This window comes from Vigna umbellata, chromosome 8 (assembly GCF_029865625.1).
Source record: "Vigna umbellata cultivar VRB3 chromosome 8, Vumbellata_1.0, whole genome shotgun sequence".
NCBI classification, from domain to species: domain Eukaryota; kingdom Viridiplantae; phylum Streptophyta; class Magnoliopsida; order Fabales; family Fabaceae; genus Vigna; species Vigna umbellata.
Window position 1 is genome coordinate 21,403,130 of NC_142172.1, and position 124,645 is coordinate 21,527,774.

General features: G+C 35.9%; 2 protein-coding genes and 1 pseudogene across 2 annotated transcripts; 2 read left to right on the top strand and 1 right to left on the bottom strand.

Moving 5' to 3' along the window:
• Positions 1 to 39,610: 39,610 nt before the first annotated feature.
• Positions 39,611 to 43,111, top strand: LOC124822282 (putative serine/threonine-protein kinase PBL7). Its single transcript, XM_047294276.2, has 5 exons — positions 39,611 to 40,062; positions 40,677 to 40,867; positions 41,095 to 41,284; positions 41,375 to 41,766; positions 42,613 to 43,111. The coding sequence occupies exons 1-5, from the start codon at positions 39,951 to 39,953 to the stop codon at positions 42,874 to 42,876; spliced, it is 1,149 nt and encodes a 382-aa protein (XP_047150232.1). The 5' UTR covers positions 39,611 to 39,950; the 3' UTR covers positions 42,877 to 43,111.
• A 1,294-nt stretch (positions 43,112 to 44,405) lies between these two features.
• Positions 44,406 to 84,104, bottom strand: LOC124822283 (uncharacterized). Its single transcript, XM_088097155.1, has 18 exons — positions 84,058 to 84,104; positions 83,238 to 83,307; positions 81,402 to 82,079; positions 81,183 to 81,317; positions 80,957 to 81,070; positions 68,814 to 68,872; positions 63,378 to 63,444; positions 63,179 to 63,230; positions 62,987 to 63,079; positions 62,795 to 62,878; positions 62,248 to 62,666; positions 60,193 to 60,254; positions 55,472 to 55,541; positions 47,375 to 47,455; positions 47,139 to 47,240; positions 46,176 to 46,300; positions 45,235 to 45,325; positions 44,406 to 44,873 (listed from the first exon to the last, which is right to left on the bottom strand). The coding sequence occupies exons 1-18, from the start codon at positions 84,102 to 84,104 to the stop codon at positions 44,778 to 44,780; spliced, it is 2,445 nt and encodes an 814-aa protein (XP_087953281.1). The 3' UTR covers positions 44,406 to 44,777.
• LOC148194249 (uncharacterized) lies at positions 63,551 to 66,717 on the top strand (annotated as a pseudogene).
• Positions 84,105 to 124,645: the final 40,541 nt, after the last annotated feature.

Here is a 124,645-nt window from a genome sequence, read left to right on the forward strand (position 1 = left end):
CATAATTCACTTGCAGCTGAGAGAATTGCATGAATCCAAGCTGATTCATTACTTGTTTGAGAGCAACCAAAGCTGCCACATTCAACCACATCCTTGTTTTCCCAAATTTTGTGTTTCCTTTGTATTTTTGGTGTTTACTTTCTTTTTCAATTTTGTAAGTTGGCCATTTCAAGCAAGTGAAGTGGAAGAGCTCATAAGTGTTCTTCCCTCATTTGCTAACTTGACTAAAAGTCTCATCACTTTAAATTTGGTAGACGGTGAGTGTGTCTTAGATCCAAAGTCTAAGCCTCACCTAGGAGACCTCACTTTAATTGCTTGTCCCATTCTCAACTAGATAGCATATATCTTGTGCGAATAGGAAGCTCTCTTAGGGGTCCGAATTTAGAGTTAGGCTGTGTCTTTTCTTGGCTTTGTGTTTTCTTTGTTGTCTTTAAGACTTAAGTGGATTTAAGAGTGATTTTGATCTAAGGACTCTAGTAAGTAACTAGAAGCATATTTGGCAAGGATAAGGCCTGGTACTTAAGCATTCCTAGTGAATCACCTCCCTTACCTGGAATATTGCTTTCAAGTGAAAAGCTCTAGTCTTTACTTCAAGAATAACATTTAAGTCCATCATAATGTCTAGAAGGCATTCTCCTAGGATTAGTGATAGTGAAAAAGAACATTTTTCTCTTCAAACTTTAGTTAATGAATTCAAGGAAATAAGAAGAGAAATGAATGAAGAGAAAGCCAATAGAGAGCTTCAAAATGCTGTTATTCAAGATGAGTTGAGAATGATAAGGAAAAGTAAGTCTAGGGGAAGCCAGAGTGAAAACTCTCAAGAGGGAGGGATGTCTATGAGTTTGGGTGATTATTACCCTCATCAGCCTTCTACTTCTAGAAGGCATAGGAGAAATTCTCATGCACCCCCACCCCCTAAAGAAGTCAATGTGGTGTTGCCTCACTTCCATGGGAAGGACAATGTAGAGGCTTATCTTGATTGGGAGATGAAGGTAGAACAATTGTTTGAATGCCATCAAGTGAGTGAAGAGAGGAAGGTCTCTCTAGCTACCCTAAGTTTTCAAGGGTATGCAATGTATTGGTGGACCGCCTTGGTCCAAGAGAGGCTTAGACATCAAGCCCCTCCCATCCACTATTGGAATGATCTCAAGTCTGCCCTTAGGAGGAGACACATTCCCTCCTACTACAATAGAGAACTCATGGATAAACTCCAAAGGTTACAACAAAGGTCTATGACAGTTGAGGAATATAGACAAAAGATGGAGTTGTATATGATGAGGGCAGGCATAGTAGAAGGTCCAGAAACTACTTTAGCTAGATTTTTAAGTGGGCTCAATTTTGACATAAGAGATAGGGTTGAACTTCTACCTTATAGAGATTTGAATGATCTTGTTCAAATGTGTATAAAGGTAGAACAACAAAACTTGAGAAAATCTTCTTCTAAAAGAATTCAAGTTCAACCTACTTTTGAAAAGAAAATTTTTAAAGAAAAAGAGCCATTTAAACCTCTAGCCAAAATAGAAGAGAGACCCAAGAAAGAGACACCCTCACACACAAGAACAAGTGAAATCAAATGCTTCAAATGTCTAGGAAGGGGTCATGTAGCTACTCAATGTCCTACAAAAAGAAACATTATTTTGAAAGGCAAGGACATTTATAGTAGTGAAAGTGACACCCCAACTAGTACAAGTGAGAGTGAGGAAGAAGAGAGGGAAGAGGAAATATATGCTGATGATGGACAACTTCTCATGGTGAGAAGGATACTTAGCAACCAACCAAGTCTTGAACATATATCACAAAGAGAGAACATCTTTCACACAAGATGTAAAATTCAGGAAAATCATTGTTCTCTCATTGTTGATAGTGGGTCTTGTTGCAATTGTTGTAGCACAAGGTTGGTTGAGAAGTTGAAACTTGATATTATACCCCATCCAAAACCTTATAAACTTCATTGGCTAAATGAAGATGGGGATATAATAGTCAAGAATCAAGTGAAGTTGGCATTTTCCATTGGGAACTTCAAAGATGAAGTTTTATGTGATATAGTTCCCATGGAAGCATGTCATGTGTTATTGGGGAGACCATGGCAATTTGATCATCAAACTATCCATCATGGTCTAACCAATACCATCACTATCCATCAAAAGGACAAAAAGTTTGTGCTTCATCCTTTGACTCCTACCCAAGTGGCTAAGGATCAAGCACAAATGAAGATTTTAAGAAAGCAAGAACATGATCAAAAGAAAAAGTCAAAAAGAAAGGGAGGTATAGAAACAAGTGTGCCACCTAAGGTCACTCAACATGAAGTCCTTTTAAACAAAAAGACTTTAATCAATACACTTCAAGTTGAGCAACCTTCATATCTTCTTCTTTGTCAAGGGACACTTACATGCACATCTAGTGATTCAAAGACTTCAACTCTTTCTCCATCCATTCAAAAACTTTTGAAAGAATTTGATGATCTATTCCCACAAGAAATTCCAAAAGGGCTTCCACCCATAAGAGGAATTGAACATCAAATTGATTTCATTCCAGGGGCAGTTCTTCCTAATAGGCCAGCCTATAGGACAAATCCCCAAGAAACTAAGGAGATTGAGACACAAGTCCAAGAGTTGCTAGATAAAGGCTTAGTTCAAAAGAGTCTAAGTCCCTGTGCTGTACCAGTGTTACTTGTACCAAAAAAAGATGGGAAGTGGCGCATGTGTTGTGATTGTAGAGCTATCAACAACATCACAATCAAGTATAGACATCCCATTCCTAGGCTTGATGATATGTTGGATGAATTGCATGAAGCACAAATATTTTCAAAGGTAGATTTAAAAAGTGGCTATCACCAAATAAGAATTAAAGAAGGTGATGAATGGAAAACTGCCTTTAAGACCAAGTTTGGATTATATGAATGGCTAGTTATGCCTTTTGGTCTTACAAATGCTCCAAGCACATTCATGAGACTTATGAATCATGTCCTTAGGGATTGCATTGGGAAGTTTGTAGTTGTTTACTTTGATGACATCTTGGTATATAGTCAAAATTTGCAAACTCATGAAAATCATTTAAGAGTTGTTTTAACAATTCTTAGAACACACAAATTGTTTGCAAACTTTGACAAGTGTACCTTTTGTGTTGATAGTGTCATATTTCTTGGATTTGTGGTCACCAAAAATGGGGTTCATGTGGACCCAGAAAAAATAAAGGCCATCCAAGATTGGCCTCCTCCAAAGAATCTAGGAGAAGTAAGGAGCTTCCATGGGTTGGCAAGCTTTTACAGAAGATTTGTTCCTAACTTCTCTAGTCTTGCTTCACCCCTCAATGAGTTGGTGAAAAAAGATGTTACATTCCATTGGGGGGATAAACAACAAAAGCTTTTGAGCTACTCAAAGAGAAGCTCACACAAGCACCCATTCTAGCTTTGCCAAATTTTTCCAAAACTTTTGAGCTAGAATGTGATGCTTCAGGATTTGGCATAGGTGCAGTATTATTACAAGAAGGACACCCAATTGCATACTTTAGTGAAAAACTTCATGGTGCCTCTTGTAATTATCCCCACCTATGACAAAGAACTCTATGCACTTGTGAGGGCTCTTCAAACTTGGGAACATTACCTTGTTGCCAAGGAGTTTATCATTCATAGTGATCATGAATCACTTAAGTATTTGAAGAGTCAACACAAGTTACAAAAGAGGCATGCTAAGTGGTTGGAATTCATTGAACAATTCACTTATGTTATTAAATACAAGAAAGGAAAATCCAATGTGGTGGCTGATGCTTTGTCAAGAAAAATTAATCTATTAGCCACATTGGGAGCTCAAATTCTTGGATTTAATAACATTCTTGAATTATATTCACAAGATCTTGATTTTGCTCATATCTATGAGGAATGTCTCAATAAACCTCAAGGAGGATTCTATGTGAAAGAAGGATATCTTTTTAAAGAAGGAAAAATTTGCATTCCTCAAGGTTCACATAGAAAACTCCTTGTTAAAGAGACACATGAGGGAGGATTAATGGGACATTTTGGGGTAGAAAAGACCCTTGGCATGTTGAAAGAAAAATTCTTTTGGCCTCACATGAGAAGGGATGTTCAAAGGCATTGCTTTAAGTGTATAACTTGTTTAGAATCTAAATCTAAATCAATGCCTCATGGACTGTATACTCCTTTGAATGTTGCTTCCACCCCTTGGGAAGAGATAAGTATGGATTTTGTGTTAGGTCTTCCCAAAACTTCTAGGGGTTTTGATTCTATCTTTGTGGTGGTAGATAGATTTAGCAAAATGGCTCATTTTATACCTTGCCACAAAGTAGATGATGCAAGCAACATTGCAAAGTTATTCTTTAGAGATGTGGTTAAACTTCATGGGTTACCTAAGGTAATAGTTTCGGATAGAGATACAAAATTTCTTAGTCACTTTTGGCGGACCTTATGGTCTAGATTAGGGACTAAGTTATCTTTTTCTACTACTTGCCATCCTCAAACAGATGGTCAAACTGAAGTAGTCAATAGATCTCTTTCCACTTTACTAAGGGTAGTTCTTAAAGGAAATCACAAATCTTGGGATGAGTACCTGCCTCATGTTGAGTTTGCCTACAATAGAGTAGTTCATGGAACTACTAAATTGTCTCCTTTTGAAGTTGTTTATGGTTTTAATCCTTTGACACCCATGGATTTAATACCCCTTCCAAATTCTATTGATTTTGTTCATCAAGATGGGGTATCTAAATCTAAGTTTATCAAAGAATTACATCACAAGGTTAAAAATCAAATTCAACAACAAAATGAGAAATATGCCAAGCAACACAACAAGGGCAAGAAAGAGTTAATCTTCAATGAAGGTGATCTAGTTTGGGTTCATCTTAGAAAGGAAAGATTTCCTCAACTAAGAAAATCCAAACTCAATCCTAGAGGAGATGGCCCTTTTAGAGTGATAAGGAGGATTAATAACAATGCCTATCAACTTGATCTTCCTCCTGAATATGGTGTTCATGCTACTTTCAATGTATCTGATCTTAAACCTTTTTCAGGATTTGATAGTGAAGATGAAGACCTTTTGGATTTGAGGACAAATCCTTCTCAAGAGGGAGGGGATGATACAAGAAGGTCTAGCACCATAGGACCCATCACAAGAGGGATGGCCAAAAAGCTCCAAGATGAGTATTCTCCCAAGGTCAAATACTATTTGCTATTTTTGGATGGAAAATTGGAGAACAAGAAGATGTTACAAATTTGCCAAAACATGGAGAAGGGTAAAATGGACATTTTCACACAAGAAGGGGTGTGCTTATCCTTCTAAGGGGTGGCATTAGTAAAGTTTTTCTCTCCACATGTAAAACTCACGTGTTTCATAAGGCTTTCTAGAAGCCACACATTTAGCACATGGTTAGCATTTCAGATCTAAAAAGAAACGTGTAAAGGCTTGCTTAAGCTTTGAGATTGATCTATAAAATCTCATAAGCAAAGCTTGTAGCTCACTTTTGAATACATGGAGTTTTACTATGCTGATGCATTTTTCCAGCAACCAGAACTCTGCCAAAAGTCACCTCTTATTGAGCTTTCCTTCTCCTTCTAGCTTCCTTCCAGTGAAGGCTTTCTGAGTTAGATAATCCACTCACCATAGAGCTCTGCATCCATCTCTACATCCATCTCTGCATCCAGATCTGCCTCCACTGCATTGACTATACTGCTGCTGCTAAATCACGTCTTCGTCCGCTGCCACTGCTTCTCGTGAGCCATATTCAACATTGCTCATGATTCCATTCATCATTCCACTGCCTTCAATCCTCACTTCTGCTGGAGCAACTTCATCAGATCTTGTGCTCCTAATACAAATTTTCGAATTTTATCCTACAAACACTAAAGAACACTACACTAGAGAACCCAATTAGCACAAATAGATAAAAAATTAAAAAGATAAAAAATGAAGAGATAGAAAGATGAAAAGATAAAAAGATAGAAAGATAGAAATATAAAAAGATAAAAAGATAGAAACATAGAAAGATAGAAAGAAAAAAATGAAAGATAGAAAGATAGAAGGATACAAAGAAAAAAATAAAAAGATAGAAAGATAGAAGGATAGAAAGATAGAAAGATAAAAAGATAGAAAGATAAAAATAAAAAAATAAAATTAAATAGGTAAAAAGATAAAAAGATAAAAAGGTAAAAAGATAAAAAGATAAAAAGATAAAAAGATAAAAAGAGAAAAAGAGAAAAAGAGAAAAAGAGAAAAAAGAGAAAAAGATAAAAGAGAAAAAGAGAAAAAGAGAAAAAGATAAAAGAGAAAAAGTTAAAAAGATAGAAAGATAAAAAAAATAAAAAGATAAAAAAAATAAATAAAAAAATAAAAAGTCTAATCGGTTAAGAATCACACAAATAGAATAGTTATACCTCGAGTCCTTGGCAACGGCGTCAAAAACTTGATAAACAAATTTTTAATCCCCGAAAACAGAGTCAAAAACTTGTTAAGATCTCGGCAAGTGTTCCGAATCGTATCAAGTAATAATAAATGGTAAGACCAAGTATCGTTTCCTAAGAGACTCACGGCACTAAACAGTTATGTGATTATTCAACTAATTAAGACTCTAAAGAGCAAATTTTGGGGGTTTTGAATGCAAATGCAATAAAATAAACATGAATGCAATTTGATCAATTGAGGCTAAACGCAAGAATGAATGGATGAAGTTGATGATATTGTTGTTGGGTTTAGATTTCACCTAATGTACTCTCATGCATATATGAATTCATCTTCTTCATTAATGTTAATGCCACTTTCTAATTTACCTTAAACCCGATGTCTCAGTGAAGAAAGCCTACTCCTAATTACTAGTTCACAATGTCTTGTCTCCCTAGCAATTAATCATGCATTACATTTGCACAGAAGCTTAAAGGCAATCGATCCTCCTATTCCTATGTTTAGGTAATATTGCTTCCGGGAGAACTTCCCCAGTTCTAGATTTCCCCGTATGTGTCCATATCGACAAAATCAAAGATCATGCAATTGAATGAGTTAAACAAAGCATGCATAGAGTAAAGAGGAAAAACCCTAAGAATTAATGAAGTAAAGCATATATAATCAAGAATCAAATCAATACATGAGAGTTTAAGAGGTTACATCTTTCCCAACTTTAAATAAGGTTTAGTTCTCCATCGTGATGGAAGAACTAGATGAATAATGGAATGAAAGAATGGAAGAGATAGAAAAACCCTAGAAAGAGAAGAGGAGACTCCCGCATCCCAAAATCTACCCCTAAGGGGTGAAAAGTGTGTTTCTTTGCTCAAGCCATTAAAAGATACAATCCCTAGGACGTGCAAGTCCTTAAACAGAACATAAAAATAACAGAAAAACAGGTCCAAGCCCATAAAAGTAACAGAAAACAGATCCAAGCCCACTTAAATTGCTCTCAGCAGCACTTTTGGCACTCAGTGGTAAGTGCAACACTGGCGCTCAGCGGAATTTTGCGCTCAGCGCAACTTTTTTTGCACTCTGGTTGACTTTTCTGCACTCTTGTTGACTGGTTGACTTTTCTACATTCTAGTTGACTTTTCTGCACTATGGTTGACTTTTCTGCATTTCAAGCATTCGATACTTTAATTCTTCTTTCAAATCATTCCAATAGCCTACAAAATCAAGGGAATCTAACACAAAAACCATTAAATTCACCTTCAATTCTCTTATTCACAAAACTAAAGCAAAAACATGAGTTCAAGCAAGCTTCTAAGTCAAAAAATGTGTTTTTAATATCAAAATTAAGTATAAAAATAACGGTTTTTCAACCGTTATCATAGGAATGAATGTATTTCTTCCTTTTTATTTAATTTCATGAGGCATTAAGTTCCTTCCATTGCTCACTGTTATGAATGTTTTTTATTTTGTTTATTTTATTTATTTATTGGTCATACCCATTGACGTTTCGAGTATTAAATGCCAAAAAAATAATTTCCCATTAATCTATATGTTCATAGCCATTTATTTATGAATTATTATGTGATGGTTAGTCTTTTTGGATAGTGAATTTTGTTATTTGTAATACATGAATGATCCCAAATTTTTTTTTCCACTACTATCAGGCATTCTAAACGTGGTTGTGATGTCTAACAACACAAGTACTATGCCTGAAGTGCCTCAGTTTAATGGCAATATTGATGACCATAATGAAAGCTTTTTTGACTTGGAACCAACGTTGCATATGTGTTTTCAGACAATGGAAGAAGCAAAAAAATTTACACAAACTACGCTATTGCATGTGGCTTTGCTGTGCGGACAAGAACTTCTAAAAAAGATAACAACAACAATGTGTACTACTTGAGATTAGTTTGCTCAAGGGAAGGGAAATATATGTCTTCCATCAAACCCGAGGTAAAAACACTTCCTAGCAAAACTAAGCAATGTCCAACTGGATAACCATTGCAAGGAAGGATGATTATAAGGACCATTGCTAGTTGCTGGAAATACAAAATTCAGCATGCAAGCTAAACACACCTTGGACATCAACGATGATGCGGGAGTTCGGATTAATAAGTTTCCTTAGCATCGTCACCGATGCAGGTGGATTTGAAAACATGGAGTTCGTCGAGAAAGATGCAAGAAACTACATTGGCCAACACAAAAGATCTTTATGTAAGGATAGTGATGGTCAGGCCTTCCTACGACACTTTTCTTCAATGAAAGATTTCAATAACGAGTTCTTCTATGACATTGCATTGGATGAAGGGAATAGAATTTGTAGTGTGTCTTGGGCTGATGCAAGAAGTCGAGCCGCATGTGAAGATTTTGGTGATGTGGTGTCCTTCGACACCACGTACTTAACAAATAAGTATGACATGCCATTTGCGCCTTTTGTTGGACTTAACCATCATGGACACTCCATTTTACTTGGTTATGGTTGCTCTCATCGGAAGACACTGCCTCATTTGTATGGTTGTTCCAATGTTGGCTTAGATGCATGCGTAATAAGGCCTCTGATGGGATTATAACTGACCAATGTAGGGCAATGGCCAATGCCATTAAAGAAGTGTTTCCAATTTTATAAAGTGCAATTTGATCCAGTCACAAAGAATAGAACATGTTCTTGCCTATTATTTGAGTTTAGAGGCATCATTTGTCGGCATTCCCTATTGGCGGTGGAGCAAAAATATCCGTAGAAGGCACACACTCATTAGAGCAGCCTATAGTAATTTTAATCAATTGGAAAAAGAACTTGATTTGCTTGGTAAAAAGTTTGGGTACAGTTCATCCATGACAAATAACATCATTAGTGATGGAGGTCAACTACGATATGATAATGCAGTCAGCGATACAATACCCAATACTGGAGTTGGAAGTGTTGAAGTACTTCTTCACAGTCCTTTAGCTGTTAAGCAAAAAGGACGATCGCGTACAAACAGGTTGAAGTCAACCGTTGAGAAAAGAACCAAAAAACGGAATTCGGCTTCAGCCAAAAAGACTTCAACACCATCCGTACAAGGAGCTGTGAGTAATTAATTAAGTTGTTTATTAAATAAATTACTTCAATTTGTTATAATTTTTTCTAAATGTAATTGTGTTGATTCAGGAGAGAAGGATACCTGATGTTCTACAAAGTGATGAGGTTGTTCAATTTCAATCCCAATCTTACCAACTATCACAACAAACCGAAGTGGCTCCTTCTGGATTTATGTCCTTGTTATCAGCTGTACATAACAATTTTGATAACAACATTATTTGATATATATAACTTCCTTATTCTTCTTTTATGTATTTTATATCTATATTAAATTTACATTATTCTGTGAATGATGTGTAACTGATTACTTGAATTATATGATAACCAATTGCTTGATGCGCATTGTTAAAAACCCATATCATGTGCTGTTACACTGGGTACTATATGAAATGCATTGTTTGGGACAAAAAATCGATCTTCTAATCGATTACAAATAAGTTGTAATCGATTATAGGTTGATGGTTGATGACAAATTTATGAACAACGAAAAACGGCGCCAAAAACTTGTTTAACCCTCGACAAGTGTGACCGAATCGTATCAAGTAATAAAACTCAGTAAGACCAAGTATCGTTTTCCCAAAGGACTCACGGCCTAGTTAGTTATATGATTTGTTGATTATTTAAGACTTGTGAACAATTGATTGAAGGTTTTAAATGCAAAATACAATAATTAAACATGTATGCATGAATTTGATCAATGGAAAAGAGGAATACAAACACTTTAATGAATTAGATGGATGAGTATGTTGTTGGGGTTATCAATTTCATCTTATCCACTCTCATATACTTTTGGAATTCATCATTCTTTTCATCAATGTTAATGACACTCTCTAAATCACCTTGCAAGAAGGCCTATCCTTAATTATGAGTTCATACAATTCCTAGCATTCCTAATAATTAATTATGAAGCACAGAAGCTTAAAGGCAACCAACCCTCATATTCCTATGTCTAGGCAATATGCTATTGGGAGATTTTCCCCGGATCTAGATTTCCCCGTACGTTCCCATATCGACAAAATCAATAATCATGGCATTGAATGAGTTAAACAATGCATGCTTTAAGCAAAGAGGAAAAACCCTAACTAATGATGAAAGAAAGCATGTATCTTAAAATAAGATGTTTAAACACAAATTCCATATATGAGAGTTTCACAACATTACATTGATTCCCCAACAACAATACAAGGTTTAGTTCACCATATTCATGGTGAAACTAGATGAACAATAATGAAAGAATGAAAGATAGAACCCTAGAAAGATGAGTAGGTAGCCTCAGCATCCAAGATCTTCCTCCAAGGGGTGGAAAAGTGAGTGTTTGCTTCGTCTCAGCCAAAGATACAAACTCTAGGACGTCCTAAAGCTTATATACTATTCTAAAAAATACAGAAAATTAGGCCCAAGCCCAAAATAGTGCCGCTCAGCGGTAAACTACCGCTCAGCGGTAAGTGCGTGAGTTGATTCTTCCCCTCAGCGGCATTTTCACCCCTCAGCGGAGCCAACGTGATTTCCTGAGTGCCGCTCAGCGGTAAACTGGCGTTGAGCGGTACTTGCGACTTCTCCTTTTGCACTTTTTGAGTTCTTTTCTGATTCCATCTCTATCCTTCTTCACTTCTTTCACCAAATTCACCTTAAAACTTGCATAAAACACTGAAATAAAGCATAAGCCTGTCCAACTCTCCTATTTCCAAAAATATGAACAAAAGCATGATTCCAAGCTAGTTTCTAAGTGTTAAAGGTTGCTTTTAGTATCAATTTTAAGCATGAAAATAACAGTTTTTCAACTGTTATCAATGGTCAGTCCATATAACTACCCACGACTGAACTTCTTTGGCCAATATCCCCCACTTCAGTTTTGTTGTACTTAACTACCCACTGACCACGTTGTTCAAGTACCTTTCCAACATTATTTTCTCTCTCAAAACCCTAAGAATCCTGCAATGGTTGATCGTGCAAGCAAGAAGCAAAGGGCATCTTCTTCCCGTGGTGTACGTCGTCGTCGCCGCAGTCCAACACCATCCCCACTAATGGCAAACAATGAACTCTTCTCGTCGGATGAACAATATGAGAAATTTGAACTACATTTTTTTAGTCGTGAAATATTGGAAAGCAAATATCTCGAGGACGATTACTTTGAAGGAAGAAATTTTCAATTCTACGACATATTGATCGATGCTGGGTTGATGGAATTTGTGTCTTTAAGAAGACATTACTACCCAGAATTAGTAAGAGTCTTCGACAGCAACATGTCCATTTCGAATATCGGGGTTATTCGAAGCGAAGTAAAAGGGGTCAAAATCAGAGTTAACCCTAATCTTTTTCATCAACTCACAACCCTCCCAACTGATGGTGTTCGTTATGAAGGAGGTGTTGTCGATGAGTGGAAAGAGCAATACGATTTTGTAAGTCCAAGGCAACTCGTCTGTAGAGATGATGCTGACATACAAAGCAGAATACTGGTCGACCAAATGAAGGTTCAACCAAGGATACTTCATTACGTTCTTACTCGAGTATTAATTCCTCGTGCAACCAATATTGGTCAGGCATCCGAAGAGGATATTATGCTGCTATGGGCCCTTTTCAATTCCATACACATTAACTAGGGACATCTTATTAGATGTAGGATGAAAAGGGCATTAAAGGACAACGCCAAGTTGCCATATCCTCATTTGATAACCATCTTCATCCAACACTTTGAAGTCCCTACTAAGACTGATCCTATTACAGAAATTAAGTTCAAGCAAAAAATGGGATATGAAGTTGTAGCCTCATTTGGTTATCTGCAAAATGATGATGGAGTATGGGTTCCTAAAGAGAATGCCCCTCCCCCCCCCCAATGAACAACGTCAAGGTGGACAAGATGAGGATAATGAACTAGCCGGTTCTTCTACAACACTAAATGATGTCATAAACCGCATCGAACAACTGCAGACCTTCGATGGTACAAGATTTGACGCCTTGGAAATGAGATTTGGAAACATGGACATGGTCACGGGGACAAGATTTGACGCGCTGCAAGCTCGAGTTGGGAACATTGAGGAACAACTACAACACATGCGAAGCGGTTTTGATAACGAACCTCGTAGTTAGAATTGCTTGTTTAGGGTTTATTCCGTTCATTACAAACAACCATGGATTACTGTGTTGCTACTTCCTTATTTTCATGTTTATAATAATCAAATGCTTTACGGAGATTTAAAGTTTTCATCATGAATGTTTACTTTAAGCTTTTGCGAATTATTTATCATAAATACTTAAAAAAATAAAATATAGTGAAAAGCACTGGACTTATGTGAGAAAGTAACAAATTTTGTCAATGGTCACCCAGGTCACCACAGCTAGCTCCTACAGTGGAACTTTGTGTACAAAACACAAAATTCACTCGCGTAATCGTTTACCAGGCCTTTGTAAACGATTACCATAGTGTTTTTTCCCTGCACAGCTCTCAGCACTTCCCCCAACTTCCTCATCTCACAAACTAAGAACCCTTCCACCATCATGGGGTCACCAAACATCACTTCTCACCCTCTCCTCATACATAAATAGCAGAATCAACTCAAGAGCAGTGGACTTATGTGAGAAAGTAAAAAATTTTGTCACTAGTCACCACAACTGGCTCCTATAGCGGAACTTTATGTACAAAACACATAATAGTCTCGCGTAATTGTTTACCAGACCCCTGTAAACGATTACCACAATGTTTATTCAGGAACAGAACTCAGCACTTCCCCCAACTTGCTCATCTAACAAACTAAGATCCCTTCAACCATCTTGGGGTCACCAAACATCACTTCACACCCTCTACTCACACTTAAATAGCATAATCAACTCAAGAGCACTAGACTTATGTGAGAAAGTAACACATTTTGTCAGTGGTCACCCAGGTCACCACAGTTGGCTCTTGCAGTGGAACTTTATGTACAAAACACATAATAGTCTCGCGTAATCGTTTACCAGGCCCCTGTAAATGATTACCAAAGTGTTTATTGAGGAGCAAAACTCAGCACTTCCCCCAACTTGCTCATCTGACAAACTAAGATCCCTTCCACCATCTTGGGGTCACCAAATATCACTTCCCACCCTCTACTCACACTTAAACAGCAGAATCAACTCAATAACATTGGACTTATGTGAGAAAGTAACACATTTTATCACTGGTCACCCAGGTCACCACAGCTGGCTCCTGCAGTGCAACTTTCTGTACAAAACACAGAACAATCTAGCGTAATCGTTTACCAAGCCACTGTAAACGATTACCACAGTGTTTATTCAAGAACAGAACTCAACACTTCCCCTAACTTGCTCATCTCACAAACTAAGATCCCTTCCATTATCTTGGGGTCATCAAACATCACTTCCCACCCTCTACTCACACTTAAACAGCAGAATCAACTTAAGAGCAATGGACTTATGTGAGAAAGTAACACATTTTGTCAATGGTCACCCAGGTCACCACAGCTGGCTCCTGTAGTGGAACTTTCTGTACAAAACACAAAACAATCTGGCGTAATCTTTTACCAGGCCCCTGTAAACGATTACCACAGTGTTTTTTCCCTGCACAGCTCTCACCACTTCCCCCAACTTGCTCATCCAACAAACAATGATACTTTCCCCCATCATCGATTCACCAAACATGAATTCCCACCCTCTACTGACACTTAAACACCAGAATCAACTCAAGAGCACTGCACTTATGTCATAATGTAACAAATTTTGTCAGTGGTCACCCAGGTCACCACAGTTGGCTCCTGGAGTGCAACTTTCTATACAAAAGACAGAATAGTCTCGCGTAATCATTTACTAGGTCCCTGTAAACGATTATCACACTATTTTCTCAGGACCAGAACTCAACACTTCCCCCAACTTTCTCATCTTACAAACAATGATAATTTCCCCCACCATGGGGTCACCAAACATCACTTCCCACCCTCTACTGACACTTAAACACCAGAATCAACCCAGATCACTGGACTTGTGTCAGAAAACAACAACTGTTGACATTGGTCACAACAGTAACCACAACTGGCTCCTGCAGTTGTAATTTCTGTACAAAATAGAGATTTTTCTCGCGTAATCATTTACCAAGGCCTTGTAAACGATTACCATAGTGTTTTTTGAACCACACCTGTCAGCAACTTCTGCTAAGTTATACATCTTGTAAACAAAGTTTCATTCATCCATCACAAACATCATTCCTTCTCAATCAAATTGGCCAATTTATTGATTAACATTACAAACAAAACCTCATTTCACAATGACAACAATGAACGAAATAACATTTCAATTCAAAATAACAATATGTAATGTAAGCAAATACGCATATTTTATATCATTCAATAAAATAGGTTACATTACACTCAGTTATTCATCTATGTACAATGTTGTTTGACTTTCTCTTAACATATGAATACACATATCACTCATTTTTTATTCTAAGGACTACAATTCCAGTGTATGGAGTCCTAAGTGCTCTGCCCTTATAACGCCTTCGTGATCCAACCCTCACATACGCCTTCAAAGGAGGTTGGTTTGTGTCAATGCCACTAGGGGAAACAAACCCATTGTTCATGGATGGTTCTGTACGAGGCACACTCTGTCCATCATGATCTTTATTTCTTCTTCTAGCCTTCTCTTCAGCCAACTGTGCCTCCAGACCATCAACCCTTCTTTTAAGTTCTTCAATCATAAATTCTCGATCGTCTAAGGCACGCATAAAACTTTCTCTTCGTTTTCTTTTTTGTATCTTTTTTGGTGTTGGTTTGTCATCCTTTTTTTTGGTGTTGGTCGGTAATCCTTCTCATCCTTCTTATCCTTGCTTGAAGCACCAACATAAACATCATCATGAACCTGAAATTTCACCATATATATCATAGTATAAAAGTTTTGTCAATATATCATAACATCAAAAACTCAAACAGCAAACCACGTACCACACCCATCTCCATAACCCGTTTTATGAAGTTGTCTCCCACATTTCTATTCATCCAATGCAATATTCTTGGAAATTTTTCTATTGGACCTTCGGGAGGAATGAAATGCTTACAAAACCATACCTAAAAACATAGTTCATCTTAACATTTAGCGAAAAAACTAAATGCAACCCACAACAAAAAAAATAACATTTTAAATCAATAAATAATAATTACCTGCACCATGTAAACACAACCATCAACGTAAACGTTCCTTGTACCTTTGCCTTTCTTCAAAGCTTCTGAAGCTTTGCACAAACTACGAACAAAAAACGATAAACTAGACTACCCCAACAATAATTACCCAAACCACTTATATTGTCAACAATTTTAAACATTATGGGAAACACTCTTCCGCTACGTTTTGGAAATAAGATCTCACATATCCCTACCAATATGTAAAGGCTACAAAAATGACAACAAGGTATCATTTTCTTGTGTTTTCTCATTAAAAATTTGTATATCAAATTCAAATCTTGTGTTCCTTTACCTATGTATTTCACACATGTACTACTTCCCATTTCGTCCTTTAAGTTAATATTTTCACCATCTGAACTCAACCCCAATCCTAAACAAAAATCCTTTTCATTCATATTCACAACTTTATTTGCAATTAAAAAACCACTACTGGAATCCACCTATTTAACGAATATAACTCACTCAATATATTCCTACCTAGTTTAACATTAACACCCAAATCTAAAAACCACCCAAATGGAGTCTTCGCAATCAGTGACCACTGCTCGTCTGCCAAACGTTCGTTCAAAGTACATATATACTTTGTTGAAAAAGAGTGACGAACGGTCAACTGCATCAACCAAAACAAAATAAGCAAAACACGAAAACCCAAAAACCATAACAACACAAACCCAAAACCCAAACCGAAAACGCATCGAAGGAAATGGTAGGAGAAAACATTTACCTTGCAGAGTTTACAACATCAGGGTGCTACCGCTACATCTCTCGGCTACACATAAAGGGGGCTCATTCCAACTCAATGTTACAATCGCAACCCTATGTTTACTCACATGACCACACAAAATATCCCACGGTCTACCCTTAAGAATGATACGACTTGAAATAAAATAACCAAAAGTTGCACTAGCCTAGTTTGACAATCTTCCAAAACATAAACTGCGAAAAAACCCATATCCTCACACGTTTCCCTCTCCATGCACTTATCTAACCTTATCTTAATAATATAATATTACTCTTCTTTATGATCCGAACCTGAAGCATAAAAATAACCATCACAAGGACATTCTTCATTCAAAACTAACCCAACACTCTACTTTTGTTATTCCCAACGAGACCCAAGGGTATTATACCCATTCACAGCCAACACTCTTCCTCTCATGCAAAGTAGGTTACCCATAACAACATCAAGCACAATATGCTACAAAACATAACAACCCAAAAACCCTTATACACTTATGATAACTTCTTGGCCACTCCCCTTACTTGGATTCTCTTCTTCCAACGGTGCTTAGCCTTTCACGGTTTTGCTCACTAGTTGCTTGATTCCCCGGTAAAGTCACAAGGTCTCTAGGGTTCCTCTTACACTCACGGTGCTGCTAAGCAGGTGCAGAAACAATGCGTTCTCTCTGTCTCTAACACGATCTCTCTCACAGTTCCTCACTAACAAATGAAGCTAAGGTAGCCACTTCACTCTCTTGGTTGCCTCCTGGTGAATTTATTTTTCTTTTTCCACTTAATCTAAAACGTTTCTAAAGGCCCTCTCCTCCAACCCTAAAACGATTTTATATAAATGCATACACTCCCCTTTCCGTTTTGATTCAACAAAATATTTCCTTATCTACTACCAATTCTATCTGAGATACAAAACTCTCAATCCGATATTTTTTTTTTCCTCTTTCAACGTAGAGAACAGTTGACGTTCTCTCTCTCCCTTCTACCTAATGAAACAAATAAAATAATAATATGCTTTGAAATATATGTATAAGAGATAGGATCCCGCTATTTTAACAACGCTCGTTTGCCAACTTTTTTACAACGCCACGTGGCGACACATGATTTGTGTGTTCTTAAATAAATTTTAATGTATAATTGTGACGTGGAAAGGGGCTTCTAGTTCAGAGTTTTTAGCTTTCAAAAATACCCCTTTCCTTGTTTCATCTCTCTCCATTCTGTCATATTCTCCATCGTTCTCTCTCTCTTCAGATCTCGTTCTCTCTCGTTTCGTGTTCGCTTTCTCTCCATTTTCGTTGTCGAAGCTTTGTTGAAGGTGTTGTTTTTCATTCTCCCTCCATTTTTGTGCGCAATGGCAATGTCCGGTGACCATGGTCCTTCAAGCAAGGTAAATGGGTTTCTCCATTTTGTTGATTGCGTTTTAAATTTGAATTTGGGTTTTCGATTTTGTTGATTGCATTTTCGATTGATATGTGGTTTCTTGTTTGAGTTTTGTATGTTATGATATATTCAGTGATATATGTGAATGATTGTATATTATGATAAATATTGTTAAATTTCAGGTTGAACATCACGTTCCTGCCAAAAATTTATAGATTAACGTGCTGAGGTATTAATTATAGCAACCACCTAGGTCTAATGCAATGTAACACCACGTTTCAGCCAAATTTCCTACATTAACGTGCCAAGATTTTATTCATCAACTACCACCTAAGCCTGGTGCAGTTAGATATAATTCTAAACATTCCTCAGCAAAACTCACAAAAAAAATGTTAGAACAGCAGAAAAATGAATGTTAATACAGCAACATTGGTCCCCTCAAAACAGCAGCAAAAATTGGCTCAAAACTCACGGTGCTATATGGAATCAAGGCAAGATCACTCCCTCACATACACCCTTCTTTCAAAATAGTAATGTGTCTCTCAAATAACAATTCTAGAGCACCAAGTCAAGGCTAAAGCAAGTGGAAAAAATGTACAATCCAACCTCAACACAATAAAAGAACAAGCCAAGACAGCATACACTTTAGAAGCCAAAAATGGAAGAAATCCGCAAGACAAATGGTGAAAAACAGAACCTAGAAAGCAATAAACTGTCACAGAAAAAATGGCAGCAATCTAAAGATTAAGAGGAGACAAACACAAAAGAATTAGGAGTAAAAAATAGTGGCACATTAAGAAGACAGCACCAAACAAAGTTAACACAAACTAAGAATCAAATCACACCAACATGCTAGGCATACATGAAGAGTAAGATCTAATTAATGCTAGAAATAATTTGGCAAACCTCAAACCTATATATTTGTATTTTAATGAGAAAAGAGGCTTCAAATGAATTATCAAACACGCTAGAGACAGTAATTGGTTTTCGGCCAGACCTCATACAATTGCACACAACATTGAATTGATTTGAAATTTTTTTACAGTATGCAGAGGTGAAATTTAAGTCTCGACCAAGCAGTATTGAAAGAGGAAAGTGTGTTTGATTAAAAGGACAATTGGAATGGGGTAATGCCTCTATGGACACAGAACATATAAGAAAAGTTCACACACTTAAATCCTATGGTGATCAAACTCAAATCAGCATATAAACATGGAGATGTAAAAGACTCTTAGCTATGCCATTTCAGAAATGTTTTCTAGAAAACTCCTAAATAGGAAAAAAAAATATGACTCAAAGCAAAGCTAACAATCAAGAAAGACATATACAATCCGGCCAAGACAAAGAATAAAACTGGAACAGGCACACACAATGAAATAGGACACCTACTCTCTAGATTTTAATTCTTTAACAGTGACTCAAACAATGATATTTTGTTGAAGGATTCAACTATCTTTCTTAATATTATGCAATTCAAGTATTTGGTTTTTCTTTTTATATATTCACTTTGCTCTGAATATTTTGCACTATATGAATATTCATTAAATGGCATGTTTTACCTCAATTCTCCATTACCAGAAGCAATCACAGAATTAACAAACACATCACATTGGATTCACATGTCATATGCAAAATGGTAAACTAATTAACACTAACTTGGTATTTTACGCAGAAGAAGATGGCTTAATCATCGAAGCTCAGCACTGCACGAACCCTCGACCTTAGTCAACGCACTAGGGAGCCCCTCCTTACGACAATGGCCTCCTCACACCAACATCCATGACCACGAACCCTCTACAAACCATGAAATTATCATACCTCCACCAACCACAAACCATAACCACGAACCAGGAAACCCTTGTACCTCCACCAACAATAAAACACAAACCCTAGGAAACCGCAAGCACATAGGAAAGGAAGACCACAACGATGGGCCTCTCGATAGCAAGAGTTAGTGAAAGTTGGGAACTCCAGAACACACTGTGATTGAACAACAATGGAGGTAGGGGAACATGACACCGACAACGAATTGGGGAATAACAGTGACATAGTGAGATTTGGAAACTAGAGAAAAAGTGCAAGGTTTATGGCGTAGAGAAGGAGGGGTGGTGTTGGGGTTTGGCGAAGAGGAGGGAGACGGTGTGCGGCGGCGAGGGGAGAAGAGAGAAGCGGGAATTGCGAAAAAATGGCCACCGTTGAGATTAGGGTTAAGAGGTTTGGGGAGGGAGAAGATTTCACAAAACTGAATTTGGGAGAATGAGATAGCGAAATCCAAATTCTCATTTCACTCAGCTGAACCTTTTACCGAAGGCCGTATTCCTTCGGTACTGTCACTGCTTACCGAAGGATAAAAGACCGTCGGTATTAATCCTTCGATAATAAACATATTTCTTGTATGTGTCGCCACGTCAGCCCTAACCCATGAGCATCATCTTCCACCTTCTCCACAGAAACCCTAGTCGCCAGTGCCGTCAGCCGCCGTTCCGCTTCCACCGTACCATCCTCATCGCCGGCCAACTTCTTCTCCCTTCTTTTTCGCCGGACCGTGCCGCCGTCACCACCACGCCGCAACCTCGTTCATCTTCTCCCTTCTCGAAACCAAATCGCGCCATCGTCCTCCGTTGCCATGATCGCAACCACGCCGCAAGACCGTCGCCACCTTCCTTCTCCTTCGCGCAAGGGTTCGAAGCCACCACCACCATCGCGGAGTCCCGATTCGTCTCCTTCGAAATCGTCACGCACAGCAACCGCGCCGCCACCAAACCCAGGCCGCTGTCAACCTTCAACGCACTCCACGCCAGCCGCCGCACCACTCTTCTCACGCACCAAACCCTCGCGCCACCATCAAATGCGATTCCCAGATCGCGCAATCCATCGAGCCCAGTTTCCACCATTAGAATCGTGGCACACCTCCAACATCTTAGTGCCAAATCTCTTCGACCACCATCTTCATTTGCTAGAACCACCACCTGCACTCAAAAAATCCAAACAGTGAAACCCTCAACGCGCTACTCTCCGATTCGCGGCGCAGGCAGAGGCGGAGGGGGAAGCCCTTTCCCCAATTCTGAACCCTAATTTTGGGTAGGGAGGAGCCTGACACGTGTCGATCTCCCATTGGGCGCGTCCTCCTCTGGTCAAAGCTGGTCAATAAGCCTTCTCTGGTCAAAGTCTGGTCAACTGAAGGGCTTTCTTGCAATTTCAGAAATTCAGAAGGGGCTAAAGTGCAGATAGAGACAATTTGAGGGTATTTGTGCAATTTTAGAAAGTCAGAAAAAAGCTAAAAGATAAAATTCAGTTGTTGAATTAATTTAATTTGGGAATATCAACAGAAAATATCTTCCAAATAATGTTATAATTATCTAAATCTTTTAGTTATTTGGAAGATATAAGATAAAAGATTTTGTCAACTGAATACTCAGAGTCCAAGCCCAATCAAGCCCTACATAAAGAGATCCAGGGGACTTCACTTAATTCATTCATTCTCTCATACTCCTCTCACTTTTCTTTCATCTTGTATTCAACTCCATTCATGGAGATCTAAGCATCTAGGGCTATTCTGCTGTAATTCCATGATGGATTCTGAGGTTACGTTCAGTTAATGCAATTGTTTACTTTGATTATTGGTTTAAGTTGTTCTCTCTATGTCTTTCATCTCTCTATCTTGTTAAAAGCAAAGATTATTGCATCATAATATGTTTGAATCTACATGCATATTAATTATATGAGTTTTAGGGTTTCTAGGTTTAAATTGAGAATCTACTTTGATTTATTTAGGAACTTTCATATGATTAAATGGTTTTTACTATCAATTGAGAATGTACTTTGATTGATTAGTAATAATTTCAACTATAATCAATTGAGAATTTACTTTGATTGATTAGCTTTTAATTTGGTTAGGAGATTTAAGAATAGACATGATTAAACACAATAGAATTTGATTGAGAATGTACTTTGGTTGAATTTATTGTGAATAATCTAGAAAGGTTTTGCATTTGATTGAGAATTTACTTTGGTTAAATGCATGATCGCCCTCAAATTAATTAAGAATGTACTTTAATTAATTTGAAACTTAAACAATAATCAATTGAACAATTATCCGTGAATAACCGATGATGAATCTATCTTGGAAAAGCAGTGGAATTAGCCTATTTCATCGTAACTGTTTTTAAGTTTCTTATTTATTCTTTAAACACTCTTCAACCATTACTTTTATTCATAATTGCATAGCATTCGTAAGAGTCACAGATATTCAAAAGCAATTTCGTGTTCGTTGGGAGACGACTCAGGGTTACTTCAACCCTGTCTACTTTCTTGAAAACTACTTGGCAATACTGAAGTTGCCTTGAAAAGTAGTATTAATTTGATAGCTTCAACGACAGCCTATCAAATTTGGCGCCGTTGCCGGGGAATACGGTTAGTATTTTAAATATTTTGATTCTTATTTTGATTTTTCTTTTTTATTTTTTTTATTTTTTTTGTTTTTTTATTTTTTTTATTTATTTATTTTTATCTTTATTTTTATTTTTTACTTAACGCACATACATTTAATTTAATTTGAGTTATTTTGTAGCCTTTAGTCATTCTTGTTTTAGCACATACATTTTGTCGATACGGGAACGTACGGGGAAGTCTAGATCCGGGGAATTTCTCCCAATAGCATATTGGTTGCCTTTAAGCTCCTGCACTTCAGAACTAATTACTAGGAATGCTAGGAATTGTATGAACTCGTAATTAAGGATAGGCCTTCTTGCAAGGTGATTTAGAGAGTGGCATTAGCATTGATGATAAGAATGATGAATTCCTAAAAGTATATGAGAGTGGATAAGATGAAATTTATAACCCCAACAACATACTCATCCATCTAATTAATTGAAGTGTTTGTATTCTGTTTTTCTCCATTGATCAAATTCATGCATACATATTTAATTACTGTCTCTTGCATTAAAACCTACAATCAATTTGTTCTTAAGTCTTAAATAATCAACAAATCATATAGCTAAACTAGGTCGTGAGTCCTTTGGGAGAACGATACTTGGTCTTACCGAGTTTATTACTTGATACGATTCGGTCACACTTGCCGATTGTTAAACAAGTTTGTGGTGCCGTTTTTCGGTGTTCATAAATTTGTCATCAAGTTTTTGGCGCCGTTGCCGGGGACTCGTGGTTTAACTAGTTTATTTGTATGATTATTGATTATCTTTGACTTGTTTTTGAATTTTGAATTTTGAAATTTGAATTTTTGTTTTTTATTTTGTCTGTTTTTATTTTATTTTATTTTATTTTATTTTATTTTATTTTATTTTCTCTTTTTATTTTATTTTATTTTCTCTTTTTATTTTATTTTATTTTATTTTATTTTTTGTTTTTATTTTTATTTTATTTTTCTGTTTTTATTTTTATTTTTTTTTCTCTTTATTTTTTTTGTTTTTTTATTTTTATCTCTGATTTTATATCTTCTCTATCTTTTTGTGCTAACAATTGTTTTTAGGGTTTTGTGCCTAATGTCTGCAGGATGCAGTTCGGTCAAGAATTTAACTATATGGGCACTCAATTCTACTAAGGGAATTTCAACCATTGGTGGGAACCTCACTCAAGCATGAATAAAAGTCAATTTTGGCAAGCTGTCGAACAATTTAAGAACCGACCACCACAACAATGGCAGCAAAAACCCTCTCTATCGGGAAGAAGGATAACGTTGGAGACGCACTTCAACAGTACATACCGATATCTAATTGTCATCACAAAAGCACTCAAGCTGTCGAAGAATTTGATAGGCCGCCACCACAACAATGGCAGCAACAACCCTCTCTATTGGCAAGAATGCCAGCATTGGAGGACGCACTTCAACAGTTTTTGTAGGTGTCCAGCTCCACTCAGAAAAACATTGAAGCATCATTCAAAAGGATGGAGATGCACCTTCGTTACATTAGTCAGAGATTGAACGTTAAGGTTAATACTGAAGTTAACCCTAAGGAGGAAGGTCAAGCCATTATCACTGAAAGTGACAAGATTTTTGATGAGAAAAAAATAGGGAGAGATGAGGAAAAGATAGAGAGAAAAGAAAAAGAAGAGTTGAGTGAGAAAGAAAAAGAAAAAGAAGAGTTGAGTGAGAAAGAAAAAGATGAAGAAAAAGAAAGAGAAGTGGTTGAGATAGAAGAGAGAAAGAAAATTTGTGTGAAAATAAAGAAGTTGAGAAGAAGAAGAGAAGGGAAGAAAACAATAAGAGAAAAGAAAAAGAGCCAAAAGAAAGTGAGAGAAAAGAAAAAGAGGACGAGAGAAAAAAAGAGAGAATCATATGAAAGACCTCTTCCTCATCCAAAGAAGTATCATAGGAAGAAGAAATTTGAGCGCTTTATGCAAATCTTCAAGAAATTGGACATTAAAGTTCCTATGATTGAGACACTGCAACAGGTTCCTGGCTTGATCAAATTTCTGAAGAAGTTCAGTAGAAAGAAGAAAAAGAAGATGGAACATGAGCTTTATTGGGTCAAGCTAGTGACGTTAAAAGAGCACTTGCTGGGAGGCAACCTAGTGATTTAAGAACTTTTAATTTTTGATTTGGTGATGTAATTTTGAACTTTTGGGAATTTTTGTTTTTGTTATAAGTTTGTTACAGGGTTTACATCTACTGATGGATGTTAGGCGGAAGAGTATCTACTGAAGGATACTATGTTTGTATACACCTACTGATGGGTGTTGGTAAGAAAGATTTGCATCTACTGAAGGGTGCTGAAGGATTTTGGGTCAGGCTCGTGACGTTAAACAAGCGCTACCTGGGAGGCAACCCAGTTGATTGATTTTATCTGTATTGTTTGTTTTGATTCTGCTTTAGTTGCATGATTGGGATTGAATGTTTGAGTGATTTGAGAACTTAATTACAGGGAGCAAGTGAGGGGCATGAGTAGGAGGCACCTAGGTTAAGCTAGGAAGAAGAAAAGCACAACACGAAAGTGCCACTGAGCGGTAGTGTCGTAAAATGGGTTTAGGTTGCCCCTTAGCGGAACCCGAGCCCATTAGGGTATTTTTATACCCTAAGTCACGCTTTGGCCTCTATTTTAAGATTATTCTCGACACACACTCCTAAACACTTTTCGAAAGGTTCTCTACTTTTTTTTTCCCTTCATTCCTCTTTAAAAAATCTCCCTTCCACTCACTTTCTCACTAGTTTTCCATCTAAGTTTGGGGTTGGGAGAGAGCATCATTGATGGGGATGAGTTTTTCAAAGCACTAGAGCAGGATTTGTTTTATCAATCACTTTTGTTTTTAGAATAGGATTTTATGTACTCAATTGGAAATTTTGTCTGTTGTGATGGTTTGCTTATGATTGTTGTTTGATAAGTAATGCTTGATGATGCTTTGATATAGATTGATGTTGAGAATGTGCACATTGTATGCATATACAGGTGATTCACAAGCATTGTGAACAAATGCATGATATTGTGATTGTGATTGTGATATTAAGCAGGATGTTTATGTCAAATGTGAATGAGCATATATGTGAGGTTTTGAGCTCCAGAGTTTGTGTGAATGAATGCTATTCCTTTGGAAGCATGAATGACTTTGCCCAAGTTTTCTATCATTGAATTACTTGCTTGTTTGCATCATATGATCAAGGCCATTTGTTGGTAACCCTTATATTAGCCAATTTCATGATTAGCCACTAAAAGAGAACACTTTGTGTTATATCCTTTGAACCCTTAGCCTTGAATATGATTTGAAAACCCTTGTTGAAAAGCTTTACCTTGAGTTAAGTAGAAAATATTTTGTGGTATTGACAAATGTTCAAGTTTAGAGTTGTTGGAAAATAGAAAGGGAAATTGAAAGCATTGAGCTAAGAGTTAAGAACTAAGAATGTGAAAAGAAAAAGGAAAAGAAAAGAAAAGAAAAGAAAAAGCAAAGCTCAATGCAAAAGAAAGTTGGGAATAAATAAGAATGATTGTGTTGATATGATTCTCTTAACTCAAGGGTTTTGTGATCCAGAAAAACCAATTTTCTTGCTAGCCCAGCCACATTATAAGCCATTAAAAAAGTCCTTGTGATGATGCATACTTGTGAATTTATTTGATTGTGGTTAAATGAAAGGCAAAGACAATTTATGTGACATTGTGATAGTAGAGTGAATGAGTGATTACCTCTTATACACTTGTGTTTGAGTGAAACACTTTACCTAGTGAGGAAATATTCATTGAGCACATAAACATCCATGTTTAGTTGATTGATCATTCCTGAAAAATAGCATTTCTTGGATATTAATTGACTTTGTGAACACCAAAGCATGTGTACGTCTTGATTAAAATCTTTGTCATGAGTTTGATTGAAGTCTTTACTTATCTTGAAAAGAAGATTTTTGAATGAGTGAACCATTATACAGATTGGTAGAAGATTGAGTTACATCTTGTTTGCTTAAGGACAAGCAAAGTTCTAAGTTTGGGGTTGTGATAACAGTTGAAAAACTGTTATTTTCATGCTTAAAATTGATACTAAAAGCAACCTTTAACACTTAGAAACTAGCTTGAAATCATGCTTTTGGTTATATTTTCATAAATAAGAGAGCTGAACAGGTTTATGCTTGATTTCAGTGTTTTTATGCAGGTTTTAAGGTGAATTTGGTGAAAGAAGTGAAGAAGGATAGAGATGGAATCAGAGAAGACATAAAAAAGTGCAAAAGGAGAAGCCGCAACTGTCGCTCAGTGGCAGTTTACCGCTGAGCGGCACTCAGGCAGTCACGTTAGCTTCGCTGAGGGGTGAAAAGGCCGCTGAGGGGAGAAAACCAACTCACACACTTACCGCTGAGCGGTAGTTTACCACTGAGCGACACTATTTTGGGCTTGGGCCTAATTTTCTGTAATTTTAGAATAGTATATAAGCTTTAGGACGTCCTAGGGTTTGTATCTTTGGTAGAGACGAAGCAAACACTCTCTTTTCCACCCCTTGAAGGAAGATCTTGGATGCTCAGGCTATCTCCTCCTCTTTCTAGGGTTCTATCTTTCATTCTTTCATTATTGTTCATCTAGTTTCACCATGAATATGGTGAACTAAACCTTGTATTGTTGTTGGGGAATCAATGTAGTCTTGTGAAACTCTCATATGTGGAATTTGTTTTAATGTCTTATATTGAGATATATGCTTTATTTCATCTTTAGTTAGGGTTTTTCCTCTTTGCTTATTGCTTGCTTTGTTTAACTCATTCATTGCCATGATTATTCATTTTGTCGATACGGGAACGTATGGGGAAGTCTAGATCTGGGGAATTTCTCCCAATAGCATATTGGTTGCCTTTAAGCTCCTGCACTTCAGAACTAATTACTAAGAATGTTAGGAATTGTATGAACTCGTAATTAAGGATAGGCCTTCTTGCAAGGTGATTTAGAGAGTGGCATTAGCATTGATGATAAGAATGATGAATTCCTAAAAGTATATGAGAGTGGATAAGATGAAATTGATAACCCCAACAACATACTCATCCATCTAATTCATTGAAGTGTTTGTATTATGTTTTTCTCCATTGATCAAATTCATGCATACATATTTAATTACTGTCTCTTGCATTAAAACCTACAATCAATTTGTTCTTAAGTCTTAAATAATCAACAAATCATATAGCTAAACTAGGTCGTGAGTCCTTTGGGAGAACGATACTTGGTCTTACCGAGTTTATTACTTGATACGATTCGGTCACACTTGCCGATTGTTAAACAAGTTTGTGGCACCGTTTTTCGGTGTTCATAAATTTGTCATCAATTATCTCTCTGCACGTATTACAAATTTCTTGAGAAGTATTTTCCTGCATCTAGATTATCAGCTATCCGCAGAGAAATTCAAGATATAAGACAAAGAGATAGAGAGAATCTTAGTGAATATTGGGAAAGATTCAAGAAACTATGCTCTTCATGCTCTCAACTCCAAATGGAAGATTTTATTCTAAGCTTTTATGAAGGCTTAAGTCCTACTGATAGGTCATGGGCAGATGCTGCAAGCGGAGGATCTTTCTTAGACAGGTCACCACAAGATGGTATAGATCTAATAGAACGAAAGGCAGTAGGCAATCAATAGTATGGCACAAGAGAAAATTCAGTGACTTTGCTGAAGGGAGTGCATGAAATTGAAAATGGTGCAGTTGATTGGAAGAAGATAGATGAAAGATTAAATAAGCTAGAAAGCAAAGTCGATCACATTGCAAGCTTGTTCAAAACCTCAACTCCACAAATTGCTAAGAAGTGTGGAATTTGCATTTCAACTGACCATTATACTGATGAATGTCCTAGCTTGGTGGAAACCACTGTGGAAAATCCATCTCAAGTTTTTGCTGCAAACATGATTGGAGGAAATAGATACCAGAATTATCATGACTCATCCTCCAATAGGTATCAACAGAACATGCAACCTTATGTTCCACCTCAACAAAGGCAGCAATCTCAACCTGAAATGCCAATACAAGATTTCATGAAAACAATACTTGAGCAAAATTCAGAAATCAATAAATCAATTGTAGATTTGACTCAGAGGGTGGAAAAATTAGAGGCTAAGGAATCAAACAAACTGCCTGCACAAATAGTGATCAACCCGCAAAATGTAAGTGCTATTACTTTGAGAACGGGTAAGTAAGTAGAAAGCCCTGAAGGAGCCCAAGAGGATGAAGATAAGGCGAGAGAAGGAGCGCAAATTGATGACAATGGAGGACCGAGTGAACCATCACCTGAGACTACCACTGATAAATCCAGGTTAGTATCTTCTAACTCTTCTTCTAAAAATTCTTCTTCATCTTATTCTCCACCTCCTCCATATCCAAATCGGTTGAAGCCGAGAAACAAAAAAATGGAGGAATTAGATCAAGAGATCTTAAATACTTTCAAAAAGGTGGAGTTCAATATTCCCTTGCTAGATGTTGTTCAACAAATCCCTAAATACGCCAAGTTTTTGAAAGAAATTTGTACAAATAGAAGGCGTTTTAGGGATAATGAGGTTGTGAATTTGGGAAGGAATGTGTCAAGCTTGATTAAGAAGCATATTGAAATACCGCAAAAATGCAAAGATCCAGGTATTTTTTCTGTTCTATGTGTTATTGGAAATTCAAAGTTTGACAATGCCATGCTAGATTTAGGGGCTTCCATAAATGTAATGCCTTTATCAGTGTTTACTTCTCTATCTCTGGGACCTCTTAAGACTACTGGTGTGGTCATTCAACTGGCCAACCGTAGCACAGTTAACCCTACAAGTGTGCTTGAGGACGTCCTTGTCCAAGTAGACAAATTAATTTTTCCTGCAGATTTTTATATCTTGGACATGAAGGATGATGAAGGAATCAGTCCAACAACTATTATCTTGGGAAGACCCTTCATGATGACAGCACGAACCAAGATAGATGTGCATGCAGGATCATTGACAATGGAGATAGGAGACGAGAAGGTGCAGTTCAACGTGTTGGAAGCTGGGAAGAACCCGATTAAAGATCATTCTTTGTTTTGTATTGACTTATCAAGTGATGTTGTAAACAATTTTTCTTTTCCAAATATGTCATCCCTAATTTTGGACGAAAAAGGAAACTGTAAAGCAGGTGATATTGAGGACGCGGTATTAATAGATGATACCTCTATGGCGTCCGAGTGTGATGTTGAGGTGGCTGAGAATACCTTAGGCAGTAAGATGTTGCCATTTGTGGTACAGCCACCCGTTTTGGAGAAGGATGCTAAACCAGTGAGACAACCTCAAGGAAGACTAAATCCTCAACTGATGGGGGTTGTAAAGAAGAAGGACACCAAGTTGCTACAAAAAGATCTTATATATTCAAATTCTGACAGCACTTTGGTGGGCCCTATACATGTGGTTTCCAAGAAATATGGAATCACAATGGTCAAGAACAAGAAGGACAAGTTGACTCCTATTCAAGACAGAAGTGGGTCACATAATTTAGTAGTTGACCATCTTAGTAGGATTGAAAAGGGAAAAGATAACATTCCTATCCAGGATGACTTTTCCAATGAAGTCCTACTAGCATTCCTTCCACCATGAAGGAGGTAAGTTCCCTCATACTTTTTAGTTGCATTTTATATATAAGGCATACATTGAGGATAATGCATAGTTTAAGTGTGGGGGTGTGGGGAAACAATTAATTTTGTTCCCTATTTTGTTTTTTTTTAAATAAATATTTGCATTGGATTTGAGAGTTTGAATCAGTAACTGGAATGATCATGAATTCAAGAAAAAAAATGAGTCATGTTGATATGAGTGGATTGCTTCTATGATTTGCTGATTGAGTTGACTTAAGAATTTCTTAATTAAAATCTTTTGTGAAAGAAATTTGAATCATGTGAATTTTGAGCCTAAGGATAAGGATGGACCACCATGTGTCATACCTATTTTTCTTGTGTGATTTGTCTATGTTTCGTTGATACTGTAATAGTTAGCTTGATTCTATGTTGTGCAACTGAGGTGAATATGCATGATTTGATATGATTGAGGCATTTCTTGTTTTAGCTACTTGGCCAAATAAACTTGTCCTAACATTAATCCAATGGAACCCTCTTTGAGCCTTAAGCCTATTTTTCTTGTTCCCAGTCATTGTCAAATGAGAAAAGAAGAAAAATCATATGTTCCTTACCTTAGGAAAGAAGAAGGAGTAATGGATTCTGTTAGAAGTAAAGTGATGAATAAGTGTGTAGGTGAGTACCTCACCCACAAAAGAATAAAAAGGGTAAAAAGGAAGATGAAAAGTTGAAGTTTTAAAAGAAGAAAAAAAAATCTTCCTTAAAAGAGCAAGAAATAGAGTTGTTTTTGAAATCAAATGTCATTACTCTTTCTATATCAATTTCAAAAACTCAGAAATTCCAGGAAAATTCCCTACCTTTGCCTTGGCCTCAATAAAACCTTAAAAAGCCCTCATGATCAATAATTGCATGTTTACTAAAGTGTGTGAATGTTAGAGTCTTGCTAAATATCAATGGTGTCTACTTACATGGGTATTTTGAGTGTAAACACAAGCCAAAAACACTTAAGAGAGTTGGGAAGAAATAGATACATTTTGACTTGAGTGTTATCTTTCATATTTGATTTTCTTGGGAATTCAAAAGGTTAACTCATGTGTGAAGAATAGAGTGATTTCATTTGCATGTCCATGACAAAGTAATACCTAAGTGATTGATCTATGTTCGGTGTTGTTCATTCTTTTGATCCAAATGTAAATATGGAATAAAATCACTCAGAACAGAGTCTTGGAATTAATCAATTTTGCCCAGAAGTGCAAAAGGATAAGTGTGGGGTGTGATGAGTGCATATTTATGCCCACATTTATGCTTTAAAATTCAAATTTTTGATGGGATAATTGTGCTTAAATGGTTGATTTTAAGTGAATTTGTGATGATTGGAATATTTGGGTTTGGGAATTAAAGAGACGTAAAAAGTGAGTTTTAGCGCATAAAATATTCTTGGATGTTCTTACGTTTATTTGTGCAGCTGAAATTATAAGTTCTGTTGGTCCAAATGGCAATTCAAGGCCCAAAATCAGATTTTATTTGGAAAATAATGTACAGATGGGCCAAACAGGCAACTTTTACCCGTGCACCTCCCAATTTCCTTACATACACCCCTCTTCTCTTAAACAGGCCCAACACTAAGCCAAACAGTAACCCTATTCTAAATACACCTCCTAAATTTTCCTACCCATACCCCTCCTAAGATAAACTCCACCAGATCATGCCACGTGTCCAAATCCTCCCCACACAGATCTAGCCAACCATGTGTCGCCACGTCAGCCCTAACCCATGAGCATCATCTTCCACCTTCTCCACAGAAACCCTAGCCGCCAGTGCCGTCAGCCGCCGTTCCGCTTCCACCATACCATCCTCATCGCCGGCCAACTTCTTCTCCCTTCTTTTTCGTCGGACCGTGCCGCCGTCACCACCACGCCGCAACCTCCGTTCATCTTCTCCCTTCTCGAAACCAAATCGCGCCATCGTCCTCACCGTTGCCATGATCGCAACCACGCCGCAAGACCGTCGCCACCTTCCTTCTCCTTCGCGCAAGGGTTCGAAGCCACCACGACCACCATCGCTGGAGTCCCGATTCGTCTCCTTCGAAATCGTCACGCACAGCAACCGCGCCGCCACCAAACCCAGGCCGCTGTTAACCTTCAACGCACTCCACGCCAGCCGCCGTGACACCACTCTTCTCACGCACCAAACCCTCGCGCCACCATCAAATGCGATTCCCAGATCGCGCAATCCATCGAGCCCAGTTTCCACCATTAGAATCGTGGCACACCTCCAACATCTTAGTGCCAAATCTCTTCGACCACCATCTTCATTTGCTAGAACCACCACCTGCACTCAGAAAATCCAAACAGTGAAACCCTCAACGCGCTACTCTCCGATTCGCGGCGCAGGCAGAGGCGGAGGGGGAAGCCCTTTCCCCAATTCTGAACCCTAATTTTGGGTAGGGAGGAGCCTGACACGTGTCGATCTCCCATTGGGCGCGTCCTCCTCTGGTCAAAGCTGGTCAATAAGCCTTCTCTGGTCAAAGTCTGGTCAACTGAAGGGCTTTCTTACAATTTCAGAAATTCAGAAGGGGCTAAAGTGCAGATAGAGACAATTTGAGGGTATTTGTGCAATTTTAGAAAGTCAGAAAAAGCTAAAAGATAAAATTCAGTTGTTGAATTAATTTAATTTGGGAATATCAACAGAAAATATCTTCCAAATAATGTTATAATTATCTAAATCTTTTAGTTATTTGGAAGATATAAGATAAAAGATTTTGTCAACTGAATACTCAGAGTCCAAGCCCAATCAAGCCCTATATAAAGAGATCCAGGGGACTTCACTTAATTCATTCATTCTCTCATACTCCTCTCACTTTTCTTTCATCTTGTATTCAACTCCTTTCATGGAGAGCTAAGCATCTAGGGCTATTCTGCTTTAATTCCATGATGGATTCTGAGGTTACGTTTAGTTAATGCAATTGTTTACTTTGATTATTGGTTTAAGTTGTTCTCTCTATGTCTTTCATCTCTCTATCTTGTTAAAAGCAAAGATTATTGCATCATAATATGTTTGAATCTACATGCATATTAATTATATGAGTTTTAGGGTTTCTAGGTTTAAATTGAGAATCTACTTTGATTTAATTTAGGAACTTTCATATGATTAAATTGTTTTTACTATCAATTGAGAATGTACTTTGATTGATTAGTAATAATTTCAACTATAATCAATTGAGAATTTACTTTGATTGATTAGCTTTTAATTTGGTTAGGAGATTTAAGAATAGACATGATTAAACACAATAGAATTTGATTGAGAATGTACTTTGGTTGAATTTATTGTGAATAATCTAGAAAGGTTTTGCATTTGATTGAGAATTTACTTTGGTTAAATGCATGATCGCCCTCAAATTAATTAAGAATGTACTTTAATTAATTTGAAACTTAAACAATAATCAATTGAACAATTATCCGTGAATAACCGATGATGAATCTATCTTGGAAAAGCAGTGGAATTAGCCTATTTCATCGTAACTATTTTTAAGTTTCTTATTTATTCTTTAAACACTCTTCAACCATTACTTTTATTCATAAGCATTGCATAACATTCATAAGAGTCATAGATATTCAAAAGCAATTCTGTGTTCGTTGGGAGACGACTCAGGGTTACTTCAACCCTGTCTACTTTCTTGAATACTACTTGGCAATACTGAAGTTGCCTTGAAAAGTAGTATTAATTTGATAGCTTCAACGACAGCCTATCACAAGGAAACTTTTTCTTCTTCTTTGAAGACACCAGCTGCTAAAGTTGGAGAGGATAAGAAGGAGGACCAACCAACACCAAAAAACATACAAAAAAGAAAGCACCGAGAAAGTTTTATGCGTGCTTTAGCGGATCACGAAAGTGTTACAAGAGCAAAGCACTTAGGACTCCGTACACTGGAAATAGAGCGCTTAGAATCCGACATGAGTGATTTTTGTATTGATTTGTTATAGAAAGTCATACAACATTATACATAGATGAACAAATAAGTGTAATGTACCCAATTTTGTTCAATGTTATAAAAAATGCATCTTTGCTTCCATTAATTATTGTTAATGTTAATTGAATTGTTATTCCCTTCGTTATTATCATTGTGAAATGAGGTGTTGATTGGAATGTGAATGAAGAAAGTGGCCAATTTGATTGAGTAGTCATGTTTGTGATGGAGGAAAGAAACAATGTTTGTGAGATGACCAACTTAGGTGAAGTCCTGAAAATTGTGTAGCCAAAAATAACACTGGTAATCGATTACAACTTGCTCGTAAATGATTATGAGAGTAAAAAGTGGGTTTTGTACAAAAACTTGTACTACAGGAGCCAGTTGTGGGCACATAAGTAGCCAAAGGCAATTTGAGTGAGATAACATGCTATCAACTTTGACCTTTGCTGACTATTTTAATCATAACTTTTCCCACAGATCTCCAAATGATGTGATTCTTTTTTATTAGAAAATAGACTCAAAAATCTTTCTAAGGACTACTATTTTGTGATTTTTGGACATCTGAGTAGGTGCAGATAATTCTTTAAAGTTAATGTTTTACACATTCCTGCCACCCCTAACCTTTGCTAGTTGTTTTGCTCATAACTTTCTTCACCGAACTCTAGATGAGTTGATTCTTGTTGTGTTGGAATCTAGAATCAAATATCTTTAAATTGAATACCAACCCATAATTTTTAGACCACTATACTAGATGCAATTAATTTCCTAAAAAAAACGTTTTTCTAAGCTTCCTAAATGAGTTTACTTTCAAGTTAATTTTTCATGTTTCTTATTTTAGATGGGAAAATTAAAAATTAGTAGTCATTTGAAAGCTTTTTTAGTCTATTTTCTAATAAAAAAGGAATAAACTCATTTAGAGTTCCGTGGAGAAAGGTAAAAGCAAAACATCCAGCAAAAGTCAGAGGTGGTAGGAATATATAAAACATTAACTTTAAGGAATTAACTGTACCTACTCAAATGTCCAAAAATTACACATTAGTAGTCATTGGAAAGCTTTTTGAGTCTATTTTCTAATAAACAAAGAATCACATCATTTGGAGGTCTGTGGGAAAAGTTATGATTAAAATAGTCAGCAAACGTCAAAGCATGTATATGTTTTTGAACCAAGGTAGGTGAATTCTATGACCATTTTTGCCCAAGTTATGCCTTGGTAATCCAGTGCAGGCCATTTTAGCCATTGTAATCGATTACAAGGACCCTGTAAACGATTACACGAAAAAAAAATCTGGTTTTGTACAAAAACTTGTGCTGCAGGAGTCAGTTGCTGGCACATAAGTAGCCAAAGACATTTTACATAATTTTTTCATTCTTTTTTAATAGATGAGACTTATTTTTAGTGGTTAAGTGTGAGAAGAGCCTGAAAACTGAGGTTTGGGCAACCCATGGTGGAGGAAAGACTAAGCAATTTGAGTGAGATAACATGCTGTCAACTTTGACCTTTGTTGACTATTTTAATCATAACTTTTCCTACATACCTCCAAATAATTTGATTCTTTTTTTATTAGCTAATAGACTCAAAAATATTTCCAAGGATTACTAATTTGTGATTTTTGGACATCTGAGTAGGTGCAGTTAATTTCTTAAAGTTAACGTTTTACACATTCCTGCCACCCTTGACCTTTGCTAGTTGTTTTGCTCATAACTTTCTTCACCAAACTCCAAATGAGTTGATTCTTGTTTTGTTGGAATCTAGACTCAAGTGTCTTTAAAATGACTACCAACCCATAGTTTTTAGACCACTGTACTAGATGCAGTTAATTTCCTAAAAACAATGTTTTTCTAAGCTTCCTAAATGAGTTTACTTTCAAGTTATTGTTTCATGTTTGTTATTTTAGATGGGAAAATTACAAATTAGTAGTAATTGGAAAGCTTTTTGAGTTTATTTTCTAATAAAAAAGGAATTAACTCATTTGAAGTTCGGTGGAGAAAGTTAAAAGCAAAACAACCAGCAAAGGTAAGAGGTGATAGAAATATATAAAACATTAACTTTAAGGAATTAACTGTACCTACTAAGATGTCCAAAAATTATAAATTAGTAATCATTGGAAAGCTTTTTGAGTCTATTTTCTAATAAAAAAAGAATCCCATCATTTGGAGGTTTGTGGGAAAAGTTATAATTAAAATAGTTAGTAAACGTCAAATCCCGTATATGTATTTGAACCAAGGTAGGTGAAGTCTATGACCATTTTTTCCCAAGTTATGTCTTGGTAATTCAGTGCAGGCCATTTTGGCCATTGTAATCGATTATAAGGATCCTGTAAACGATTACACGAAAAAAAATATGGTTTTGTACAAAAAGTTGTGCTGCAAGAGCCAACTGTGGGCACATAAGTAGCCAAAGACATTTTACGTAATTTTTTCATTCTTTTTTAATGGATGAGACTTCTTTTTAGTGGTTAAGTGTGAGAAGAGCATGAAAACTGAGGCTTGGGCAACGCATGGTGGAAGAAATTGAGTGAGATAACATGCTGTCAACTTTGACCTTTGTTGACTCTTTTAATCATATTTTTTCCCATAGACCTCCAAATGATGTGATTCCTTTTTTATTTTAAAATAGACTCAAAACTGTTTCCAAGGACTACTAATTTGTGATTTTTGGACATCTGAATAGGTGCAGTTAATTCCTTAAAGTTAACGTCTTACACATTCTTGCCACCTCTAACCTTTGCTAGTTGTTTTGCTCATAACTTTCTTCACGGAACTCCGAATGAGTTGATTCTTGTTTTGTTGGAATATAGACTCAAAGAGTTTTCAAATTACTACTAACCCATAATTTACTCGCATAATCGTTTACGAGCAAGTTCTAATCGATTACCAGTGTGATTTTTGCCTGCACAACTTTCAGGACTTCACTTAAGTTGGTCATCTCACAAACATTGTTTCTTTCCTCCATGATGGAGTTCCCAAACATGACTTCCCATCCTCTACTCACACGTTAACACTAAAATCAAGTGAAAAATATTGGATTTATGTCAAAAATTTATAAATATTGACTATGGTCACCTAGGTTACCACAACTAGCTCCTACAGTACAAGTTTTTGTACAAAACCAAGATTTTCCACGTGTAATCATTTACGAGCCAGTTGTAATTGATTACTAGTGTGTTTTTGGCTTCCACAAGTTTCAAGACTTCAGCTAAGTTGGTAATCTCACAAACATTGTTTCTTTTCTCCATGATGGAGTTCCAAAACATGACTTTCCACACTCTACTCACACCTAAACACCAAAATCAATTGTAAACCATTGGATTAATGTAAAAAACTTATTAATATTGGGTGTTTCTTTGTCATCAAAACACACACAAAAAGTAAATCAAATGACATTACACATTAAGTAATTATGAAATCTATCATTTTATTGTAATAAAATTTGTACATAAATATCATTGTTTGTTACAAAGCAAAAAATCCATCTTCGTCTAAATACAAACAAAATCTCTACAAATGAAACTAATCATGTAACAATCCATACTCCGCTAACGCTTCCATTCTTCTAATGTTCTCGTTGTCCAGGATCCACTCTCAATAATGCTACCAACCTTGGATAAAACTTCAATCCTGGGTGGCTTGCAGCAAAAAGGCACAATGGAAAAATGGTGGACACGAAGGTTAGGGTTCGTCCAACACGAAAACGCCAATGCTCGAGAAGATGGTTAGGGTTCGCACAACACACGAAAACCACAAAGCAACACGACACTGAGAAGGCACAATACCAATGGTGGGCAAGGACGCCCAAGACGACTTCAATGCTGCACAACAAGGTGCTGGATCGCGCTAAAAACAAAGAGTATAACAGAGGTGAGAGACCGACAAAGAGGAACCGTGGAGATAACTGATTCCCCCATCAAGCAATTCTCTCTCTCCAAAAGTAAAACATGTAATGAGGGCTCGAGGGCAGTTTCATAAAGCACACAGAAACACACATACAACATTAACCACTAGACGACCTTAATCTCATTGGCAGTTTAATGCAAATATTAATATTTTTGAATACCTATTTTGAAAATTAAAAATAAAAATAATTATAAAATAATTTTTTTTATAAACTCTTAAACACTTTTCTCACCCATACCCTAATTAAATATTTAATATTAGAAATTATAAAATAAACGATATTTTTATTTTATCCGGGTCTTACATTCATAGTGGCTAGGGTTTGGTTGGAATTAGGCGATTTGGGTTTGATTTATGGGTTTTATGTTGCTTTTCTCTGCTTTGAATTATAGGTTTGTGTTGATGGTGGTGACGGCGGCATGATGACCTGAGGGTTTGGTTGTGGCGCGTTTCATTCTACGGCAGCAGCGACGGTTAGGGTTTCACAGTGGTGGCACAAGGGTTTCTGGCCTTAGGGAAATTAGGGTTTAACGGTGTCCTCCTGTCCTTTAACATTAACATTGTCACATCATTGGATCACAACTACTGCGTCATAAAAAATTGGACAGATCATAGTTGTCACATCATTGCAACATTATGTTTTTAACATCGTAAGGCAAAATGACCAACTTGAACCGTTTTTAAGGAAATATGAGATAATAGTGAACTTTTTTGAAAGGTATGACGACTTTGAACACAATACCCTAAACTAGGGACCAAATGATGTATTAAACATATTTTCAAATTAATAAAATGATATATTACACTTGTTTAACATTAATTCAGGCTTTTCCAATAAAAAATCATAATGAATTTTAAAGAGTACACGTTGAGGAAATGGAAAGTAAAAGAAATTTAAGAAAAACATTACTTTTTCTTTGGTGGATAGGAAATACTCGGACGACTGATTATACCTTCAATCTTCCATTTTTAATTTGTTTAAGTAAAATAAATAATCAGTTCAATATAATAATTAATAGGTTTAATTGCTTCCTTTGTCCCCAGTTTGGTTGAATTGTGTCAAATTCATCCTCATTTTTAAAAAAGTTTCATTGTCGTCCTCACGTGGTATAAAAGTGTCAATTGAATACAAACATAGAAAAAATTTGTGTCAAAGTAGTCATTTTTCCTATATCTCTGTGTCTTCCTTTCATATGTCACTTCTCTGGAGCTATGAAAAGCCTTAAATTGGATAAGGTAAAATGAATATCTGTACTTGATTGTATGAAAGGAAGACACAGATATATAGGAAAAATGACTACTTTGACACAAATTTTTTCTATGTTTGGATTCAATTGACACTTTTACACCACGTGAGGACGACAATGAAACTTTTACACCACGTGAGGATGACAATGAAACTTTTTTAAAAATGAGGATGAATTTGACACAATTCAACCAAACTGGGGACAAAGGAAGCAATTAAACCTAATTAATAATATATTTCATTTTTAGTATAATAAAAAAACATTTCTAATATAAATTATTCATGTACTAGTTTTTAATTAATAGGTTAAGCACATTTAATATATAATAATTATTACATGTTTTTATTAATTATAAATTATTATTATTATATTTTGAAAAAAGAAACACAAATAATAATTATTATAGATACAAATATGGTTAATTATCTCAATTATAAATCAATTTTAAATAAAATTAATAAAATTAAAATTTTTATATTAAAATTATTTATTTTATCATATTGAAAGAAAATATATTAATATTTAATATTTTAAAAAAACATTTAACCTTTCAAATACAATGAAATATACCAACCTTCTTTTTGTGTAATGATAATTGAGGATTAAAAAATATCTTGTAAAAAACAATTTAAGATTAAAAAAAATAAGCTTCTGTGTAATAACCACATAAAAACAATTTTTTAAGTATAACGACCAAAAATTGAAATCAAAGTAAACTATAAAAGCCAAAAACACAATTAAACCTAATTTATATATTTGGACACAGACACTTAAACGACATCGTCAAAGGGGATGTGAGCAAGAAGTTTGTCTCAGCCTTGATCCAGTGTGGCGCATCTCAGCCAATGATGGTGTTTTTCCGACCAAAAGGAAACCAATGACGAAATTTCTGCTTGAAAATACTACGAAAATTGAAAACCAATCCTAGACAACCGCACAATCACAAGAGACACTGGTGATTATGATTACATTAAAGCAACACCAAGTGTAAGAGAGAGAATGCTGAGGTGACTCATTTTCATGTGAATTTTGACTGATCCATTGATTCTTCGACAACCATCTGCATATCTGCGTGAAAAGGGAAGAGGGAAAAACAAATTGAAACATGGGTTGGATTCCGTGTTCTGGAAGTTCAAACACTAAGAAGAAGCTAAAGAAGAAGTTAGAGAAGATGGAAGTGCAGAACAGTCTTGTTGATCCGATCAAAACCACCCCAGGTAGCGATGTTGTTGATTTTGTTGGAGTTGGGTGTAAAATCAAGTCATCAATTGTTTGGGATAGCGAGACCCCTCTTGTGAGACTTGTGTTTTCCCTCGATTTCTTTTGTTCCTTTCTTATGAAGATTAATTGGGGTTGAATAATGATAGTAACGATAACATGTCTTCTCTCATTTGTAATGAATGAAATTTTGTGATTTTATGCATGTGGTAGACCAGATTGAGTCCTGGATGAGCCAACTTCTTAGGTAAAGATAGGTTGAATTTCATATAAAAATATGACAGAATGCTTTTATTTAACACTTATGCTCCTCTGTAGTGTTGAATCTAAAAATTTGTGCATTTGATTTCTTTCTTTTAGCTTATTGGTTTTCACAAAGAATACATGTCAGCTAAAAGTTGTACTGATGATGTTAATTTTGAAATTATGCATCCTATGAGACCAAGTCAGTATGTGATTCTTCTTCTGGAATTTGATAAATGAAACATACCATGTGATACTTTTGAACTGTAGACACTGAAGAAACACAAATTGGTGTTGGATGTTAAATCTAAACCGGCTGTTGTTTATATTTCTTCACGCTTAAATCATTAGTTTTTGGAGTTGAACGCAGGGATGTTGAAGAGGAATTCATCCATGAATTCCAAAGATTCCACTAAAAATGGAAACCCGGATCACATTGCTGCACAGACATTCTCATTCCGTGAGTTGGCAACTGCTACTAGAAACTTCAGAGCTGAATGTCTTTTGGGTGAGGGAGGCTTTGGCAGAGTCTACAAGGGGCGTTTGGAAAATATTAATCAAGTGAGTTTGTTTTTCATGATTTCTTCGTTTATGAAGAATATGGAAATTCTTAGGGAAATGAAGAAATGCTTCATTTTTTTTCTTGGTATTCATCATTTCTCTCTCATCCACATTGCTATCTGACAGCCATAGTAACACCTTATGAGTTTTGCCAGCAATGGAATGAGGTTTAAATTTGTGTAGTTTGATATGGCAACATGTTTCATGCTTTCTAACGTTGAATGTAGATTGTTGCAATTAAACAACTTGACCGAAATGGACTACAAGGGAACAGAGAATTCCTTGTTGAAGTTTTGATGTTAAGTCTTCTTCACCACCCTAACCTTGTCAACCTGATTGGTTATTGTGCTGATGGGGATCAAAGGCTTCTAGTTTATGAATTTATGTCATTAGGATCATTGGAAGACCACTTACACGGTATTTTTATTACAAATTTGTATGTCATCTCTTTCAATTCTTTATGTATTGGCTTCAAGTATATATTGTTAATAAATATTTGATACTCAGATATTTCTCCTGGGAAGAAACAACTTGACTGGAACACGAGGATGAAAATAGCTGCTGGGGCTGCAAGGGGATTGGAATATTTACATGACAAAGCTAATCCTCCTGTCATATACCGTGATTTAAAATGCTCCAACATTTTGCTTGGTGAAGGGTATCATCCAAAGTTATCTGATTTTGGTCTGGCTAAACTTGGCCCTGTGGGGGAAAACACCCATGTATCAACAAGGGTTATGGGAACCTATGGATATTGTGCACCAGAGTATGCAATGACAGGTCAACTGACTCTGAAATCAGATGTTTATAGCTTTGGTGTTGTTCTTCTGGAAATGATTACTGGAAGGAAAGCAATTGATAATTCAAGATCTGCAGGAGAGCAGAATCTTGTTGCATGGGTAAGAAAGTCCTACTGTTAGGCCTGACTCGTAATTTATAAGCAGGAACGCTGTATTATAAATCATCCAATATAACACTGGATCGCTTCATTTGCATACTAATAGCCAAAAGGTAGTGTGGTGTGGTTTAAATAAGGGCAGGCAAGTATTTCAATATGAATTGGGCATACCTGGTAAATTTTACTTGCACAAGTGGACTTGTGATAATTTGTGGAAAGTACTTAAAGTCTACCACAATTATCTGTTATCTCTCCGTTTATTGTAAATATTCTGTTATATTGTAAGTAACCAGGTAGAAATGGATTATTTTTTTTATTAGGAAACTATTTGATCTCTTTCCTAAATATAGGACTTGCAAGTTCGTTATTTCATTTTTCATAGGGATTTGCTATTAGGGCAACCTATGGTTTTGCTCCCTTTTATAAGAGGTGTTTTGTATCTTTTCTCAAACAGTTCAAAATATTACCTCCCAGGTGAAATCATTTTCAGTCAAATAGTTAATAGTTCTCAGTTATAGATCATTAGCGATGTATAGATCATTAGCGATGTACATTGCTTTCAAGAAGAAATGGTAATTCAAAAGTTCTTTCAACTTGATATTTTCTTCCGTTTTCTTTTTTTCTTTTCCTTTCTTTTGGTAGGCTTTCTGATTTCATCATCTTTATTTTGTTCCCTTCTCAACAAAATCTTGTCATAAAATGAAATTCCTACCGTGTTGTTGAAATTGGTGCTCAAAGTTCTGCATATCCCATAAATTTTCTGACTGGCTTTACCGTATTCAATTGTGATTTTGAAATTTGATGCCTTGTGTTTTCTCCTTATTTAAGTAATTTGATTAAATTGCAGGCCAGACCCTTGTTCAAAGATCGAAGAAAATTCTCACAAATGGCTGATCCGATGCTCCAAGGTCAATATCCTTCAAGAGGGCTATACCAGGCCCTTGCTGTTGCAGCTATGTGTGTTCAGGAGCAGGCCAATATGCGTCCAGTTATAGCTGATGTTGTCACTGCTTTGAGTTACCTTGCGTCACAAAAATATGATCCCAATACACAGACTGTACAAAGCTCTCGCCTTGCTCCTGGAACTCCTCCTAGAACCAAGAGGGGATAGTGATATGGAGCTCAATGTTTTTTAATGGTAGTCTGGTGCAAATTTCAAACATCTTACCGTATACTGAAATATATATAGATTTGTAGATGTTAATACTGGTTGTCTTATGGTGGTGTTTTTCGTTCAGAGCATAGTTGCTAAAATTGTTGTAAAATTTTGTTGTACTTCTGGTGCACTTAAGTGCTCCTATTTTCCATTTGGAGCCAAGATGGAATATCCACTTCCTTTTCCCTTAGTTTCGATTTTTAAAGCAAATTACTGGATTCATGATTCATGTTCCTTCTTTCTTGGCATAGTTGTAAATTTTTCTTTATCCTGGTCGTTTGTACAGTAACGAAAGCTCTGTAAAATTTGGCTTTTAAAACTAAGGAAGTATAACATAATATCATGTGTTATCTCCTACTTTTTTTTTGTCTTGTTTAGATGTTTATATTGTCCGGTACAGATTTTAAATGTAACATTTTATACTGTTTTAAGCGGTGCAATCGCTCTTGAATTCACTTCCATAGCACAATACTTGACCGGAGTTTCTTTGCAATTACACGTGCACGCTTATGATGATTAAATGTCACGATATAATCCTAATTAAACCACGAGATGCTGAACTGGGAAACGAAGGGCGTGGGGACCTAAAATAAACCTATTTGGCGTGGAACCCTGCTCAGTTACTGTTCTATATTTTGACAAACTGATTTTTCTTTAACTCTTTGTTCACTTTAATGAATTTGGGAAAAAGTAATTGAATGGATCTCAGACGGTAAATTTTTTTATTATTTATTTGAGTGAATTTGAAGGTAGGTGAGAGTAAATTTGAAAGTAAAGTTTGTAAAAATTAGAGTAGGATTTGATTGATGTGACACTAAAAAAATTTATTTTCAAAATACACTCTCACTTATCTCCAAATCCACTCAAATAAACAACAAAAAATTTTACCTTCAAATCCTCTCAAATCTATTCAATCACTCTCTCCCAAATTCATAAACAAAACCTAAGAGATGTTGACTAGAATTTTCTTAGTACATAATTTTGTAAGTAAACCGAAGCGCTTGATGCATGACGACCCTGCCTCTTAGAGATGTAAATCACGTTCATAAAATTATAAAGAGGCAAAAGTGTTACATTGTAACAAGTACATACAAATCGATTTATAAAATGAGACAGTTAAAAAAAAATTTGCAAGAATCATAGACCTCTCAAAATTTTTACGTGATACTATTAAAAGATAAGTTCAAATGTAATTTAAAAAACAAACATGGAAAGTTTGCTTTACCTACCGAGTAAATAACTGAGGTCTAAATCTAGTTTATTAAAAGATGGTTATTTTATGACTCATTTAAGAAAAGGGGTCGCACTTCACATTATAGTCAGTAATTACTATATCAATTGTTACTATTTATCAATTTGATGGATAGTTATCCATATGAATGTGTTTTGTTAAAATCTTAATCATTGCTTTTGCAATCAGATATTATCAAAACAATTTATCCTCTAAAGAGTAGTTCTTCGCTCGAGAAAAATTAAACTAAGAGTTATTGAGAGAACAAGTCCTCTAATGTTTTATATTTTTGTCTGAACTGTTCATGCATGTGGACGACGGAGGAAGTGCATATTTGCAGGCGTTGAACTATGCTAATGGCACGGTTGTTCCGCCTAAATTTATATAAAAAACAGATCAAGACACTACGTTTTTGAAAGACTGGGTAGTGTCAGTGAAAGAAAGAATGTGCTTTCTACATCTAATTGGCCTATCAACATATAAAACATTCCTCACAGTGGATTCCTCCCCTAACTTTATGAGACAAGTAACAAAAAATTGGGCAGTTATAATCAGAAACAATTAATAACTCCTAAGTCGACAGGAAAGCAACGGGTGCTGTTCTTGTGGCACTGCTATGTGAATTCTATCTATCAGTTTCTTGGGTATCGGATTCTTTTTTCGGAGAGCCATTACTATGCAAACTTTCGCCAGCTTCCTCGGTCTCAGCATTCGGTTTGCCCTGTTTCATAGGATGTGTAAGAGAAAATCTTTACAAAAAATAAGCTCCTATCAGCCGAAACAGACCAGTAAACACAACCATGTGGACTACTAGTATTATACGATTTGGGAACACCTTCAAAGATTAATACCCCGAACTAAAAGTACACAACCTTTTTCCTTGAAACATGTGAGATGTGAGTTCAAATAACTATGAACACCAACGTGACTTGCAGTAAAATTGAATTTCAATAATAAATTGTTAGTTCGACTGGCATGCCAACCAACGAATAGCGAACTCATAAATTTGTATATAACCAAATAACGGGTCTCCTGCAAGAATACAGGTAATTGGGAGACAGAGAGTTCAGAAAATATTTTACCTTGTTTTTGTCACGCCAGCCAAGTCCAAACCTTAGCAAACTAATTTTCCGGGAGGGGTTTTCAGACCTTGGGCTTTGTACACGACCAGCCCTACAAAAATAGCTCCAATAAAGTTGAGCTAATAGAATATGGTCTTCAAAAATTAATGGATTTAGTATATATCATATATCATATATGCATCAAGCTCTTTGTATTGGAATTCCTTCCCCACAAATCCATGGCAACTGGGTTACGTCCACAGGACTCAAATGACAGAACAGACATTATTTACGATGAAGTGAACAAACATTAGAAGCCAGCCACAACTTCTGTAAAACTTAAGGTAAAAGCTTACAACTTATATTAGAAAATCATATTTGAAATTTTGAAGGTTTCCCTCCAGTTCAGCATCAGATAAATGCAAACAATGATATTTACCCAGCGACTCCAAGCCTTTTCATTAAAGCCCCATATACATCATTGCTATTCAGTTTCGTCAAGGAAACCTTAAAGCCATCTAGGGCCATTTTAAAAAAAAATTCTGCATGTCATAGTTTATTAAGTATATCACAGAATAAGTTTTTATTAACTTTGTTTTGCAATGCAATACGGGCTAGTTCTTAAATTTTTCCTGCATTTCATAGTTTACCCCGTACAGCATGAAAAAATAACCAACTTTCTTTTGCAATACTATATGGGGACTTCTCAAATAGGCAATTTTCATCTGTTTTAAACCAGGAGAGTTATCTAAAGTTTCTTTATTTTGCTATCTGGTATTTAACAAGGAAAAAAAATATAAAATAAACCCGGGCTAGTTTTCTCAAACAGGTTTATGAAATTATGAATGCTTAATTAGAGGTTCACAAATGAAATTACGGTGGTCTCGAGATATTGAGTTCAAAAGACCTTGTGCAAAGGGAAATTATAACTTATAAAAGGCAACAGCTGAAATAATTTTTACCTTGGAGAAGAAAGTGCTTTGGATTGGCCAGATTCATATTGAAGGGTAGCCTCCAACATACTTTCTGCCATCACAACTCGCTTTTGCATCTCAGCAATTGATTGCATGGCCTTGTCGTACTTTTCCTGCATATTTATTATACTGGAAATAGATGTAATCATGTCGTGTAAGATCCTTAATAGCAGTGTGGTTACTTTTTTCTCTCTGGGAAATATATCAGCACGTCGTATTAGAAAGCTCTTCAATTCCATGGACGTACTGAGGGTATAAAGATTAAACACTTGGATAAAATGTGTTTTTGGTTCCTTAATTTGATGATTTGTGAACTTGGTCCCTTGTCCATAAAGTAGGGACAAACTTCACCAATTATAAAAAAAGATAACTACGACCAAAATTTGTGTTTCAAAATGTGGGAACTAAGGAATTTAACTGAAAATTGAGGGATTCTAAATTACATTATACCTTCAAAACAAAGATGAAGAAAATAGTATCTCTCAATCATAATTAACCATATCCATTTAGCCAAAAAAAGAAAACCATCTGCTGCAGCACATTGTGAGCTAAATACAACCACTTAGCAAAGAATAATTTCTTTCCAAGAACATTACCAAGAGAAAATAAATAAGTAAATATATTAACGAAATATTTGGAGTGTATCAGTTATTTTACTTTTAAATTACTCATGCATTTCTATTCTTATCAGGCATGTGAGACATACAGAAAAGTACTCAAACCTCTACTGAGAGCACTAGTGAAAAAATATTAAAACCATAATGCATCTCAATGAAATTCAGATTTAGATGAGGATACCTTATCAGATGATTCATAAACAGGTTTTTATTTAAATTTTACTATCACAGATGATGATATTCTAACTATGATTTTTGATTGCAAATTTTACTACTCCACTGAAAGTAGCGAATGACCTGCATCACAACAATCATAAGAAGGGGGAAAGGATACCTGAAGTTCATGAACTTCTAATTTCTGAGCGGCAAGTCCTTGCTCTGCTCTTCTGCGAGCATCCTCAGTAATTTTTTGGTCCTGCTCTAGCCGCACTAGAACCTGTAGCACGGAGAAGATTTCAAAGTTTTCTCCATGACATATAAAGACATTCTTCTTAATCTCTATTTATTTATTCATTTTTGCATATAAGCTTACAGAAATAGACACTGGAGAAAACAGTTGCACACTAGAACCTGCAGCATGGCAACTTCTTGTTCTTTCTTATCAGCAAGGGCTTGTTGTAACTCGGCTAACTCCTGCTCCAGTTGCTCTATCTGTACGATTGAAACATTTTTGTAAGCCTCATAATCCAAAACACCAGAAGAAAAATATTTTGCAGAGAAAAGAAATTGTAAACATCATTGGACATGGAAACTGAGCAAGTTTTCCTAGTATTTATGCCTTTTTCATGGGGTTAGGTAAAAAGTACTCTATGCTAATTCCATGATTCGATACTTATATCAGAGTTATTTATATTATTTATATGAAAACATGCCCCAAGCTTCAATTTATTTATATTGTTAGAATCCCTTGATTTACGCTGTAGATAATATTTCCTTGTACAACTTTAATTACATAAGCAGGAGATTTAATTAGATTATAATGTTAGGAGGATTAATAGACTGGTAGTATATTTTATATTTATTATATAGGATCATTGATCCTGAATTATAGGATTAGATTGTGTCTATCATAAATTAGGATTTTACTTTATTAATTTTTTGTATTCATCTCTGATCTAGGGTTAAACTAAACTGAAGAAAAAAAGAATCAGAGTAAGAGTTTACAAATGTTCTGGTTAGAAGGTACTGTGAAGCTATGATGACTTCAAGCCAGAAAATTCAACTAGGGTTGTATACTGAGCCTAATCTTATATTTATCACTAAGAAAAGATATAAAATGCTAAGCATATGATAAACGATATAGACTTTAAAGATATGGGTATCTCTGTTTTTTCATATAATATCTCCTAATTTATAGGAAACTTTATTAAACTTAATTTCATCTAGTCTAATTAGAACCACCTATAAGAGATCTAAGTCCGCATATCCAGTCCAAAGTTTCCTCATGTTCTAATTGAAGTCTTATATCTTCAATCTCTTGGGATGATAGGTTTGGAATTGTTTATAGGAGGAGGGATAAGAGGTATATCTGAATATGACAGTTATAATCTCCTGTAAATGTTGTGTTTTTATTCTTGTAAACTGTTTTTTCCATGTAAACTGCCTATTTTTAAATAGTCAGTGTAGGAAGAGAAAAAAAAGGTTTTTGTTTTCCTAGGAAGTAAGGGGTTGAGGGAGTTGAGGACCACTTGAAAGTCCTTCTGTGTTTGATGTTTTACTGTCTTCTACCACATTGGCAAAAACAGTGCTGTTCTAATAAAAATCTACCATGAACTTGTCTTGTTGGTCTTTCAATATTGGTTGAATCTATCAATTGGTATCTAGAGCACGATCTTGGTTCTATGGGAGACCTGCATTACGGTATGGTGCATACCCGAATGAAACCACAGATGGATTCTCTCAAAAAGATGATGCAAGAACTGATTCAAGATCGTAACCCCCAAGAAATTGAATATCATGGGAGGCTTCAACGCTTGTAAGACATGATTCATGGGCTAACTATGGTGGCGTAGCAAGTGTCAGCAGCAAAGATTACGTCTCACAATATATCTGGCATTAACGAAAGCAATGGAAGGAGCAGAGAGCAGGTTCAGGAGCACACAACGTCCTCCTCAAGATGGAGAAAATTAGACATTCCTGTTTTTGCAGGCAAGGAGCTTATAGATGGATGAATCGATTGGAGAGGTATTTCAGATTAAAGGATGTGATTGAGGAAGAGACAATGCAGGCGGTCTTGATTGCTTTAGAAGGTAAAGCTTTGAATTGATTTCAATGGTGGGAGACTTGTAACCCCAATTCTACTGGGGATACCTTCAAGATTGCGGTTGTATGAAGATTTCAATAAACAATGCTAAAAAATCCATTTGAAGTTAGCCCCCCATCCAACTAAGAATCTTGGTGATGAAAAAAGATGGGAGATGGCAATTTTGTATAGATTATAGGGGTCTCAACAAGGTGACCATTGCAAATAAATTCCCTAGATGATGGAAAACCCCCTAGTCATGGCCAAGCATACTCAAGAAGAGTTGAAGTCATCTGTGGAAGGTGGGCCCAAGCTCTTATCATCATGGACCATCAATTAGTTCTTAGTAGATTAGGTCCATTTTAGGCCTTGTATAATGGGCCAAGTAGTCTAGGTTTTCTTTTAGGCCTTGTATTTGGCCTCTGGTTGTAGTGTAGGGTTTTAGGCCCTAAGGAGATACATGGATCTAAGGTAAAAACCTAGCTTGGAGAGCAAACCTTCTAGAAGTTTGTGGGCCCTTGGCTAGAGTGGTTTCCAAGTTGCTCTCTTTTGTGAGACATATGTTCTAGCCATGTGGCATTCTCCTAATGGAGATGATTTCTCCTTAGTAGTGGTTATCTGTCATGCTCTTAATGGAGAGGATTTCTCCTTAGTAGTGGCCACCTATCATCCTCCTAATGAGAGAATTTTACCTTGGTCTCCCAGTTAGAGTATTAGGGCTTTGCTTCTATCATTTGGAGACACCTTTAGGGTTACCTAAGCTTATAAATAAAGGTGTCTTCTCCATGTACATTCACCTTTGAATTGAGTATTGCTATGCTGCCAAATTTGTGCCATACTACTCAACTTAGGTCACCAAGGCTAGGCCACCTCATCTAGGTTTCCTCTAGCCACCTTTCTTTAAGAATTGGCCCAATCTCTCTTGAGAGCAACCAAACATCACCAATCCCACCCTTCTAATATCCCAACCGAGAGCATCCCCACCATACAATCCCATTGCTTTTGCACAATCACCTTCATGGTCTCATCTTCATGCTATGGATCATCCAAACCTTTCTAATAATCTTATTTTTGCTAAAATGCTTACCCATGACCTAAAGTGTTTTGTAACCTTCTTCCAATTCACTGTGTTTTTAAGGATCTTGCCACAGGGAGGATGATTGGAACTGTTAAGAAATAGGGAGGGTTGTATTGTTTTAACAACTTGCCACAAGGACGACAATTCGAACGGTTAAGGAACATAGAGGGTTGCATTGTTTTCACAACTTGAGAACTAAAGATAGTATTAGTACGCAAACAAGTACCTTTTGTCTCCAATCTTGCATTTCTGGTGCTAAATAGTTTGTCATGTTTATTGACGATTGTACCCATGTTACATGGATTTTTCTCATGAAAGAAAAATATGAAGTTTTTACTTTATTTGTCAAATTCTTTCATATGGCAAAAACACAATTCGGGAAGTCAATTAAACGTTTACATTTTGATAATCGGAGGGAATATGTAACTCATGACATGTATAACTTCCTTTCTGACAATCGTGTTGTTCATGAGGATTGGCCATGGTGGATCAACAACTAGCTCTGATTCCATAATAGAGATCAAATAAACCAGAAACCAGTCGTGTGATTGTGTAAAAGGATGCTTGACATTAAGTGTTTAGAATCATATTACATCCTGTTCAATTCTGCTAGATAGAACTTAAAAGAGAGGAAGACAAAAGTTACATACTAACTAGTGTAACCTTTGAAAATTACAAAATAAGAGAAAATAAAAAACAGAAAGAAATACAACTGAATAGAAAATAATAAAATACAAACAACAGCAAACATAAGATGTATAACAGTAGCAAACACTAACAGAAAACATAACATTAATAGTGTGCATACACCCCCAACAAAATGACATTGCTGAAAAAAAAAATATGCACCTTCTTGAGGTGACACGACCAATTATTTTCCAAATGAATGTCCCTAAATGTTATTGGGAAAAGGCTCTACTCATTGTGGCCTATCATATTAACCCGTTACCCTCTTGAGTCCTATTGAGTTCATATCTTCCTTTTATCCATCTATTCCTTTACTATCTAGTCTTCAAAGTCCCTGAAGGTTTGTTGTTGTTTAGGGTAGTTAAGTCCCTACAGGTTTGTGGCTGTTCGCCTTTGAAGGCCTCCCATATGTTTACTCATGGAAATCATGTTCTTGAAGTTTTGTTGTTGTTCGCCACTATTGATGGCAATCCAGTCCCTGCAGTTTGTCGTTGTTCGCCACTAGAGGCCCTTCATATATTCTTGTAGTTTGTTGTTGTTTGTTGCTGCAAGTCATCATCCATTTTTGATGGAAATCTCCCTCGTCCATTGCTGCCCACGTTGAAGTTTCATGGTGCTAGTTCGCCCTCGTCCATTGCTGTCCAAGTTGAAGTTTCATGGTGCTAGTTCGCCCTCGTCCATTGCTGTCCAATTTGGTTTATTGACGTTCTCTACAATTGAGTTTGACTATTCCAATCTTGGTTCATACAATCTTGTATGATCCAGCTTAAGGGGGAGTGTTGTAATTTGAGATAATATCTTTCGAATCTTCCTAATTAGAGGAAATAGATCTATAATCTTTATTTTATTTTACTTTCCTAGTTTCCCTATTTCCATTTTAGGAGAATTAGACTATTACAAATAGAAAGTATCAGAATGTATTTTTTATGATTGAGAATAATAAATCAGTCTTATTTTCCACTGTTAGAAGTGGACTTTAAGCCTAACTCAACCCCACAAAACCGGCTTGTAGGGTGAGGTTTGCACCCACTTATAAACTATGAATTGGCCTTATCTCTAGTCGATGTGGGACTTCCAACACACACCCCTCACGCCAAGGTATATACATCTCGAGCGTGGGATTAGACATTTTTAATGGGTGGTTCAATAGCGGCCCCGATAGCGGGTGGAACAATATGCCCAACAAACAACAAATATCGCTAGGATAGGCTCTAACCATGGTTCTGATACCATGTTAGAAGTGGACTTTAAGCCTAACTCAACCCCATAAAACCGGCTTGTCGGGTGAGGTTTGCACCCACTTATAAACTATGAATTGGCCTTATCTCTAGTCGATGTGGGACTTCCAACAGATATGTTCATTGTATGTGATAAGATTATGGCCAAGCAGCTGTCTAATTCTCATATACTAAGTCTTGATCAATGGGTTGATATTTTAACTAAGTCCCTTTCTTCAGTACGTTTTGCTCATCGAGGCAAACTCAATGTGAAGAGCTTTTCTTCAGAAAAAATTTCCCATTGAGTTTGACCGGGGCTGTTAGCATACTATAGTTGGCTTGTTTTAAGTCAGTCTTGTATTTTGTACAGCACTGTATGCTTTACTGTAAGTTTATTTCTTTTATGTACAGCTGTAAGCTTCTATTAGTATTAACAGAAACATGACTCTTATAAACAGCTATCATGGACATATTTCAAATTGTTCTGAGATCAATAAAAATGTTTCTTTCATTATTCATATTCTCTCTTTTCTCCAGGCTCACGCTGTCTAAGAGAAAAAATTAATCTGAAAGAAAAAGTCTTTATTCAATTGATTAATTTGAATTAGTGCATCAACTTCTATATATAGAGAACTCTTACCCTAAAGTAATAATTACAAAGAGATCTCTGGAATCTTGAAACAAGTTAACTTCTAGTAATACATTTAATATCCTACTAGCAACTTCCACTAATGCATTTAATATCCTACTAACAACTGTTACTATATAATGTTCTAAGTTTATGAACACTACATTATGTTACGTACCTAAGGTCGATACGTAACGATCCACAAACACAATAGGCAATAAAGCTAAAGAATGAATGATAATGAACTAATGAATCTCTTTTATTGATGGTATTATCTGAATAAACAAAAGTAAACAATAATTGGGAGCATAACCTCCATCAATTATTTGGGAGCATAACCTCCCTCACAAGATAATAATGTCTGTCACAAAACTCAATAATCAAAAGCATACCTTTAACCCTAGACTCTCCCTTTATTTATACTAATTATTTCCTAAATAAAATATTTCCCTAGAATAAAATATTTGCCTAGAATAAAATCTTTCCCTAGAATAAAATATGAATATTGTTCTAAATAAAATATTTCCCTAAGATATATTCTTATTTACTATAATTATTTCTAAATATTTCCCGCCTATCCTAACTGTTGTCCCAGTTAGGATAGTCACTCTTCACCCGATCGGCTCAGGTCAATTGCTGCTTCCCACAGTTCGTCCTGGTCACTCTCCCTTGTCCACCGTTCGGCCTGCTCGCTCCCTGCCTTACACAGTTCGGCATGGTTGCTCCCATGGTTATCGAACTCGCGAGTTAACTCGTTAACTCGGTCGAGTTTACGAGTTCACACAGTGCTTTCGAGTTAACTCGTAAGCAAACTCGTTTTCGGAGTAGGATCGGTGGGATCGGTGGTAGACTCGCTAAACTCGCTTAAAATCGCGAGTTTGGTTCCGATTTTGCGAATTTGGGAAGAAATTTCGAAAACACAAAAATGATTACGTTTTTAGGACTCACCATATTAGGTTTTCTAAAAGATTCACTCATTGTTCATCTTTGTTTTCACTGTTCATCTTTGTTTTCACTGTTCATCTTCGTTCTCGCACTCTCTCCTTCTATCTCGTTGTTCAAGCTCGCCCTCCGTCGCGCCGTCCATCTCAACGTTCGAACTCGGCCTCCGTCTCACCATCAATCTCCTCCTTTGATCTCAGTTTCGTTCCTGCCATTTGCATCGTCTGTAAGTGCAAACTCTCGGATGGGTTCATTGAGTTTTAATGGTTTATAGCACTGACACTGCAACAGATATTTTAAACATTTTATGTTGGGTTTGTGGCCCTGTCTCTCTGCAACATATATGTTTTTAATAATTTTATGTTGAGTTTATGGCACGGAACTGAAACATATATATTTTTTAATGATTTTATGTTGGGTTCATTCTTAGCACTGCAACATATATTTTAATGATATTTTATTCTACACTACTGCAACATATATTTTAAAAATATTTTGTTTTACAAGCACTGCACCATTTTACAAGCATTATTCCTTTTATTTTTTTCAAAAATAAACACTGTTAATTTTTTTTTCTAATTTATGTTTTACAATATTTCTATGAGTAATATTTCTATAAAACTATGTATTTAAATTTATATAATTTTGTTATTTTATTTGAATTAGATGTTATTGATATATTTTTTTAAAAAGTAAGCTCTTACGAGTTTACGATTCGAGTTTACGAGTCGAGTTTACTGGACTCTTACGAGTTTACGTAAACTCTCGAGTTTGACAACCTTGGTCGCTCCTCGCCTTCCACCGTTCGGCCTGGTCGCTCCTCGCCTTCCACCATTCGGCCTGGCCGCTCCTCCCCTTCTTCCATTCGGCTTGCTTCCCCCTGCCTCCTACTGTTGGGCTCCAGCTCTTCACCACCTTCCACCGTTCGGCTAGACCGCTCCACGCCTTCCACCGTTCGGCTCCAGCTCTTCACCACCTTCCACCGTTCGGCTAGACCTCTCCACGCCTTCCACCGTTCGGCTACCGTTCGGCCTTTACGGTCAATACCGTTCGGCCTCACTTCCCTCCTATCTTCCTTCTCCTTCTCATATCCTTTCCAAACCTTATTATTACCCCCTACCTTATACCGTAACACGTAATACAACTCAGCAAATATCAATTTTGTGTATCATTCCCTTTAATATCCTACTAGCAACTTCCACTAATGCATTTAATATCCTACTAACAATAGTTACTATATAATGTTCTAAGTTTATGAACATTACTTTGTAATACAGCTCAACAAGTATCAATTTGGTGTATCACTCCCTTTGATCTCTCTTCTCCTTCTCTCTATCTAATCTCTTAAATTCGACAACTTCAAATATTTCAGCAACCAAGCTTAATACCACTAGATGGCAAGTCGCTACAAAGATTATTGAGTGTCTTTTGGCTTTATCAAAAGTCAAAACTTCATAAAACCCATAGAGTTAAGGTCTTTTTAAATTATTTATCATGTTGTTTGTAGTCTTCTTCTCCCTCTGGTAATCATACTACTCCCATTTTATCCACATTTTGCTCAAGGATGCTTGTGTGAGGGAGAAAGGGAGAGGGGCAGGAATACTGATCAATAGATCTTAGCATGAACTGTCTAGTTTAAAACAAGTCAAGTGACGTTTTTTATGTGGTTGTGTTAATTTAAGGAAAATTCAATCTTGATTATCCATATATATAGCTGAAAGACCATAATTTACTCGATATAAATTTCAAATGGGCAAGAACAAATAATAATTTCTAATTTTTATTTTTACCCATTTAATAAGCATAGGTACTCAATAAAATACCAAAAATGTGAAAGGTCACACAAGAATATGGATCATCCAAACAAATATACCCTTGCATTCAACTCCAGACGGTTGTCTTCCTTCACCATCTCCATTAAAGCTGTTTCTAACTCCTCAGCTCTGTTCAAGGTTGGAACACGTACACAAAAATGAGTAAATTGTCTTTAGAAGATATCACAAAGATCTAAAATCACTGTATATAGTTTATCTTATTAACGAAGAAGCATGGGCAATGAAGAAGAAAGGTTACAAATAAGGCATCAAAAGTTCTTAAGGAAATGCAACATAAAGATTTATTAAGTGGTTGGTTTACGAGCTAGAGAACCAAATTGGTATATAAAGCCACTATACAAAATGAAGCATATTTCATAAATGGGTCCACAATGTCGAACAAAGAGCATGGTTAATATGCATATATTGTTGGTTGAGAACTATTTCCAAACCCCTTTTAGGCTACGTGGTTTAGATTTTAAATAAGACCTAATTGATAAAGTTACATGCAACATGAATAATATTCTCATAAATAGGTCAACAATGTGGCATAAAATGAAGTTCTAGGAATGATTACAACCCCATTTTTTGGCATGACCTGAACATGATTATTGTGTAAACAGGTCTAAGCATTAGCCTAACTATACTAGGTTGATATTTCCTTCATAAAATTTATTTTGTAGAAAATCACTATTTGAAGCAAGAATAATGATTACGATGTACTATTTCAAAATGATATTACACAGGTATTTATTGACGGTACAAGGGCTACATAGAAGGAAATAAACACACCTAATAGTCAGGAAAAACTTCCTAGTCAGAATCCTAAACAAAATTCTTTAATTCTAGCAGTTTCAAACCTGATATACACTGAAGCAATTTTCATTTAGTTTACATCTATATTTACTCCAGCTTTTGGTCAGCACATTAGCTGCCTGCTGTCCAGATGGAATATGTTACACACTAGATCTTTTTAATTTCCTTGGTAAGTGTCTATTTTAATATGCTTTATTCTGTCAAGGTTTATAAATTATAGGATTTTGTGAAACATTGATTATCCCTGGCTTGTCATGATAGAGCTTCATTGGACATTCAAACTTGACTTTCAAGTCATCTAGGATATTCTTTTACGATAGCAATTTGCACACTCCTTGAGTAATAAATTTGAATTTTGATTATACATGTCTTGCTACCACATTTCTTTTATGATGGGTCAGGGCACCAATAACCTTTATTAGTGGTTGAATTGTCAAGGAAAACACAAATGACAGCCCAAGGATAAAGTTTGTCTCTGTGTTGGTTATGAATATGAACAAAGGTTGTAAATTCAATTGTTGTAAATGAGTCCATTTGAGGTCCTGAAGGAAAGAAGCTGTTCAAGAGCTCTACGGATTTCTGTTGTCCAGTACATGTGAGAGCAGTCTTTTTATCATCTATGATGCAGTGAGTAGCTTAACCAAAATATGCAATTAGCCCTAGTTAGTAGGAGATCCTATTTCCTTTTATTCTCAATTATGATTTACCTATATAAATGGATTAGTGGTTGTACTTCAAAAAAATAAATAATATTCAGATTTCAGAATTATTATTCCTTGTCAATTCAGCCTTTCCCCAATAAGATTTAACAACCTTTTCCTGAAGCAAAAGAAACGAAGTGTATCGAGTAAGTGCTCACTTTTCCTTTTTACCACCCCATTTTATTGAGGTGTGTTGACACATGCTGAGTCATGGATATTTACTCGTAATTGAAGTAAGGAGACTGTTGGATTGAAATAATGTCTGTGTGACAAAATGGATCTTTCCTTTTTGGGGTTGATCAGAATTAGGTACTTCACCAAAACTAAACAAAGGTTGTGGTTTGATCATAACATTATTATTCCTCTACCATGCTTGGCTATGAATTTCGTCTTGTCTGAGCAACATGTCTCAATTTTCTTAGAATCTAAACTAGAAACTGTTCAAATTTTGTGTTCATAACAATTTTTTTCAAAGAAGGCCGTTGAAACAAGCAAGCAAAGACCATATCTGCAAGAAAAGCCTAGAGACCTGATCATGCTAATCAAAAGATATTCTGTGATCTGTTTCATGATACTTCAGTTGTTTCTAATTTGTTCTTTAAATATTAGGAAAAATATTCAGTTCATGTTCAATTCTCTCTTTCTCTCTATTCAGCCCATCTAAGATGGTATCTAGAGATTTTTCTTCAACGATCCAATTTCTGCACTAATTTCTTCACTGTCCCAATTGCAACTGCTTCAACTTCATCTTCTTTTGATTTCAATCAGTGCATTGATCGAGATTGTTTCACTTCATCAATTTATGTTTTTGTTCAGTGATTTGTTCTCAATTCAGCTCGAAATTGATTTAGCTTTGTAACTTGTATTCAAACATTGTAAAATTCCTGAGTCCAATAAAGTTGATTCTGGTTTATGTAAACCCTGCTATGCTAGCAAAACTCACAGGTTGCCCTCTCCTGATTCTAGCTAGTTATGCATATTCTCCATTAGAACTCATTTACTGATTTGAGGGGACCTAAACAAATTACTTCTCATGCAGGATATAAATACTATGTTTCTTTTGTTGATGCTTTTTCCATATATGGATTTTCTAATAAAAACTCCAGATGAAACTTATTAAGTTTCAAACCTTTAAGGAAACTTTTGAGTTGCAACCGAATTTCAAAACCAAGAGTATTCAGTCTATTTGAGAGATGCAAGCCTATTGGCAAAGTCATAAAAACATTGAATATCATCTGCAAAAATGTTCTGAGCTTTCTTCCAAAATGTGTTACAAGTGTTCCCAATAGTTTTGGTTCAATACACTACCACAGTAGGCCACAGTTGGAAATCAACCTGCTTCCAATGTTCAGCTTTCTCAAGAGGCACATTGCTTCCATCTTGTTCAAGCTGGTCATGATAACCTTGGCAAAGGAACCACATTTCAGCATCTGTAGAGCAAGAGAGATAATTTTTCCATTTAGTTTCTTGGAACAAATGGAAGGACTTCTAGAGAATGAGACAATAACTTCGGTAGATATTTCTTTTGACAGAGAAGAAAACAACTAGTGCAGAGAAAACCCTAGGGTGACCTTTGCTGGGATGACTTTTGGACTTTGCTGAAATGAAGTTTCAATGTCAAAACAAAGATAGGGAGCTTCAACGAAAACTGTGATGGCAGCATGACGAAGTTCTGACGAGGAGAGGGTGCTGCGTGTGTGACACACACCTAGTTGCAATGGATAGAAACTTAGCATGTGGCGGCGTGTGGAGACGAACTAGCTTTTGGAACTCGCAAGGTTGGCCGTAGCTATCCAGATCCAGTGGTCACCAAAAAAAATAGGAAGGTGGCTGACGACGGGGATGGCCAATGGCCAATGGTGGTAGTGGACAACGACAATAGCTGGTGACGAAAGGCAAACGCGGCGAGATAATGTGCTAGAGATGACTGAAACTAGCAAAGCAGGATCAACCCGTTCTAATACCAACTTCAGATTAAAAAGAGAGAAAATATATTTTGGAGGGCTTAAAGACCCCTCTTATGATATTCTATTTATAATGAAAGATACAATGAGAAGACGAAAAATCAAAGGATTGCCCTAGACTCTTAGGTATAGTTGGAAGAGGTTCCCAACACACTACTCCCTACTTTTAGACTTTAATAATTATTCTAACAAATACAATGACTATTACTGATAAGATGTCAATCTCCAAATATTGCATGTTCTTGGGTGGAAACTTAGTAAATTGGAGAATAAACAAAATGTAATTGCGAGGCAACGTGGAGGCTAAATTTCGAGTTGTATTTGAATTGTTATGGTTGAAAATTATTTTGAATAACATTAAAGTGAAGTGTGAAGAACCTATGACCCTTACTATGATAATGAATCAACTTTTAGTAATGATCACAATCTACTTCAACATGATAGAACAAATCACACAGAGATAGATCAACATTTCATCAAAGAAAAATTGGATAATAGTCTTATCACTACTTCCTACATCCCATTAAGACTCCATCTAGTGAATTGTTTAAAAAGGGTCTTCCACAAAATGGTTTCATGATCTCACATGCAAGCTAAAAGTGATAGATATCCATTCATCAAATTGTTGGGAAGGGTGTTGAGTTATAAGGAGATATTATCAGTCATTATAATTATGACAATTAAGATAATGCTTTTTGTCACCGCTTTTTTACAAACAGATAAACTCAATGCAGAAAAAATTATAGGGACTAAAATGAAAAATAAGATATATTACAAGGACCATTTTTTAAAAGAATATATGAGGAGCAGTATATTACATTGATAAAAAGTATATTTGAATCGATTTAGAATTATCAGGAATCCCCATAACGTGCAGATATTTAGAGTTCCTGATTTAGGTTGTATAAATTAGGAATTAAAATATTTGGCATTAATAGTTTTAAATGCATCTTTTCTATTGATGAAGGAAAATCACAAAAAATGATATTGGATAGGCATATACAAAGCTACATACAAAACAACTTCCAATGCTGACTTCTCAAAAGAATCCCTTAATTCTAGGATTCTCAACTTAAGATTTTAGGGAAACTAAAAATTCTCTTATACTGAACGCTCCCTTACTTCCTAAACCGAAAACCTAATGAATTAAAAAAGTGTACATTTAATTTACAATGTCTAAACTTAACAGCTACAGTTTTTACAGTTATATTCTATTGACTTTCTTTTATTAGCAAGCCGGGGAAAAAATAGGTTTTAAAAGAGCTAGATTTACAATTTGAACTCCAAAAAAACAATGACCTGAGTATGGCAGATCTTTTCTCCTCCAGCAAACTGCATAATTCAACCTTCAACCAAACCACCTGCACAGAAGCTGTTAATGATTGAAACTTAAAGAGTTGCACAAGAGTTGATTATAATAAAGTAATTATTTGTAGGGAAAATATAACTGTAATTCAAAATTAAGCCAGGACAATAGACTATGAAATGCCACGAATATAATTTATTATCAATGAAGTGGTGGTTGAAGCACGGGAAAGACTACTGTCATACACAGAAAACCAACACAAACATAATAACAGGATTATATTCAATGGGTTTTGCATCTATACTCACAACACCCACACATGCCAACTCAGCCATACAAACGATAACCATATAACTACAATCCATCCCCACTATTCTAATAGTCTTTCTAACCCATTCTCTATAATTAATTAAAATTTACTGAAAACTACAAAATCAAGAGAGATTCATAAAATGCTGATTGAAACCCACAAAAAATTGTAATTTCCAATAAATTTCAACCGATGTTGGAGAATGAGTTCAAAAAAGTATGATAGCAAGTGAGTTTTAGCATTCTCATCAAAGGATATACAATCACATACTACATTCTTCTATAACTGCAAACTTTTACAGGAAGAATATGATATCCACTTATCCTCCATTTTCTTTGGAAGTAAACAGAAGTTTTCCTACATTTGCAAACAGCGAACCAGGTTTCTAATGATTATTTCCTTAACGTGTACATATCTTATAAAATTAATAGTCTGCACAATAATCCTCTATAAATTATTTAAACTAAACAAAATTGTACAAGCAGTTTTACAAATCACTATTACAGCCTGAGTACACTGGGACAGAAATCTATAACATACTCTTTGTACAAGTATATCACCTTTATTCCATGACCACAATTTAAATTGATCAATAACAGGAATGCAGAAAGACAACTCGTAGTGAATTTATGGTCTAAAGAATTCAAGAAAGATAAGTTTTGTAATTCGTAAAATGTACTAATTATTAATGATGAGTTACAGTACTCAAGTATCAGACAATCAGATAGCTTGAGCTGCAAGCTAGTCAGTGAACATCTAGCACTTCTACAACAGACTCCAGCTGTCCAAACACAATGACAGCCATATAATATAACTAACTATTACAGGATGGCCACTCAGCTTAACATGCTAGTAGAGAAAAGCCTAATACTATTAGGGTCTAAATCTAAAACATGGGTAATTTCCAAATCTTCAATAGTAAATTTTCTGATGCATCAGATTTAATCTATTTGAAAGGGAAAAAATTCAGGAATATATAAAATCAACAAATAAAAGAACTATAGAAAAGCCAGAATATGTCAAAATTATTCATGATAATCTTATTATGATTCCTTTTCAATCTTTTAAGTGAAACTGACTCAAATGCTGCAGCACAGACAGAATCATAACATGGCAGCAGCAACTGTGAAAAATGAACTTAACAATCAAGCATATCATGACCACTAAAATTACTCATGCATATATTTCACATCAAGGGTCGTATTTCACATTGTAAAGTGTCAGAATCCCTGGATTTATGTTGCCGTTAATATTTCCTTCTACAATTTTAACTACAGAATTAGGAGATTTAACTACATTTCACAATTAGTTGGATAATTAGGAGGATTAATAAGCTGACAGTATATTTTATATTTATTGTACAAGACCATTGATCCAGAATTGTAGGGACAGATTATAGCCATCATAAATTAGGATTTTCAGTTACTACGTCTATGCATTCTCTTTAAGAGAAATTGCTCCTCTATGAATAATATTAGAAACAGTTTTTCTGACATAAAGCATTCGAGCATCTTTTACCACTATTAAGTTATCTATGCTAACCTGATCAATATAGAAAAAGACAAAAAGTCATATCTCAAAGGCATTTCAATAGTAGACCACGGTGAATTTGTAAGTCAAAATTGTGGTTAACGGCAGGTAAATTTTAATATACTTCACAAACAAAGGCCTTTGGGGGAGAGGAGGGAATTGAGAACAGGAAAATGAATGTTGAGGTGTAGACTGTAGAGGAAGCAACCTGATCCTGGGGATCTGGAAGGGCCTCCAGTTCTGAATCAACATTGAGGCTACTGAGCATTTCATTTAAATTAGAGGAACAAGATGCCAATTGCACACTCGCATCAGCTACTGCAACACTTTCTTCAGTGGTTTTACTTTCTTCTACCAGAGACCCTCGATCATGTTTGAAACTATACAGTTTAGTTGCAATCCCTTTGGAATCCTTAAGAGCCCTTCCCTTCATAGATCTTTCTTCTATGACAACTAATACAGATGGCAGATGTTTATCTCTTAGTTCCTTCAATCTGGCCTCAGTCACTGCTGGATAACCCATACAAGCCGTAAAGACAAGTTGACTGCTATCAAATGTTGAACCAACAAGTGATTGCAGCAATGTAATTGCATCACCAGCATCTTTTGTTGTAACTAATGCCGGACCTAGAATAAGAGACGAAAAATTGGGCCATTTTAAAGAAGATATAACAAACTATAATTTAATTTTGTTTACAACTTACACATGATAGTTTGCACAGATAACTCAAACACAGGAAAGTAAAGTTCAATACCATATAATTCCATTAGAGCCAGTGCTGTTCGAAATAGCATAACACGGTTCCCTTCAAATAGTAGCACATCCCAAACACGAAGAACTAATATAGAGAAACACAAAACAAGATAACATTTCAGAATAACCAAAACTAAAAACCAATGCTGTAATATTAAAGGAGATAAAAATATTTACTCCACATAAATCTCACCACTTTCCCAAGGTATTACATTCACAAAGATTGATAGAAACCAAGACCCAGATATCCATGGCACCTGCACTCCCAAGTAATCCAGATGATTAACTGCACCAAAAGCATCAGTAGAATAAAAAAAAAATCCAAGCTGATTCAGAAAGACAATTATTTGAAGATTACTGAAGAGCAAAGATAATAAATACAAACCCAGTTTGGGAAATCTTTCACGCATCAATTCCTCAAAAATAAGCTGGTCCACCTGACACATGAAAAGCTTCCATGATTGCAAAGAGAAATACAAACACCTCAATACTAAAATTAACAAAAAAGGCGTTTGATTTGGGAAACAGGATAAAGAAAATTTCTTTTCTCGAAAAAGAAAAAAGGGCCGGAAAATGATCATTACTTGGGATTCTATCATATCCTCAGTATAATAGCCTGCAAAATATTCATCAATAATGCCAACAAATGCCCTGAGATACACCAATAAAACATTAGATAATACAACCAAGTGTTTTGTTAATAATGTGGCCATATGTATAAACAGACAGCATTTTAAGAAGATCATTTTTACCTAATAATAAGTCAACAAAATAAAAAATTGGTCAAAGTACTATGAGGATACGTCTGGACACATATGCACAGGTACAACTAAGCCCACAGTTATGAGACCAACTAGTAAAGGCCCACACCGAAACAGGTTTGGATTTAACAAGCTCGTAACTAAACAGATCAATCCACATTTGATAGATTTCTTTAGGTAAGAAATCAATATCTGATAGGCAGTGGATTGTATATGAAAGGAGAAAGAAAAATTAAATAGCCTAACTGTTTTAACAGTTAGGATGGAGGCGGGAAAGGGATTGAATAAATAGTCCCTGCTGTGTTAGTTAGGGGGGTCTTGGAACGTTGGTTGTACAGACAGGTTCTTTGAACCTTGTGAGGGAGGTTATGCTCCCAACCCATTCTCTGTAAAGGACGATTTCTTTAGTGTGAATAAGAGAATTCTTTCTTTCTTTTACTCTATCAGCTACTAGAGAGTTATTGCTTAGGTTTAATACTGAGAAACCTAACAATTTGGTCCGACCTGCCGGATCCATAGTGAGGTGCGTGAGAATTTCAATGGAGGGAAGAGTAGAGGGGAGATTGAATGTGATGGAGGGCCGATTGGAGACGGTGGAGATTGTTGTTGATTGGATGAAGGCTGAGATAGGGGCGTTGCGTCAAGATACTACTGCAATACGCCAAGAACTGAAGGAGATCATGAGAATACAGGGAGGAAGAGGTCGGAATCAAGAAGACCAACAGTCAGATGGTAGCCAGGCATCTGTCAATGGAAAAAGAAGGAGACAGGAAGAGGAGGATGGAGGAAAAGGAGGATGGTGGAAGAGAGGGCGGAAGTCAAGAGAATGAACCTAATTGGAGGAAGAGGGTGGAACTACCCAGCTTTGAGGGATCGGATCCACTCAATTGGATCAATAAAGCTGAAAGATTTCTTGATTTGCAAGGGGTGGCGGAGGAGGAGGAGAAGGTGTGTTTGGCTTACATAAGCATGGAAGGTAGTGCTGGGTATTGGTTTAGGTTCTAGAAAGAGAAGGCCAAGAACCGTTCTTGGGAGGGGTTGAAAGACGCAATGGTGGCGCGGTTTGGGGGAAGAAGCAAGGGATCCGTATTTGAGAGGTTGGCCACCATCAAGCAGACCGGTTCAGTGGAAGAGTATATCCAAGATTTCAAAATCTTGGTGGTCAAACGTCGAAGATACCGAAGGAACAACTTCTAGGATATTTCTTGGCTGGGTTGCAAGAGGCGAAACGTAACTAGGTGCGTCTCCTCGACCCTCAAGAATTGATTGTTGCAATGAGAATCGCGTGTGATGTGGAGGAGCTCCACGGAGGCGCGAAGGCAGGAGGAGGAGGACTGGGAAGAAGTTTGGCAACTTGGAGTAGAGCGACAGGGGCGGTATCGCGGGTTGAGCCCAGTCGACAAACCCACAATCAGACGGGGCCGGAGGAGAGTAGTGGGTCAGTGCACAAGGAGGTGACGCAAGGGAGCGGGCTCGCGAAACCCAATTTCGATAACAGAGGGAGGAATTTTAGGAATTGACCCTACTCCGAATTCGTGAAACGTAGGGAGGAGGGAAGATGTTTGAGATGTGGAGGAGCCTTCAGCCCGGGCCATCAGTGTCCTGAAAAAAGTTTGAGAATAGTGATTATGGCAAAGAATGAGGAGGAGGACAGAGGAGAAGAGGAGACAGACTTAGTTCAAATGCAGATGGAGCTCTCTGCATTCTCTGCTGGAGGCCTTACCCAGCCCAAAACTATGAAACTGCATGGAGAAATCAGGGGAAAGCAGGTGTTAATTCTAATAGACAGTTGCGCAAGCCACAACTTCATCAGTAGGGAGCCAAGGAATTACGACTGGCCACTGCGGATACCCCACCCTACCTGGTTAGTCTGGGAGATGGGCAGAAAAAGGAGACTAGGGGGTGCTGTGAAAGAGTGAAGGTTTGCATAGGAGAGGTTGAGGTGACAGACAGATTTCACCTGTTTGAACTTGGAGAAGTTGATGTAATATTGGGGGTAGAATGGCTGGCGACATTGGGAGAGGTAACCTCAAATTGGGGAAATTGACTATGGCTTTTAATCAGGAAGGAAGAAAGGTGACTATAAAGGGGGATCCGACTTTAGCAAGAAGGTTGGTGGCTCTGGAGGCCTTGTCGAAAATAAAAGAAGTGGAGGCCTGGATGTTAGTTTGAGAATTGGGTGAGATGGAGAAGTTGATGTAATATTGGGGGTAGAATGGCTGGCGACATTGGGAGAGGTAACCTCGAATTGGGGGAAATTGACTATGGGTTTTAATCAGGAAGGAAGAAATATAAAGGAGGATCCGACTTTAGCAAGACGGTGGGTGGCTCTAGAGGCCTTGTTGAAAATAAAAGAAGTGGAGGCCTGGATGTTAGTTTGGGAATTGGGTGAGATGGAGAAAGGTAGAGGAGAATTATCAGGGAATCATAGGAGATAAACGACAAGAGATGGAGAAAATCTTGGCGCAATATGTAGGGGTGTTCAAGGAACCTAGTGGGTTACCACCAGATAGGCGCATGGTTACCACCAGTGAATGTGAGACCTTATCGATACCCAGATGTTGTGAAAAGTGATATAGAAAAACAGGTGGCGGAAATGCTAAAAACAGGGGTGATCAGACCTAGCACAAGCCTATACTCCAGCCTAGTTATATTCGTAGAAGGCGGGAAGCGAGGTGGTCGAACAGTAGACGAGGGGGAACGAACAGACCGGAGCGGGGAGCGAGGTGGCCGAACGGTAGACGAGGGGGAACGACCAAACCGAAGCGGGGCGCAAGGTGGCCGAACGGTAGACAAGGGGGAGCTACCAGACCAAACGATTGGAAGCAGCGAGGAAGCATCCTAACTGCCATAGCGCTTACGATGGACGGGCAACTAATTAGAGTAATAAGAGAGATATTCAGCAAAAGATAATTAGAGTAAACAAAGTCATATCTAGTAAATAAGTTAAATATAGTAAATAAGGCTAAATATATTCATATAAGATAATTATTGCATGTAGGAATATTTTCTAATATTCAGTACAAGTTGGGCGGGAAATAATTAGTATAAATAAAGGGGAAGTTTAGGGTTAAAGGTATGCTTTTGATTTGTGAGTTTTGTAAGAGAGGTTATGCTCTCAGGCGACTGAAGGAGATTATGCTCCCAGTTATTGCTTGTTTTCTTTGATTCAGTTATTCTTATCAGTAAAAGAGGTTTATTCATCCATTTTCTTTTATCTATATATCTGTGAGAGTGCGTGAGAAGTTGTTCAGGTTGCGTCTCCTACTCAGATACGTAACATGTCCACTCCTTAAAAGGCCTCACTTTTTACCAATGAGAGCAAAGGTGGGAAATCATGCTTTTAGGGTTAGAAGGAGACACCCTTGGCTTATAAATACTGGTGTCTCCACCCTTGCATTTCATCTTGGATTAATGTAATGTTATGCTGCCAAATTATGTTTCCTAGATCAAGACTAGAGGAACCCAAGAGGCCCCTCTAGTCACCTTCCTCCTTGGGTTGGCCTCACCTCTCTTGGAGCCACCAAACACTACACAATCACCACCATATCTCCTAGAGGCCATGAACTTCTACACCATACACACCTTATCTCATCATCCTTGGACCATTTACCACCACTTTTCTGCACCATCCATCCAAGGAAACACCCCTCCATGCACATCTCCTAGTTTTGGCCAAACCTAGCTAAGGAGAATGTCATCACAAACTCTTGAACGTACTCCTCCACTGTCTCCTTCTGTCTCACCGCTGCTACCTTTTCAAAGATCGTCCCTTTATTCCTTCCCCTAAAACTCCTAATCAGCGCCTCCCTCAACTCTTCCCAAGAAGGGTTCTTGGTTTTCTTTTTCCAGAACCTAAACCAATAACTCGAGCCTCCCTCCATGCAAATATAAGCCAACATGAGCCTCTCCTTTTCCGTGACATTCTGGATGTCAAAGAATTTTTCCGCCTTTGAGATCCACCCTAATGGGTCCGACCCCTTAAACGTGGGCAGTTCTTCCTCTGAGCCCTCTTTCTTCCCTATCTGATCCCCATTCACCGATCCCTAACTCCCCTTCTGCTATTAACTCCTCCACCTTAGTCTCTAACGAATCCATCCTCCCCTCCAAAGCATTCAGTCTTCCTTCCATCACACTACTCTCCCAAGGATCCGGTAGGTCAGACCAATTTGATAGATTTCTTTAGGTAAGAAATCAATCTCTCATGAACACAACACTCACACACCTAGATTACTGGAAAAAGAGACCGTTTATTATTCTTGTAATCAAAGAATACAAAAATACAAGAGCCCTTTGCCTTCTTATAAAGGCAACCCCTACCAACTGACCAACTGCTAACGATTACAAACACCCCTAACCCCTATCACATACCTACTAGTTTTTTTCTTCTCAAAATACTAGTTTTGTGGGATAGTCCAAATGGTCAATGGGTCAGTCCAAAAAGTTTATTTTTTTACTAAAAAAAAGGAATTATATATATGTATATGGGTAAATGGATTTAGTTAAACTTAGATTGTGTTAGAAGTAGACTTTAAGCCTAACCCAACCCCACAAAACCGGCTTGTAGGGCGAGGTTTGCACTCACTTATAAACTATGAATTGGCCTTATCTCTAGTCGATGTGGGACTTCCAACACACCCCCTCACACCGAGGTATATACATCTCAAGCGTGGGATTAGATATTTTTAATGGGTGGTTCGATAGCGGGTGGAACAATATGTCCATCAAACAACAAATATCGCTAGGATAGGTTCTAACCATGGCTCTGATACCATGTTAGAAGTGGACTTTAAGCCTAACTCAACCCCACAAAACCGACTTGTAGGGTGAGGTTTGCACCCACTTATAAATTATGAATTGGTCTTATCTCTAGTCGATGTGGGATTTCCAACACACCCCCTCACGCCAAGGTATATACATCTCAAGCGTGAGATTAGACATTTTTAATGGGTGGTCCGATAGCGGGTGAAACAATATGCCCAACAAACAACAAATATCGCTAGGATAGGCTCTAACTATGGCTATGATACCATGTTAGAAAATAGGACTGATATACTTCTAGATTTTAATCTGACCTAGCTATATGCTATACTTCCAGAATTTATCTCAGATTGCTATGTAGGGCCTAGACAATATTCGTTCAACTCACATTTCTCAATTCAATTTGTGTACATCTTCAACTAAATTTACCAAGATATTGTATATGCTGGAAAAAGGGACCAACAAGGGAAAAATATACGAAAGCTTCCTAAACCTTACCAAAAGGCATTTTCTTCTGGCATAAGAAGTAGCAATAAACCAGCAAAGAAATTCATTGCCTGCAAGTATTAAAATAACATGATTTAAAGACAGGTTATGTTGATGGAAACAACAAAGAGTATCATTACCACCACTGAAGAATTGTTAGATACCATCAACTACAACAACCACTACCAAAATGAAAAAACAAAAAGCAAGAACTATGGGAATGCATTGTCAATATATTACACCTCATACTTCACACTTCAGAGGACTCTAGATATACTATAACTTGAAAAGGATTTAGTTGTATGAGAGAAAAATATCTTATTGAACTGAATAATTTAAATAATACATAAGCCTCTATATGTAAAGAACTCTACCACAAACAATGATTACAAAAAGATCTATAGCATCTTATAACAACACACTTGTAATGATTACAAAATTTTCTTGTAACTTAACAAAGTACATTCTCGTGACTCAACACTCCCCCTAAATCATTCTCAACTAGCACGGAAAGGCCTTTTGTAAACAAATTTTCTAACTGAAGCATAGATGGAAAACATAAGTTGTTATACGGCCACTATGAAGTTTTTTCTTTAATGAAGTATAGGTCTATTTCTATGTGCTTGATCCTATCATGCTGAATTGGACTGTGAGCAATGCTAATAGCTGATTTATTATCACAATATAAGAGTCCTAGGTTTTTCAAAAGTCACTTTAATATCATTTGGAATAATTCTCAATTATATCACAAAGGCCCTTGTGCTATAGCTTGAAATTAAATCTCTACACTAGATTTTGCAACATTTTTGGTTTTTACTTCTTCAAGTCATTGAATTTCCACCCAATATAAAGGTTGATCTATAACAAACCCTCATTAATGCAAAAACAAGATCTCCTTCTTGATAAGTGCTTACACTTAGATAAATGAGATGGAAAAATACAGTGTATGTCTTTAACTCCTCTTTAAGTTGGAGAATATAGATCATAAATGCCAAGCTTGGAACATATAAATTAAATCCTAGGTCCCCTAGACATTTAGTCATAATGTTTGCGAGATGTTCATTAGAGCTTACAAACTCAATAATAAGATCCTTGGACAACAATTTCTCTCTAACAAAATAAAAATCAATCTCTATGTGTTTTTTTCCTTCATGAAACATCGGATTCAAGGAGGGATGAAGAGCTATCGGGTTGTCACAACACAACTTCATCTACTCATTTTTACAAAATTTCAACTCTTGAAAGAGTTGTTTAATCCACACAAGTTCACATGTAGCTAGGGCCATAGATCAATATTCAACTGCAACACAAGATCGAGCAACAATACTTTGCTTCTTACTTTTCCAAGATAGAAGGTTCCCTCCAAGGAATATATAGTATCTTGTAGTAGCAACTTTGATAGTAAAGACCCAACTGCAACCAACTAAGATTGGCTAAGGATTGATTTCATCAAACATGGTCTGACACCAACTAAGATTGGCTAAGGCATCACCCTATGGGTTGATAGGTTTAGTGGCAAGGTTTATGTTAGAAGAAATATAGGAGGCAGGTAGTTATAACTTCCAACTGTTGTGTTATGTAATAATCTATTATATTTTGTTTATGTTGGTTGGTTTTGGGTTTTTTTTTTTCTTTCTAGGAAAGGGTGGACCAAAGTGGAAATCTAGAGAGTAGGGTCCTCTGCAAAGACCTAGTGGGTTGTATGTTAGATGTTTTTTTTGTTTTTACCAATTCGGTAGAACATTATGTTCATTTCTAATTAAGTCATCCGTGTTAATCTATCTGTCAACTATCTAGTGATTTCTGAATACCTATCAATTTGGTATCAGAGCCACTTCCTTGGTCCTGTTGGGGTGTGGAGTATGGTGAATACACACGAATGGAATCTAGACGGGATGTAGTGGAAAGATGTTGCAGGAACTTTTGCAAGATAAGGCCTACCAGGCAAATCAGTCTCATGAGCGCTTCCAGCAGTTGGAGGACATGATTTGAGGCTTAACCGGGGTGGTCGAAATGTTGTCTTGTAGCGCTACCAAGGGTGAACCTCCTTCAATGTCGTATGTTGGTCAGGGTCACCGGAGAAAAAGTATGTTGGGTTTCTGAAGGGGATTCATCGGGATTATTTGGTTGGCATTTTTTTGAATGGGTTGAAGGAGGAAATCAAGGATGACGTTAACTTATATGACCCTAGCACTCTTCCTGAGTTAATGATGAAGGCCCAAATGGTGGAAGAGAAGAGTCATCTCCAAAGGTGGCCCTTTCCCTGTTTAATGCACTCCAACTGCCTCCAAATCTATTTTTGTGACTCACAGTGTTTCAAAGGACGGGAGAAATTTGGCTGGCTTTACTATTTCAAGCGTTGATCGAGCGGAAAACAACGCTTCTGCAAGTACCTTTCGTAGTGTTCCTACAGTGCATCAGTCAGGCCAAGCGCCTTTTAGAAAATTGTGATAGGAGGAATTACAAGATAAGATTAAGAAGGGCTTATGTTTCTAGTGTGATGAGAAGTTTGGTCCTAATCAAGTTTGTAGAAAAAAAAAAATACAGTTACATATGCTACTTATGTCGGAGGAGGAATTCTCTTGCCTAGATACCCTTCCCACTATAATGATACTCATAGGAAGGGGGAGCAAAGTTAAGTTTGACTTTACAACTATCTCAATGTAATATGACAGGACTTAGAACCAAGAAGTCTTGGAAACTTTAGGGTACAATTAGTCAGGAGCAAGTCGTAGTTTTGATGGATTGTCAAGCCTACCACAATTTCCGCCGTCGATCAGCACCGCCGTGATCGCCTCCTCGCCCTCTTTCTGGATCTGTGGTCGTTGCGTCAATCGGAGCATTTTGAATTTTTAGGGTTTCTCCCTCTCCATGGCTGCCCAACTTGATGATCGGAGTCGGTCTCGCCAACCAGGTAAAGGACGTCCAAAATGTGACCACTGTGGCAAGCTAGGCCACAAAATTGATAGATGTTATGCACTTCATGGACGTCCTCTTCGACCTATAGCAATGGCTAATTCTGATCCACCTCCCCGATCACCGTCTGCAGACCATCCTACTTCATCAAATACCATGAATAATCCTTTACTCTTTCAGGAATTTCTCAGATGGTACGAGGACCGTCAGCACTCTAGTTCCACTACATCTGCTTCTGTTACACGCACAGGTACTCCTTTTGTCGGTCTGACTCACTCTCTCGGATCTTGGGTCCTTGACTCAGGTGCCACCGATCATATCACTGGTAACAAGTCCTTGTTTTCTTCCTTGTCATGTCCGGTTAATTTACCCTCAGTAACGATGGCTGATGGGTCTCGAGTCTCATCTCATGGTATTGGTACTGTTCATATTTTTCCGTCCATATCCATTGATAATGTACTTTATGTCCCTGGGTCTCCTTTTAACTTATTGTCCGTAAGTCGTCTAACTCGTTCTCTTAATTGTGTTATTTCATTTACCAAAGATTCTGTTTGGTTGCAGGACCGGAGTTCGAAACACATGATTGGCACAGGATGTGAGTCTCATGGCCTATATCATCTCAGCCCTTCTCCACATGCTGGCGTAATCATGGAGTCACCATCCCTTCTTGCTCAGTTAGGTCATCCCAGTCTTGCCAAACTGCAGCAACTTGTTCCGAGTCTGTCCAAATTATCAAGTTTGTCGTGTGAGTCTTGTCAGTTAGGTAAACATACTCGTAGTTCCTTTCCTCGTAGTGTTTCACAACAAGCGTCATCCCCCTTTTCATTGGTTCATTCTGATATTTGGGGACCTAGTCGTGTTAAGTCAACTTTAGGATTTCAGTATTTTGTTACCTTCATTGATGACTATTCCAGATGTACTTGGTTGTTTCTCATGAAGAATCGTTCTGAGTTGTTTTCTATTTTTCAAACTTTTTTGGTTTAATCCTTTTCGACATCCCTATTTATGTACGAATGTCTCAATTGGGTCCTCGTTTTTTAAAGTGTATCAAAATGGTCCCTAATTTTGAAAATTGATATCAATTGAGTCCTTTCCGTTAAGTTGGCTGGACGGCGTTAAAAAAATTGATGAGTGGATGCTGAGATGACGAACGAACGCTCGTCCACCAGCGAACGAACGCTCGTCCACCAGCGAACGAACGCTCGTCCACCAGCGAACGAACGCTCGTCCACCAGAGAACGAACGCTCGTCGACCTCTTACTGCTGGACGACCGTTCGTTCCACACTGGACGACCGTTCGTTCGGTGGTCGACGAACGTTCGTTCGTTGGTGGACGAGCGTTCGTTCGCTGGTGGACGAGCGTTCGTTCGCTGGTGGACGAGCGTTCGTTCGTCATCTCAGCATCCACTCATCAATTTTTTTAACGCCGTCCAGCCAACTTAACGGAAAGGACTCAATTGATATCAATTTTCAAAATTAAGGACCATTTTGATACACTTTAGAAAACGAGGACCCAATTGAGACATTCGTACATAAATAGGGATGTCGAAAAGGATTAAACCAACTTTTTTCAATGAAATAAAAACTCAGTTTGGGGTTTCTATTCGCACTTTACGTAGTGATAATGGCCGTGAATACCTTTCTCAACAATTTAAACATTTTATGGCTTCTCATGGCATTCTTCACCAAACCTCATGTGCTTATACCCCTCAACAAAATGGGGTGGCTGAGCGCAAGAATAGACACCTTATTGAAACAACTCGTACCCTTCTCATTCATGGTCAAGTACCCTCACGTTTTTGGGGTGATGCTGTTCTCACGGCATGTTATCTTATCAACCGCATGCCATCTTCCGTCCTAGCAAACAAAATCCCTCATTCTATATTATTTCCTCAAGACCCTCTACATCCATTACCTCTTAGAGTTTTTGGGTCTACATGTTTTGTTCATGATTTTAGTCCTGGTCTTGATAAGTTATCTCCTAGGTCTCACAAATGTGTCTTCTTAGGATTTCCACAGTCACAAAAGGGCTATAAGTGTTTTTCCCCTTCCCTCAATCGTCATTTTATCTCTGCTGATGTCACTTTTGATGAATCTTCTTTTTACTTTACACATTTATCTTCTAGTTCTGTACCTCTCCTTGTTACTGTTGATATTCCTCTTATCTGTAATCCTCCTGGTGATGCTCCACACATTTTGTCTCCTTCTTTAGACTCTCATTCACCACAGGATCGTCCTTCACCACCACCCCTTCAGGTTTATAGTCGCCGCAATTGTCTCCCTCATGACTCACTTCCAGTGCCGCCTCCTGTGTCTCCTCCGGCTCCAGCAAATGAGTCTGACTTGCCTATTGCCCTCCGTAAAGGTATACGCTCTACCCGTAACCCTTCCCCCCATTATACTGTTCTTAGTTACCACAGATTATCTCCATCATTTTACACTTGTCTCTCATCCATTTCTTCTGTGTCAATTCCTAAATCTGTGGGTGATGCCTTAAGTCATCCTGGCTGGCGTCAAGCTATGCTGGATGAATTAAGTGCTTTACAGAAAAGTGGAACTTGGGAGCTTGTCCAATTACCATCTGGAAAGTCTGTTGTTGGTTGCAGGTGGGTGTATGCTATCAAGGTTGGCCCTGATGGCACAATTGATCGTCTGAAAGCTCGACTGGTTGCCAAAGGCTACACACAGATTTTTGGTTTGGATTATGGTGATACTTTTTCTCCAGTGGCAAAAATGACCTCTGTTCGCCTATTCATTGCCATGGCCGCTCTTCGACAATGGCCTCTTTACCAACTTGATGTCAAAAATGCTTTCCTAAATGGTGATTTGCATGAAGAAATTTATATGGAGCAACCGCCTGGCTTTGTTGCTCAGGGGGAGTCATCTGGATTGGTATGTCGTCTTCGCAAATCCTTATATGGCCTAAAACAATCTCCTCGGGCCTGGTTTGGTAAATTCAGCTGTGTTGTTCAACAATTTGGTATGTCTCGCAGTGAAGCGGATCATTCAGTGTTCTATCGCCACTCAAGTGCTGGATGTATTTACTTAATAGTGTATGTTGATGATATTGTTCTCACAGGAAGTGACTATCTCGGCATCTCTCAGATGAAACAACACCTTTGTCATCATTTTCAAACCAAAGATCTTGGCAAACTCCGGTACTTTTTGGGTATTGAAGTAGCACAATCCAATGATGGTATTGTCATATCTCAGAGGAAGTATGCGTTAGACATCTTGGAGGAAACAGGGTTAATGAACTGTAAATCTGTTGAGACACCTATGGACCCTAACATCAAACTCTTACCAAATCAGGGGGAGCCTTTCTCAGATCCTGAACAGTACAAAAGATTAGTTGGTAAATTAAACTATCTTACTGTTACGCGTCCTGACATTTCCTTCGCAGTTAGTGTGGTGAGTCAATTTCTAAACTCCCCATGTGAAGACCATTGGGATGCAGTTGTTCGCATATTGAAGTATATTAAAAGATCACCTGGAAAAGGTTTGCTATATGGCCCTAACAACGATACAAAAATCGTTTGCTATTCAGATGTTGATTGGGCTGGTTCCCCTTCTGATAGGAGGTCTACTTCTGGATATTGTGTCTCTATTGGTGGCAACCTGATATCTTGGAAAAGTAAGAAGCAAAGTGTTGTGGCAAGGTCCAGCGCAGAAGCAGAATATAGAGCTATGGCATCTGCTACTTGCGAGCTTGTGTGGCTTAAACAATTACTTAATGAATTGAAATTTGGAGATGCCACTCACATGACACTTATATGTGATAATCAAGCTGCTCTTCATATTAGCTCTAACCTTGTCTTCCTTGAGAGAACCAAGCACATTGAAGTTGATTGTCATTTTATTAGAGAAAAAATCATATCCGGAGATATCAAAACTGAGTTCGTTAACTCAAGCAACCAGTTGGCAGACATATTCACCAAGTCCTTACGAGGACCTAGAATTGACTATCTTTGTAACAAGCTTGGAACATATGATTTATATGCTCTAGCTTGAGGGGGAGTGTTAGATGTTAAGTTGTGTGTTTCTGTTAATTGGGCTTAGCCCATTATGTATTTAGGGTTTAACCCTTATCTTACATTATAAATAAACTACCCTATGTGTATGCTAAATACATAAGGGAGATTTCTCCTAATCTTCTTCACTATATTTAACACAAGCTATGCAGAAATGGAAGCACTATCTCATGGGTAGCGATTTTGTTATCGTTACATACCAAAAAAGCCTCAAGTTTCTCAGTGACCAGTGCTTATTAACAGAACAACATATTAAATGGGCTTCTAAATTACTTGGCTATGATTTCGAGATTCGTTTCCGACCTGGCAAGGAGAATCAAGTGGTTGATGCTTTGTTCAGAAGGCAATACTTTATGGCTATGTCTTTATTTTCAATGGAGAATGGGAGACTTAGGAAGCCGAAATCCAAACAGGTTCCTAAGTTGGTAACTCTTATCCAAGAGTTACTGGTGAATCCAAAAGCCTGTGAGGGGTATCATTTGAGGCAAGGAAGGTTGTTCTATCATGGGACATTGGTGCTATCGAGGAAATATTCTCGTATTCCTAGAATCATAAAGGAGTTGCATGAGTCTCAATTAGGAGGTCACAGTAGGTACTTCAATACTTTTATAAGAATAGCACGGGTGATGTTAGGTTTCTTGAGAGTAAGAAACCAATCTATAGATCATATATTAGGATTAAACACTCAAAACTGACAATTCAACGTATGTTCACATTAACATTAATGGAAAACATAATTAAGGGAACATTCAACAGCATCCAAGGGAAATAAATCCCTTCATACAAGATAAACCCTGTCCAAACTTAAGAAAATACAACACACCCACTAGAAGGTACCTTTTCCTCCTTAAAAGATAACCCTTACTAAACTGAATAACTACCTCTAACCACCCTAAACTGCCCTAAACTACCCAACCACCGTTAACTGTCATGAAACTTCTTATTTTGAACCTTCTTCCTAACATACACCTTAAAGGTCTTATCAGGTGGTCTACTGGGAAGGGATAAAACATGATATCAAGGAGTTTGTGATGCAGTGTGAGGTAAGCCAATGCAACAAAACAGAAACATTAGCCCTACAAGTCCGTTACTACCACTGCCCATTCCTTCTCAAGTTTGGTTAAATATTCCTATGGATTTTATTGGGGGGTTACCCAAGGTGCAAGGCAAGGATACTATTTTGGTCTTGATAGATCAACTCACCAAATATGCCCACTTTTTGGCCCTCGCTCATCTTTTTACACCCATTCAAGTGGCTCAGTTGTTCATCAAAGAAGTGGTGAAACTCCATGAGTTTCCTTCACATAGTTTCTGACTGAGACAAGATGTTTCTTAGCAATTTTTGGCGTGAATTATTTAGAAAGGTTGGTACCAAGTTGAAGTTTAGCACAACCTACCATCTGAGGTTGTTAATCATTGTTTAGAGACCTATCTGAGGTGTATGACCAGTTCTCAACCCAGGAAATGGCCACAATGGTTGCCTTGGGCTGAATTTTTGTTTCATACCAATTATAATGCTCCTAAAAAAATGACTCCTTTCAAAGCTCTCTATGGTCATCACCCTCCCATACTTTTTAAGGGCAATCCTATTCCTTCTAAGGTCCACAGTGTTAATCAACTCCAATAGGAATGTGATGCCCTCTTGTAGGAGTTAAAAGCAAACCTATGCCAAGCCCAACAGCAAATCGTGTGCAAGCTAATAAGTATAGGCAAGATGTGGAATTTCATATTGGTGACTGGTTTTTCTTAAATTGCAGTGTTATAGATTGAGATCTTTAGCTCACAAACCCAATGAAAAACTAAGTCCTCAATTCCATGGCCCTTACAAAGTGATTAACCGTATGGGAGCAGTTGCCTACAAATTAGATCTTCCTACTCACTCCTCAATCCATCCATTTCTCCATGTGTCTCTTCTCAAGCGTGCAATTCACCCAACGACTCTTATTTAGGCACTACCATCAGCATTAATAGAGGACTTAATCCTAGATGTTTCTCCGCAAGAACTTTTGGATACCTAGATTGAGATCTTTAGCTCACAAACCCAATGAAAAACTAATTCCTCAATTCTATGGCCCTTACAAAGTGATTAACCGTATGGGAGCAGTTGCCTACAAATTAGATCTTCCTACTCACTCCTGAATCCATCCATTTCTCTATGTGTCTCTTCTCAAGCGTGCAATTCACCCAACGACTCTTATTTAGGCACTACCATCAGCATTAATAGAGGACTTAATCCTAGATGTTTCTCCGCAAGAACTTTTGGATACCCAATTCAATAAGGATGGCGAGTTGGAAGTTTTGATCAAGTGGCACCATCTTCCCTCTTTTGAAAATAGTTGGGAGGCTACAATTACCATCAATAAAGAATTTCTTGCATTTCACCTTGAGGACAAGGTGAAACTCCATGGAGGGGGTATTGATAGGTTTAGTGGCAAGGTTTATGTTAGAAGAAATATAGGAAGCAAGTAGTTATAACTTCCTAGGAGGTAGTTATAACTTCTAGCAGTTGTATTGTGTAATTATCTATTATATTTTGTTTATGTTGGGTTGGTTTTGGGTTTTTTTTTCCTTTCTATGAAGGCGAAAGGGGAAATCTGGAGAGTAGGGTACTCTTGAAAGACTTGGTGGATTGTATGCTGATGTTTTTCTGTTTTTACCATTTCGGTAGAACATTATGTTCATTTCTAATTAAGTCATATGTGTTAATCTATCTATCAACTATCTAGTGAGTTTTGAATACCTATCACAGGTTTTGGAATTGACATAGTAGAAATAGAAGAAAGGCAGACATAAAAAGATGAAGATAATATATGGCAGCTCAAACCAATGTAATGAGGAGATGGATTACAGGTAGTGCGTATACCTTTACAGAGGGCAATTGGAAGTTCAGAATCAGTTGTTAAACCCGAAGGAGATTGAAGGATTGGCACTAGAAGTGAATCATCTAGTGAATGATGAGAATGTTGTCGTCGACTATATACCTGAAGGATTGGTGGAGGCGGAGAATTCGAAGGTGGATTAGACACAACAGGAGAATTACGAATAACAGGAATACTCAACATATTTTCCAGCCGAACGGTAAAAACTTCTGCTACGAAAAAAGGTTGTGATAAGAAACGCTCAATTTTTCGTGCTCTCGCTATGGTTAAGCAATCTTCTTCGGATAATTCGTCCAAGCCAAGGATAGCTATAATGTCTTGAAGTTCTTTGTAACGTTGTAAAGTTTGTTTAACTCGTTGCGCAGTCTCATAATGTTCTTCACCAACGATTCGAGGTTGGAGCATAGTTGAGGTTGAATCTAAAGGATCTACTGCTGGATAGATACCTTTGGCGGCTAATCCTCTTGATAGTACAGTAGTAGCATCTAAATGTGCAAATGTCGTAGCAGGGGCAGGGTAGTAAAGGGAAACACACACGAAGAAAGAGACTTAAAGTAAAGAAAAGACTCATTGAATGTGAATTCAGTTGAAATAAAAAACCGGTTAAGGAGAGAAGCATATATATCCTTGTTGTGAAGCTTATAAAGAAAAGGAACAAATGGAAAAAAAGAAAGGCATAGACCTAGTGGGACTAAGTCCATCTATAGAACCTGAGAGGGTATATAGAAGATAAGATAGAAGGTTGTGAGGACAATGTTAGGTTTCTTGGCGACAAGAAACTAAATTACTAAATTGGCTTAAGGAAATAGCACGCAAATCTTACTGCAACAACATAAGATAACACTTTAATTCGTAAAACAAAGTAAAAGAGAACATCCAACAACTTCCAAGGGAAGAAATTCCCTTCTACACAGGTTAAGACCTCTTTCTAAATAACCTACTCCACACCCAAAACAAGGGAGCCCCTTAAAAGATAATCCCTAACCCCTATATCCAAAGGAAATGGTTGAACAGGGATAGATTTGGAACTGTCACCTTAGGTTGACTCCAACAAAGAAAGTAGTAAAAACAACAGTTCAACCCTTCGTCATGCACCATGGGGGATGAGTGTCAAAGTGTGTAGCCGCACCGATGTCAGCTCAACTCTGGGAGTTGTGAGATCAGAGGATAGCTAATACACTAGTGTAGCTACTCAAATTGAAGGCTTTTGTAGCAGCGGCAGCGATGGCAGTGACAATGGTCATGAAACACAAATTGGGTGCACTTTAGGCACCCCTAAAAAATGAAAATCGCAGCTAGGACAGCAACAAACAAAATATGGAAGTAGAGCCACCCCCATAAAGTAATGATTACAAAAGATCTCCAGTATCTTATAACACCACACTTATAATGATTACAAAACCTTCTTGTAACTTACCAAAATACTGCACCGTGACTCAACACTATATTGAAATGCATCAACATAATAAAGGTTATACCAAAAGCAAATGAAAAAGGCATTAAATCAACAAGTGATCATAGGAATTTAACCAGTAGGGTTTAGCAAATCACTAACAACAATGCTAGGGAGAAAAATCTATAACAATGTTTATTTTCAAGCATGACCTCTGTTTTGGATTTGTCTTTTTATTCAATTGCTTAGTCCTAGGATCACCAAATGATTAAGAAACTTTTTCCTATAACCAAGTATCCTGAGGATGCAAGACAATCAGTATCAAGTAATTACTAACTTAATGATCTTTTTGAAAAGCATAATAACACCTTGACAATAGTTCATAATTGTGGTCAAGGTGAGCATATACACACATTAGAAAACAACAAAAAGAGTCAAGCATAAGTTTTCAGCACTACACAAGAAATGGAAGGAGATTTGAAAATTATGAGACACAAGTAATCAAAGAACTTTTCAGTATTTAACTACATCAACAACTACACATTTTATAGTTCTTGAAGAAAATAAATCCATCATTTGTTATATGTAATAATTAGTAAAAGTGCATAAGTACCTAAATGTTAAAGAAATTAGACTCAGCATTTATCTCTAAGAAAATTAATTTCAATAATACATGCAAAAGAATATTCTCTACATAAACTGTAAGTTAAAACATAGAAATGAACCAACAAATTCATACACAGATTTTTCAGTTACAACATTACATCAACAATAACAAGAAATTTTAATAGAACGGAAAGTGAACTAGTCCCTTAACATGGAAAATACTCATTTGGAAAGGGATGAAAATTTTATGAGTATCAAATCTGATGAAGCTTGAACATCAGGTAGTAGTTGCAGTATTCACCAAGAAAGGTTCTTTTGAACTCCAATTACCTGACAGTACCCAACTTTAGGGTTATGTCGAGCATATGCTAGCAGTAAACGCCTCAGGGAATTTCTGCCATTTTCATCCAAAGCAGGGTGACCTGGGAAAGTTCGTGGTAAGTCCTGACAATGAAAAATGAGGTTTAGTCTAAGGAGAGAGCCAGCATTCAATACAAAGCAAAAGATGCAGCACGTACAAATCAAAATAAAGTCCAGGGCGCATGCAGCTAATGACCTTCTCAATCTGCTTTTTCCATTTCCCAAATGCAGCAGATGAGACATCTTGCTCCTCACTTTCATTACGAGCTAACAGATCCTCATAATAGCCTTCCACCCGTCGCTTCTTCACACCTACAAAGGCTTGCCAGACCTGTAACAACAATATTGTAGTGTAGGGAAGGTTGCGATACTTTTCCCCCAATAAAATAACTTCAGTGAATTAGAAAAAAATTACCTCTCCTCTAAGATCCTTCGGGACTCCTCCTTGAACAAGGGACTCCAGTTCTTTCCATCGAGAGAAAAGTTCAGGTGAGTTCTGATCTAATAAAGAATTTTCTTCCTTTGAGCCATTGATACCATCATCTACAGGTTTAGATTCTTCTATAGATGGAGGATGATTACTATTTCTATTTATTTCTGCACCTTCCATTTTCTTTCCCTTGACACGAGAACTGAATATTTCTTCAATGCCAATAAGAGATGGCCTAATTTCAGCCCAGTGTTGAACAACCTTACGAGTCTTTCTTTCTTCACATTGATGAAGTTGCTTTCTAGAGATATTTCCGATTTCACTGTGAGAAATAAAATTCTTGTCTCTTGAAATACCGCCTTCACTAACCCTCCCTGGATTAGTACCCTCTTTTATCTCAGTGCCTTCAGAAGTCTTCCTGTCACTGGAGTCACCTCCTATGCTAACCTTGATAGCATTAGTCTCTTCTTCTAACTCACAAAACTTCCTTCTGCTTGAATCATCCCCATTATTTGGCCTATGTGGAATTCTCTCTTCGTTTACCTCATCACTTTTAGGTTCAGCCTTCAATGTTTCTTCATGTTCATTAGAAGTTGGTCGAGATGATTCAGCTGCATGTTCAAGAAAGTCGTTCCATTTATCTGATCTCTCATCTTCCTCTTCCTAATTTAATGAATATATCAGTTTAGGGATGATCATAAATTGAATCTGCGCTGCTTATTGTAAAAAACCAGTTCTTAGGATTGAAAGGATAAGATCATTTAATTAGGCTCCATTTTTGCAATATCAAAAAGCTAGAATGCACACTTCTGTTGTTTAGTATAATTTTTTCTTAAAATGATAAGGTAAAAAATTTAAAATGCTGCCTACAAATTCATTTGTCATATGTTAATGCATACTGCAAAAGAAACATCTAGCAGTTATTTGCAACTATTAGAGGGTGAGATTGTTGCCTTGTAGGCTAGAGGTCATGGTTCAAATCCTGGAAACAGACTCTCTGCTTGTGAATGTAAAGCTATGTGTGACTACATCTACCATCCCCCAATTAACTAAGTAGGAGTCTTATGCACACGGGTCTGCTCAAGTCTAACCATATGACTTCCCACATCATGTACCCTTTTTGAACCAATAGAAAAATGTCAAAAAACCTGGTCTTATTTAAACTTCTTCAGAAAAACGGAATATCTTCTCTCATAAAAAAGACACATGACAATACCTATTGGAACAAACATGTAGTCTCCGTTGGTTTTTATTCTTCATCTTCTTAATGTAACTACTCATTTCGTCACTTCAGGAGTTTAAATTTATTTCAAGATATTTATACTTTAGAAAGTCAAGAAAGCATTAATTACATTTCTCCAATAAAGGTATTTTAGTTGAAAAGGGCTATTATGTCATGGTGATTGGTAAAATATATAATTTTGTTAACATATGCGTCCTCATACTTTACTTGGAAATTAATTTTAAGTGGAGGGAACAATAATTAATGGATGATTAGAACAAAAATCATCAGTCACTCACAGCCCAAGGTTTGTCATTTTTTACTATTTAACAAAAGCACTCACGGAAAAGGGGAAATCTCCTTTCAATATTTAAAGGGGAAATCTCCTTTCAATATTTACCCAATAAAGGAACTATGTATCTTTAATAATGATGGACCTTAAAGTGCTTCTACTTAATTACACTGATAGTAAATACGCAAATGGTACATTAATATCCCAAAGAAATGTGGTTTTGCACGCGTACTTCAATATCGGATTGAAACCTTAAACCTGGATCATCAGAAACATGAAAGCAAAAGTGAAGTATGATAGTAAATACCTTGTATATGGGAAAATACTCCCTGTATCGTTGTGCGTATTGAGGCCTTAATGCAAATCCATAAGAATCCCTGCTAAACAGATTGTTTAATTATAGTTATGTTGGGAAGAAAGTTAGAAGAAAAAACAGAGTATCGGTCACTTCCAAAAACAGAAATAGACAATTGCACGTAACACCAGCACGTAAACTACAATTTCTATAAAATTGCCGAGCATCACAATCTCTAACATTCTCTCCATTATCCGTAGAAATTTGTTGAAAATCACAAATCACAAAAGATTTTGTCAAGAAGTTTTAACATGTTTGAAAGAGTGTTGTTAACCCTTATCTAATTTTTCTCTAATTTCTAAACAACTAACAAATTAAATTACATACGTAACACATGCATGTAACTAATTCTACCATATTCGTATGCTACCTGGAATCAACCTCCAACGAGCGCTTACTCAGTAAGGACAACAACATACTTTAAAAACAGGTACAGTTCTACAGCCCATAGCTTTCGCTCGCAAAACCAAACTCACAGTGCTAACTAACGGTACCACCACATTTCAGACTCAAGATCCAAGTACGCTCATTAAACCGATTCCAGAAGGAATAATCAACCAAAGAAAACCGTGTTCGGAATTCACGATCGGGATAAAAACCAATCGAGTTGACAGTGTCGTTTCTGTTTCACAGTTGGTGTGAACAGTAACTGCTACAAAGAAGCATTCCAAAACGGACAAAGTCGCGATAAGTTAGTGCCCAAGGACGCGTGGAAAATCGTGTGCAGCACTCCATTTCTATATATTTTGTACACGGACCCATGCGTGCATACCTGGTGTGTTCGAAATTGTGGACGAGATTGAAACTGAAGTGCGCCATTTTCGGTTGCGTTGGCGCGAATACAAAGAGAGAGAAGGATTAGGGTTTGGTGAGTTTGTTTCGGAGGAAGACGAAAGGCTAACTGAATCTTCCTTCATTCTTGCTCACCATCTGTATTCTTGTAAATCAACTTCGTTCGCCGCAGTTTTTTTGCAACATTTGTATTTGTAGGAACAGTAGTAGCCGTTGATGTTATGCTGCACCTAAGAGAGTTAAAGAATAAATAAAATTATTATAATAAATTAATGAAAAACACATGTCTACTTTTCTTTTATCTATACCATTATATATATATATATATATATATATATATATATATATATATATATATATATATATAATGTCATATAATATTTGTACCCTATTAATATAAATTAGTTTATTAATTATTTTATCCTTTAGATTTTTCTAACTGTATTTTTATAGTTATCTTTTAAGAATATTTGTTTCATAATTTGATAAATTTTTATTTTAATAATAAATAGAAATTAAAAAAAATAATTTATTTTTTGTCAAAAAGTAAAAGTGAAACATTTGCATTTAGACGTCTATGTAGCCATCATTTATATTTATACATAATAAGGATTGTTTTTGGTAATTGTTAGTAACATTTTTTTATACATCAATTTTATCTTTATTAATATATATATATATATATATATATATATATATATATATATATATATATATATATATATTATTTTATTAATTATATTATCTTTGAAATTTAAAATAATTATCTTATTGACTTTTATTTTAAATTTAACCGTTTTTTTAATTTGACTATTTTTTTGAACTTAAAAATATTTTAAAGTTAAAATAATTATTTACAATAAAAATTATATCATTATAATAATTATTTATATTTATTTTTATAGTTATAATTTTTTTTATTTTTTATTATCATAAAGAAATACATGAACATAATAGAATTTATATTTTGTTTTTCAGTTTTTTCCTTCAAATAAAAGTTTTTAAATTTATACTTGTATATAAAGGATTCCTCTCTCTCTTTTTTGTCTTTTCCAATTTTACTTTTTAAATAAGTTTTTCAAAATTCATATTTATATATACAATGAGATTCTACTTTTCGGTGTCCACGTTTATTTTATGTAATATCTCATTTAATAATATAAATATATTAAATAAAATATTATAAAATTAATAATGCAGAACACGTAAAAATATATAAAATATTAACATAATTATCCCACTAATCCTAATAATAAAATATACCTACTAAAAAACTAATAGAATCTTTCAAAAGATTATATACAAAGAAACTAATTTTATTTAAATATTTTAAAAAAACTTTTATAGAAAGAAATCACTTGAACTAAAAAAACTACATAACACATCACCACCTTCCTTAATATCCTTAATATCCTTAATATCCGTAAATAATTATACAAAAGGATAAGTTAGTATACAAAAGAGTTATTTAATACTAAATAAGTCATGTTATATATACAATTTAAGTATAGATAAACACAATATAAGGATATGAACACAAGCAAAATATTATAGACTCAATTATCTAGATACATGCATTGACAATAGATTCATTAGGGCATGCACTTGTGATGACCTCTACTGCTCTGCAAAGCCATTGTCAACGAGTTTTACCCTACCACACACAAGGTTAATCCCCTTTTTTGCCTTAGGCCAAACAAAGTTCATAAACTATGACCTCTTAGTACTTTTTACCATATAACACATTCTACTCTATTTGAGTGTAAATGGTTATTAAAACGTTAGAATACCTCCTTACTTGAATTCATACATCAATGCTCAACGTCAAAGCATTCGTAAAAATTGGCGATCGTAGCACCATGTTGGTGCTCAACACCAAAGCATTCACAAAACTGGTACTTAGTTGTACCATTATGGCACTACCCACCCTGAAACTAAATTGCTCTTAGACTTGCACAAGGAAACTAACGCTCAATGCAAGTCTGATGCCATTTAACGATGTATTAGAAAAATCATGCTATGATTGAAAGAATTTTCCCGGTTCAATTGATCAATTTGATACTTCCCCCTTAGCGCTTTAGTTCAAAATAATTTTTAAAATATTAGAACTTGTACCAATTTTCTCAATTGCTCAAATTCTAATGCTCTCATTCAAACACCATATCAATTCAATCAAGCACAACCATTCTAACATCCAGTTACCATCTGAATCATAGAAAATAACCACAACAATACATACCAAACTAGTTTAATCAGAAAAGTCATTTTATACCTAATTTGACATAACAACAACATGCATTCGTAGAATTAACAAAATCAAACAAAAACAGGTCAAGACTACCTTACCTGACCAAACTATTCAAACAACTCAAAGACAACTCAATATCCTCAAACTCACATGATGATCTATCTACACATAGAAACATCATAGGAACAATCAAAATCTACCATTATGATCATTGATCAATAGAGACTCTTATAGAACACAAAAATAACACATGCAAATAGAAGAAAATCCACATGCAAGAGAAAATAACTTACTCAAATAAAAAAACTGAAACGAAGGTCGAAATTCCTAAAGAGAAGTCAAATAACTTTAGAAAAATCGTTTCTAGAAAGATGATGTATATTAAAGTAATAAAACTCATCTTAAAACTTCATATTTGTATAAATCCTTTTTAATATTAAAAAAATTAAGTCTCACAATTTTAAACTACTTGTCTATTCTAAAATACTATTTTCTAGATCCTCACATTATCCAATTTATCTTTTCAATAAAAGTTTTTTAAAAATAAAATAATACTTTATACTTATATATAAAAAGAGATTCTACTTTTTTTTGTGTTTTTATTTTTTAATCTTATCCTTTGAATAAATTTTTTTTAAAATAAAATAATTATTTTATTAATTTTATCCTTGAGTAACTTTTTTTTAATTTAACCATTGGATCGTTTTATTAAACTTCGCCATTTTTTCAATTATAAAACTACCTAAAAATAAAATAAAAAACTATTTACATTAAAATTTTAAAATTTATTTATATTTAACTTTATAACTATAATATATTATCATTATTTTTTATTATCATATAAAAGTTAACACGCATGTTGCAACATCCCAAAATTAAAAGAAAAATAAAAACCTAAACTTAACAATTGACTTTATATAAACAAGAGAATGGTGAAAAACCATATTTTCTATTATACACTTAGCTGCATGGTTCACTAGTACTTGCTCATCCCTGACATTTCCCTAAGCTCACACCATTAAGGTGATCATTGCAAAAGAGAAGACAAAACAAACAAACAGACAACACAAAAGCAAGTGTAAGCTAATATCAAAAGAAACAAACACAAGATATCAAAATTCATCATACATATAATTCATACCAAATTAAACAAACATCCTAGGCATACCACGAATCTATACATGACCATCTAGATAAGGTATGAATGTTGAGTTATGACGAGTCATGCACTTGTGGTACTACTCTACGGAGCCATTGCCAATGGGTTTCACCCTACCACACACACAAGGTTGATTTATCTCGCGTCTTAGGACATATTGTAGCACCTAGATTAAGACCTCATGCTACTCTCACCACATGCATCAATCCTCTCTAATTAAGAATAAATGATCATTAGAGTGACAAAAAAAAATCCAAGACTAAACTTCCTACATTCATACCAACAACATTTTGATACAATCATTAATAATTCTCCTTAGAACTCTTATAAACCTCAATTCCATACCTGCACATATTTCAAACCATATCACTGAATATAAGATAACACATCATGCCATTTAAAACCAAACATGAAAGAGAAGAGCAAATAAAAGAAGACCTAGACCCATTCGCCCAACAGTAGAAACATCGCACCCAACGAACATAGACTCGCCTAGTAAACAACCTTCACTTGCCCAACGAGAGCAAAAATAGTAAGCTCCACCAGCCTAGCGAACTGGCTCGCCTAGCCATTAAAACCGAGTGCCAAAACACTCTAATACTCGCCCAACAACTCTGTAGAAAACTGCATTAGACTTCACATGTATCTGCTACATCTAATTAACATTCGACAACCAAAATGAATCTATCAAGTGTTTTAGATTCAACTCAAATCCCATTAGACTTATCTTTCTATGAATTTCTAACTTACTCCAACTAAAATACCACTTTATAGCCCATAACTCAATTCCATCTTTTTTAACACAAAACTTGTGTCTAAAAAGGTTATAAATGACTTAACAACATATCTCAATTCCTCCACTTTATCGTAGACCCTATACTTTATAATCTCACAAGTCAAAACCCCTAAAATGAACCTAAAACCATCCAAAACACAACCTATTAACTATCAACTTCTATAACATATTTATGTAACCCAAAGCTCCAATAAGTTTCAAATAATCACAAAATAGATCCTAAAACTCGGTTTTCCACCCTTTGACCATTACTTCAAAATTTCACCTATCAAACCCTCCTTTTTAGACCAAAAACCAACCTAACACCCTTCTATTTTATTGCAACCAATACCACATAAGTTTTCCATTAAATAGAACCCCAAAAAAAGCATCAACAAAACCAAACAATTCACATTTCACAAACATTCATAACAATATTCATCAATCATCCAAATTCACTCATCAAACACAAATGAGCTCGCCGTCAAAATCACTCCTACGGTCTCAATTCTTCAATCAAATGAGTAGAGAAGAAGAAATCCTAGAGAGAAGTCAGAAAACTTTAGAAAAGTAATTTTTAGAGAGATTGTGTGTTTTAAAATAATGAAACTCGTTTATAACAAATCCATTTATATTAAAATATTTTAATATTAAAATAATTGAGTCTCACTATATTTAATTCACTAAAATACCATCTTTAGGTCTTTTTCACACACGTAACATGTGTTTTTATTAGTATATATAAAAAATATTTCTATTATGCTTGTTCACACTTGTTTTATAAATTTACTCTGCAAATAATTTAAAAGAATTAAAATAATTATTTTATCATAATTTAAAAAAAATATTAAAATAATTATTTTATCATGTTGTAGCATATGTTTTCATTATTCTTTATCCTCTTAACAAACACTACTTATGTTATTAACAGTTTATAATTGCATATCAAGTTACCAAAGGACAAAAACTAGTTTGTATTATCCGGTATAAAAGGATCCATCCTTTTGGTATATATACGTATTTTGTTCTTTTATTTTACCTATTAAGCGATCAACTTTTAAAATTTATCCCTTATTTGACCATTACCAATTTTACCTAAGCTATTCTATTTTAAAATTTAAGCATTTTCTTTTGTTTTACCATCTTTTATATCTAACTATTTTTTTAAACTAAAATAATTAGTTACAATAAAAATTACTTATAAAATAAATAAAAAGATATTTTTTATTGTTAAAATTATTTATATTTACTTTTATAGTTATAATTTTATTATTATTATTTTATTATAAAAAAATAAGCACGTATAAACATAGCACATTTTTTTGCATTAATAATTAAAATTTTATCAAGTTATAAAATGACATTTAATTATTGAAATAAAAATATTAATATATTACGCAATAATTTTTATAAAAATAAATAATTTTTATAAGTAATTCTATTATAAGTAATAATATTTTTATTATGAATAATTATTTAAATTAAAAAAAATAATTATTAAAAAGGTAAAAGTGGAAAATTTTATTTTTTAAAATTTGTGTATTTATTTAAATTTTAAAAAATAGTTGTTAAAAAATAAAATTAAAATCAAATTGTGTAAAAATATGAATTTCTTTGCTAACAATATAGATAAATATATTTAATTATTCATTATCATTTCAACTCCTAAATTTTATAATTTAAATATTTTTGTATTTCTTTCAAGTCAGAGATTAATATGATACACCCCAAATAACTAATTCAAATATTCTATTACACATTATTAGCCACCCTTTCCTTTTTCTTTTAGTTAGTATAACATCGAATTATAGTATTGTCAGACTGTCTTTTCCTAAATATTTTTAAAAAACTAAAAAAGAAAACCCATTTAAAAATTAAATTATAACAATGACTTAACCTTAATTTATTCAAAATATAGTTCTTTATTTTTTCTGTAACAACGTAGGCTAATTTTAATATATGGAAAATTTATAATTTTATTAATTTATTCTTGCTATTTTCTTTTATAAAAAATATAAAGAATTTCATTGCAAGTCTGGTTATGTATAAATTATCACACAGGATAAAAATATAAGTATTTTGTTTCAAAATAAAAAATCTTTAAGCTCAATGCATATATCTTAAAACAATTAATTTGAAGCATTTGGTAAAATACATTTCGTGTTCACTACACAATTATTTTAAAATGGAAAATAGCTGTGTTACAAGGAAAAAAAACATTAAAATGTATGTTTGGCTTTTGTTGTAAGGGAAGAATCAAAGAAATACACATTAAAAACTCCCTAATGACTGCAATAAAACTCTAGAGACACAAGTCAAAAGAAGAGATAGATGTGTTAATAGGTTTCACTTTTTCTTCCATCCACGGGTTGTTTTCGTCCTATTATTATGATATTCTTTTCTAGCAACTAATAGTGACCCATCATAAGCATGATAGGTTTCTTGAGGTGGAAATTTATTAAGGATAGTTGAAATGTTATTCATGATTAAATATGTGTAATAACTTTGGATTATGTGATAAGATTAACTAATTAAAGTAATAATAATGAATGAATAAAATATTCACATAAAAAAATTATTGTACAAAATAATAAACCAACATATTCTCACTACCAACAATAATAATCAACATATTTTGATATTTTTCATAAAACGAAAACATAAAAAGGTTTTAACATCTATCCACACATGTTGATGAAAATAATGTTACTTCTGGAGTTTAAAAACGTTTTAAAAGTTTTTTTTTTACAAGACAATAAAAGATGGGCGGTTTGGATGATTGTTTACTTTAAAAATAGTTTATAAAACGATTTTAACAAATAACCTGTAAACGGCAATAAAAACATGAAAATGCAACAGTATAAGCTAAAAGACACTATACTAGTTTATCCAATTATTATTTACAACATGTAAAGGATTACAATAATCAAATTCTTTATGCACTTTTAACTTATAATCAATATACAAGGTCAATAATTACTATCTTATCTTATGTATCTTTTAATAAAACCAATAATATAACACTACAAAAAATATTAATATTATCGACGGATTGTTACCGACGGATCAATATCCGTCGATATATCTTAATTTCCGAGGGAATTATCGACGGTGTTTTTATGTGCATTACCGACAGATTTACCGAAGGCTTTCGGCCGTCGGTAAGTGACATGCGCATTATCGACGGATTTACCGAAGGCTTTGGGCCGTCAGTAAGTGACATGCGCATTATCGACGGATTTACCGAAGGCTTTGGACCGTCGGTAAAAAGAGCGGGATTTTTCCCGCCCATTATTTCGCGGATGACATTACCGACGGATTTACCGAAGGCTTTTGGCCGTCAGTAAAAAGAGCTGAATTTTTCCCGCCCATTATTTCGCTGGACGACATTACCGACTGATTTACCGAAGGCCTCTGACCGTCGGTAAAAAATCAGAATTTTTCGAAACCAGCTTCGCATCCAGTGCCAATATATGTGGCAAACACTCATTTCTCCTCTCATTTCTCTCTACCACCATTCTCTCCACCACCGCTGGACGTGGCAACCCAATACGTGCCTCTCCTTCTCCGTGGAAGCCCCTTGCTCTGTTGGACCGTGGCATTCTTGGACGTGCAGCCTGCTGGATCACTTCTTGTGGACGTGCAATTCTCCAAGGACGCTCCCCTCTTCTAATTGATGAACCCCCTTCCATTCAATCCCCTTCAGCCCGTGAAGTGCTTCCAAGTGTTGCTGGACACTCCCAACGCAAGACGCTGGAAACGTGAAGGTTGTACGTGGGTTTCTGCTGGATACGCTGCCCTCTTCTAGACCGTCAAGCTAGACCTGCAATCAAGCTACTGGATTCTCCTTGCAAGCTCAACTTCCGTGTGCACCCTCCTTGTTGCCAGCGTGTCCAGCCCCATCTCCAAACTTGTTGGACCAAGGTTGCCTCTTCAAAGCTTGCTGGAAGCGTGATGCCGTTTTGGTGGCGGAGTTCGTGGAAATGAAAAAAAAAAATTACACAGCGACGAAGGAAGAGGAAGAAGATGAACCAGGTCGCGACATTTACCGACGGATTTACCGAAGGCCTAGATCCTTCGGTAACTACCGAAGGCTTTACCGACGGCCAAAAGCCTTCGGTAATTACCGACGGCCAAAAATCCGTCGATAAAGTTTACCGACAACGTTTTTACCGACGGTATTTTTGGCCGTCGGTAAGCCGTCGGTAAATGCTAATTACCGACGAATTTTATACATTACCGACGAATTATGACCGTCGGTAATCTCAATCATTCTTGTAAGTATTCTTTTCGGTGAGTCACGTTTGACTTTTCTAATATTTTATTATTACCACTATTTGACAAAAACAAATTGTTTAAGATGTAAGGATATTCTCAAAAGAGAAGATGTACATATGAAAGCATATCATAGTGAAAATTTTACAAAGATGGTGTATTTTTTCTATATTGTTGATAAGATGGTTTATGATATAAGACTTAATAGTTTAAATGAAAGGTTCATGCAAATTACATTGTGATTCTACGTAAGATTGTCAATTTGTTATGCGTATCAAAACTTGTATTTATCAGTTTTTTATATAAGATTCTTGTGATTTGTGTATAGATATTCTATTCTTATGTTAAAGTTTAATGAGAGATGGGTAGTTTTTAGGTGACATAAATCTCTAATGCCCTTAGTCTACTATGTTTCAAAGTACTTATACAAATTTTTCCAGTTTCATTATTACATTACAAAGAAAGTTGGTTCATCATGTTAGAAATGTTTAACAAATTTAAATTGAATTTGTAACTTGTTAAGTTGTGTTGATGAAAAATAATATATTTTGAAAAGTTGAACATCATTTAGGGTAAGTAATGACATAGGTGATAGTGGCTATATAATTGATTCTAAGTTTATGATTTTAGTCTACTTGAGTCAAAGATACTTTAAGTTTATATTTAACTTTTCTTATACTCTTTGTAGTAAAGTGATGTGAGATTTGAGTTAAATTCTTGCTTTAACAACTTCTAGTTTAATCATATTCTAGAGTCATTTGTGTTTTGCATTTGGTGTTGTTAAAAATTTTTTTTTGTAGTTTTCTCTATGTTGAATCAATTGTTCATGACTCATATCTTGTGAAGTTGAATTGGAGTAGAAATCAAATTATATGTTGTGAATTGTAGCAAAAGAAAGTGAAAGTATAAAAGCATGTGATCTTGTGATTTGAAAAGAAAAAGCAATTCGAAAAGAAGTATTGACTGAACCACATAAAGAGCAAAGTGGCAAGTGCAATTCACAACACAGTTTCACTCTTAATGTTTCTCTCCTTTTCCTGGTTCATCATTTAATTTGATTGGAGTGAACATTTTAGAGCAATTGGCAATGCATTATTCTATTTCAGTTGCAAATCTGTTTGGTAATGTATGATTCAACTTGCTTGTATTTTCTTGTGTTTTTAATCTGTTCTAGAGCTATTGGTAGGTTCAGTTTGAGTGCCTTCTGTTCTAAATAGCCTTATTTATTGTTTGTCATTATTGGTTGTTCTGGTTTTGTCTTAGTGCACGTGTAAACTCTGATTTGCTGTTCCTAATTGAAGCTTTTTTTGCTTTTATAATCTGATCTAGAGTTTCTATTGAGTATGTTTACTATGTTGTCCTGTTCTGTTCTGGTTTCTGATTTTAACCTTAGCCTAACATATTCTGGTTTAAGAAGTTGATCACTCTGGTTTCTAGAATTTGAAAGAAGGTTTGTGTGCTTGGTAGCATCTTAGGTGGTGGTGGTCTGAAAGACTCTCCAACCTTGAACTGCCAAGGGGAATTTCCCTTTCCAACCCTATCATTTATGTCCTTTAAATTTCTAAAGAGAAGCCTGAGTGTAGTGAGTTTAGTGAGGCTAACTTGGCCTAATTCCTTGGCACTTTGAAATAGAGAATTTGTTGTTCATCTAACTATTTGTTGACTGATCATTGTGCAGATTGATTAAGTTGGGATCTACTCCATTTGACTAAGAGAGAAATTTTTATTACAATCAATTTAAATATTGCATTCTGCTGCTTTAATTATGTGTATGATGTTTTGCAGGTCTGAGTTGATGGGAATCATCTAACTACGTGCAACAGATTCCAGTTTGAGAGCAATCTTAATTTGTTCTGTAATTTTCGTGATATATGTGTTGGTCTAGTGTTTTTGATAGTTTAGCAGAATTAAAGTGAGCAAGTTGTCTCTTTGAGTCAATTCAGATAAGAAATTGGATACTGTAATAGTTGTTTGAAAGCTGAAATATTAGAAACATCAGGACAAAGAGAGTTTGATTTAGAATGTGATTTGATTTCTTTTGCTGCCAAAAATCAAGGTTGAGATGTACTGATATATATGTTGATGCAGGATAGTGTAGAATGCAGGGAGATTCTTGATTTGGTTCGAAGAACTAGCAACTAGAAGCAATCATTTGATTAGGGGAGTTGATTAGTTTAATTACTTCCAGTTTGCTAGTTGTTTATGAATAAAGTTGTCCATTTTAAGCATTGACTGCTCTGCTGAGTTGGTTTGAATATCTGTGCAGGTTTGGATTAATGAGAAATATAAAGCTAGTGCAGCATCTTAAAATTTGAGAGCAATAAGGATCTTTGAGCTGCACCAATTGCATATGACCAAGAAAGGGAAGCTTCTTTTATAATGCATATTGTTTTCTCTTGCAATCTGTTTGACTGAACACTGATCCAAGTTATCAAATGTGTTTGTAGGAGTGAACCAAGCAGCTTCCTGATTAGGCTGAGAAGCTAGTTGAAGGCCACATTTTGATCAGTGAAGCCCTGCAGCTAGTTGAAGGCCACATCTTGGTGCTCTTTCAACTCTTGGCAACTTTCTTGATTGCTTGAATTTTTGAATTGTGTTCACGTTTAGGGGCGATTAGGCTAAAAGGGATTAAACTCTAAGCCTTCTCACATTAGAGTCCGAGGAGTCTAGTCTTTTAATTGTGCTTATTTGTTTGTTTGTGAGTCATGTACTTTGTTTCTAAAGGTGATTTTAGTTTAAAGGGCAAAAAGTTAGTAACATAAGACATTTCTGGCAAGTACTTAAGCAGTCTTTATGACTCACCTCTCTTACTTGAGACTTGTCTAAGTGGAAGCTTTGAACCCTTTAGATTAAGAAAACTTTTAAAAACAAAGATGTCTTGTTATGGTTCATATAGGTCTTCTAGGTCATCTGGGATAGAAAATTGTGATGAGATGTTTAATCAAGCTAGGAATCTTCCATTCTTTGGTAAAGACATAGGTGCATTAACATACCTAGCTTGGGAACAAGAAATTGCTAAAATAACTCCTTGGTTTTATAGAGAAAGTGAATCTTATGTCCTTAACATATCTCTCTCGAAGTTAGAAAAGCATGCAAGTCAGTGGTGGGATGAAAGACATCATGTTAGGAAAGGTAGAAAGTCCTCTATTCGTGATTGACATGATTTAAAAGCTTGGATGAGAAGAAAGTTTGTGCCTTCAAGCATTAAAAGAAACCTAGAATTAATCAGAGATTGCATTGAAGATGGAAAATTATTTCTTGAGAGTTTAAATGATCATGGGTTTCTTCGTAGAGAACTAGAATTTGGGGCAAGACTTAAAGAACTCAAGGATAAGAAAAGGGAAAGAGAGATTGAGAAAAAAAAAAGAGAAAGAAAGAAAAGAAGAGAGAAGAAAAGAGGATAAGAAAAGAGAAGAAGAAAAGAAGAGAGAAGAGCAAAAAAAAGGAGAAATTGCTAATGGCAAATCCTATTCTTTTAAAGACTGTGAAACCTAAAAGGGAAGGTTTCCGATTCTTTACATCTTTTCCAATAATTGTTTATTCTTCAACTATTAATTTCTCTTTTAAATCAATTGTCATTCCATATTCCATGCAAACTTTTTCAAAATATAGCAATTCAAATCTTGAGTTATTCTTATCTTTAAGGAAAGAAATAACTCAAGACAAAATTGAATTTGGACTTCTAAAATTTCCAAAGACTACAAAACAAAATATTAGAAGTCTTTATTCTCTTGTTTTTATAGAAAAATTCTTTCTTGGATCGATATTAATTGAAGATATATTTGATGCGTATTGCAGATTGGTATTTGATCCAGGAGGAAGAAAACTGGATATAAAAGAATAAGGCCACTCCAAGATGGCCATGCTCCCAAGACTGTGTGGAGCTTCTTCATAAGGCGATTGCCAGATTTGATGACAAATCTTTTCTTTAAGAGGGAGGGTATGATGGAATCCTGCCTGACGTACCTTCTTGAGTGTTCTCTTTTAGTATTTTTACATTTTATTGTATACGTGTATCAACTTGTAAAGAGTATGGGTTACTATAAATACCCAACTCCTTTCTTGTATTGGACACTTTTGAGATTAATGAGAATTGAGTTTTCTGAAAACTATTATCTCTTGAAAGTCAAAGGCTAGAGAGTCCAAAGACTCCCTCTAGCCACCTTCCAAGCACACTCTCTCACTTCCATTTTCCAATTTCCACCGTGCTTCTCTCTCACGTCACCATTGTTCCAATCCGCTTCAGACTAGTGGCGTCAGCGCTCTACAGCCACGCGTCAACCTTTCTCTTGCGCACACCATCACCACATTTTCATTGCACTTCATTCTCGCGTCTTCTTCCACCACGAAACAAATTTTCATTTCTCCACATCTCAAAAACCACATCTTTCATTCTCGCTCTCATGCTCCTCACTGTAAGTCACATTTTCCATCATAGATTCATATATTCTTCCACTTTCACCGAACACCTTCATTCAAACTTAGGGTTTCTTCCTCTTTTTTGCATTTTCCTTCCAATATGACCGGTTAAATCCTCTTTTACTCCGTTTAAACACCTTTTCACCGATTGATCTTTGATTTCCAACGATTAAACCTCCATTCACACTGATTAATCGGTCCGGTTAGTGTTTCCTCACTATTCTAGGATTCTTTTGGTCACAAATTATGGATTCTTCATGATTTAGAGTTTTCTCCAATCAATTTCGATTCTCTCGGTTCGTTTAGGGTTTTCAACCTATCTTCTCTGATTCTCTCTCGATCTAGAGAATCGTGAACATTCCGCTGCGTATTCTTCGTCGGAGAAGCTTCGAGGAGGTTCGGTTTGTGTTCGCGTAGCTTCAATCGGCCTCTCCTTGGAGCGTTCTTCCATCATGGTCTCTTAAGAAATGGTGTCTTATCTCTATGTGTTTGGTTCTAGAATGCATTATAGGGTTCTTGGTTAGGTTTATGGCACTAGTATTGTCACATTTTAAAGGAATGTGAGCTAGGAAGATATCAAAATCTTCCAATTGTTGTTTCATCCACAAGATTTGGGCACAATAGTTTCCTGCAACAATATATTCTGCTTTTGTGGTAGAAAGAGCTACACACACCTGTTTCTTTGAGTGTCAAGACACCAATGAATAGCTCAGAAAGTGACATGTACCACTAGTACTTTTCCTTTCAATTTTGTAGCCTCCATAGTCAGCATCAGAATATCCTATATATCAAACTAGGCATTGCATCAGAAGGATACCAAAGTCTAAAGGAAGTAGTCCCTTTAAGATATTTTAAGATTCTCTTGACAGTAGTTAAATGGGATTCCTTAGGGTTTGGTACCTAGCACACACACATACACTTTGCATGATATCTGGTCTACTAGAAGTAAGGTATAGTAGTGATCCTATCATACCCCTAAACATTGTTTGATTTACTTCTTCCCCAGATTCATCTTTATCAAGGTAGCATGATGTTGTCATAGGTGTGTTAGCTTCTTTACAAGTGTCCATTTCGAATTTCTTAAGCACTTCCCTAAAATATTTGGTTTGGAAGACAAAGGTTCCTCTTTCCATTTGTTTTATCTGTAGTCCTAAGAAAAATTTCAATTCCCCCATCATAGACATTTCAAACTCTCCTTGCATTATATTTGCAAACCCTTCACATAAGGAATCATCAGTAGATCCAAAAATAATGATCAACATATACTTGAACAAGTAAAATATGACTTTCTACTTTCTTAATAAATAAGGTTGAATCAACCTTACCTCCAGAAAAATCATTTTCAATCAAAAAGGTACTAAGTCTTTCATACCAAGACCTAAGTGCCTATTTAAGGCCATACAATGCCTTTTTCAATTTATAAACACGATTAGGAAATTTAAAATCCTCAAATCTAGGAGGTTGACTAACATACACTTCCTCCTTTATAAATCCATTTAGAAAAACAGTTTTCACATTGTTAGACGATTTTGGCAAGCGTACCGAATCGTTCAAGTAATAAACCGTGGTAAGACCAGGTATCGTTTTCCCAAGAGACTCGTAATACTAGAAAATTGTGCGATTAACAACTCATCTAGACTCAATAACATAACATCAATTTACAAACAAGTGCAGAAACATAAATTTATACATAATTACAAGGTTGGACTTTGGTAGTAAAGACACTTAGATATGGATAAAGGTCAGAAATGATATGGATCGGCTTTGCTCAGATTAGATTTCACCACTTTCACTCTTGTGCATAAAAAGTTTCATCTCCTCTCCATTCATTACTAATGTCAACCATCGAAATTACTTTATCCCTAATTCCTTAGGTGAAAAGCCTAAATCCTCTATTAACAATCAAATCCATGATCAATTAATAGGAAAATCCGCATTAAAGAACAAAGATCTTAAGACAACTAATGTAGTAAGTTCCCTACTAGATTTCATACATTCACTAGGCCCCTTGTTTCAGATCTAGATCACAAGATACGTTCCCATACCCCATGAATCCCAAAGCATTATATATTCAAATCATTACAAGAAAGCATTAAAGATTGGAAACAAGAAACTAGAAATTAACAGAGCAGGCATATATATATTCAAATCATTCAACAAATACACAAGAATCTAGTAATTACATCAATTCTTAACAAGATGAATTTGGTTCTCCATTTCCATGGAAGAACCTCAAGCTTATAAACATGGTGGATGGAAGAAAAAGAAGACCCAAGGAGGAGAAAATAGATGCTTCCATATGCCCCAAGCGGCCTCCATGAGCTCCTGCAGTGAAGTCGCACCTCCACACCGCCGTCCCTGAGCTCTGGGAGAGTTTCTGATACATCCTAGGAGATGTAGAGAAGCAGAGCCGTGAGATTGGAGGTGCAAGGAGACTTGGAAGACAGCTGAAACCAAGGTAGTAGTGGCGGCAGCAGCTACAGATTGTTGTGCAGACTTGAAATTTCTGGATGGAATCTTTGGAGGTGTGGCAGCGGATTGTTGGTGTTTATGGTGAATGGAGATGAAGGCTAGCTTGGAGAGATGATTAACAACTCAGAAGGCTTCCTAGAGTGGAAGAAAGTTGCAATGGAGATCAAGCTAAGAAGTGACTCTTGGAGAAGGAATTTGCTAAACATTTCAGCAGAAATTCTTTACTACAATCCAAAAGTAATCTACAAGCTTTGCCTATGAGATTTTATAGATTAATCTCAAGGCTTTAAGCAAGCAATTTACACGTTTCAGATCTGAACCCATGTGCTAAATGTGTGGCTTCTAAAACACGTGACAAATGAGTTTTATGTGGAGAAAACAATTACTAATGCAGCCCCATAGAAGGATAAGCACACCCCTTCTTGTATAGAAATGTCTATTTTACCCTTCTCCATGTTTTGGCAGATTTGGAATATCTTCTTGTTCTCCAATTTTCCATCCAAAGATAGCAAAGAGGGTTTGGCCTTTGGGAGAGTACTCATCTTGTAGCTTCTTGATCATCCCTCTTGTGATAGGTCCAATGGTGCTAGGCCTTCTTGTATCATCCCCTTCCCCTTGGAAAGGATTTGTCCTCAAATCTGATGGTGCTTCTGAAGACTTATTTTTAGTGTTTCACAAGGGTTCCTCCTGGGTCAAATATCCATATGCAATAAGCATCAAACATATCTCTAATTAGTTTTCTTTGACCCAATAATATATATAAAAGACTATGTGTAGAAGAAGGTTTCCTAATTTTGAAATTTTTAATGTTAATATAACAAAGAAACCTTTCTTCATTTGAAATTTTATTTGTATCTTGAGTTATTGGTAACCATAAAGGTAACCATAACCCAAGTTGTGACTTTGCATGTGTTGAAAGTGATAACATTTTTAAGGATGGAGTGGCAAAGTCTTTGAAAGAAAAGTGAAATTTGGAAATTTCAAATATAAATGGAGAAAAGTGAAAGGATAGAAAACCTCCCCTTAAGAATCTAGCTTCTAGGGTAGAAGGAGATGTTGCCCTTAGTTGCTTTTTCTTTTCTTCCATTTCTATTCTTTCAACTTCTTCTTTTTCTCTTCTTTGTGCTTCTTTTCTCTCTTTCTTTCTTCTTTTCTCTTCTTTCTCTTTCTTCCTCGTCTCTTCTCTTGTTTTCTTCCTCTTATCTTCTCTCTTGCTCTCTTCTTTTCTCTCTTACTTCTTGCTTTTGTTTTTCTCTTTTTAATCTCTCAATTCTATATTTGCTTGTCTCTTCCCATAGCCTCTTAAGTTTTCCTAGAAACTCACTTTCCCTACGAGAGTACCCACTTATATTTTGAATGAATGACTCACCTTTTCTAATAAGCTCTCTCATAAGTTCTAAGTTTCTTTCAATTTCTCGAGCCACAAACTTTCTTTTCATACAAACTTTCAATTCATTCCAATCATGAATGGGATAATTTCTACCTATCTTAACATGATATTGCCTATCATCCCAATCAAGATAAGCCTCTACATTGTCCTTCCCATGGAAGTGAGGCAACACAATATTGACTTCTTTAGGGGGTGGGGGTGCATGAGAATTTCTCCTATGCCTCCTAGAAGTAGAAGACTGATGAGGGTAATAATAATCCATACTCAAAGACATCCCTCCCTCTTGAGAGTTTTTACTCTGACTTCCCCTAGACTTACTTTTCCTTATCAATCTCAACTCATCTTGAATGACAGCATTTTGAAGCTCTCTATTGGCTTTCTCTTCATTCATTTCTCTTCTCATTTCCTGGAATTCATTAACTAAAGTTTGAAGAGAAAAATGTTCTTTTTCACTATCACTAATCCTAGGAGAATGCCTTCTAGACATTATGATGGACTTAAATGTTATTCTTGAAGTAAAGACTAGAGATTTTCGCTTGAAAGCAATATTCCAGGTAAGGGAGGTGATTCACTAGGAATGCTTAAGTACCAAGCCTTATCCTTGCCAAATATGCTTCTGGCTACTTACTAGAGTCCTTAGATCAAAATCACTCTTAAATCCACTTAAGTCTTAAAGACAACAAAGAAAACACAAAGCAAAGAAAGGACACAACCTAAACTCTAAATTCGGACCCCTAAGAGAGCTTCCTATTCGCACAAGATATATGCTATCTAGTCGAAAATTGGAAAAGCAATTAAAGTGAGGTCTCCTAGGTGAGGCTTAGACTTTGGATCTAAGACACACTCACCGCCTACTCAATTTTAGGTTATGAGACTTCTTTGAGTCTAGTTACAAATGAGGGAAGAGCACTTGTGAACTCTAGCACCTCACTTGCTTGGATTTGGAACTTACAACCAAAGAAACCAATGGAATTACAAAGAAAATTTGGTAAATTGGAAAGGAAGAAGTTAAAATAGGCTAAGGAAACAATGTGTGCAGCTTTGGTTGCTCTCAAAGAACTTGAATCTACTGGATTCCAAACAATTCTCTCAGCTGCAAAGTGCTTAAACAAAGAAATTAATTTTCTGCAGTATAGAATTCTACTACAAGTTCACGGCCTTTCCTTCTTCAAGACTCAACTTCAATCACTTTCCTCACCAATTGAACTTCCTTTGATGCTTCCACTTGCAATGAGCCATTTGAATTATAGTTCACCTATCCAACAAACCAGTTAATCACAGAAACTACCACCACAATTGCCAGCAAAATCACATCCAAGTGACAGCAACACCAGAACTTTTGTCAAACAGATGGTGTGCAGAGTGTTCAAGATTCAGAAAAACAAGCAATTAAATGGCTATCAATCACGGTGGCACATCAAAATGATCTTAGGAATGGCTCTAGAACAGATTTAAAACGCAATAAAAGACCAGAAACCAGAATCAAACACGAAATAGCTATGCAATGAAAGTGGACCAAACTGTTTGTTGAAATGTCTCAATGAACTTGCATTAATTTTTGACAGCAATGTTCAAAGGTGCAACCAGAATTTCGAAAACAGGATGTATTGGTCCTATTCTGCCTTTTAATGTTTTAATCACTCTTTTTAACTTGAACTTTTGATTATGTTATGGACCAATGGCTTTTACTACATCCACTCTTATTGAATCAAACAACCAAACTTTTGAAAACTTGAGAAAATCTTCTTCTAAAAGAATTCAAGTTCAACCTACTTTTGAAAAGAAAATTTTTAAAGAAAAAGAGCCATTTAAACCTCTAGCCAAAATAGAAGAGAGACCCAAGAAAGAGACACCCTCACACACCAGAACAAGTGAAATCAAATGCTTCAAATGTCTAGGAAGGGGTCATGTAGCTACTCAATGTCCTACAAAAAGAAACATCATTTTGAAAGGCAAGGACATTTATAGTAGTGAAAGTGACACCCCAACTAGTCAAAGTGAGAGTGAGGAAGAAGAGAGGGAAGAGGAAATATATGCTGATGATGGGCAACTTCTCATGGTGAGAAGGATACTTAGCAACCAACCAAGTCTTGAACACATATCACAAAGAGAGAACATCTTTCACACAAGATGTAAAATTCAAGAAAATCATTGTTCTCTCATTGTTGATAGTGGATCTTGTTGCAATTGTTGTAGCACAAGGTTGGTTGAGAAGTTGAAGCTTGATATTATACCCCATCCAAAACCTTATAAACTTCATTGGCTAAATGAAGATGGGGATATAATAGTCAAGAATCAAGTGAAGTTGGCATTTTCCATTGGGAACTTCAAAGATGAAGTTTTATGTGATATAGTTCCCATGGAAGCATGTCATGTGTTATTGGGGAGACCATGGCAATTTGATCATCAAACTATCCATCATGGTCTAACCAATACCATCACTATCCATCAAAAGGACAAGAAGTTTGTGCTTCATCCTTTGACTCCTACCCAAGTGGCTAAGGATCAAGCACAAATGAAGTCCTTAAGAAAGCAAGAACATGATCAAAAGAAAAAGTCAAAAAGAAAGGAAGGTATAGCAACAAGTGTGCCACCTAAGGTCACTCAACATGAAGTCCTTTTAAACAAAAAGACTTTAATCAATACACTTAAAGTTGAGCAACCTTCATATCTTCTTCTTTGTCAAGGGACACTTACATGCACATCTAGTGATTCAAAGACTTCAACTCTTTCTCCATTCATTCAAAAACTTTTGAAAGAATTTGATGATCTATTCCCACAAGAAATTCCAAAAGGGCTTCCACCCATAAGAGGAATTGAACATCAAATTGATTTCATTCCAGGGGCAATTCTTCCTAATAGGCCAGCCTATAGGACAAACCCCCAAGAAACTAAGGAGATTGAGACACAAGTCCAAGAGTTGCTAGATAAAGGCTTAGTTCAAAAGAGTCTAAGTCCATGTGCTGTACCAGTGTTGCTTGTACCAAAAAAAGATGGGAAGTGGCGCATGTGTTGTGATTGTAGAGCTATCAACAACATCACAATCAAGTATAGACATCCCATTCCTAGGCTTGATGATATGTTGGATGAATTGCATGGAGCACAAATATTTTCAAAGGTAGATTTAAAAAGTGGCTATCACCAAATAAGAATTAAAGAAGGTGATGAATGGAAAACTGCCTTTAAGACCAAGTTTGGATTATATGAATGGCTAGTTATGCCTTTTGGTCTTACAAATGCTCCAAGCACATTCATGAGACTTATGAATCATGTCCTTAGGGATTGCATTGGGAAGTTTGTAGTTGTCTACTTTGATGACATCTTGGTATATAGTCAAAATTTGCAAACTCATGAAAATCATTTGAGAGTTGTTTTAACAATTCTTAGAAAACACAAATTGTTTGCAAACTTTGACAAGTGTACCTTTTGTGTTGATAGTGTCATATTTCTTGGATTTGTGGTCACCAAAAATGGGGTTCATGTGGACCCAGAAAAAATAAAGGCCATCCAAGATTGGCCTCCTCCAAAGAATGTAGGAGAAGTAAGGAGCTTCCATGGGTTGGCAAGTTTTTATAGAAGATTTGTTCCTAACTTCTCTAGTCTTGCTTCACCCCTCAATGAGTTGGTGAAAAAAGATGTTACATTCCATTGGGGGGAAAAACAACAAAAGGCTTTTGAGCTACTCAAAGAGAAGCTCACACAAGCACCCATTCTAGCTTTGCCAAATTTTTCCAAAACTTTTGAGCTAGAATGTGATGCTTCAGGATTTGGCATAGGTGCAGTATTATTACAAGAAGGACACCCAATTGCATACTTTAGTGAAAAACTTCATGGTGCCTCTTGTAATTACCCCACCTATGACAAGGAACTCTATGCACTTGTGAGGGCTCTTCAAACTTGGGAACATTACCTTGTTGCCAAGGAGTTTATCATTCATAGTGATCATGAATCACTTAAGTATTTGAAGAGTCAACACAAGTTACAAAAGAGGCATGCTAAGTGGTTGGAATTCATTGAACAATTCACTTATGTTATTAAATACAAGAAAGGAAAATCCAATGTGGTGGCTGATGCTTTGTCAAGAAAAATTAATCTATTAGCCACATTGGGAGCTCAAATTCTTGGATTTAATAACATTCTTGAATTATATTCACAAGATCTTGACTTTGCTCATATCTATGAGGAATGTCTCAATAAACCTCAAGGAGGATTCTATGTGAAAGAGGGGTATCTTTTTAAAGAAGGAAAAATTTGCATTCCTCAAGGTTCACATAGAAAACTCCTTGTTAAAGAGACACATGAGGGAGGATTAATGGGACATTTTGGGGTAGAAAAGACCCTTGGCATGTTGAAAGAAAAATTCTTTTGGCCTCACATGAGAAGGGATGTTCAAAGGCATTGCTTTAAGTGTATAACTTGTTTAGAAGCTAAATCTAAATCAATGCCTCATGGACTTTATACTCCTTTGGATGTTGCTTCCACCCCTTGGGAAGAGATAAGTATGAATTTTGTGTTAGGTCTTCCCAAAACTTCTAGGGGTTTTGATTCTATCTTTGTGGTGGTAGATAGATTTAGCAAAATGGCTCATTTTATACCTTGCCACAAAGTAGATGATGCAAGCAACATTGCAAAGTTATTCTTTAGAGATGTGGTTAAACTTCATGGTCTACCTAAGGTAATAGTTTCGGATAGAGATACAAAATTTCTTAGTCACTTTTGGAGGACCTTATGGTCTAGATTAGGGACTAAGTTATCTTTTTCTACTACTTGCCATCCTCAAACAGATGGTCAAACTGAGGTAGTAAATAGATCTCTTTCCACTTTACTAAGGGTAGTTCTAAAAGGCAATCACAAATCTTGGGATGAGTATCTTCCTCATGTTGAGTTTGCCGACAATAGAGTAGTTCATGGAACTACTAAATTGTCTCCTTTTGAAGTTGTTTATGGTTTTAATCCTTTGACACCCATGGATTTAATACCCCTTCCAAATTCTATTGATTTTGTTCATCAAGAGGGGGTATCTAAATCTAAGTTTATCAAAGAATTACATCACAAGGCTAAAAATCAAATTCAACAACAAAATGAGAAATATGCCAAGCAACACAACAAGGGCAAGAAAGAGTTAACCTTCAATGAAGGTGATCTAGTTTGGGTTCATCTTAGAAAGGAAAGATTTCCTCAACTAAGAAAATCCAAACTCAATCCTAGAGGAGATGGACCTTTTAGAGTGATAAGGAGGATTAATAACAATGCATATCAACTTGATCTTCCTCCTGAATATGGTGTTCATGCTACCTTCAATGTATCTGATCTTAAACCTTTTTCAGGATTTGATAGTGAAGATGAAGACCTTTTGGATTTGAGGGCAAATCCTTCTCAAGAGGGAGGGGATGATACAAGAAGGCCTAGCACCATAGGACCCATCACAAGAGGGATGGCCAAAAAGCTCCAAGATGAGTATTCTTCCCAAGGTCAAATACTATTTGCTATTTTTGGATGGAAAATTGGAGAACAAGAAGATGTTACAAATTTGCCAAAACATGGAGAAGGGTAAAGTGGACATTTCCACACAAGAAGGGGTGTGCTTATCCTTCTATGGGGTGACATTAGTAATTGTTTTCCTCATGTAAACTCATTTCTCACGTGTTTCATAAGGCTTTCCAGAAGCCACACATTTAGCACATGGTTAGCATTTCAGATCTAGAAAAAACGTGTAAAAGGCTTGCTTAAGCTTTGAGATTGATCTATAAAATCTCAATAGCAAAGCTTGTAGCTCACTTTTGAATATATTAAATTTTACTATGCTGATGCATTTTTCCAGCAACCAGAACTCTGCCAAAAGTCACCTCTTATTGAGCTTTCCTTTTCCTTCTAGCTTCCTTCCAATGAAGGCCTTCTGAGTTAGAGAATCCACTCACCATAGAGCTCTTCCTCCATCTCTGCATCCACTGAATTCACTATTCCACTGCTGTTAAAAACACACTTCATTCCGCTGCCAGCTGCTTCTCATGAGCCTACTTCGACACTGCTCATGATTCAATTCATCATTCCACTGCCTTCAACCCACACCTCTGCTGGAGCAACTTCATCACACTCTTATTGAATCAAACAGCCAAACTTTGAATCTCTGGACCAAAAATTTTACTGCATAGCTCTTGGCAGCCAGCACAAATCTACCCAGAAAAATGACCAAATGCACAGTACATTTTATATGCTCATTCCAATGACTTAAACATGTTTCAATGATGAGTGAGGACTTGCAGAAACAACTATAATGAGCTAAATCACTGTGTAACAGAATTGGAATACTGCAGTGGTCATTTTTAGCTCAAATTCACAACCACAAAGTTCAAAATGTAGATTGGCTTTGATTCTGGATTAAAAACATCAAAAGGAGTCTGAAAATGGTATTTGAAAGTTGCTCAACACAGCAGAAACAACTTTAAAAATGATTGGCAATGATCTAGTACCAATCCAACTCAAATTATGCAGAATTTTTAACTCAAAACACTTGTAGATCGGCTACTGCATTTTTGATGCTGACAACATTACAAAACACTTGGAATCAAATCATTTCATGTTCCAAATGATTCAGACATTAACTCATTCAATTGTTGTTCAATAGAACAGTGCACAATGCTAAATGAACAGTGGAGTTTTGTTACAACAGTAACACTTTCTGGAAAAACAGAACAGAAACTAAAAAACCATGCAGATCTGATTTTGGTTGGCAAATTTAAACACCTGAGCTCATCTCTTGATTGTTCATTGCTCTTAATTGGTGTAGCCACATCCAACACTTTCAGAACCGTAACAACTTGGTTAAAAACCAGATTTGATGACAAAACAGCAAATTAACCAAACATGACTAAGACAAAACGGAATTGATGCTCAAATGATTAAAATGACTCAAAACAGCAAGAGATAACCGAATAAAATGATGATAGACTCAAGCAAATAGAGCTGGTATCAATAAAACTCAAAACATAGAAGCCTAAACACATCATAGATGCTGAAACAGAAACAGACTTCAGAAGAACCACAAGACATAGTAGGAATTGAATAACAGTTTGGAAAATGAAAGATGAAACCACTTATCTCACGGTTCAAGTTAGAACCTAAGCTCTGAATACCACTTGATACATCCTAGGAGATGTAGAGAAGCAGAGCTGTGAGATTGGAGGTGCAGGGAGACTTGGAAGACAGCTGAAACCAAGGTAGTAGTGGCGGCAGCAGCTACAGATTGTTGTGCAGACTTGAAATTTCTGGATGGAATCTTTGGAGGTGTGGCAGCGGATTGTTGGTGTTTATGGTGAATGGAGATGGAGGCTAGCTTGGAGAGATGATTAACAACTCAGAAGGCTTCCTAGAGTGGAAGAAAGTTGCAATGGAGATCAAGCTAAGAAGTGACTCTTGGAGAAGGAATTTGCTAAACATTTCAGCAGAAATTCTTTACTACAATCCAAAAGTAATCTACAAGCTTTGCCTATGAGATTTTATAGATTAATCTCAAGGCTTTAAGCAAGCAATTTACACGTTTCAGATCTGAACCCATGTGCTAAATGTGTGGCTTCTAAAACACGTGACAAATGAGTTTTATGTGGAGAAAACAATTACTAATGCAGCCCCATAGAAGGATAAGCACACCCCTTCTTGTATAGAAATGTCTATTTTACCCTTCTCCATGTTTTGGCAGATTTGGAATATCTTCTTGTTCTCCAATTTTCCATCCAAAGATAGCAAAGAGGGTTTGGCCTTTGGGAGAGTACTCATCTTGTAGCTTCTTGATCATCCCTCTTGTGATAGGTCCAATGGTGCTAGGCCTTCTTGTATCAGTTTCCCCCTCTAAAACTGGTTTCTCTGCCTCTGGTTCGCGTCCTTAAAGAGATGGGTCATAAGTGATATTTCGCTGGGCGAGCTGATGGACAAATTTATGAACACCAAAATATGATGTCACAAACTTGTTTATCAATCGGCAAGTATGACCGAATCGTTCAAGTAATAAACTTGGTAAGACCAAGTATCGTTCTTCCCAAAGGACTCACGACCTAGTTTAGTTGTGTGGTTTATTGATTAGCTAAGACTTAAAGACGAAATAATTGCTAATTGGTTTACTGATGCACTCTGGCTGGGCCACTGATGCGCGCAGGGTCTCTTTGATATTTTCCAATCCTTATTCTATTGCGAAATAAACACACAAAAACACTCATATTGATATAAAATCAATTATATATACATTTTATACAACTTTTCATGAGATTTTACTCCATAATACATCAAAGGAGATTAAAATAAGTGCTCAGTATATGTAATTTTTGACACTTATCACACCCCCAAACTTGAACTTTTTCATGTCCTCATGAAAAGCAAAAGATAACTTAGCCTAAAGAACAATTCAATTGCAATGGTCTAGCAACTCAAAACACAATTTTAATCAAAATAAACAAAATCAATCATGCTTGCTCAACTTATAAATCACATTCAAGAGACAATATAGTCTTAGCAAGCTAAACTTCAATCGTGGTGCTAACAATTTAAAATCACAAGATAGATGCAATTGATAGATTAACAAAAATGACAAGTTGTTTTCAATGAGTGCATGGAACCAATCCTCACCAAAGAAAGTGTTTCACTCAAGCACAATAGTGTATAAGGATGTGTGTCTAGCTCTCAAGTATCACAATGTTGCATAACTCAACTTTGCCTTTCGTTTCAACAGTATCAAACACATTAACAAGCAAGTTATATCACAAGGACTTTTTGAAGCTTGTATTGTGGCTGGGCTAAGAAGAAAAATTGGTTTTTCTGGACAACAAAGCACCTTGAGATAAGAGACCAAACAATTTAATTCATGATGTAGCATAGTCTCTCTTTTTCTCCAAAATTGAATAAACCACTTCTCAACCTATTTCCCAACTCTTTTTCATTGAATTCATGTTTTTGTTTTTCTTCTTCTTTCTTATTTTTCTTTCTTTTTACTCAACTTATTATTTTTCTCAATGCTCCCTTATGACAAGAACTCCCCCAAACTTAAACCATTCTCCTCATTCTAACATATATGTTCATCTCTACTCAAGGTAAGGAGGTTAATGATTTTTCAATAGGCTTAAGGTTTCGGGAATGAGAAAGTTTTCTTTTTAAGGTTCAAAGGTTTAGCATTGGCTTTTAGGTTCAAAATGTAGAAGAGGTGGAAGAACACGATGGCCTTGATCATTTGTAATATGCAGGTAACTAGTTCAAATGGAGAAACTCAAGCAAAATCGACTATGATTCCAAAGTAAGAGCATTCAACAATAAACTATGAGGCACAACATCTCACAGGTTTACTCAGGGTTCCAAAATTTGATAAACATCCTGCCAAGTATATTGATCACATATAAAACCAAGCATCTATCTAAACAGATACAAGCAACCATGATCTCTGTTCAACAAGTTCAACCACATAATCTCAATCAAATTTTCAAAACAATTCTCATGGATAAAGAGCAAGCATAAGAGATTTGCATTCAATTCAAGCTTAACATATGATTCACTCAAATCACCAGACCAATTGCACAAGAACTATCCACAAGGCAAGTGAAAAATAAATCCAAAACATAAAAAATGAAATGAAATAAAGCTTGAAATTAAAATTAAAAAAAACGATTAAAATGGACTCTTTGCAGCTCCAACAGTGTAGGACACTAGTTTCACTTTCATCTGAAACATCTTCCTCCTCCCAGTAGCTTATGCTCCGCAACTGTTCCACCTCCCCCATCTATAGGGGTTTGGCCCCCATGCCATGCTACATGAGCAACAAAATCTTCAAGTCACAGAGTGCTCAGCTCACACTTGGCTCAAAGGTTGACTAATGGTGGTTTTAAAACCTGTAAAGTTCTAAGGAAGATGTTATCTTACACAAGAAAACTCTAAGTAAAATTACCATCCCATAGTCAACAACTGAAGAGAAGAATCCATAAACACACTAAAAGAAATCTGCAAAAGAAAGCAGCAAAACAATCAAAAAGAAACCTTTCTCTTGACAGTAACCATTTGCAACTAGCCTTGTTTTGTTCTTGGTGATTTTTCATCTTCATCCAGTTTGTTTCTGAATACCCATTTTGTACCAATTACTTGATAATCCTCTTTTCTAGGAATAAGTTCCCAAACATCATTCCTTTCAAATTGGTTCAGCTCTTCTTGCATTGCAATGCACCATTTCTCATCTTGAAGAACTTCTTTGATATTTTTGGGTTCTATTTGATACACAAAAGAAAGAGTTAGACATAAGTTATTTAAGTTATGTCTAGTAGTTACCCTTTTTGATATATCTCCAATGATGTTGTCCAAGGAGAGGTCGCGTGGTTGTTGGTAGCTCTTAGGATCAACTTCTTGATGTCCAATTTTAGTTTCCATAGGATTATTTTCATTTAAGTACATCTCTTCAAGAGCTTCCCTTAAATAATCCCCATCACCTGCAATAGGTTTGTTTGACTCAAGAGGGTTCACCTTAAGGGCCACAATTTCATCAAAGACAACATGCATGAACTCTTCAATGATCAAAGTCTTTCTATTAAACACTTTATCTGCTTTGCTAGATAGTGAATAACCTAAGAAAAGTGCTTCATCAGATTTAGTCTCAAATTTTCCTAAGTTATCTTTCCCATTATTCAACACAAAGCATTTACATCCAAAAATCTTCAAATGTGATACATTTGGTTTTCTACCATTAAATAACTCATAGGGAGTTAACTTCATAATTGGCCTAATAAGCATTTTGTTTAGTAGATAACAAGCAGTACTAACTGCATCAGCCCAAAAATATTTTGGCACATTAGATTCATTCAATAAAGTTCTAGCTAACTCTTCTAAAGATCTATTTTGGCTTTCAACAATCCCATTTTGTTGGGGAGTTCTAGGTGCAGAAAAATTATGAGTTATGCCATATTCATCACAAAACTTTTCAAAGGACTCGTTTTGAAACTCACCACCATGATCACTTCTAGAGCTGTCAAAATCGGTCACAACCCGCGAGCCAACCCAGCCCACCACGGGTTTGAGCCGGGTTGGGTTTGAAAAATTGTATTTCTTTTATGCAGGTCAAATTTCAACCCGGCTCATGCGGGTTGAACCTGTGGTGGGCCGGGTTGGCCCACCAACCCACCTACCTAATTTTATTTTATTAAATTTAATTTTAATTTTATAAAAAAATATTTATTATTTTGCTTTTGCTTGAAAAAATTATTTAAGTTCTTTATTTTCAAAATTAATTAAACACTCATGTTGGGAGTGAAATTTGGGTGTGAAATTTGTTGAGATTTGAATTATAGAAAGTTTGTAATTTTTTTAATTTAAAAAAAGTTGTAATTAAGTGAGTCAATGAGCCAACTCGTTTACCCACCAACACGTGGTCGATCGAGCCGGGTTCGAATTTTTCTGGCTCGCTAATAAATGAGCTGAGTTGGGTTGGCTCACTAAGTGACCAACCCATGGTGGGTCGGGCTGGATCGGGTCGGTGGTCAGTTTTGACAGCTCTAATCACTTCTCAAAGTTTTGATTTTCAAATTCTTTTCATTTTGAACACGTTCTGCAAAAGTTTTGAATGCTTTAAAAGCATCAATTTTCAAAGTCAAAAAGAATGTCAAGTAAACCTCGTATAATCATCAACAATTACAAGTTCATAATAGTTTCCACCAAAACTCTTAATTCTAGACGGACCAAACAAGTCCATATGCAAAAGTTCTAAATGCTTTGATGTTGAAATCATACTTTTGAATGAAAAAGAAGTTTTGGTTTGTTTCCCCTTTTGACATGCAGCACAAAGTTTATCTTTCTCAAATTTTATCTTGGGCAAACCAATCACAAGGTCTCTAGAAATCAATTGGTTCAAATGTTTCATATGCATGTGTGTAGCCCTTTTATGCCATAGCTAGGGATTTTCCTCTTTTGCAACTAAAAATGAAATGCAATGACTAGATGCACTTTCAATTGTTAAAAAAGAATAGCTCAATTTCTCACACCAAGAGGGGGGGGGGGGTGAATTAGTAAAGTATAAAATTTAAAACTTTCAAAATCTTTGTCACCAAAAGTGATGTTTTTATGACGTTCTTGAAATGCAAGATATAAAATACTTGTTTATCCAGCGGAAATTAAATCGATTGAGTACAGTAAAAAGTCGACTGAGTAAAAGAGTGTAGGGATAAAAAGATCAAACACTGAGATTTTATACTAGTTCGCCCAAGCCTACATCCAGTGTCCTTTCAACCACAAGAAGCCAATGCACTATAATGATCAAGGTTTTTACAATAAGGCTTTTATAGCGACCTCACGTCAAAAATATAAACACCTCTCTAACCCTCTAATCAAAATATAGGCAGTATAAAAACAAATTAACAACAAGAATTCCCTCTCCTGCAGTTCAAACCCTTTGAGCCACCCTCAAAGTCAAGAACACTTTTGTTCCTGTAATCACAATAGGCAACCTCAATCCAATCTTCACAAGATTGTAGCCTCTGATCTCTCAATTACACCCAATGTGCAGATATGATCAGCCTTTGTACGTGCAATTAACTTGCTCTTCAAGAATCCACAAATAGATGATCACCACGGTCACTTCTTGTTTCTTGGAGCTCTTTCTCTCTTTCTGTAAGAATGCACTTTTTGCAAAAGATATCACAAACTGTTAGAATCACAAAAGTTCTTAAAGAAATGAAATTCGCGTCAATTTATAGATAAGCACAACTCTGACGCATTTTAATCGACTAAGCTACTAATGCAGTGGAATATAGCAATTCTGTTATTGTAGTTAGCAGCAATCAATGCAGTTAATTGAATGTACAATTAATGCAGTCGAATTTCATTTAATGCTTGGTCAACATATTTAAAAATATAGCCGTTGTGATAGTTATATCAAGCATTAACAGTCATTCAAAACATAACAAACTCAGTCGAATGCAACACGCATGTAATCGACTTTATAACAGTGTAAAATAGTTTTGAAAACTTTTCTCTTTGAAAAACTCTCACAACACACTTGAAAACGTTTGTACAAACACACGAGTTTTAATCGACTCACCCCATAATGAAATCGACTTAAAACTGTTGTTTTGCCACACAATTTAAGTTCAATAAAAGTGCTTGTGGTTTTTCTTTTACAAAAACATGTGTCATGCATTCATGTATAAAATCACATATATAACATAGTGAAATGCAATGAACAACACAATCATGTTCTCAAAAACACATATAACATGTAAGCATAGAACATGTAACACCAAATACATGTGTGTTATTAATTATGTGTTGTCATCATCAAAAACTCAGATATCACTGAGATTGTGGGTTCAGCTAAACCAGTGCTCCCCCTATCAACAATCTCAACAAATGTCATTCAAATAAATGTTATTATGCCTAACACCTTGCAAAGCAATATCAGAAGAATTCTTAAAATACACAGTGCATTTATCACTCTGAAATGTTACCTTGAGACCTTTGTCACATAATTGACTTATGCTTAGGAGGTTGTGCTTGAGACCTTCAACATACAGCACATGTTTTATTGTTAAAGTGTTTCCTCCTCCAATGTCTCTGGTTCCAATGATTCTTCCTTTATTGTTATCCCCATATATAACAAATCCTTGCTTCTTCTTTTCAAAGGAGACGAATCTCTTCTTGTCACCAATCCTGTGTCTTAAACAACCACTGTCAAGATACCACAATGACTTCTTTAACTTAGAAGGTTCCTGCAAAACAGGTTAAGCAAGAATTTTAGGTTCCCAATCTCATTATGGGTCCTTGGGGTTAGTATAATCAAACAAACATCATTTAACAATTTTAACCCATGCATACTTTCCATTAGGCACTCCAAAATGTTTAATGTTGCATTTGTTTGATGTATGACCATGCTTCATGCAATAAAAGTAATAAACGCTAGGCATTTTATTTTTCACAAAGGTGCCTTTTTCAACCCAAACTCTACGAGTTCTTTTAGCTTTAGTTTTCCTATGTTGATGCATTTTCTTGTTTTTAAGGTTGCTCTTCTTATAATTATTTTGAGCATGTGAGGTAGATTTGGTTGCTTTTGCAAGCAAGTTTTCAAATATATCAATGTCAAACATATGACTCTTACAAGATAAGCATTCAATAGGATTTTCATTTACATTAGATTCAGACACTTTAATTTCAAGATTGCTAATTTTATTTCTTAGAATGACCTCTTCATCTAATGCACTTTCATATTTTAATTTCAATTCATGAAATTCCTTCTGCAACATCCAATATTTCATACTCGTTCATCAATTCAAAGAAAGCTTTTTGTAAATCTAATTCCCTTGACTCAAAACTAGAATCACTTACTTGACTTCCAACATCATCAGAATCAGCCATTAAGCAAAGATTTGCTCCCTCATCGGTATCACTTGAGTTTGAAGAGCTGGAATCATTTTCTTCCCATGCTGTGTAAGCCTTTTTCTTTTTGGGAAATTTTCTTTCTTTCTTTTCTTCACTTCTCTTGTTCTTGGGACAATAGGTCTTAACATGTCCTCTTTCTCCACATCCATAGCACTTAATGCTTGACGGAAATCCTTCATTTTCCTTTCTTTGTCCTCGGTATATGTCCTTTCCTTTTGCTCTCATGAACTTAGCAAACTTTTTTATCATGAGGCCCATGTTTTCCTCATCATCAAAGTCATCATCATCATTTCTTTTTGAACTTTTTCCTTTAGAAATTTCAAATTTAAAGACTAGAGTCTTCTTCCTTCCTTGATCCTCTTCTGCAGTCAACCTCTTAATTCAAGCTCGTGCTCACTGATGAGTCAATATTTTCTTGATTTCACTTAGCTTATTGTGCTAGATTTAATCAGGGAATTGTGCTTAAATGTCCGGTATTTTTCCGTTTTTGCTAATTGTGCTTAATTTGACAAAAAATTCTTATTTTAATTAATTTGAATTATTTGAGCTAATTATTTGCATTATTAATTGTAGGAAAATTGTTGGATAATATTTGGGACATTTGGAGGTCAAAAGAAAATGCCACATCAATTTTATTTTAAACTAAGATGAGAGAGGAGGTGTGGATTTCAATTTTAGGGGTGCACATCGAGAAGCTGGATTCATTTGGAGAGGTGCACACGGTGAGCAGCAACCACATGGTCCAGCATGGCTTGCACCCATTTATTCCTTCATGCAACAATCAACACGTGAAGAAAGAAGGAACATCCACCAAGAGGAATCTTTGGACAAAAACTTTGGAGGTGCTTCACGGTCATGGCCCAAGGAAGGAGTAAAGAGCATTTTCCAGTAAATATTACACGACCCAGCAGCCACTTCACAGTCCAACCAGCTTTGAGAGAAAACCACGCGTCCGAGAGGTGTGATGGAAGGCCTGCTTTCACGCGGAGAATGGGAAGCACTTTGGAGGTGGCATCCAGCATTGGAGAAAGGAGATACATACGCACATCTGGGAGGTGCACACGGAAGTAGCCCAGTAGCACACATCCAAGGGCTTCACGGGAAAGTTGGCTGGAAAGAAGCAGAATTGGATTTTCTTTCTTTGAAAAAGCACTCTGTCAAGGAGGCCTCGTGGAGGGGGTCATTCATCTTTCAATTTGAAGCTCCAGCCGCAACCTAGTACGGACATTTTTTAGCTATGGAGGGCTACGGCTAGAGGGAGAGTGTGCTAGAAGAGTGGTGTCTCGGCCTGGAACTGTTCCAGCCGCCACTTGCATTTTGCCATTTTACTCTCTCATTTTATTTGTTTTGGAGGTTCTTGTAATGGGGGAATATATTTTTCTTTGACTCTGGGTGTTTGGGATAATGAATGAAGAACACATCTTTCTTTTCCTTGAGTATGAAAAACGGTGACTTGTGAAGACATTCTCGCTTTTTGCTTTTGGAGAAAAAAAGAGGGCAGCACCACGTTCATGATGGAGGAAGCACACAGTCCATTGATTTTTATTAGAAGAAGATAAGCTCTCGGTTTTTCTTTTACTGCTTGCACAGAGGCACAAGGTGTCACGGCCTGGTGACGTCCTGGAGTGCTCCTTTCGTGAATGAGCATTCATTATCTTCATTTTGAGATGCGGTAATTGATGATGGAACATTCAATTGGAGAATGGTGCCACGGTCTGGATGGGATTTCTTTTTAGCATATTTAGCCTTCATTTTCTTTTAAGGGAAAAGTGCTGATTGATGGGAGCAAAAAGGTGCACATGTCACGGCCCTGCTGGAAGAAAAGAGAATGGTTTTTGTTTTTATGAAATGAGAAGTAGATTAGGTGGGAGAATGATGGGACTTTGGCAGCAGTGTAGCAACAATGCATTTCTTTTATTACTTGGAGAATGAAGAGGTGATTAGGCTTGGAGTAGGTGCTGATTTGAGTTGCACGGTGATTGAAAAAGAAGTGATGTCACGACAATTGCAATTGCAATTTCAATTTCTTATGGTAGATTCACAAGGGTCACGGTTAATGGTAGTAGAAAAGTTTTATTTTCTTTCATTTATTTTGCCTTAGAATATTTTGCATTATGGGTTGAAATGCTTTTTCTTCTTTTCAATGGTGAATGTGTGGGATAGATGACATAATTATGCATTTAATGTTTTAGCTTAAGTGTTACATTTTTACCGCTTGAATTGTAATTGGATATTTATCGGTTGTAATTTCCATTTTAATGCTTTCATTTGTATTCAGTTGTATTTAATTTTTATCCGCAAACAAAATCACAAAACCCCCCACTTCATGTTTGACCTAAGACTCGAACCACATTTGGTCCTTGAGAGACGACCTAGGAGTCACTTCCTAGTTTATACTGCATTAATTTTGCAATCAACTTTTGTGTGAGGTGCGACCCTCTAAACACTCACGAAGCTTTCCAAAGAGAATTACCATCGACATTTGGGTGAGATTTTGTGACTCTGAGATAGTTGTTACCTTTGGTTGGCAAGACCTGTCCAATGATTTCAAAATTTTTACATTCAATTCATCAACATCAAAGGTCTTACCCAACCCTATTAGATGGTTCACTATGTGAGTGAAGCGCTTCTACACATGAAAAATTGATTCTCCAGGCTGGATCCTAAACATCTCATATTCCTAGATGAGTGTGTTTTTCCTTGTGCACTTTACCTTATATGTACCTTCATGTGTGACTCTGAGGACTTCCCACATCTCTTGCGCTGTCTTACACATAGAAATTCTATAGAGTTCATTAAGCACCACAACAGAAGATATAATGTTATGAGCCTTAATATCAAATCGGGCCCTTCTATTTTCCTCATTAGTCCAATTAAAATAAGGTTTTCCCACTGCAACACCATCAACATTACTTTCAGGAATATAAGGGCCATTTTGTACAGCTTCCTAGATGCCTTGGTCAACAGACCCCATGAAAATTTCCATTATGACTTTCCAGAATGCATAGTTATCACTAGTAAAAAGAGGTGGTCTGTTGATGGAAGCACCCTCAGCATAAACTTGATTTTGACCAGTCATTTCGAAAAATTTGAAGAAATATCAAAGCAAGCTCTGATACCAATTGTAGCTATCAGTGAGTCGCGCAGCAGAGTAAGAATAACTTTTAAAGAGCGGAAAGCGTGTTAGGGTCAATAAAATGGTTCCTTTAGCAATTTTAATTTTGTTATAAAACTTTTATCAAACAGTTGGTGTGCTAAAAGTTTAAAGAGTGTAGAGAGGAGAAAATCAACACAGAAATTTTATCCTAGTTCGAATCAAAAGATTCTACGTCCAATCGTTAATCACTTTAAATAGTGATTAACCTTTTCATTAAAGTATTGTTTCACAAATTACAATAATATGGAATAAAGAGTAAGAACATCAAACACCTTCCTTCGACAAACGAATGGAAGAACCTTCCTTCGACAAACAAATGGAAGAACCTTCCTTCGACAAACGAACCGGAAGAAAAATGCTCAGCCAACTTGAAGAGAACCGCTCTGACCTTAGACACACTAAGCGCGAGCTTCTCATATTCACAAGACTTAAACTACTTGAGAACATAAATTAGTTCTGAGGAAGTTCTCTAAGTTTAGTTGTGAGTTCAATCAAGTTCTCTTCAAGTTAGTGTGTCTAAGGTCTAAGCAGTTCTCTTCAAGTTGATTGAGCTGGTTTCTTTCCATCGTGTGTTGAAGGAAAGTGTATTATATTCTTAATCTTTGCATTACTCGGATTGTAATCTAAAACTGAACTATAGAAAAAAGGTTAATCACTCTTTATAGTAATTAAAGGCAAGACATAGAATATGTTGATTCCAACTAGAATAAAAATTCTTTGTGTGATTTTGTTTACAAACTATTCGATAAAATTACCGAAAGAAAACCATAATTTTTAAAAGAACCAATTCACCACTCCCCTTTTGGCCTTCGCGACTTTCACTGCTTCGAGAACATAACGCGCAGAAGTCTTCAAACCGTTAGAACGTCGTTGCCGCAACGCCTGTTGTTGCAAGTAGAGCATCGCACCTGAGTCATCGTGAACTCACCTTTCTCGTTCCTGTGAAACCCAGCCAAACCCAAAGAAAGAAGAGAAGAAGAAGAATGACCAATAGCGCCGCCACGAGCGGCGCTGTGAGCCACCACGAACGTCGCCGGGTTCGCATCCTCCTCCCTACAGGCAGAACGTAACCCTAAGGAGAAAGGAGGGAAGAAAGGTTCCCTGTTGTTGATCAAGAAAAGGAAAGTGAAAAAGTCCCGCTAGCGCGCGATGTAGGACTCTAATTGGAGTTCCTAGTTCGAGAAGCAAACTGAGATTTATTGGGTGTATTCTGATACAAGCCCACTTGGAATAAAAAAATGAATCTGGGCGTAGAAAACAACATTTTCAATATTGGTTTAAGGATTCAGTTTTTAAAATTAACCCTAATTAAAATTAACCCTAAAACCCTAATTTTGATTTTAATTGCAATTAAATGAAACCCTGCTTTTATTATATCCCTAAAAAAACCTTACTCTCTGCTGATATAGAATTCAATTACGTGAATTTCTACTAATATAGAATTCAATTATGTGAATTCCAAATGTGTATTAACATAATAATACTTAATGTTTATTGAGTAAGTACAATTTATTCATGCTTAAGAGTCAACCGAAAATTCAAAAATTATTCTACCATAGCAGAAATATCTAATTATGGTATTAAGCATTCAATTAAATTAACCAATATCTAAATGTAAAGTTAGCTTTTCATAATCTTAAAAATACTCAAGAAAATGTCCACATTCATCATAAAATAAAACAAATATAAGCTTCTCCATACCTTGACAAACCTAAAGCTTTATCTACACTTCCAAAAACTATAAATCTTCCTTTGTACTAAGGGTTTTTGTCGCTCTTTGTCTTTAATGAATCACTATTTTGTACTATTCACTTAGCTTTTCGCACCAAAATTGTGTTAGTGAATTGTGTTTAAGTCTCCATTATTGTCTCATTTTCACTATTTGGGCTTAATTTGACTAATAATTCTTATTTTAATTAATTTGAATTATTTGATCTTAATTATTCCAATTATTATTTGCAAGACAATTTTGGAATCATATTTTGGGATAGGAAGAGCTTAGCCACATCAACATTATAGTTTAATTTCATTTTAAATTCGTTTATAAAGTAATTGGGTCAAACTTTATGACTTTGGACCCATTTTTGGTCAACATTTAGGAGAAACCCATTAGAAGGACATTTTTGTAATTTGGGATTTTAAATACCCAAATAAGATTTTAGGTTCTCTTCCTCTCCCTCATTCTGCAATTCATGTTTTTTGGGTGTTTGGGAGAGCTCCTTTTAGGTTTTTTCGTTTTCTCTCTTTGCTTATCTTCATTTTGTTATGAACTTGTTTTTGGATTAATGAAATACATTTCTGCAGCTTACTTGTTTGTCTATTTTCACCTCTGCACTTTCATTCTCCATTCTAAATTTTGTTTTCCCCAAATACATTTTTCCCCAATTGCGTTTTTGATTCTATTACGTTTTCTGCTTGCAATTTGTGCATTGAATTTTGTTTTCCAAGTTGCATTTCGTTTCTGCATTGCATTTCATTTTTATGATTTAGTTTAGGGTTTCGTTTCTAATTAATGGAGGCTTAATCTGTTTGGTTTGGGCACTATGATATTGCGTTGTTTAATGAGATTTTGTGCTGTATTACGATTCTGCATTACTTTTGACTTTGCATCTCTGATCTGTTTGGTTTGTTGCAAATTCGTCTCGCTTAGTGATGAATGTTGCGTGTTTGAACTGTAGTTGCTTAATCTGCAATGTTGAGGTTTGATTATGTGCAATTGCGTTTGTTTAATACGCATTTACAAAAATTGGGTTTAGTCTTCGCTTAGTAGGCTAATCAGAGTTGGATTAAGGGTTAGTGGAGCAATTAATTATTGGCAATCAGGGATTGGAATAATTATAATTGAACTAATGTCCAACCTGTATTTAATTCGTGTTTAATCTGTGTTAATTGTTGTGTCAATTTCAATTAGTAAAATTGTCCACATAACCCCCCCACTACGTGTTAGACTTAATTCTTGAACCACTATTTGGTCCTTGAGAGACGGCCTAGGAGTTCCTAGTCTATACTGCACTTAATTGCATATTAATTCCTGAACCACTATTCTATCCTAAAAGTCTCTCTACTATGCATCTCTATTTGATTTTGAGTTTCTAGGGTTTTTAAACACACATATCTCCCTCTCCCTCTCTCTATCTGTTATTATTTATAAATCAACTCCACCCTATCTTTAATATTTTATCTCTTATTATAATATATTTTTAAAACGGAATCTATGTATAATTTTTAATTCCCTTATATCTCATGTTTTCTAGCCTTTAATTTTATTTTATTTAATTCTAACTCTTTTACTTCCTATACCTTGTTATTTAATTTCTAAACCAATTAATTAAAAGTAAAAGACTATTTTGCCCCTAGGCCAAGATATAAATATAATTAAAGGAAATAACATATTAATTATGTCTTAATACAACAGTACACTCAAGAACACTAATTACCAAACAAAAACACCAAAGTCTCAAGACTATCTTATTTCTAAGACTCCTATTTTCCTGGATCTTATAGTATCCTCCAAATACACTCATCTAGTTGAGTTTCACCCACTCTTGGTTTCCACTCGACAATCTTGGTATCAACCTGATACGCTACTTAGTAATCGTTCAACTCAACTAAGTTAATCAACAAGTGTTTGAATTCTCTTTAGAATGTGTAATCAATCAGATTGCTTACAAGTCTTTAGATGATTACTCTCGTAGAGAGGATATGTGATCAATACAATTCAATCTAATAGACTCACTAAGTGTTTTCTCTCTTCTTTCTTCTTACAATAGTAAGTTTGTATATCAATGAAGCTTGAGAGTGTTTCTAATATTGAGCTTTTTCTCTTCTCAGATATTCTCTTTTGAGTTCGTGTGCTTTTATGAGTTTTTCTCTCTACGAGGATTTCTTATGCTCTTTTTTTTTGTAAGTTATTCTCTTGATTCTTTCTTCGACTCATCTTCTATTTAAAGGCTTCTCAAAAAGATATTCTTTAGATAGAACTTTGGCCTTGATTCTTGAGTTTTCTTGGTCTTTTCGTATGAAGTAGTCGTTTGTTAAAGTCAACTTGTCATTTTTAGTACTTTGAGAAAAATAGGTAATAATATTTATGTGGCACGACTTTTGAGGGAGAAAACATTCCGTTAATGTCTTCTTTGTTCCTAACGTCTACTTCTGATTTGTATAGGATGGAGCAGGTGGATGCATCTAATAGGAAATTTGCACAAAGTAAAGTAGATATGCATGTAGCAGATACGTTTTATCTCTTATCACTTTTTGTTGTTTTTAAACGTTGAATATTTAATGACATTTAATGTTTGTTCAGAACAACAAAGTGCTTTTTATGTTTTTCATTGTTCAAGTAGGATTTTATCATTTGAGTTTCACACTAAGATAACAAGCAATTCATTGAAGGATTCATTGTTGGATTAAATGGATCGTTTAGCAAATGGTATCGTCTAGCCTATGTAAACGGTTTAAGATTCTGCTCTATTTAGCAAGTGTGTTTGGCAAGAAGTCTTCTATCACAAGTTTTTGGAATTCTAATTGAGACTTTCAAAGTGCTTTCCAAAAACATTTTCTAGACATTTTTACCTTCTTAACTATATTAAGAGTTGATTCATTATCGTCTGGTACGGTATAACATTTGCGTTTACCAAAACTATCATTAGCACCTTAACTTGGCAATCGTTTAGTGGTGTGTCCAATTTATGCCTGGTGTTTTTCTAAGACTTGGCCTAAGTTACTTGGTTTTCAGAGTATTTTCATTCATTACCTATATTCCAGCTATTCTAATATGTTAGTGATAACATTATCATATGTTCATTTCATTTAATGTTGTTTGTTAGACCTCAAAACATATAAGAGTGTTTAGACAAATCAATCTTATAAACGATCTTGTCTTAACAATGGTGTTCAGTAGTATAGATTGTCCTAACCTCCACTTCCAAAGACACATTCTCAACCCCAAATCTATAGCTTGAATCATTCTCTATTTCTGCCTAACTATTTATGGTTGATACACTAAAGTCATTTTTCATACACTTTTCACTACCTCTTGTAAGTTTTACCAAAATCTAAAGATAGCCTTGGGTCTCAATGTAAAACATGTTAGTTATCACTTCACACTACCTTATTCCATCCTTGAAGTACCCTCCAACTAACTTGATCACACATGACTCCTGGTATAATGACAAGAAGTGAACACTCTTGGTCACCTTATTCACAAGCACCCTCATAACATCATGCTCAGTTTATTGACTTTGGCCAGTGGGTACAAAGTCCATAACAATGTTATCCCACTTTTAAATTAAACCTTTCAATTGTTGCAAGGACAAAGCCCATTTAGACATTCCATCTTCATTTTCTAATCCATTAACCTGTAGCCATCCCTTAACAACATCTTGGTTTAACTTGAAATCATTTGTTTGATCAATACTTAACATCTTTATGGTACTTCTCAACCTTGAATTGTCCGATTTTCCTTTTCCCAATCATTTTGAAACACTCATTAGCTATAGTCAAGCAACTACATGAGTGAGAATCGTCGCTTAGTGTCGTGTCACGAATATGCCACTATTTTGATGTTTTAATGTTGGTGCTTACCCCACCTATACTACCACTCAATGTCATGACAATAGTTTTCTAGATTTACAGAATTTAACTTGCATAATCACTCAATTTGGTACTTCCTAGTTTTTCTTATCCCAAATAATTATGAAAGCCTACCATGAGATGACCAATCTAACCAATTTCTAGAGAGATTATGTGTTTTGAAATAATAAAACTCATTTATAAAACCTCCTATTTATATACACCCTTTTAAAAATTAAATTAATCGAGTCTTACTATTTTTCAACTCTTATATCAATTTTAAAATACAATTTTCTAGGTCCACACAATTATAATATAATTGACTAAGTTATAATAATATTATTATATCACGTTATAATGTAGTTGATTATGTTTTGTTTAAATAAACTTTTATTGTAGTAACGATATATTTATAACTTTCTCTTTGTTACGTAGTTTTTGTTTTATTTCTTTACATATTTGTTTGAGGGTGAGTTGAAATATGTTTTTTATATAAATTAGTTCTGTTATTATTTTTTTTATAAGTTATTGGATATTATTTGGGAGATATTCACTTTTGTTTACTCATCCGAAACCAAACACAATGTTAGTGATACCAACAACGTGCAAGAAAAAAAAATTGAAGATTAAATGTTTTGATTCCAAGTCTCTCCAAAACACGAGATTAGGGTTAATCATCGCTCTCTAGAGGTATTATTTATTTTGGAGATTGAA

What these genes read in the sequence shown, in the direction of transcription:
- LOC124822282 (XM_047294276.2), top strand. Translation starts at nt 39,951, where the DNA reads ATGGGTTGGATTCCGTGTTCTGGAAGTTCAAACACTAAGAAGAAGCTA. An exon ending in GTTTGGAAAATATTAATCAA is followed by an intron (nt 40,868 to 41,094) that starts GTGAGTTTGTTT and finishes CGTTGAATGTAG; the next exon opens with ATTGTTGCAATTAAACAACT. An exon ending in AGCAGAATCTTGTTGCATGG is followed by an intron (nt 41,767 to 42,612) that starts GTAAGAAAGTCC and finishes ATTAAATTGCAG; the next exon opens with GCCAGACCCTTGTTCAAAGA.
- LOC124822283 (XM_088097155.1), bottom strand. Translation starts at nt 84,104, where the DNA reads ATGGCGCACTTCAGTTTCAATCTCGTCCACAATTTCGAACACACCAG. An exon ending in CACAATTTCGAACACACCAG is followed by an intron (nt 83,308 to 84,057) that starts GTATGCACGCAT and finishes TCTGTTTAGCAG; the next exon opens with GGATTCTTATGGATTTGCAT. An exon ending in GGAAAAAGCAGATTGAGAAG is followed by an intron (nt 81,071 to 81,182) that starts GTCATTAGCTGC and finishes TTTCATTGTCAG; the next exon opens with GACTTACCACGAACTTTCCC.